A 144,179-nucleotide genomic window follows, 5' to 3' on the forward strand; every position below is an offset into this window, starting at 1 on the left:
GAGCAGCTGGAACACAAATTGGTGCCCATATGGGATGCTGGTGCTGCAGGTTTACCCTCTACGCCACAGCACCAGCCCCATCTGTGGCCTTTGTTAGATTTTGGTCCATCTTGGTTACCTAGATTGTCAATTATCTGGAAAGGAAGACCTTTCCCCAGGGGGAGCCAACCCAGTCATTATTCCTTGGAGGCGACACAGTATGTTTCTTTCTTCCCATTCTGCTGGTAGCCACAGTGAGGTTAAAGAAATCGTAAAAGGCATTTGCCTGATTCTAAAATGTTAAGATTATACTGCAAGCATGCAAAGGAAAAGGAGTGAGAAATGACAAGCTCAGGGCGTGTGGAAGGACAGGATCTCCGTTGTTCTCAGCTGGGTTTCCAGGAAGAGGGCTGGGAGAGGGACAGGGCTGTCTCCGCATGGTTAGGAAAAAGAAGATGTGCACCTGCTTTGCAACAGGAGCGTCTCCTAACCTCTCAAAGTGAATTTTAAAGTCATGTCTTGATTATCTCGAAAGTCACGGTAGACAAAAAATATCCCCTCAGACAATAGACATATTGGGTGGAATTTTTAAGAGCTCTGCGCTGATTTTATAACTGGGAGAATGAACATAAATATTGAAGGCATGATAAGCTCTCCCGGTAGCAACCTCTTCCCCTCCCCAACATGGCTTGGAATCGCCCGCAGGCCTCTCCAGGTAGAGCAGCCATCTGCATTTCTCGCTCAGTGTGTCTGCTAATTTATGCCGGTGTGATTAAGAGCTTTATTGGAAAATTGTGCAATATCAGGATCAATAGCCAGGGACTCGGGAGCCGGAGCCGCCACTCAGAAAGCCCTCCGGTGGGATGGATGGATGTGCGCTCGGAAAGAACACACTTCCCTTTGTCAATTAGGTTTTTAGGTTCATGGCCTGAGAAAACAATGAAATCAGTCAGGTATTTAGCGAAGGGGAGTGTGATACAATAAAATCTCTCGTAATGAATCTGACTCAATTCACTTGGAAAGCAGAGGGTAGAGGTGAAGAGAAAGACAAGATGGTTGCATTGTGCAGATTTTCCAGGAAATAATAAGTGGACTTATTGCCTGAGTCTCACAATAGCTTCCTAGGATACTTCATTCCAATTGTACCATAACCAAGGCTTTGATATAATTAGAAGCAGGGTTGGGTTGAAAAAGGGAAAAAAAAAAACCCACACATATATATTTATGCTAATTTTTCAAGGGCAAATTTTTGTCTCTGCGTATTATTTCAGGCTTATTTTGAGAATACCTACGTATGTCTCCAAGTGCAAGAGAGGGTGAGGGAGAAGTTGGAAAATGTTTGCTTTCCTCCTTTTAAGCTTGAAACTGCTCTGCCCTTGAGACACAGATGGATGGGCGACACAATCGTCATCCAGGACCCGTGGACTGGACACTGCCCCAGCTCTGTCTGCGTGGGCCCTGTATGACCCCACCTGGTTGCCTCTACCACCCTACCTACTCTGGAGGTTGAATGGCAGCCCTGCGGTGTGTGAAGGCCCACACACACGTTGGAGGTGGTGGGGCTGAGCTCCCTGTAAGAGCCCTGCTCCAGAGCCCTCCCTGTGGCTTTTCTGATGTTGCCAGTTTCTCTGCAGCACACATGGAGCTTCGTTTGCCTTCAGAGGGTCCTGAGGCTTTTTTCCTGGTGGGAGTTAAATTAGTGTGGGCCGCTGGGCCCCAGGCTCACCATGTTAGCACTTGCATGGCTACAGAGGTATGTGACCCACCCTGTGCTTCTGGGCAGATGCCAAGAGAGGCTGGGAAGATGCTGTCCAGGGGATCCGCAGACGCTGGGCTGTGGCACATTGGCTTTCGCCCGAAATGCTGAGCGGAAGGGAGATCTCAGGCTGGTGGTGGTTGGGGGGGGGGGGGTGTGGCTAGTGGGGGCAGGAAGTGCAAACAATATCCAGGGGATCGTAATACCCAGAAAGGCCACGTCTCCTACCCTGTGTGGGAAGGCAGGACATGAGGTGTTGGTGGAGCTGGATCCTCCTCTGTGTCGGCCCATCTTCATCTTCACAAGTATTTGCGGGGATTAGGAAAGTATTTTTGGAGGCATGTGGTCCTGTCCCAGGGGCGTGCTGGAGTCAATTTTCACCTGCTCAGCGGAGCCCGTGTGGTGCATCTGTTCCAAAGTCTGTCCAGTGGTATCATGTTGGTAGCTTGAAATGGGCCATGGCGGTAGTATTTACACCATAGAAATCAGCAAAGCCTACAAATCAGAGCCAGTGGTTACCAGGACGCAACTGCCTTGAGCCCTTCCATTCTGAATAAAGTGCACTGAGGAATTCACTTTGCCTTGAGCAGACCTGCCTTGTACTCTACAGTCCTGGACGTTCACCTCCACCTCTGATGTTTGTTTATTTGAAAGGACAGAGAGAGGGAGAGGGAGGGAGAGAGAGGGAAAGAGAGGGGGAGTGAGGGGGAGAGAGGGGGAGGGAGGGGGAGAGGGGGAGGGAGAGAGAGAGAGGGAGAGGGGGATAGGGGGAATGAGGGGGAGAGAGGGGGAGGGAGAGAGAGAGAGGGAGAGGGGGAGAGGGGGAGTGAGGGGGAGAGAGGGGGAGGGAGGGGGAGTGGGGGGGAGGGAGAGGGAGAGGAAGAGGGAGAGGGAGAGAGAATCTTTCATCTGCTTGTTTATTCTCCAAATGACCACAATGTCTGGGACTGAGCCAGACTGAAGCTAGGAGCCAGGAGCTTCTTTCAGATCTCCCACATAGGTGCAGCATTATTTTATTTTATTCTACTTTTTCCTCAGTATCACTTTGGCTATTCTAAGTCTTTTTGTGGTTCCATATGAATTTTAGGAGTTTTCCCCCTTTTTATGTAAAGAATGTACTGGTTTTTTGATAGGTATTGCACTGACTGCTTTAGGTAGTATGGATTTTCTTTTTATTTTTCTTTTTTTTTTTTTTCAGTTTTACAACTTTAATCAGTTCTCATATACCATGACTGTCTAGATTTTTGAAAGCAGTGACAGGTGTGTGGGTAACCCAAGTGCAAAGCTTGTTTGGTGAATTTTCACCCTCACTAGGTCTTCTGGACAATCTCACACAGACGCAGTGTGGGATGTTTCTTGTTCCTCTGGCCTAGATGGCTTTGCTGAGCCTGGTATCAATGTGCCACCTGGCGTCCCCCTCTCTTTCATGGCAAACTTCCGGATCTCTGCGAGTGCCTGAGGGGCACACTTCTTGAAGCCCACACTGTGGATGCGCTTGTGGATGCTGATGGTGTACTCTCGGGTCACCACTTCCCTGATGGCAGAATGCCCTTCTTCTCACCACCCTTCTTGGTGGGAGCCACCTTGTAGGGTTCAAGTTGAAAAGGAAGGAGTATGGATGTTTTAACAATGATAATTATTCCACTCCATAGAAGAGAAGTATATTTTCGTTATTTGTATGTCCTCAATGATTTTTTTAAAAGTTAATGTTTATTTTTATTTATTTGTAAGGCAGAGTTACGGTTGGGGGGAGGGAAAAAGATGGTGGAGGGAGACAGAGAAAGATCTTTCCTCCCCCAAATGGCCACAGTGGCCAGTTTGGGCCAGGTCAAAACTAGGAGCCTGGAACTCTTATCTGGATCTCTGCATTAGTGGCAGGGGCCCAAGTACTTGGGCCATTCTCTGCTGCTATCCCAGGCTCATTAGCAAGGAGCTGGATTGGAAGAAGAGCAGCAGAGACTTGAACTTGCACTCATATGTGATGCTGGGATTGCATGGAAGTGTCCTAACCCACTGCACTACAACATAGGGTCTCTCAATGATTAAAAAAAAATAGTGTTTTATAACTTTCATTTTAGAGATCTTTGACTTTGGTTAAATTTACTTCTGAATTGTAATTTCTTATATCTATTAGGAATGAGATTTCTTTCTTGATTTTCCCTTTCAACAAAATCCTTACTGGTGCATTAAAAAGCTACCATTTTTGGAATGTTGATTTTGTATCTTGAGACTTTCCTAAATTGGTTGGTCACTCCACCAAAGAGCTGTTAGGATTGTTTAGGTTTTTCCACGTACAAAATCAAGTCATCTGCAAACATGGATATTCTGACTTCTTCCTTTCCAATTTCAATGCTCTTTATTTCTTCATCTTCCCTAATTGCTGTTGCAAACATTTCCAGTACTGCATTGAATAAAAGTGATGAAAGTGGACATTCTTTCTTGTTTCAGATCTGAGAGGAATCAGGGTGATACTGGCTGTGATTGTCTTATATAGCTTTTCTAATTTTGAGGCATATTCCTTCTGTATCTAACTTGTTGGGGATTTTTATCATGAAAGGATGTAGATGTATATCAAATACGTTTTCTGCATCTATTGAGCTCCTAGCAGAGTTAAGTCCTAGAAGGCACTCAGCAGAGGTGTTTGTGCCTCCCCTTCTCCTTCCCTCCATCTTCTCCCTCCATTGCTCTCAAGTTTACCATATTGTCAGTTTCTGGTTCTATATGAATTCAGCCAGCTGACCAATGAATTACTGAGGATAGAAGCTCCTATTAATCATCTTTGTTGTTCTTGAGCCCAACACAAGCCCAGGTGCATAGAAAATGAGCTCTCTGTCGAATGAAGAAAGGAAGGAAAGAAGGGAGGGAGGGAAGGAGGGAGGGAGGAGTGAATGAACACAAACCATCTGGCTGAGTGGAGGGGCATCTGGCAGTTGGCTAGGAGGCTAAGCTAAAAGTAGAAATAGGGTTCCAGTTAATTTAGGAATTTTAGAGATAACCCCTGTTGACAAAATGTTAAAGATCTGCTTCCCCTTGGAACATTTAACATACCCCTTATATAGAATGTAATCTTTTAATCCAAAATAAAGTTGACTCTTAAACTTCTGCCTTCTAAGACTGAACTATGATAATTAGAATGTTTTGTGTAACAGGCACAAAAAGAATCTTTAAAAAACAAGTACTCACCATGTGCCCAGAGTTGAATTAATTATACTCCCTGGCTTATCACTGGCTCAAATATGGCTGTCTTTTATTTGATGCATTAAATTACACAATAAGCACCTTTCAACACTCCCACAACCCAAGAGCCAGAACACTGACAACAGCATAAATCTCCCTGTGTGTTCTTCCTCCCTCCTGTCCCCCTGCTCCCCTGCTCCTTGCTGTCCTATATTCCCTAACCTCAAGTTTGACTTGATCACTCTTTGTCTTTGTAAACAGTTTTATCACATCTTTATGGATGCTTTCAAAATACATCATTCAGTTTTTGTTTTTTATTAATGGAATATCATGCTGTGGTCTTCTGAAACTTACTATTCAACGTCACATTGCCTTTGATTCATCTACATCATTGCCTGTAACTGAAGTCACTCATCTGCACTATTGTATAATATTCCATGCAGTGAATGGCATAACTTATCCTGTTGATGGGCATTTGGTCTGTGTCTTGGTATGTTTTTTTGAGTGATGTAGTGAACATTATTATACTTATCAGCTAATATACATATGTGGGAGGAAAGTATTCATCCTCAGTAATAGAAACTTATAAACAATTTAAGAAAATAAACAGTCATTAGGAGTTGGTGGAAAACCTTCAGTGTGGCTCAGGACTGTGGTGCTGGGGTGTGGGGCAGATGAAAATTAAAGGGGAAGACAAGAAAGACGGGGAATGCTTGGTAGCTGTGAGGCCAACAAGAGCTGTTTAGCAGTATAGACAAGTCAAAAGGAATTTTTGAAGCAAAATACTGTCTGCAATTTGATATAAATTGCCTTTTTTTAAAGATTGATTTATTTACTTGAAGGCAGACTTACAGAGAGAGAGAGAGAGAGAGAGAGAGAGAGATCTTCCATTTGCTGGTTGTTCCCCAAATGGCTGCAAGGGCCAGATCTGGGATGCTCTGAAGACAGGAGCCTTCCACGTGGTACAGGGGCCTGAGCACTTGGGTCATCTGCTGATCAGCAGGGAGCTGGATCAGAAGTGGAGCATCTGGGACTTGACCAACCCCCGTATGGAATGCCGGCACTGCTGGTGGCAGCTTTACCCACTATGCCACAGTGCCTGTTCCTGTAGATTGCCTTTCTACATCACAACTTCAGATGTGCCATGAAATTACCCTGCTTACCAAAGCTCTTTGGACATGGTGTTTTGCTTTAAAAATACTCAGAGAATAGGTGGATAGTTGACACATGAGTTACAAAGGCATACTCACTTTATATTAATATTGAATTAGCTTTCCACAAACCCCTTAAATAAATGTTGAACAAACAGTGAAAGATTATTGGTGAAAGAGCTTCTAAACTAATTAGCCTACTCAGGTATTGATGTTTTAACCTGACCTGAATGAATTAATGAATGAAGGTGACTTGGAACAAATATCATTGGTGACAACTCTTCTAGCACCAAATGTAGAAGGAAGAAATCTCTAGTGTTTGAATTAAGGAAGTAAAGTAGATGTGGACCTATATGTCAAAATATTTGCCCCTCTCTTAAAACACAACCTAATAAATCGTGCTTAATTTTGATTTAATTTATGCTACCTGGGCTCATGTTGCTTATATGCTGGAAATGCCATGAGATCAAGATTTGGAGGAGCCTAATTCTCCCCAAATACAGATTTGTTCTTTCAATTATTCATTTTTTCTCTAGGCAAGAAAAAAAAAACCTGCTACTTCAGGGGTTCAGAGTCCTAAGAAAATGATTAAATCTCCGTGTCTCTTGATGCAAGCATCTGGCCCCTGAACACCATCAACTCCAGCATGCCCTGGAGCAGAGGGTGTGATAACCCTGCGCTTTTGTCATCAGTACATACAGTTCTGTGTACGATCCTGTTTTTATGTGCTCCACATAATTGGAAGGCGAACAATGCTCTTCTTCCTGTATGGTTATGGCTATCTAAGCAAAACTGTGATAATTGCACTAATTGTGCACTTAAAATTCCTGAGCTCAGCAACGCTGAGGAGAGGGTAGCAAGCTCTTCTCTGAGACTTCTTTTTATGAATGAAGTGAAATAGAGGGGCTAGTTTTAGCAGTTGGTACCAGGTACTATGCAGTTAAAATTTTGGACAAACAGTACACCAATGAACTCTTCCCCGATGCTCACAGCTTGCAAATAAGTGTTTCATCTGCATTTGTTGGAAAAGGATTTGTCTGGGCTCACAGAGTTCCACTGTGTGTCGCATCTTCACTGAGCAGCTCAATAGTTACTATGAGACGCTACAAAGTCGAGGGAAGTAGTGGTACAGTGGTTGAGCTGTCTCTTGGGATGCCCACATCCGACACTGGAGTGACTGGGTTTGATGCTACTTGCGCTTCAGCTTCCTGTGACTATGCACCCTGGGAGGCAACAGATGATGACTCAAGTACTTGGGTCCCTGCCACCCACATAGGAGAACCTGCTAGAACTCTTGGCTTCTGGTTTTGGCCTGGCCTATCCCAGGCTGTTACTAGCATTTGAGGATTGAACCAGTGAGTGGATGGGAGATATTTCCCTCTCTCTCTCTACGCTCTCTGTCTCTGTCTCTCTGTCTCTGTCTGTCTGTCTGTCTCTCTCGTTGTTCTCTCACTCTCATTCTTTGCCTTTCAAACAAAAAATAAACTTTAAGAGAGGCTACAAGGCTAATGATGCTTGACTGTCTACTCCCCTATCCCGAGCCTTCAAGCTTTGTCAGGGCCACCTGCACAGTTTGTGGGATGCATTGAAAAGCAAAGTGCAGGGCCCTTTCTTAAAGCGTCCAGAATTCCAACGTGACACAGAACAGTAAATCAAGCACAGGGCTCTTCTCAGGGAGGGGCCCTCGTGGGACTCACAGGTCACATGATGATGAAGCCAGCCCTGGCTCAAACTTCCAACAAACACGAGATGAGATATCAAAGGAAGTCCCCTAATTCTCCCAAGCACAATTTACAGTGTGGGCCAGGGGCCCACAGGGAGAATGGGGTGTTTCCTTGAGGGCCCAGAGATCCATTCCTCCAACCATAGTGAGTGGGAAAGGAGAGAAACCCGGAGTGGATGACGGAGTCCCCTTCCAGATCTGCCCTGTTCCTTTGAGTGTGTGGGTTCAAGGTCCTTACCTTGGGGGAATTCTAACTCCAGGCTGCTTCTCTTCACGGCTTCTCACAAACTGAGAACTGCCTCCTTTCTTCATGAGAACTGTTGTGACCCACGGCTGCTGGCGTGTTATCCGCGTGCCTCAGTTTCCTTGCTAGTAAAGCAAGGACATCGTACATACCTCGTGGAGTAGTTGTGAAGATTAAAGTCATGGACATGTACAAAGTGCACAGGGGAGCCCAGGTGCATGGTCAGCTCTCGATAAATGGTGCTCGCCCCTTGCTCTTGGAGAAGTGTGTGTATGAGAGAAAGGTCCTTTTGTGCACCACCTGCTCAGGCCCCAGGGTGACAATTCCAGGGATAACGCAGACGACCCCAGTCGGCCCTCCCGGTCTCCTTTTTCTCCAGCTTAACTCCTTTCAAATGTGGAGTCTTTTGAGTCAGATGAAAGTCCAAGAGCTCACAAAGCCAGCGCTGCCAGCAAGGTCACCCAAGGAGAGGCAGCCTTGTCCTCTGGGCATGAGAACCACATGCATTTATGCAGGCGCTGTGCTGCAGCGCAGACTCGCGTGTCAGTTCGCCTCTCCTTTCTTTTCAAGCCTGCTGGAGGGAGTCTGTTGGTGTCGTCAAGAGCTTGGAGGGGCCCTCAAGAGCCATTTGGTGGCATTGCTGAGGCATCAGAGCCTCTCACAGATCCTGTTGAGGCTGGAGAAGTTGGCAGGCATGAGCTGGTTCTAAGAGATGGTGTCTCTGTCAGTCCTGCTGTCTCCTCTTCCCCACGGAGTGCAGTGGGGATGGAGCTGCTGGCCTGGGTCAGGTGACAGGGCAGTGGGCCATCTCCTTGGTGAGAACTTTTTTTTTTAATTTAAGATTTATTTATTTTATTTGAAAGGCTGAGTTATGGGGGTGGGAGGGAGGGAGAGAGGGAGGGAGAAAAAGAGAGAAGGGGATGGGAGGGGGAGGGAGGGAGGGACAGAGAGGGTGGGAGAGGGTGGGAGGGAGAGAGAAAGGAGAGAGGGAGGGAGGGAGGTCTCCCATGTGGGTGCAGAGACACAAGGACTTGGGCCATCTTCTGCTGTTTTCCCAGGCCATAGCAGAGAGCTGGATCAGAAGTGGAGCAGCTGGGACTAGAGCCAATGCCCATGTGGGATGCCGGCACTGCAGGCAGCGGCCCTGTTTGGAACCTGTGATACCCATGCTAGCTTCCTCAGGATGGAAGGACTCCCTTGATGGGAAAGACCAACTTCTCTGCCCCTCAGATTTTCACTTCTTCTTGAAGTGAAACTCAGAGCCTCCCTTGTGCCCTCTGTAGGTCTGGCTACTCCTCCTCCAAGTGAGTTGGGATACAGTGTCTTCTCTCGGGGAAAGGACGTCCTTCCAACAAACGGAACTTGTTGTCTTCTGCGCCTTGGCTTCAGTCTTGAAGCAAGTGACTGAGTGTAGCCAGAGCTGCAAGATCTTTAGTCAAAGATTTGTCAGAACTAAAGGGGAACTAATATTCCTTGATCCCTCTCTGGGTTCCTTGAACTCTATAAGCTTTGCTGTTAGTTGTTTTGAGGGAGCATTAATGAAGAGGTCCTGGAAGTACCTGAAGTTGGGAAACTGCTGCTGAAGTAGTTTAGTACCATCTTTCCTGGTTCTGCCAATTCAGTACGTGACAGCATAATTATCAACATTCCAGATACTGCAAAAGATAGCATTTTCTGGATTTGTATCATAGAAATGCAACTCTTGTTCCTCTTCTCTTCCAGATTCAAATCTAGAAAATGCTATCTTTTGCAGCATCATAGAAATGCAACTCTTGCTCCTCTTCCCTTATTGTAAATGTATCTTTGGAAGATAGGCGGCTTCAAGGCAGTAAGTACGCCCTTTGTCTCTGGCCTGCACTTATTCGTTATCATTCACTATGCAAGACATGAAGAATACTAGGGAAAAGCAGGAGTAAAGCAAACAGGTCTTCAATCTCTGCTTGGGGTGTCCAAGGTCAAGGCAAAAATTCTGGGGAGACCAAGAGCAGAAAGATCTTAAGATTTGAGGGGATTGGGAAGTCCAGATTGACCCAAAGCACCCCCTTAAGAGCATGGTGGGAGGGTCACGGATTCCTCGCTTCAGGAGTTTCTCCTTGGGCTAAGATTTGACTCTTGAGCCAACTCTTCCATAACCATATGAACCTTTGCCTGGGTGAGGTGAGCACAAGGTAGAACCTTGCAAGCAATGCATTACTCTGATGAGTTAACCAACTATTCTGAGCGGAGGTGCTTCAAGGACCAGAAGGAGAGTGTTCGGCTGAACATGGGGAGCTTGGGGCTGGTGGATGTTGAGAGGTTTTGAGGAGGGTGGGCTCATGGGATACTTCTGTGGGGGTATATTGGCCAAGGATCTACTGAGAGAGAGAATGGATGGATTGAAAGGGGATTGTTAGAGGAGCTGGCTCATACCATTATGGCAAATGGGAAGTCTCCCAGGCAATCCACAGACTGGAGACCCTGGGATGCCAGCAGTGGGGCTCAGTCCAAGCCCGAGGGTCTTGGAACCTGGCAGGCAAGGGCATAACTCTCAGTTCTTGGCTGAAAGCTTGAGTAGCAGCAAGGGGGTCACTAATGTGGAACTGGTGGATTGCACGTAGTCTAACATTCTCCCCCAGTCCGTCCATGGAGAGTGGGGTCAGCGTTCTCTGCCCTTGAATCAGAGGGGCCTGGAGGACTGCCTTGAGCGACAGGACATGGCAGAGTGATACAGTTCTGGTTTCCAGGCCCATGCCTGAAGAGATTGGCAGCTTCTGTTTGCTTTCTTTTTAGAAGACTCTTGGAACCAACTGCTTTGCTGGGAGAAAGCCCGCGGCGCTCACCTGGAGAACAACCGAAGGGCTGTGCTTGCAGCCCTGACAAGGCTCCCAGATGACGCCCAGCATCCCCTTGCTAGCCGTGTGGGTAGGCTGTCTTGGCAGTGGGTTTGCCAGCCCTAGCCAAGCTGCCACATGGAACAGAGGTGACTTGCTCTGTCGAACCTGCCCCAACTGTAGGTGCACCAATAACGTAAGTTATTAGGAATTGGAGGTATTCTGTTATCTCCAATGGATACTGGATTATAGGAGCTGTGGCTTTCGTGGAGAGGAACCCTTTAATAATTGGCATCAAGAGATGGGGTGGGAGCCAGTGCTGTGGCTTAGCGGAAAAGGCCGCCACCGCCTGCAGTGCCAGCATCCCATATGGGCACCAGTTCCAGTCCTGGCTGCTCCACTTCTGATCCAGCTCTCTGCTATGGCCTGGGAAAGCAGTAGAGGATGGTCCAAGTCCTTGGGCCCCTGCACCCATGTGGGAGACCCCGAGGAAGCTCCTGGCTCCTGGCTTTGGATCAGCGCAGCTCTAGCTGTTGCAGCCAGTTGGGGAATGAACCTGTAGATTGAAGATCTCTCTCTCTCTCTCTCTCTCTCTCTCTCTCTCTCTGCCTCTCCTCTCTCTGTATAACTCTTTCAAGTAAAAATAAATGAATCTTTTTAAAAAAAAGACAGGAGGACAGACAGATTTGTCTGCTCCCACCTACTTAACTCCTCCAGTGGCCTCTACTGGATGAACCCAAGGGAAGTCGGCATACAAGAAACCCACTGGTACCACACTTAAGGTCAGCAGCTTGAAGAAGTGTGAAGAGAGATGCGCAGGGCCCAGTGAAAGATGTCTGTGCACAGGCACCAGGCACTTTGATGCTAGACTCACCGAGTCGACCCCATTGGGTAAAACTCGGTTGCCTGCATGGCAAGAGCACACACCTGAAGGAAAAAAAAAAAAAAAGGCTGGAGTCTATTTTGGAAGGTCAGCAGGTATGTGATGAATAAACCGGAAAGGAGAAAAATCAGTCCGAATCGTTTCTTCACCCAATAGGTAAGCTCTAAAACATGGTAACCCCTAAGCATGCCAGTTCCTTGGGGGCGGCAGCAGCTAGGTAGCTGCCATCAACTCCGTGAATGACCAGTCCGAGGAAAGCTGTGGGGAGCCTGACACCCGGGACAACTTTATGGCCCATAAAACAAATCCTTGTGTGACTAGGGAAACTGGAATAATCTGGCTAAAGCACCAGGATTAGGATACCTTCCTGGGTTAAAAGGTCTGGATCAACAAAGCCAGGTGACCTGTGCAGAATCATGACAATGGTTACCTTGCTAATCAGAGGCCGGGACAATGAACCCACCAGCCCCTGGAAGGGACCCCTGGGACAGAGCAGCGAGGGAGGAGCCCCTTCTGGTCTGCTTCTAGGAGGGCAGGCAGGTCACTCCCTAGATTCTGGGGCCAGCCGCAAAGTCAGAGGGATGCTCTCCAATGTCTCACTGAAAGTTTGCAAATTCTAGTGAGTGAGAGAGCTGAGCTCTGGGAAAGCTGCCCTGGCTTATGGGGAGGTGCTGGAGTGGAATGATGAGAGCTGGGGTTCCGGAATCCAACTGCTTGGATTCAGGTTCTGGCTCTGACTCTTGCTAGCTGACAGTTTACTTCCCAGTGAAATGGGGATGGTAATAGCACATAGCAGGTGCAATCTCTGTGAGGGTGCGTGAGCTGAGACCACCCTCTGAGCCAAACACCTGGGTGAGGCTGTTCAGCACACAGGCTCTGCAGCCAGATAGCCAGTGTTTGGATTCCGACTCCGCCACTGACTATATGCGTGATGTGGGCCAGGTTATTTCATGAGTCTGCCTTGGGGTCCTCTGTCGTAGGGATAATAGCAGCACCTCCTTTGTTTGGTTGCCATGAAGACTCATGAGTTAGTCTCACACAGGTGCCTGTACTTAGCAAGCACACTCAGCGGCGCTGAGCACAGCTCCTTGGATGTCCTGGTGTAAATGTGGAGTGTATGACCACCAAGAAGTAATTTTTTAAAAAGATGTATTTATTTGAAAGTCAGAGTTACACAGAGAGGGGAGAGGCAGAGAGAGGGAGAGGTCTTCCATCCATTGGTTCACTCCCAGATTGGCTGCAAAGGCCGGAGCTGGGCTGATCGGAAGCCAGGAGTCAGGAGCTTCTTCTGGGTCTCCCACATAGGTGCAGGAGCCCAAGGACTTGGGCCATCTTCTACTGCTTTTCCAGGCCATAGCACAAAGCTGGATCGGAAGTGGAGCACCTGAGACTCGAACTGGCGTCCACATGGGATGCTGGCACCGCAGGCCAGGGCTTTAACCCACTGCGCCACAGCGCCGGTCCCAGTAATGTTTCTTTCTGCCAGAAGCAGAGATGAGATGAGAGGATAGAGAGGGAGAGAAGGAGAGAAAGATTCTTGTGCTTGAGAGGGGCTTTGCCAAGGTCAGCTTCTACCATAGATCTTGGAACTGCCCTGTGACTAGATGGGTGACTCTGTGAGTAGCTGAGCCTGGTGGGTCCGCCCCGCCCCCACTGGTACCTTTGGTTTTTGCTCTGCTCCAGTCATACCTCAGCTTCCCAGCTGCCCACCAAGGATGCTTTCTGCCCAGTGGCGCTTTGGAGTCTGGCCCAGAGGAATGGGGCTGCCACCGCCAGTGTGGGGTGACGGATGGCTCCCTGAAAATGGGGCTTCCCTTTGGCCCTGGAGCCCAGCTGTGACAGGAGGCACAAGAAAAATGGTATCAATAAAGAAGGCTCCTCCCGGTAGACAGTGCCTCTTTGTTTGCAGGTAAATGATCCAGCTAAGATGGAGGACTGCAGAGTTTGGGATCTGAGCTGGCTGCCTTTTTCCGTGTCTGGAACCTGCTTGGGACACTGCCTCCAGTGTATTCTTCCTTAATAAGACCTTGCCCTGTGAAGGCCTCGTCACAGTTTTTCTGCTGGGGCTTGGCTTGCGCTGATGCACAAAGAGCAGGAGTGGGATCTGGCTGCAAGGACACAGCCCAGATCACCGGAGCAGGGGACCGAGCTCACGCCTGGCCCCGCTGCCGGCAGCTCCGCATTTGCAAAGTGAAGGCATATCACCTGACCTTTGCAGAGTATTTTGGGATGAATTGAATCCTTGGGAAAAAAGAGCTTGGGGAAAATTGGGCGGTAGGACCTGTGTGGCAGAGCAGGGGTGCTTAGCAGGCCTCCTGAGGGCCCCTTCCTTGGTGGCGGGGGTGGGGGTGCTTCTCCTTCCTGCTGGCTCTCTCCTCCTGCATGATCCGGGGCTTCTCCAGAGAAGATTTTCAGGAATCGTTTCTTCTGGGCAGGTGCAGGAACAGGAATTCTGGGAGGCCATACCTTAGGCCTACAGCATTTACCCTTCTCCCCTGGCTGGTCTAATCCATTTTACCCCATTGGCCTCCATGACATGTTTCTTGGGCTTAGCTTAAGTCGTTTGGTTTTTCCCGGGAGAGGGGAGACTGTTGGCATGGTTCGGCCACAGCGGTTGTCCAGGGAGCCTGGCCTGCTCCAGGTGGGCATGAGTTTTCCTCCCAGGTAAGTCCAGGGACTCACAGAAGGGCAGCTCTTTATCCTGTGCATTGCGGCTGACCTGGGGAAAAGCGCAGTCCCCAAGTCACGCCTGCTCCTGGGCTGTGTGCTGTCTGTAATGCACCTGTCCTCCTGGCAGGGTTTCCCCGCCTCAGCAGCAGGCACCACGTGTTGAAAGATGTGGTCCCAACTACAGCAAGCCAAGTAACAATGTCTGCCACCCACCCAGAGCGCCCGACTGCCAGAGTAAGCTGTCCCTGTTCAGTTGTGACTTTCGCAGGTGAAATTTCCAATCAGCCACCAGAGGGTGCCCACAGAGTTCTCTGAAAACGGCCAAAACCTGAAGAATTGCAGGCTAAAGAAAATCCCCAGTGCCTGTAAAACTGAGACAAAATAGAGCTTGCCCACAGCTTGGCTCAAACAGGTGCCCAGGCCAGCGAAGGAACGGGGTGGGGGGGAGAAGCCCAGGTGGGGGTGACAGGGATCGCCTGGATTTGAACTATGTTGCTTCTAGATATTTTTAAATTGGCGATTGGACTAGTGCTTTGAGGATTGGCCCAGAAAGCATTTTCATTCCCTGGCAAAACTCCCTTCTGCACCGGGTTCTCCGTTGGTGTGTACAAAGGAAATGCAAATACATGTAAATATTAGCTGAAGCCAAGGGATTCTTGGAAGCTAAGACTACTGCTGTAGCTGCTGCTGCTGCATTAAAAAAAAAAATCCTATAATGCAAGTGAAAGGACAGAGATTTCCTGAGCCACAGCTCCACTAGGGTGTGGCCTCAAAGAGCAAATAGAGGTGGAGTGCTCCTGTGAAGAGGCGGGGGTGTGAGGAGCCTACTTGGCGTGCGAGGATGGAGACAGCTCCCATCCTCTCTCCAGCAGGGGCTGGCAAGCAGCCTGTGCCTGGCATCCCCTACACTTCCTGAGTTGGCACGGTGAGCAACACACAGTAGGTGCCTGTGAATGCTTGTTGGGTGAGTGAATGAATGATTGAGAAGTGAGCTGGGTGGGGTACGTACGGCACTGTCTGGCCTGGCTAGAAGCTTTTCACCAGGGAAAAGAACTGTGAAAGGGTGGATGGGGTAGAAAGCTAATTTCCCAGTGAAGAGAGATTTCATGCTCCGAGCCTTAAATGTGCAAAGCTCCAGAGCAGGGTTTTCATTTGGGCCTAAGGATGGCCAAACTGTCCAGGGGCCCCATTCATTCACTCATACTGTCTACTCACTCACAGTTAATGAGCACCTAACGATGACCCTGGCTGTCATCCCTTGTCCCCTTGCAGGGGACCCCAGCTTCCCTTAGCTATTCACTGGTGCATGGGGGATGCCAATACCAGAGGAAGTAAGCACATTGGTAATACCAGGCAGGGACATGAGCTCTCTGGAAATCCAGCCATCAGGGAACTGGGCACTGGTTGCTGGGGAGTTGGATCTTCTGCCTTTCTGAGCAAGGGCACCATGTATATGCCTCTTGTGGGTGTGGCCATGCAAGCATGAGTGTGCATTGCAGTAATGCCTCCCCTTGCATGGGAGTCTACAATGTATGCCACCCTTTGGCAGCACCCAGCGCCCTGTGCAGGTGCATGCAAGGGAGACACGAGGTGATCAATCTTAAACTGAGAAACAGATATAGTTTGAAGGCAAATTATTGTACTTAATTTCTGCACTTCAATTCATCCAGGAAGGAATTAGGCAAGTGCATGCCCTTAGAGGGTTTATCATAGTCTCTATTCAGATTCCCTTTCTAACAGTTCTCCCTGGGACCTGGTATAATAGTCTAGGGGAATTAGTGCCTTCGGATGAACCAGGGGGCTTCCTGACTTGGAAGTAAGAGCCCGGTTTTAGGAATTGTCCTCTCTCTCCTCTTGTCCATGACTCATTGTTTCTGAGTGTGATGATGGTCTTTGCTCCACCAGAGGGAGAAGTGTAGTTTCGTGGGATTTTAGCCCCTTTAGTTGACACATTTCACACTGATGTGTTTCTTGTGATTCCTGGGCCCTCTCTGTGCTATGGCCCAGCAGGGCCCTCCGTGCTTTCTGAGCCCTTTGATGACATGAGGCTGTATCCTTCCCAGCCTTCATTTCTGATTGCCAACAGGCCTGTTGCAGTGCAGTGAAGTTTGGGAATGTTAGAGCCCACAAAGGTCTTCAACAAACCAGGACCAGCGCAAGCACAGTTTCTGGAAGCTAAGCAGACCCCTGCAGGAAGCTTCCATTGGATTTCCCCATCAAATTGTTTTTGTCACAGTAAGATCTTCTCTCAGGGAAAAAATTCATTCTTTTAGAAAAGAAGAAAAGGAAAACCCATGAGTAGAGGCAAAAAAATAGCCCAACAACATCCTTGCCTGAGCTCTCTGTCAAAGAGGATTGTAGGGGAGGCCAAAGGATTATGGGGTTTAGGTAGCAGCAGAGATAACGTGGGTCAGGGAGCTATTTATCTCCTACACACTGAGCATGGACCTTGGGGAGGATGTGCGGATCTGCCAGTGCTGTTTTATCAAATACTACATAGAGATAGTCTTTTTGCTATTTATAACAATGAGCTAAGGGGAGGAAGCCAGCTTTAACATTTCTACTTTGTTAGGAAAGAATAGAGCAGCATTATGGACCTTGACCTTTTGCTGGGTCCACTGAGTAGACAGGGTTCTATGAAGCTCCACTAAATTACTTTGTATTACATTTATTTTGAATAGTTGCTGTGTCTCAGGCACTGAGACTTGCGTTAGTAGATAAGACCAAGTGATAAGATAGAGTTTCTTGCCTTCAGGGAGTTTACAGTCTAGTTAGGGAGGCAGAGAATGACCACGTGGCAGCCGAGGGACCACACGTGGCCTGCCCTCCTGTGGCCTCTGCTGGGGAAAGCCAGCACACAGCCTGTGAAGGGGCACTGCTATATATTGTGGGACTGCAGCTCTCATACACTGTGGCCGAGCCCCAGATGGGCACCCGGTGCTGCCAGGGGCCCATCTCTTGGGTTAACTTTAAACTGAGTCAGTCTCATTTGCAGAAATTTATAGTTGAGATGCTGAAAACTAAAGTCGGTTCCATGGGAGGAACTGAGGTTGAGGCCAACTCACTGATCCGTGTGCATCCAGAGGTGTACAAAGGAAGAGAAGCCAGCCAGGAGCGAGGATGTTGGAAGGGAACAGGGCTGCGTCATAGAGAAAGCCTACCTGAGGGCATGTAGGTGACTGAGGGTGGGGAGAATCACTTCCCTTCCCAACCCTGGGTTCTAGCTCCAGCAGGAGCAGGAGCAGGAAGCAGGAAGCTGTAATTCCTGATCTCAGGATCCTTTGAGATTTGGTTCCTCAAAATTCTCTTCCTGTGATAGTTTCCTTTTCTGACAATCCCCAGTCCCCTGATTTTAATGCAAGCGGTTATGGAATCCTGTCTTATGTTCTAGGGCTGCCATAACAAATTGCTGCAAACTTCATGGCTTAAAACAGGAGATCAGTTTTCTCACAGCTCTGGAGGCCACATGTCCAAACTTAAGGTGTCAGCAGAGCCAATTCCTTCTGCGGGCTGTGGGGGAAGGAACAGTTCCAGGCCTCTCTCCAAACTTCTGCTTCTGTCAGCAATCCCCGGTGTTCCCTGGCTAGCAGACACATTGCTTCAGTCTCTGCCTCACTCTTCCCAGGGCCTTCTCCCTGCTGTCTCCGTGTTTGCTGCTTCTGTCTCTTGTCGTTGAACTAAGGCACACCCTAATCCAGGATGAGCTCATCTTAAAATCCTTACTCTCAGTTACATTTCTTAAAGGCCCGTCTTCCAAATAAGGTCATATTCTGAGGTTCTGGGTCACCATATCTTTGGGGGGAGGGGAACACCATTCAACCTGCTACAAACAAGATATGAATGTGTTTATTGTTGGACTATCCAACTGGTAGGCCAGGCATGTATTCAAACAACAAAGCAAGGACATTTGGAGAGGCAGGAAGGGGGAGAGAGAGCGAGCGAGCGAGCGAGCAAACTTTTTTCTTTTTTTAAAAGGATCTGATACTTTAAAATAGTTGAAGTTCTTATGGAAAAAGTTATGATTTAGGATTGTGTTTCATTTCATATGGCTGCAGAAGAAGGAAACCACAGTGTCTGGAGTCTCTGTAGGTATTAATTAAGGTAGTTAGTGAATTTCTAATCATTCAGTGTAGTTAGAAGGTAGCATATGGGAAAGTCCTTTTTGTCAGTAGTTTTGTGTCCTACAATCACTCAGGGCCCCCCCCCCCCCCCCCCAGCCTCAGCAGGAACAATTACCATGTTGTCAGCACCCGTGTACTGGGGCTGAGGATGGAGTGGAGGTGAAGAAGATGGTAAATGCAGATTACTTTTGCAAGAAGCTTGATTGTGAGGTGAAAGGAAGACTTACAGGCCTTTGACACGGAGTCTGAGACTCCAGGAAGTTCATGAATAATCTGCTGTTTCTGTTTGAATGCTACAATGAGCTTGAACTGCTGCCAGAGCTTCCTCCGGATGGTGTCCCCTGTGATGGCCTTGAAGAGTGCAAATGAAGGTTCCTTACCAGGTGTAGAGTCTCTCTGTGGCGGGTGCCCTCTTACCCGGAGCAAAACAGCACCTCGCCGCCCTGTTAGCCCTTACACTTGACATTCAGAAAACAGCTACCTGAGCCATCCCAGTGCCTTCTGAGCTATCTTCCCTGGGATGTCCTCCCTGGCTTATCTACTCATCTTTTACAGTTCAACTGGAATTTTCCTTGCTTGTTCTATTCTGTCTCCTGAAGTTCAACATCCTTTGGAACTCCAAAGTACCTTTACACTATAGATTGTAGTACTACATACTAAAATATCACTAGCATTTACTCTGTTATTACATAGTATGTAGTACTATCTACTAAAGTACTATTAGTAAAGCACTTTTACACTATAGTATGTAGTACTACATACTAAAGTACTACTAGTATTTACTCTATTAGTACATAGTATGTAGTACTACCTACTAAAGTACTATTAGTATGTAGTATATTTAACCACACTGTGGAATTTCACAGTTTTCTGCTTCTCCCATTAAGTTGCAGAGATCAGAACCCCTGTTTTCCCACTGTGTGATCGTCAGATCTTTGCACAATATTGGGCATATATTATGCGTTCAATAAATGTTTATGGAATCAATGAGTTTGTAGTGAATATATATGAATACTTAGTAGGTGGGAGGGAGGATGCTTTTGGATGTCTTGCAAGGGAAAGAAGCCAGGAGAAGGAATGAGAGAGGGGTATGGGCCAGACTCCTCATCAGTGTCTACCACTGATCTCCGTTACTACCGCAGCCCCTGCTCTGTGCCAGTATCCATTCTCTTCCAGTCAAGTGGTTTAGCAGAAACCCGCCCTCCCCTAGTGTGGGAATGGGTCTGATTGTCGTCAGTGAATTCACATTTCCTTGCCAGAGATTGATTCAAGAATGGTGATGTTGCCTAATTTCAACCTAGGAGACCTGGAAATTTTCTAAGAAATGTTTCCTTGCTCCTAAGACAGAGAACAAAAAGAGATGCTTTCTCTCCTTTCTCAGGGTATTGTCAGGTCTAGAGAACACAGCTGGAAATGCAGAAGTCATCTTGCCACCCACCCGAGAATGGAACCCATGCCTGAGAATGGCAGAGAGAAAGGTGACAGCCTGAGTCTGTAATGACAGGGTTGGCCATGAATCTGCCTACCCAACTCCCCCTTGGGAACTGTCCCAAATCCATGCATGTCTTTGTCTTTTGAGGCTGTTTGACCGCTTTCTGTGACTTGTAGCCAAAAATATGCTCTCTGAAATAACTTGCCCTATGTAAGTCTTTCTTAAATATAACTTGATTTTGAAGTGGCGGTTTTAGAAATGAAAGAGCATGACCTTGGTGAGCTGTGCACTAGGATCTGGGAAAGTCCAACACTGTGCTCTTATGCTCTTTTCTGTATAAGCCCCAGCTTATTTCATGTATTCAACTCTGTGACTCAGGTGGCAGAAGCTAAATTTCTCTTCTTGGAAAATTAAGGAAAATCTGGTTGAGATCTATTTGAAGGAAAGTGAGCAAAGTTGTCACACACAGACAGGAAGACTGTTTCCATTGGACTTCTGACCCAAAGGAAAAGTCACTCCTGGGAGATAGTTTCAGAAATTTAAATGCAATGAGATTGAGTCAAGTCTTAAAAATATTAAAACAGGTGTCATTGGCACATGAATAGACACGTTACGTGGAGTAAAAAATCAAGATGCTGCCTCAAATACAGAGAGGGAGTTAGCACATGAAAAGAGACTTATTTCACATCTGTGCAGAAAGCTAGATGTTTTATTAATGTCTTTTGGACAACAGGGTAGTGAGTTATAACAATAGAGTCAGCCTCACACCTTGCCAAAAAGATTCCAGTTGGGTGGGCCAGAGATTTTTAATTAAAAAGTGAAAGTAAAAACACGGAAATAAATCATGAAGGATTGCTTTGGTTGTGATTTATGACTGAGGAAAATCTTTTACTGTATGACACAAATTACAAGTCATAAAGTGAAAGATCATAAAGTTCTACCTTGTTTTTTTTTTAAATGTCTGCACGCAAAAATGACCATATACAAGATCAAAAGTGTATAGCAAACTGGGTAACATATCTGTGACTCATTGCTACCTAATTAATAAGATAAAGACCAACCACTGAGTATAAAATGGGCAAAGGATATTGCGTCAAGTGGCATGGGTTGGCAATTTGGCAGTACATATCCAAACTACAAATACCCATTCTTTTCAATTTAGCAGTTGGATTTATAGATATTATAATAAATATTCTATTAACAGCTCCTGTTAAAATATATATGTGTATATGCCTATGTGTAGAAATCACTTATGAATAAGATTAGTCATTGCAGCATTGTTTGTAGTATATGACTGCCAATAATGGAAATGATCATCTATGGGAGAGTGGTTAGACGACTGATGCTACGTTAATGTAACAGATTACTACTCATCATAAAAAAAGATTTTGGAGCTCTTTGTGTAGTGGTGTGGAATGATCTGTAAAGTACATTAAGTGGGAAAAAAACTCAAGATACAGAACAGAATAGTGAGTTACCATTTGAGTGAAGAAAAATGATGGGTGATACCTTTTACAGAGTCACTTGCATATCCTGCCAGCACAAGTGGGAAGCTGGTGACACTGATGTCCCTGGAATGGGAACTGAAACTGGGATGGCTCCTAGTGACGGGAGCACATGGATGGCAGGGAGGCTCCACTGCATGGAGTTGTTGGCCTTTTTGAAATATAAGCTATATGAATCTGTAGATTGCTCCAATTTTGATAGAAGTAAATTACATTTTAAAAGATATTTTGAGAAATAGAGAAAGAGAAATAAGAAACCTTCAGCACTTCAAAAATAAAAACCTTGGGCTAGGTGTTTGGCCGATGGTTAAGATGCCCACATCATATATCGGAGTGGCTGGATTCAGTCTCTGCTTCTGGCTCCTGACTTTCCCTTTCTGCTGACGCAACCCTGGGAGGCAGGGCTGATGGGAGGCATGGGGGACCTGGATCGAGTTCCCAGCTTCCAGCTTTGGTCTGGCTCATCCCTGGCCATTGCAGGCACTTGGGGAGTGAAGCAAACCATCGGAGCTCTCATTCTCTCTATGTTCTTTCTCTGCCTTGCAAATGAATTTTTAAAAAACGAAAATAGATTTCCCTGCCTTTTCAACAAAGACAAAAAAGAAAAATTAAACTGAGGAAGTTCCAGTCTGATTGCATAGAGGCAGCATAGCCCTGTCCAGCGTGAGCAGGCCCAAGTTCCCCACCATCATCCTCAACGCTTCTACCGACCTCTGGCAGACTGAAGTTGGCTTGTCAGGTCTCAGCCACTCCCAGTCACTTCCCCTACTCTGACTCAAGTTGGAGCCCGTCTGCCAGGGACTTGCCGCCCTGCTTCTGTGTTTTTCATACCCTGCCAAGGATGGCCTGGGGGCGGACCTGGGGACATCCCACATCTCTGTGCCGGGCACAGCTGATGAGTCTGGTTGTTTGTCTGAGGGGTGGGAAAGTAGTTGAGCCACTTCCTTGTGGAAAATTAGACGAAGGCAGAAGAAAATGAAGTGGGTCATGGTAGGAGGATTTTACCTGTGGAGTGTTATAATGGGCTGGTAGGAAGAAATGAAAATAAATCACAGAGGGCAGCAAACCACCCTCTTGCCACACGATAGCTGAAATTTCCTCTTCTCAGAGCTTTCTAGTAGATGCCTTATTAACATCAGAGGGAATTTGATGACTTGTCATATTCGGTTCTGACTATTGAAATGAAAAGGATAGAAAATGAAAAGTATGGAAAATGAAAATCAATTGCATTCTTTAATTTTAGTCATCCCATTCCTGGAGCATATTGAATACTACTTTGAGTTCTTTCATTGTTCAGGTTATTAATAACAAAGAGCCAAAGTATTTCACATTCCTAAAGAGTCTTTCATCTCAAAGGAGCCAATGTAATTCACTAATTCAGTTACCTGAACTACATTTGGTAATTATTTGAGGATCACTTCACCCAGGGGTGAATTCCGACGAGTTGTGTGACACAGCCAACAGTCGCCTCATTCTGCAGTCAGAGCAAAGGAAAAATGAATAGCTAATGGGGATGTCCTCCTGACGGATTTTCCCAGTGAAAACTTGAGGGAGATGGATACGGAGAGGATATAATTAACTGCCCAAAATTAATACCTCCTGCCTTACGAAGGTTTCCTGACCTCTTTGCTGGCGTCAGGGTGCAGAGCTGTCTTATCTCAGCACGGGGCTCTGCAGCAGCTGAGAGACCCGCAAGCACTCCACTGTCCCTCACGTTCCACCCACAGAGTCTTTTTCTTGCTTTTTTCGGTATGTGTGTGATGACAAATGGTCTTGTATTTACAGCCGCTTCCATGCATTTGTTTCTAGGATATAGAAACACAGTGGATTTCTTTTATTGTTTTAATCAAATTTTGCATGCTGATCTCACAGCAGTGACCTTGCTGAACTCACTTCACAGTTTGGGAAAGGTTTTTGTAGATTCCTTGGGATTCTCTACACAAACCATCATGGCGTCTGCAAACAGACAGTTGGAGTTCTTCCTTTCTGGTCTGTGTGCTTTGTATGCTCTTGCCTTATGAAGTTGGCTGGATCATGGCCACACAGACGTGGTGAGAGCAGGTGTTCTTACAGACTTCCTTACCTTGTATCTGATTTCAGGGGAAAAGCAGCCAGTCTTCTATAATTAAGTAGAAGGTTACTTGTAGAGTTTCTTTAAAAAAAAAATCAAATTGAGGAAGCCCTCAACAATTCCTGTTTCCTGAGAGTTTTTATCATGATGAGGGATTTGTCAAATTCCTTTTCTGTATCAGTTGATGGGATGATGAGGTCTTTGCCTCTTTAGTTTATTCATCTGGTACATTACATGACATTATTGCGTCCTGTGCCTAGCAGACATTCTAATGTTATCTAATGTTACGATTTATTTTCAAGGAACGCTGTCTCGGGTATCTGACCCTATTTTAGTGGGGAGCAGATGGTGGGGTAAGAAATGAACTCTTCTGGGTGAGGGCATGTGGTTGATCACCTGACTGAAGCTAAGGCTACTTCTTGCTCTCTTTCTTCGTCTCTCTAATCTTACCCAGAGGTCTGGAAACTGCTGCCAGCGCGACGGTTGCCCGGCTCCAATGGGACTGATCATGAGAGTGCAACACAGAGTGGAGCCAGTGTGCGTGCTCGTCGTCGTGTGAGTCTGCTTGTCCATCACCATTGCCCCAGAAAGAACGGCCTCCCCTTCCCTTCTGCATTTTATTGGCAGCAGCTAAATCATGTCTGCATGATTTAACAGGAAAGTAGTCACAAAGATAGGGATCTAAGCCTTTTAGCTCCTGTGATCCAGAGGGGGAGCATAGAACGAAGTGGAAATAGGTGCTGAAAGCAAAGAGACAATATCTAGCGTGCCCAGCCCCATCACTGAGCCAGCAGGAACCAGGGACCTTCTACCCTCGCTTCACAACTACTCTCTGAATGCTTTCTCTGAACTTTTAATGTCAACATTCCTTTTCTTTCTCCCATCACCATTCAAAAACCCACCTAGAAGAATGTATTTGCTGGGTGGAGTTAGGTGGAAGAGTAGAGTGGAAAAAGAGGTAAGACGTGGTGCAAATATAATATGCTACATTGTAGTGATTGGATTTAATGAGCTGGTGCGATAGAGATGTTTGAAAGCATGAGATAGGAAGGTAGGCGATGCTTGACCAGCCCCAGCAGAGTCTGGGTTTTGGCGGCTGAGAGAGGAGAGAATACGCAGAGTGAGCAAGAGTCAAAGAGAGGAACTCACAGGAGACCTTGTGTTCAGGATATGATGTATCCCCAACCCAGCGAGAGGAACAGATAGGGAAATGTCATGCTCAGAGAAACAGAGCCAAGGACTTGAGCAGGACAAACTGCAACTTGATGGGCAAGTCCAAGCTGAGATGCGGTTGATTGGGAAGATACTCTGAGCCAAGGCCTGGGACTGCTCTCGGCTCTCTGAGTGCAAGCCCTCAGCCCTCAGCTGTTCTCACCTGGTGGCATAGTGTGCAGGGGAGCGTTCTGTGAGCAAAGGGCCCTGGTTCTGTCGTTGTCATGGCATCTGAAGGCATTCCTATGGACCACTGAGGGGTTCGGGCGAAGGCTGATTCCCAAGGTCCTAAGGTCTTTGCGGTCCAGCTCTTTCCTCGGGGCCCGGGTGAGGTGTTCTGCCAGGAGGTCCTTGATTAGAAGTCAAAGTGGTATGCAAGGCCCAGGACTTTCCTTTCCTTTTAAAAATCTTAGGTGGTAGCCGTTTGCCATCACGGCCTGATGGGTGAGCGCTCTGAGCTGGGGAGGCACCGTGAGCCACTAGGTGACAGGAGCTTGTCCCCAGGGGTGTGGCCCCTCAGCTTCCTCTCTCACACCTCCGAGAGCAGCTGCCGCACCGCGCCACTCTCAGGCTCATTCGCTGTTCTTCAGGGGATTGGGAGACAGAGTAAAGGAAGCAGGGGTGCTGGCTATGTCCCTGCATGGATGAGGGCTCTTTGTCTGGCTTGGTGGCCTGATCATGGACTATAGGTCCTGGGAAGGACCCAGCTGGTATCATCAGGTTCATTCCTTGTGCTGCAAAAATCCAGTCTTAGGTGCAGTGGTTAGCCCCATGCTCACCTATGAAGGACTACATGTGTGTTTGTGCCAGGGATTTTCAAATTATTTCAGATTTTAAACTCTTGTTTTTTTCTCCAAATACAGTTTTGCTTGAAAACTCAATGTAAAAATTAAGCAGAAAAGAAGCAGTTTTGATTTGTTTGGAGGAATTTAGAGATCCACCTGGAAACTCTCTCTCTCCTTTGAACTACCTCCACAAAATATCTAGGGCTTTACATAAACAAAACCTTTCAAATGACTTTCTTTACTACTGGTTTTAGTGTTACTTAATTTTGCTTATTTGAAAGACTTTTATTGTTCAAAAATCAGAGCTACAGAAAGAGAGAGATATTTTGTATCTGCTAGTCCATTCCCCAAATGGCCACAACAGCCAGAGCTGGGCCAGGCCAAAGCCAGGAGCCAGGAATTCCATCCTGGTCTCCCACTTGGGTGGCAGGGGTGCAAGTGCTTGGGCCATCATCTGCTGCCTTCCCAGGCACATTAGCAGGAAGCTAGATCAGAAGCAGAGTAGCCTTGAACTTGCACTGTGACAGGAGATGCCATCCATTGTTCCACAATGCCAGCCCTTTACCTAATTTTAAAGATAAAACCCCTGGCCAGCGCCGTGGCTCACTTGGTTAATCCTCTGCCTGCGGTGCTGGCATTCCATATGGGCGCTGGTTCTAGTCCTGGTTGCTCCTCTTCCAGTCCAGCTCTCTGCTGTGGCCCAGGAAGGCAGTGGAGGATGGCCCAAGTGCTTGGGCCCTGCACCCACATGGGAGACCAGGAGGAAGCACCTGGCTCCTGGCTTCGGATCAGCGTAGTTCCAACCATAGCGACCATTTGGAGGGTGAACAAATGGAAGGAAGACCTTTTTCTTTGTCTCTCTCTCTCTGTCTATAACTATACCTGTCAAATAAATAAATAAAAAGATAAAACCCCAAGGAAGGGGCCAAAGAATTGACTTTGTCAATGCCATGCTGTACGTTTGTAACAGTCAAGAACTGTGCTTGACTGATCTGCAGGTTGGTTTGGATAGGGCAGGACTTTATTTTCCATGTGCAGAAGTGGGTGGAGGAGGGTGAGTGTGGCAGTGCTATGAGGTCAGTGGGGACCCTCTCTATCTGCACCTCATACTCTTTGCATTCTATGGTCTTTTTTAATATAAAACTTTTATTTAATAAATATAAATTTTGAAAGTACAACTTCTGGATCATAGCTGTTCTTTGCCCCAAAACCACCCTCCCACCTGCAAATCATCCTGTCTCCTACTCCCTCTCCCATCCCATTAAGATTTATTTTTCATTATCTTTATATAAAGATCAACTCTACACTAAGTAAATATTTATACAGTTTGCACCCACAGATACATAAACTATAAAGTATTGTTTGAAGACTAGTTTTACTGTTAATTCTCAGTGCAACACATTAAGGACAGAGGTCCTACATGGGGAGCAAGTGCACAGTGACTCCTGTTGTTGATTTAACAACTGACACTCTTATTTATGACATCAGTGATCACCTGAGTCTCCTGTCATGAGCTGCCAAGGCTATGGAAGCCTCTTGGGTTCACAAACTCTGACCTTATTTAGACAGGGCCATAATCAAAGTGGAAGTTCTCTCCTCCCTTCAGAGAAAGGTACCTCCTTCTTTGATGGCCCGTTCTTTCCACTGGGTTCTCACTCACAGAGATCTTTCATTTAGGTCATTTTTTGCCACAGTGTCTTGGCTTTCCATGCCTGAAATACTCTCATGGGCTTTTTAGCTGGATCTGAATGCCTTAAGGGATAATTCTGAGGCCAGAGTGCTGTTTAGGGTGTTTGTCATTCTATGAGTCTGCTGTGTATCCCACTTCCCATGTTGGACCGTTCTCTCCTTTTTAATTCTATCAATTATTAGCAGACACTGGTCTTATTTATGTGACCCCTTTGTTACTTAATCCTAACTTTATGATCAATTATGAACTTAAACTGATCACTTTAACTAGTAAGGTGGCATTTGGTACCTGCCAACTTAATGGGATTTGGAGTCCCATGGCAAGTTTTTAGCTTTACCCTTAGGGGTAAGTCCGAGTGAGCATGCGCTGAACTGTACATCTCCTCCCTCTCTTATTCCCACTCTTATTTTTAATAGGGATCAAATTTCAGTTAAATTTAAACACCTAAGAATATTTGTGTATTAATTAAAGGGTTCAACCAATGGTATTAAATAGAAAAAGAAAATACTAAAAAGAATAAAATAGTAAGCTGTTATTCGATAGTCAGGACAAGGGCTGATTGAGTCATTGTTTCTTATAGTGTCAGTTTCACTTCTTTTATTTTTTTGACAGGCAGAGTGGACAGAGAGAGAGACAGAGAGAAAGGTCTTCCTTTTCCATTGGTTCACCCCCCCAATGGCCGCTGCGGACGGCGTACCAGGCTGATCCGAAGCCAGGAGTCAGGTGCTTCTCCTGGTCTCCCATGCAAGTGCAGGGCCCAAGGACTTGGGCCATTCTCCACTGCACTCCCGGGCCACAGCAGAGAGCTGGACAGGAAGAGGAGCGACTGGGACAGAATCTGGCGCCCCAACCGGGACTAGAACCTGGGGTGCTGGTGCCGCAGGCAGAGGATTAGCCTAAAGAGCCGTGGCGCCGACCCAGTTTCACTTCTAACAGTTTTCCTTTTAGATGCTCAGTTCTTTGTTATAGATCAGGGAGAACATATGATATTTGTTCCATTGGGATTGACTTATTTAACTCAGCATGATGTTTTCCAGATTCCTCCATTTTGTTATAAATGACTGGATTTCATTTTTTTTTTTTTTTACCGCTGTGTAGTATTCTATAGAGCACATATCCCATAATTTCTTTATTCAGTCTTTTGTTTATTTGCATTTAGGTTGATTCCACGTCTTAGCTATTGTGAATTGAGCTGCAATAAACATTGAGGAGCAGACAGCTTTTTGGTTTGCCAATTTAATTTCCTTTGGGTAAATTCCAAGGAGTGGGATGGCTGGGTTGTATGGTAGGGTTATATTCAGATTTCTGAGGAATCTCCAGACTGTCTTCCATATTGGATTTACCAGTTTGCATTCCCACCAACAGTGGGTTAGTGTGCTTTTTTTCCCCACATCCTCGCCAGCATCTGTTGTTAGTTGATTTCTGTATGTGAACCATTCTAACCAGGGTGAGGTGAAACCTCATTGTGGTTTTGATTTGCATTTCCCTGATGGCTAGTGATCTTGAACATTTTTTCATGTGTCTGTTGGCCGTTTGGATTTCCTCTTTTGAAAAATGTCTGTTTAGATCCTTGGCCCATCTCTTAAGTGGGTTGTTTGCTTTGTTGTTCTGGAGTTTCTTGATCTCTTTGTAGATTCTGGTTATTAATCCTTTATCAGTTGCATAATTCGCAAATATTTTCTCCTATTCTGTCAGTTGCCTCTTCACTTTCTTGACTGTTTCTTTTACAGTATAGAAGCTTCTCAATTTGATGTAATCCCAATTGCTAGTTTTGGCTTTGACTGCCTGTGCCTCTGGGGTCTTCTCCAAGAAGTCTTTGCCTGTGCCTATATCTTGAAGGGTTTCTCCGATGTTCTCTAATAATTTTGTGGTGTTGGGTTGTGATTTAGATCTTTAATGCACGATGAGCGGATTTTTGTGTAAGGTGTAAGGTAGGGGTCTTGCTTCATATTTTTGCACATGGAAATCCAGTTTTCCCAGCACCATTTGTTAAATAGACTGTCCTTGCTCCAGGAATAGGTTTTAGCTCCTTGATCAAATATAAGATGGTTGTAGATGTTTGGACTGATTTCTGGTGTTTCTATTCTGTTCTATTGGTCTATCCATGTGTTTCTGTACCAGTATCATGCTGTTTTGATTTTAACTGCCCTGTTAATGTCTTGGAATCTGGTATTGTGATGCCTCCAGCTTTGTTTTTGTTGTACAAGATTGCTTTAGCTATTCGAGGTCTTCTGTGTCTCCATATGAATTTCAGCATCATTTTTTCCAGATCTGAGAAGAATGTCCTAGGTATTTTGATTGGTATTGCATTGAATCTGTAAATTGCTTTTGGGAGAATGGACATTTTGATGATATTGATTCTTCCAATCCATGAATATGGATGATTTTTCCATTTTTTGATATCCTCTTCTATTTCTTTCTTTAATGTTTTGTAATTCTTATCATAGAGGTTTTTGACATCCTTGGTTAAGTTTATTCCAAGGTATTTGATTGTTTTTGTAGCTATTGTGAATGGGATTGATCTTAGAAGTTCTTTCTCAGCTGTGGCATTGTCTGTGTATACAAAGGCTGTTGATTTTTGTGCACTGATTTTATATCCTGATATTTTTCCAAACTCTTCTATGAGTTCCAATAGTCTCTTAGTAGGGTTTTTTGGATCCTCTAAGTAAAGAATCATATCGTCTTCAAAGAGGGATAGTTTGACTTCTTCTTTCCCAATTTGTGTAGATTCTGGTTATTAATCCTTTATCAGTTGCATAATTTGCAAATATTTTCTCCCATTCTGTCGGTTGCCTCTTCACTTTCCTGACTGTTGCTTTTGCAGTACAGAAACTTCTCAATTTGATGTAATCCTAGCTGTTAATTTTGGCTTTGACTGCCTGTGCCTCTCACTCCACAGTCTTTAGCACAGATCTCTCCCCATGCTTATCGGATGAACAGTCTCGGGAGTTCTGGCCACCTGGCAGCTATAGAAAGGGACAGTCACTTACTTTTTTATATGATTTGTTTTCTTTTCTTTTTTTAAGATTTATTTATTTATTTGAAAGTCAGATTTATACAGAGAGAGAAGGAGAAGCAGAGAGAAAGAGATGTCTTCTATCTGCTGGTTCACTCCCCAGATGGCTGCAATGGCTGGAGCTACACTAGTCCAAGGCCAGGAGCCAGGAGCCTTCTCTGGGTCTCCCATGTGGGTGCAGGGGCCCAAGGACTTGGGCCATCTTCCACTGCTTTCCCAGGCCGTAGCTGAGAGCTGGATTGGAAGAGGAGCAGCTGGGACTCGAACCAGCACCCATATGGGATGATGGCACTGCAGGCAGCTGTGTGCCACAGTGGACATTCACTTTAAAGGTGACTTCCTGAAAAGTCTCAATGGCTTGTGCTTATGTCTGATATAAGTAATGTAATTTACATCTGGGAGTGTAGTTCCCTCCCACTAGTATTAGAACTCTGCCGGTGAGGACAGGGAGAATCAAATATGATGTCCTGACCCTCCAGGTGAGCACATTCCCTGGATTTGTCCTAATTGCAAAGCATCTGTCGGTTCTCCTCACAAACCCTGGAAGTGAAGATACTAGCATGTATAAGCACGTTTCTTCTCCATGGTTTTGCCTATGCAGAAGAAACTAAAAATAAAATTCTTTTGTCAGATTCATGTGTCTGATTTTTATTTTAGAAAATAAGTTGTTTGAGCCAGCGCTGTGGCTCAATAGGCTAATCCTCCACCTGCGGTTCTAGTCCCGGTTGGGGTGCCGGATTCCGTCCCGGTTGCTCCTCTTCCAGTCCAGCTCTCTGCTGTGGCCAGGGAGTGCAGTGGAGGATGGCCCAAGTCTTTGGGCCCTGCACCTGCATGGGAGACCAGGAGAAGCACCTGGCTCCTAGCTTCGCATCAGCGCGGTGTGCTGGCTGCAGCGGCCATTGGAGGGTGAACCAACGATAAAGGAAGACTTTTCTCTCTGTCTCTCTCTCTCACTGCCTATAAAAAAATAAAGAATATATTAAAAAAGGAAAATAAGTTGTTTGGGGCTGGCATTGTGGCATAGCAGGTAAAGCCGCCACCTGTGATGCTGGCATCCCATATGGGTGCTGATTCGAGTCTCAGCTGCTTTGCTTCTGATCCAGCGCCCGGCTAATGCACCTGGGGAAAGCAGTGGAAGATGGCCCAACTTGCTTGGTCTCCTGCCATCCACGTGGGAGATCTGGAGGAAGCTCTTGGCTCCTGGCTTTGGCCCAGGAAGCTTCCCCAATCATTTTCTTAGCTAAATATTTTGGGGACATCTATTCCATGCTAGGTTATAAGTATATATACTCTCTAAACAAGAGAGACAGGGTTTACCTGAAATTACTGTCAATCTATTAGTTGTAGTACCCTACTTATTCCCAATCAGAGATTTCATAGGATTTTTTTTTTTTTTGGCAGTGATTGGGCCAATAATCCTAATATGCCATGTTATCCAATTTTGGGTGCTGGAAAAGAGGGTTTCTTATTTATTTCCGCCCTAGATTCAGATGTATATGGTATCCACCCCACAGTTGTACTTTGCAGTTTCATAAACCAATGAATTCCCCCATTGTTTTGGGAATTGAGTTGAATCATATTAAATTGCCTTTGTTGCATGTTGAATGTCCGAATTGCACCTGGCTTAACCTCATACTTTGAATTTCTGCTGCCTGTAGTTGAAAGAGCCCTGACTAGTGTGGCACTACTGTTGTCTCCAACCCAGATGAGGAAAATGAGGCAGGGAGTGTTCATTTGTCGAAGACTATTCAGCTATTAAGTGTGGCAGGAACCAGAACCCAGGTGATTTCAAAGCCCAGGTTCTTAATGACTCTGGCATCGGTCCCATAAAGGCAGAAAAGGCTGAGCAGAAGAGATTGCTACTCAAGGGGTGGACCACAGGCAGTGCATGTTAGGCAACTGCTGCTGGCCTGTAAGAAGCTAAGCACTGCACAGAATGCAAATATGGTTCAGCTTCTTTTATATCCCGAGAGCAAGGCTTTCTTGATGCAATAGCAGTCCTTTGGTTTTCATCCTGTTGCAAGATCTTCATCTCCTGGACTTGGTTCCGCCGGTTGTGTGGACTGCCATTTGGAGGAACTCCGGTAGAGAGGACAATTATCCTCCATTCTCTAGGGGTCCACGGAAGCTGCACCTGCTTAATGCGATCCTGACCCCTCTTCTGTGAGTCATAGTTGACGATTCCGTCCATTTGTCTGAGCCAAGCTGAATGACAGATTTTCTTGTCTAAACATACGGGATCTTGGGGCCATGGGGGCAGTGTTGTGGTACAGCACATTGAACTGTGGCTTCTGATTCCTACCTCTGATTTGAGAGCTGTGGTTTGAGTCCTGGCTGCTCTGCTTACCATCTAGCTCCCTGCTAATACACCTGGGAAGGCAGCAGAAGATGGCCCAAGTGCTTGGGCCCCTGCTACCCATGTGGGAGACTTGGAGGGAGTTCCTGGCTCTTGGCTTCAGCCTGGTCCAGACTTGGCTATTGCAGCCATTCAGAGGATGAACCAGCAGATAGAAGATCTGTATGTGTCTCCCTCCCTCTCTCTCTTTCTACCTTTCAAATTAACATATAAATATTTTTAAAAATATTTATTTATATAAATATATATATATTAATTTATTTATTTATCTGAAAGGCAGAGGGAGAGAGAGACAGACAGACAGACATACCTTCCATTCACTGGTTCACTCCCCAGATGGCTGCAATGGTTGGAGCTGCGCTGATCTGAAGCAAGGAGCCAGGAGCTTCTTCCAGATTTCTCACATGGGTGCAGGGGGCTCAAGGACTTAAGCCATCTTCTACTGTTTCCTGGGCCATGGCAGAGAGCTGGATTGGAGGTGGAACAGCCGGGACTCAAATGGGCGCCCATATGGGATGTTGGCACTGTGCAGGAAGTGGCTTTACCCACTACAGCACAGTACCGGCCCATAAATAAATCTTAAAAGCTAAATAAATGTAAGTATGGAAAGTTGAAAAGAGAAAGGAGCCAGGAGATGTGAGTCCCTGAGCCACAAAGATGGCAGAATAATCTAGAAAGTCTTGTTTCCAAGTCTTTGGAGCTGCTGTAGTTCTTGTACTTCTGAAGTGTGACTGTTTAGTTCTTCCTTACATCTTGTGAGCCTGCTAATATCTTTTCAGGTACATTCTCTTTCGTCCTCAGCTAGCTAGAGTTGATTCCTGCAGAACCCTAAGTAATACTATTAAAAAATAGAGGGAAGACCATGTGTTCGCAACTTGCTGCTTATAGTTGGAATATTTGTAAGCCAGTGTGAGGGCGCTGCCCATAATTCTAGGTCCCAGTTGCTACATGAGCTGGCTGGGGGAATTCCCTTTGTAAAATCGGGACAAGGGTGTAGATAGTCATCTACAGCTGACTACTAAGGACTCTGATGAAAACTGAACATCATAGTTATATAAGCCACCTTGATTTGTTTAATTGTAGGTCAGTAGAACCCAAACGAATGAATTAACTCATGGTAGACAGGAGGACCATTGGCCACTTGGGGGCTACAGCACTGAATCTGCCCATCTAGTGAGCTTGGAAAGAACCATTTGCCCTGGGAAAACAGTATTGTCTTAACCAGCTTAACTCAAACATCAGATTCTTGAATTCACATTTGTTTTGGAGAAAACTTTTGATGAAAACACAACCTGAATCTTCTTATGATCGGACTACCTCTATTCAGAAACAATATATGTATTACAAAAATATATATATTAGGATGTCTCCTGATATTCTCATTCTTGGAAATTGTAATTCCCAGCAGAGTCACCCCATTCCAACCTGGTGAAGGGAGCAGCTAAGTGGAAGTTTGGGATGAAGGCTCGGCTGCTGGAATTTGCTGCATGGGGTAGTGGCCGAGGGAGACCAGAAGCCAGCAGCATGCTCCCGCAGTTCTTATTTCAGGGAAGACAGGGCTGCAAGGAGTTGGGGGATGCTTCAAAGCTTGGCACCTTGCTCATTTAGTTCTGATGCCAGTTCTCACCTGCACGCTTAGCTGGACCCTCTGTGATCTTGGTTCTAAATAAGCTAATCTATTTTAAATGTTATTGAAATGCTATTAAGCTAATTGTTTTTTCTTAAGATTTATTTATTTATTTGAAAGGTAGAGTTACAGATAGAGAAGGAGAGACAGAGAGAGAAAGAGATCTTCCATCCGCTGATTCACTCCCCAAATGCTTGCAATGGCCAAGGCCAAAGGCAGGACCTTCATCTGGGTCTCCCTTGTGGGTGTCAGGGGCCCAAGTCCTTGGGCCATCTTCTGCTGCTTTCCCAGGTGCATTAGCAGGGAGCTGGGTTGGAGGCAGAGCATTAGGGACTCAACATGTGCTCATATGGGATACCTGCATCGCAGGCAGCAGCTTAACCTGCTGTGCCACAACACCAGCCCCTGTTCAGTTAATTCTTGCATTCCTTTGCTCTATTTAAAAGCATAAGTGCTGCTAGTAGTAAATATCTCTGTGGCTCTAGCCAAGAGGATCACCTGGAAACGCTCTCTGAAAAGAAAAATCGTTAAACCTGAGATTCAAATATCTACGCTTATCACTCCACATTTAAAACCCTCTCTAAGACAGGCTCTTAAAAAATCTGATGATTTAGATGCAGTTCTTTTTTTCCTAATTGTATTGCTGGACATATATTAAGCATAATCTGTAAGACTATCAACGTAATATCATACATCCAGTATTTTTTATTGTACTAAATTTCAGGGCTAATCCAAGTTTAAACTCTTTATTTTAGAAAATCAGTAACAGCAGCTAATTAGCACATCTCATCCTGGATGTATTTGCCAACCAATTTCAGAGACTCATTTGCCTGTTAAGAGATTTTATTGAACACCAGCATCACAAACTCTCCTTTTTTTTCTAGTAAACAGCTCATGCTTATTATCTTATTACAGGAATGCCACTGGTTAAATCAGGCTCTGAATATAAATAGCCATATTACTGCCATCAGGCATCAATGTTTATTTAGTGGCTGTGAGTCATGCATACCTCTTTGATCGGGCTTGGAATGAGCCATTGCAGTTTTTGTTCAAAAAGGTTATTTGCAAAGGCTACAGAAGTATCCGTTAGATTAAACATGAAATTAATCAACGTGGAATTTTATCAGCCATTTCTGCCACCAAACACCAGGTGTCAAGAGCATGTGCAAATGAGGCCCAAACATAATGAAGCAGGGCGTGGGGGCAGTGTAGGAGAGAAGTCAGAAAAGATTCCCAGAGGTCTCCGGTGCAGAGGGAGGGAAGATGGAGGGCAGCAGGGAGGCAGGGAGACAGGCCTGCTGAATTACCTGGGCATGTCTCACGGCCCAGAATGTGGGGTGGGAATTTGGTGACTGATCTGCCCAGCCCAGTGAACTTTGGAAAACCAGGCAATGCCTGCATGCGTTATGATGCCTACATACATGGAATGAGACAAATTGGTGCAAAAGCAGGGGAAAGTGCATGTCCACCTCCATGTTGCTTTAGACTCAGAATATATGAGAGAGAGAGAGAGAGAGAGAGAAGAGTTCCAAGACAGATGTCAGGTGGTTTTTTGTTGCTGAAACCACGAGAAGATGTGGTCCTTGAACGGGAGGGCTCATTTAAGTCGGGTCCATTCATCCCTCCAGCTTTGAGTGAATACCCCAGCTTTTCAGGCACCGTCCATGACAGCCTATGAATAACACAACACACTGTCTTCAGTGCTGTGATTGCCACTATAAATTCCTGTTACTCTCATTCTTAACCCAGGCTCCATCACTGCTCAGTGATTCTGGCACATTCCACGGGCAGCTCTTCCTGCGGGTGTCCACGGAACCTGTTTCTTACGTTCTGTGCTATCCTCAAGCTTCCGACTCTCAGTGGATGATCTACTCTTTCCTACAGTGGAAATAAATGTAGCTGCATTCACACTCATTCTCTTTTCTCCCTATTCTCATCACGAGGAGTATCTTTCCTCTTCCAACAGGCTATCCTTTAATGTGTGATTCGGATCCCGTTTTTCTCAGGGGTCTTTTCCCATCTTCAGTTCCTCCCTCTCTATGAGCTTAGTCTTTCCGAATTAAAAAACAAAAACAAAGCCAGCATTGTGGTATAGCAAGTAATGCTGCTGTCTGCGACGCTGGCATCCCATATGGGCACCAGTGTGTGTCCCAGCTGCTCCACTTCTGATCCAGCTCCCTGCTAATGGCCTGGGAAAAGCAGTGGAAGGTGGCTCGTGCTTGGGCCCCCGCCTCCCACATGGAAGACCCAGAAGAAGCTCCTGGCTTTGACCTGGCCCAGCTCCATCTGGGCCATCTGGGGACTGAATCAGCCGATGGACAATCTCGCTTCCTGTCTCTCTCCCTCTCTAACTCTGACTTTTGAATAAATAAATTGTTAAAAAAAAAAAAGACAAAAACCCAGTTCCACCAGAGATTCAGGAGTGTCTTCCTTTCAAAGTCAAATGTCTTGAAAGATGGTTTGTCTAGAGCTCTTATTTGCTTAGGTTTTCAAGGATTTTCACATCTGGGGGGTGTATTGGGGAATGCTTGTATGAACAGCACCAAGGGTGGGATGAGGAGGCAGGCTCAGCAGAGGAGGAAGTAGCAATGCACATGCAACAATGGCATCATCCAGTCCCGGGGAACCCTGGAGCCTTGCCTCTAGAGACCATCTGCGTGGAGGCAGAGGCAGAGGGCCTGGGCCTTGGAGGCACCACGTCCGCTCATCTTTAGATGTACAGGACAGCTGTGTAAACAGGGCGGGGCAGCTGCCTTTGCTAACGGATCCTTTCAGCCCAGGGATTCTGCTGCGAGAGATCAACGGGCAACAGCCCTGGCAGCTGGGGAAATGGGTGCCTGAGGCCCAAGGAAGGCCGGGCTGCACAGGCTAGCCCACTCTACATTGACCCCCCTACCTTCCCTAACCTCTCCTCAGCTCCAGGCTCTAGCCGACTTTCCATCACCTCTGGGAAATTTCCACCTGGACATCACGCAAGCGTCCACAAGAATTATTCAAAAGTCCACTCTCATCACCTTCCACCCCCACCCCTCACTCTTTCCTTAGGGTTCTCTCTCTCTCTGTAAATGGAAGATAGGAGGGAACTTGCAGATAAAGTCCTCCTCCTTTCTTTTGGGGCTTACTCCAGGGCATGTTTGCTCTCTGCAGCCCTCCTCAAGGGTCTTGTGTGCTGAGCAAACAAACCTACTGAGCCCTGTGCAGGAGGCTGAACCGGAGTGCGGCCCAGGCATTTTCCACAGCTTCTATTCCTTACCACCACCCCCTTCTTCTCACAGCCCCCGGCCAGCTCTTGTCCACTGAATGTGTAGGCCCTTAGCTCTGACCTCAGGCTTGGCATTCTACAGGACCTGGGAGAAATTGTCACCTCTTATCACCTCTCTCTCATCCCCTGTTTCAATTAACCACCCTGTCCCAGTCCCTCTGTTCTAACTTCTAAAGAATTCTTGAATCTAGCCTGTGCTCATCATCTGTGTTGCTACCAGCCTTGTGCACTTTGGGTCACTCCCTCAGCCTCCTCACTGGTCTCCCTACACCCAGGCTCACTCTCCTACAAGCTGTGTGGCAACCTGTAGCCTGACACATAGCAAGAGCTTAATAAATATTAGTTGCAAGAGTAAACGGATAATAATGGATAAGTATATCACAGGGTGCTAGATATTGTAATTGGACTGCTTCATAAAACATTCATTTCCTCAAACGAGATTTTCCTAGATTATGCCAACTCACGAAACACCTTATATTTTCTTCCTTGATGTTCTTCTACTTCTAAAATGTTATCAGGTTTTTAGGAGGTTTAACATTTAATTTGTTTAACCATTTGTATTTGAAAGGAGAAAGACACAGAGACTGACAGATCAAGATCTAACATCAGCAAGGTCACTCCCCAGATACTCCCTCCCAACAGCCGGGGCTATGGTTCAGTCCATGTGGCTGACAGGGACTCAATAACTTGATGCTGGGCTGGCACCGTGGCTCATTGGTTAATCCTCCGCCTGCGGTGCCGGCATCCCATATGGGTGCCAGGTTATAGTGCCAGTTGCTCCTCTTCCAGTCCAGCTCTCTGCTGCGGCCCGGGAAAGCAGTGGAAGATGGCCCAGGTCCTTGACCCTTGCACCCGCATGGGAGACCAGGAGGAAGCACCTGGCTCCTGGCTTTGGATTGGCATAGCTCTGGCTGTAGCAGCCATTTAGGGGTTGAACTAATGGAAGGAAGACCTTTCTCTCTGTCTCTCTTTCTCACTAACTCTATCTGTCAAATAAAAAAAAGAAGAAGAAGAAGAAGAACAACAACAACAACTTGATGCCTCCTATTAGCAGGAAGCTGGAATCTGAAGCAGAGCTGGCCTTGACCCCAGGTACCCTGATATGGGCTGCTGGAGTCCCTAGCAGAACACGAACCCCTGTGCCAAATGCCCACCTTGGAGGATTGGGATGGGTAAGCATTAGCACCACACTGCTAAACACTAAGCACAAAATAATTTTCAGCAGTCTTCATCCCCATCATCCTTTTATGGATTTTTCCCCTCCTGGGTCTTTTCTCCCATCTCCTGAGAGTTAAATGGTTTAAAGATATTTAATTCAAAATTCAATTTTTCTAGACCCAGTACTCCTCAGAAACAAGATACACTAGAAATCTAAGCAGTTCTCAACCTCAGTGTGGCCCCGTCCCTGTGAGTTGCTTCGTTGTTGTGCATTCTGTTTTTGTGGAATCAAAACACAATTTACAACTTGAGATTTTAAAATTAATATTTGATTTAGAAAAGTTAAAAAGTAAAAAAAATCTGTCTTAAACTTCTGAAGTATAATTCCTATTTTATAAATAAATATAATAAATCCAGGAGTTATTTGATAATAGTTTGATTGAGTAGGTGAACAGGCCAAATTTTCTTAAGCAATGTGTCCCATTTACATCTTATCGTAAAACTCTCTTGAAGGTTTTAGACTGCATTTTAAAATGGAATCTATTTGACTTTTTTAAAAGGCACTTCTAGCTAGCCTACCTGCTGGAACTTTCCCACTCTAATAAGTCTAATTAAATTAATAAATGTAGCCCAGCTAGAGGTAATCACATGACTTTAGTTTTATTTGCAAACTTTGATTAATTCTTTGTCTTTGAACTTCAAAACCAAAGTCTAAAACTCCTCAGTTCCACATTTTAAATCAGAATCAAGTGACAAGCCTGTTCCCTAGGGTCTCCGGAATCCTCCAAAAGCTTCTTAGCACAGATCATTCCTTAATATATTAAAAAAAAAAACCAAAAACCACTATGACTAGTATGATTTGGCTTATTTCATCATTTCCATATTTAATTCTCCACACTGCAGAGTTGACAGCCTGTGCCGTCTCAAGCAGGAGGGACTGCTTTGGCCGGGGGTCTTGGCTGCGACATGGGTGTGAGGTCTGAACGCCCGTGTCCCTAGTCTATGTGCTCGCTGAAGGAGATGCTAAGCACCTTACAGCCACACTGATAACACAGGACTCCTTGTTCATGTCCTACGAATGGGACTATTTTCACAGCTGACCTTCTGATGTCAAATTAGACCATTATCCAATTATTCTGTTTTGAACCTGTGGCTGCAGCTAGTTTACCTCTAGATTGGGGAGAAATAATCTATTTGTCACTGGTTGATTTGGAATTCCTTTCATACTTTAATACTGGCCACAGTCCTAGCACTGTTTTAATCTCAGGCACATTATTGTCATTTGTGAGACTGGCAAAGAAAATAAAGGCCACATTGAGCAGGCTCTTGGTGCTGTACACTTGTCACTGTACATATGTATGTATATTATTTTATTTCATTTTCTCCACAGTTACATGAAGTAGGCACAGTTAGAATAGCCAAAGAAACTGGAGCTTAGAAAGTTAAGTAGCTTTTAAGCTGCAAAGCCAAGATTCAAACCTAGTTCCAACTCTATAAACCACGGTCTATATTCCGTAGGGGGAACTTCCTGTAAAACTCTTTTGAGATTCTTGTTGGAAAACAAGCATGGCCACATATGAAGAAGACTTTTGAGACTGGTATTTTAAAAAATTTTTCCTGGGATGGCCGTGTGGCGTTAACAGGGGAGGCCCCAACTGGGACACCTGCATCCCATATTGTGTCCCTGCTCTGCTGCCAAGTCCCGTTTTCTGCTAATGCACACCCTGGGAGAGAGTGGGTGATGGCTCAAGTCGGTGGGTCCCTGTCACCCAGAAGGGAGACTCAGATGGAATTCTGGGCTCCCAGCTTCATACTGGACTTGCCCTGGTTGTTAGGATTATTGATGGAGTGAACCAGGGGATGGAAGATCTTCCTGTGTCTCTGTCTCTCTGCCTTTCAAATAAAATGAAGCAAAATCAAAAAAATTTTAAAAATATCATTTTTCCCTCTACCTTTTTGTGGCACAGCAAAGTCAAGGGCAGTCTGGGGTCACAGACTTGAGATAGCACACTTGGTGGGCCAGCTGGCTACTGCAGAGCCAAGGCTGAGGAGAGTTCAATGTTCAGGCTCTGGCTGGGGATTGCCTTTGTGTGCCTAGCTTGCCCGTGACCTGGAGAGGAATTCTCAGTTCCCACAGACAAGCAAAAAGAATAGCTGGGCCGGTAGAATGTGGGCCAGGAGATGCCCGTGTGATGTCTTTGCTATTTTGAATTTAACAATGATCTGTCGAGGAGCCTGCTTGATGGCAGCAGCTGCTCAGACCCAACCACAGGACTTGTCCTAGGCAAGACAGGAGGAAACACGGCCACAAGGTTCCAGGTCCATGGCGCTGGCCACCATGCGTGCAGCAGCCAAGAGAGGGTTACGTCACAAAACCAGAACTTTGACAGGAGAGCTGACAGGTGATCGGCACTCAGTTAATCTCACCCCCTTAGTTTACAAGCAGGAAACAGAGTCCAGGGAAGTGAGCTGAGTGCCCGAAGTCTCCAACTGAGTTACATTCAGAGCGACATAAGCCTGAAAGCAAACACTTCAGGAGTGATACTTAAAACTCATCAGCCTTTTCAAAAATAATCCGTGTTGAAATATCTACATGGAGACGAGTCTTAGACTTTAAAGTTGTTGCTCTCCTCCGGTAAACACTTCACGTGAGCATGTGCCATGGCCAGGAGTTCTCTGAAATTCTCCTATCAAAGGGGAGCCAAAAGCTTGCCTGGGATGGTCTGAGTGTTCTCTCGTTCGTTTTAATGATACCCATGCAGTCTTGAGATTTTTTTTTTTTTCTTTTACACATGAGTCAGATACATACTCTCCTATCAGCATGGGGTTTTGTTTTGTTTTGAAAAATAGATTGTGGGGCCAGTGCTGTGGCGTAGTGGGTAAGGCCACCGCCTACAGGGCAGGCATCCCATATGGGCTCTGGTTCAAGTCTGGCTGTTCCACTTCCGATCCAGCTCTCTGCTATGGCCTGGAAAAATAATGGAAGATGTTCCAAGTCCTTGGGCACCTGCACCCATGTGGGAGACCCGGAAGAAACTCCTGGCTTCTAGCTTCGGATTGGCGCAGCTCCAGCCATTCCGGCCAATTGGGGAGTGAACCAGCAGAGGGAAAACCTTTCTCTCTCTCTCTGCCTCTCCTTCTCTCTCTGTGTAACTCTGACTTTCAAATAAATAAGTAAATCTTTTAAAAAAAGAAAAATAGATCTCAGAGTACATAATTAGGTTTGCTTTCTTTAGTTACAATTCTAAGGTATACACCCGAATTAAGTTAATTGGACTCCTGTGTCTTATTCTAAGACTCCTAGATAACCCATTTCTACCCAGATGAATGCAATCAATTCTGTCAGTGGTTCCCAAAACTGCTACTCCCCTGGGGTGCTAGTGAGACAGACATATTCAAATCCATGGACCTCCCGAATCAATCTCTACATGACCGGAAATGCACCATATTAACAACTCAACATGGATGCAAATTTGGGAAAATGATGAAAATGATGAATCTGTGTAAGTTTGGGGAGTTTAACTCTCAGCCAGAAGCTTTGCCCCAAATCCTGTTAAGGTGGATTATCCTTTGGCTCTGAGGGCGATGCCAGTGAGACTTTATGGCGTGAGGCAGAATCATTGGGCTAAAGGTGCAGCTTCCTAACATATTAGCTTTGAAAAGGAGTGAGCACCGTAGAAAGATTAGGTGCCCCTTTACAGCGATGGTCACTATTCAGGAAACAAGAGAGGCGGCGGTGACGGGCTCTCAGAAGTGCTGTTCCAGAATCACACGGCCAAGGCAGTCATCCCTTCAGTCAACAGACAGAACATCCGACCAAGCACCAACGGTGATTCCCTGACTCCAGCTCTAGAAGCGCTGTTCTGGATGGCTAGATGGGCGTCTCAGCTGGGGCTACTTGCCACCCCGGTTGCCCTGCATGACTTCCAGGAGGGCTGTTTTCAGCCTCCTGTGAATTCATTCTTTGGTTTTCCATTTCTTATCTTTGAACATCTTGCTTTTCCTTCTTTAACACTGAAAATCTAATAACGGAATGGTTACTTTGTGCAAGGATGGTGAAGCAGTTTGAAAAATAAATACTCAGCCAAGTTGTTGAAGCTATAAAAACGCTTAAGCAACAGTTCCTGCTCAAAGGAACTTAAGTCCACTTGGGGGATAAAACAAGTAAATAACCATTAAAACTTGGCAGATTAGCCAGGGAAAGGCAGGTATAAAGAAAGCATTTTTGTGACTGCATTTTAAAAGTTTGGTACTGGGGTAGGAATAAATACATTGATGAACTGGAATGCTAAGCATAGCAATAGAACCAGGTATATTGTTTTTTGATAATAGTTCTGTTTTAAGGTGGTATGTTAAATACAGATTATTCAATTAATAATTTTGGTAAATAAATTATCTAAATCCTTACCTCTTCACACTAAGTTGATTCCAAACAGATATAGATCTTAAAAATTAAGCCATAAAAATATTAAAGAAAATACAGGATTTCTAATCTGCAGGATTTAGTCTATAAACCTTTTCAAGCATGAAACAAAACCTGGAAGCTTTCTAAAAGGGTGATTAAAATTATTTATTTGTTTGAGAGTCAGAGAGAGAGAGAGAGAGAGAGAGAGAGAGAGAGAGGAGAGTATGTGTGTGTGTGTGTGTGTGCTCCAGTCCACCAGCTCACTCCCTCAGTGCTCACAACAGCTGGTGCTGGGCTGAGCCAGAGCTAGGAGCTGGGAACTCAAACCAGTGTATCCCACATGGTGGCAGGGACCCTAGCCATCACCTACTACCTCCCAGGGTGTGAACTGGCAGGAAGTTAGAGTCAGGAGTGAAGGCAGCACTCGAACCCAGGCAATCCAAAATGCGACGCAGGCATCTCAAAGAGTAGGCTAAAAGTCCTCACCTAAAAAGGTGATTTTTAATATCTAAAAATCTAAAACATTGCATAAACAAAGTCAATGGCCAACAACAATGGGAAAAATATTTGGATAACATATGACAGATAAAAGGCTGATATTCATAATAGAGTTCTTTCATGTGAATAGAAAGATAAAGAACTCAATAGAAGTATTATAAAAAGGATGGATTGAGAATTCATAATAGAAGAAACACAAATGTCTAATAAGCAAATAAAAATATTCCTTAACAATTAAAGAAATAATGGGACCAGCACTGTGGCAAAGAAGGTTAAGCCTTCAGTGCCGGCATCCTATATGGGTGCTGGTTCGAGTCCTGACTGTACTGCTTCCAGTCCAGCTCCCTGCTAATATGCCTGGGAAAGCAGCAGAAGATGGCCCAAATCCATGGACCCTGCCCCCACATGGGAGACCCAGAAGAAGCTCCAGACTCCTGACTTCAGCCTGGCGTAGCCCTTTGGGAAATGAACCAGTGGATGAAAGATCCCTCTTTCTCTGTCTCTCTCTCTCCTTCTCTCTCTGTATCTCTGCCTTTCAAATAAATCTTTTTTAAAAATAAGTAAATATAGGCCGGCGCCGTGGCTTAACAGGCTAATCCTCCACCTTGCGGCGCCGGCACACCAGGTTCTAGTCCCGGTTGGGGCGCCGGATTCTATCCCGGTTGCCTTTCTTCCAGGCCAGCTCTCTGCTATGGCCCAGGAAGGCAGTGGAGGATGGCCCAAGTCCTTGGGCCCTGCACCCCATGGGAGACCAGGAGAAGCACCTGGCCCTGGCTTCAGATCAGCGTGATGAGCCGGCCGCAGCGGCCATTGGAGGGTGAACCAACTGCAAAAAGGAAGACCTTTCTCTCTGTCTCTCTCTCTCACTATCCACTCTGCCTGTCAAAAAATAAATAAATAAATAAATTTTAAAAAATCAAAATTTAACCTCTTGGGCACAGCAGGTTAAAATCCCAGCCTGCAGCACCAACACCTCATACGAGTGCCGATTCGAGTTCTGGATGCTCCACTTCCGATCCAGCTCCCTGCTAATGGCCTGGGGAAGTAGTAGAAGATGGTCCAAGTCGTTGGGCCCCTACACCTGCGTGGGAGACCTGCAAGAAGCTCCTGGCTTCAGATCAGCCCAGCTCCAACCATTGCGACCATCTGGGGAGTGAGTCAGCGGATGGAAGACCTCTTTCTCTGTAACTCTGCCTCTCAAGTAAATAAATATTTTTTTTAAAAAAGCAGATAAGTTTATTTTGATGCCAACAATTTAAAAAATTATAGTTTTTCATAATTGCATTTCCATGAATTTTGAAGACCCCCTCATATGTACAAGGGCATTCATTGCAGCACTATGTGAAAGATAGACAGTAGTCAATAAGGTTAACTGGATAATCACATAACCAACCACATGATAGGATGAAGTAAAAGTCCTCTGCTCTGATGAGAACTGCAATGAGGGTGGAGTGGGCATTTGCTACAGTGGTTAAGATGCTGCTTGAGAGACCTGCATCTCACATCAGAGTGCATGGGCTCAAGGCCCAGCTGCTGCACTTCCACTTTCTGCCTCTTGGGCATGTGCACCCTGGGAGGCAGCAGGTGATGGCTCAACTACTCGGCTGTCTGCTGCCCACCTGGGAGACCCTGGTGACGTTCTGGCTTCGTGGCTTCCACCTGGCCCAGCTCTGACCATTGTGGGCGTTTGAGGAGTGAACCATCAGGTAAGAGGTCAGTGTTTTGGGCTCCCTGCCTTTCAAATAAAATAATAATAAATTAACAATTTTAATTCAAAGCAGGAACTTTCAATGGGTAGTTCCTTCATTGAAATTTTTGTTACAATGGATATCACAAAAACAGAAACACTTTAAACATACTATTTGTAACTACACTAACATTGTAGGATTATTGGTTGATGGTTTGTTGCTAAGTCAGGCTTTACTTTGAACCAGAATCCATTTCTTTGCTGAATCTAGCTCTGCTCTCTTTCTTGCCCTAGCCACATCTACAATCTCTCTCTTCATCTGCCCACACTGGTCTCAGTGTTTCCCCCTTGCTTACGCTGGCCTCCTGGTCTTCTTCCTTCTCCTGCCTGTTTGCATGGCTGGCTCTTTCTCATGCCTGAAATGCCACTTCTTCCAAGATGCCTAGAGAGTTCCCACACCACGTGAGCTTGCCGTGGTGAACCAACAAGCTGACCCTCACCAGATGCTGAATCTGCTGCTGCTCTCATCTTGGACTTCCCACTTCCTGAACTGGGAGAAATCAGAAGCTGCCCAGTTCGTGGTATTTTGTAGCAGGAGCCCAAATGGCCCAAGATGCTGAATAGTTAACCCTAGTGTTGGCTTGCTCCAAAGAGGGAGCGAGCAGAGCTGCAATGCACAGCTATTTCCGCTGGAGGCAATGTGGTCTTGTGCAGTCAACATAGGTTAGTGGACTGCCTTCAGGTGAGGCACGCTTGTTGGCCAGGGCAATTCTCTGCAGAAAAGGAGCAGCTGGGAGCCTCAGCTGTGAATGCTTAGGGCAACTGGAGGATGTGTGAGCTGTCCAGAAAGAAAAAAAAAAAAGGTATCTGAGCCTTTTAAAGGCACACAACATCGACCCACGATGGGAACCAAAAAGACTGCCATGCTACTTCATAATAGCATGGATATTGTGGCTTTTGCCCATCAGGGTCCACCTTTGGAGCTCCAGTTTGGGTGCGGTTGTCTCCCCCAAACTCACGTGGTAGAACCTAACACCTAATGAGATAGTATTACGAGGTCAGGCCTTTAGAAGTAATTAAGGTACAAGGGCTGCCCTCTCGCGAGTTGAATCAGCGCTGGCATAAAAGGGGGCCGCCTGAGCCTGGTCGCTCCTTCTGCGTCTGAGGACACCCCGTGGGGCGCGGTGTCGGAAGCCCTCCCAGCTCCTGCGTCTGCTTGTGCCTTGACGTTGGACTTCCAGCCCTCCCCCCCCCCCCCAACTGTGAGCAAGTGAATTTCTGTTTTTATGAATCACCTAGTCTAACGTATTTGTTACAGCAACCTGATGAACTGAGATAGGTGGGGTCACTCCCACCCACCAACATTGCTGCGAAATTCATGGCAGTGTACGAATGGGGAATGGAGAGACTTTCCGGTGATCAGGTACCCAAGAAATGTTCATACACCTCCTGTCCTTAGTTACTGGTTGCATCACTCTGTAAATTTCCTTCAGAGCACTTGCCGTAGCCTGTAATTATCTCATTTGTTTTATGTCTGATACCAGGATGTAAGTTCCATAAGAATAGGAACTTTATTTTGTTAGCTCACTGCTGTAGCCTAGGAATCTATTGGTAGCTTGGGAGATAGCATGAATCCAATATATACTAATTGCATTCCAGTTAGAGCTCCAAATAAGCAAAGGCACAGAAATAAGAAGGGGGTGGGGGATGTAGGTCAGGAAGAGAACTCTAGACCAGAGATTCTCAAACTATGGCCCCTGGACCAGCGGCGTTCATGTTACATGGGAATTAGAAAAGCAGACTGTTGGGTTCCACTCCAGGCTTAGTGCATCTGAAACTCTGGGAGTGGTTTAGCAATCTGAGTTTAACAAGACTCCCAGGTGGCTTCGATGGCCAGGAGAGTCTGAAGCCCACTGTTTGGGACCAATTTGACTAACACATGGGGGTTATGTAGGGTAGATGGTAGTAATTCAGGACCACGTGATTCTGATAGGACAACATGTTGACCTTTTCATTTGGTGATTCTGTGTTGGAGGTTTGCTTTTACTGTTCTGAAATACAATTTGTCTTCTTGTTATTTTGGAAGAATCATTAATGTCTTTGGATCCTAGATATCTTTGCTTGCGGCTAGGAGGCTGGAGTGGGTGGAGTTAATGATATTTCGGCTTCTCAGGCCAGGAGGGGATGTGTCACTCTAAAGATCTATCCGATTATCCCTACCTCAGTCTCATCCACAACAACCCTCTGACTTACACACCCAGTTTTTGAGATTAAACTTAGGTTGTAAACATAGTTTAAATTCCTAAAAAATCTGCAAACATAGGACAGAGACTTCCCAGATAAGCCACATTCAGTTTCTGCTGTTATTAATATTTCCCATGAATGCAGTATATCTGTCACACTTAATAAACCAATACTGATATGTTATTTTTAACTAGAGTCCACATTTTATTCAGATTTCCTTAGTGTTTGTTTAATGTCCTATGTTCTGTCCCTGGACCCATTCAGGATCCTGCACTGCATTTACTGGTCATGTCTTCTTAGGCTGCTTTTGGGTGTTGTCTTGATTTTGATGGCTTTGACAGAATTGATGGTATTGATTGGCATTTGTGGACTATCCGTAAACTTGGATCTGTCTGATGCTTTCCTGCATCCTGCCTGATGATGGTGTCAGGGAGGTAGACGACAGAGGTGCACTGTTTTCATCCTATGGTGTCCAAGGTGCCTACTACCAACGTGGTTTATCATTGCTGCTGTTGGCCTTCATATGGAACCTAGGCTAGGAGAGCTACAGAAAGAGGAATGATGAGTGAAATGCTACACAAGGAAGCTTTTCAGAACTTGATCTTTCCTTAGATTTGGGTGGGATGGTTGGGCTAAAAGGCAAAGGACAGAGAACAGCCGAAACCTCTGCAAGTTCTCTCATGTGAGGCTGGGCACAGGCTTAGTCTATGATAAATGCAGCGGAGCCACAGGGACCTGTGCAGGTCAAAGCATCTGATCCATAGTCAGTGAACTCCCTTAGGAGCTCGGGGAAGGTTGGGCCAAGGAGAGCCCTCCCGGCAGAGGCTCCTGCTGCCCTGCTACACAGGAGCCCAGAGGGGTGGTTGGCGCACAGTCCCTGCTGGCTGTCTCTACCACTCAGGCCACCTGGGAGACTTCCTTCCAGAATTCTGTACAGGTACCCAGAGGGGCCAGGATCTTCCTGAGACCTTGGGTTCCAAGTTTGGGGGTACTGTGGGAGCACTTGGGGGTATTCCTCAGCATTTGGAAAATCAGTGGATGCCTGGAGTCAGTTGGGAGAATGGAGGCTGATTCTGTTAGGTAAGGTGCCTTTACCTATAGAAAGAACTGAGGGCCACACATGCAATGTTAACAGAGTTTCTCTCTGGACCGGGGGCTTCCGAGTTGGACTGGTCCCACAGACCAGATGCCTAGAACACCAGACATGTATTGTGTCAACGTTCTGGAGGTGAGAAATCTGACATCAAGTGCTGGCAGAGCCATGTTCCCTCTGAGGACAGAGTGGAGCCTTCCTTGCCTCTTCCTAGCTCTGTGATGATCCTCCCTCTTGCTGCGTGGTTGGTTACAGCTCCGGCGTTCGCCTTGGTCTTCACAAGGTCTGCCCGTGCATCTGCGGCCCCATTTCCCCGTGCTTGGAAGGACAACCATCAGATGGGATTAACAGCCCACCATGGTCCAGTGAGACCTCATCCTAACTGATGACACATGCCATGGCCCTATTCCCATATTCCCAAGGGCCCTATTCCCTGTTCCCATGTCCGCTGGGCGGGCATGAACTTGGGAGGATACTCTTCAGCTCTATGGAAAGGTGAGCATATTTACTTTTTCATGTATTTCTATCTGATCTGAGTTCTTTTTTGGCAAAAGAACATGTGACCGTTATCGGTGTCCTTGTGTTACTTCTCTATGAGCCCAAACCAAACAAATAACCCACAGTCCCTGCCACCGATTCAGTTTGTTCAACTTTGGAAAAAATAAAGCCAAACTGCGTATGTGGAAGGAGCCAGTGCTGTCTGGGGACACTTGGAAAAGGTTCCTGTGCCAGTCACGGTGCTGTGTGCGGGGGGGCCTCCCTACACACCCAGCCAAACCCTGGGGAAGCCGCGGGGAGGAGGGTGGCTACAGATATCACGGCAAATGTTCAGGCTGAGAGCGAGGCTGGGGGCCGTGTTCCATCTTGCTGAGGGCTGGGCTGCTCCCTGCCTGGCCCCGGGCTTTCCCAGGGACTCTGCCGGGGCTCTCTGCCGGGGCTCTCTGCCGGGGCTCTCTGCGGCAGCATCCTGTTCTGAGCGCCGTGGGAGGGCAGTTTGGACAAGCGTGGAGCGTGATCCCGGAAGCCCCGCTCAGCCTAGCTGGGTAAACACTCCCGGGGAGTCAGCCTGTTTACCCAGCCTGTCTCAGGTGCCGGGGGCCCTGTTTGGAGGCGATGTCTGTCCTGTCAGCCACACCCCGGGCTGTCCTTTATTAGTCACAGCACACGCTAACCCCTGCTGGCTTCTGTTCCCCTGATGATCTGCACGTCCCGCCACACAGCAGCGCTCGCTCACCCCTCCCTGGGGCGAGCTGGGCTGCGCTGCGTCTTCCGTGCAACACGTGCTAAAGGAGCAGCTGCGAATCGGGTGTACAGCTCGGATCGTCAGCACGACCGAGTTAAAAAAAAAAAAAATCCCCCAGACGTTTCTGCTTCTGGGTGCCAAGGACAGAAAGTGAGCAAGGGAGAGAGAAGGAATCCGTGGCGTGTTTTGCAGAATCCAAAGTTCCGTCTGCTGCTTTCACGGGGCGCTGGTGTTTCAGGGATGCGTTTTTGTTTTGTTTTGAATGTGCGAGCATCCTGTTTGGAGTCTGGGGCTTTCAGTGAAGAGTTTTGGCTCTTAAAAAAAAAACAAATGGTTCTTTAAGGGGCGGATGGAATGAGTGTTCTTTAAACAACTGCTCCTGGGCTGAACACTCTGGTAGAATGTCAATACCAAGTTCAGTCCCACATGATAAAGCACAGACAGGCTTTTATCCTTTCCTACAGTTATTTAACCCTTTACCCGGGGATGAAGGGCAGCAGAAAGCTGGGGACAGCCACAGTGTGCCTCTCCTTTACACAAGGTTCCGTCTGACTGCAACACCATGCCTGAGGGCTCCCGGGTCCTTTCCATATCACTCGTCTTGCCCCGTCCTCCCAGCACCACCATCATGACCCATTTCACAGATGAGAAAACAGTTGAGTAACTTGCCCCCAAGCCGCAGGCATTGGCGACTGGAGCCCAGCTTGGAGTGACTGCAAAGCTTGGAATCTGGACCCACACTGAGCTGCTCCCACAGCAGGCGGGCGCCCGGGCTGGTGACGCCCTTGGGAGAGACCCGAGCAGAGGTCGAGAGAAGGACAGCCATTCGGAGCCCCGAGGGGACACACTTTCCATTTTTCCCTTGCTGTAAGGCACGCCGCTGTTCATGCAGTTTTCCGAATCGTGGGGGGGACCCGTTGGGGGGCACACCGCACCTCAGGGGGTTTCCACTGTTTCTCCAGTGGGCACCAGCCACAACATCATATTTTTGGCAGGCCAAGATTTGAAAGAACCTGCCGAGGAGAAGTACCAGCCAGCCACAGGATGCTAAAGGCAGCCCTGGCCTAGAGCTTTGGCCAATCTGGGCATTCCACTGGCACCGTGGCCTGCGCCAGGGTGGAGTTAGAACAGAGGGGGGTTGGGGAGCCTGCTTTGTCCTGTGTAGTGCTCATAGATGGTGGGTGTATAAGCCTGGCCTCACCCAGCACGTGCCCTCCAGACCTGCCCTGTCTGTCCGTTTACCATAACACTTACCTGTGAGGGTGTAATTATCTTCAATAGGAATATGCAGAGAAGCACAAATAAAAAATAATTCTCACCCATATTCTTGGTTAGCCAGTGTTGACCTATTTACTTCTGGTTGTATTGTCTATCTATAACTCTAAAAAAAAAAAATGACATGATATATAAGTACACTGTTCTTTTTGCAATTATTTTTTTTCCAATTATTGCAATCTGGACTAAGATACAGCCCCATGATCGGCATCCAAATTGGAATTCCCAGTCTTTTATTCAGACATAGCATTATATTTGCTGTGTCTTCCTTCCAGCATTAAAAAAAAATACAATATATACACAAAATATAGAGAATAAAATATGTAGAATATTGTGTGTGTGTGTTCTTTCTCTACATGCTATCATGCTGCACATATTACTATGTAACTTGGGATTTTCATTCAGCATATTTTGATGTCCATTTTGTTATACACTGATGGACTTTATTCCTCTTCATGGCTCTAACAGTGGTGCACGTCTTATTTATGGGTAAATACATTTGCATTTTCAAAGCTATGCTGTTCTGAACAATGCTGAAACAGCCCTACCAGTAGGCAGGGCTCCCACGCTGCACAGCACCCCGAAGCTCCATTGAGAGCGCCATGAATGCGCCCCTCTGAGGCCCTGCAGCTCGCAGCCTGCCGGCTGTGCTTGGCGGCTCTTGCTCCCGTCCCCTCCATTCATTCTTTTAAGAATATTTATTGAGTGCCTACTGAATGCCAGACATTGTTCTGTGTTTTTGCTCCTGTTGGTGTATTTAGGCCTATGAAAATACTAAAAAATAAGTGCTGTTTTAACCATTTTATGTTTGAAAGGAGGAAACTGAAGGGGGCTGAGAGAACTCATTGGCTGCTCAAAGTGTGTAAAATGCAGAACTAGTATCAGAGGCTGGGTGCTAAACGTTACCCTTTCAGCCCCTCTCCTCTTAGAGAATGCTGCCCGCTCACCTGTGCATGCTGAGAGCTGGAATCCTGGGGGGTAGGGAGCACGGAGTTGACTTGTCCAGTGCCCAGATACTGCCTGGCCCCCATTAGGGGCTCAATAATGCTCTTTTAATCACTTTATTCATCGTTGAATGCCCCTTCCCTAATCAGTTTTCCCTCTTCTTCCCCATATACAAGAGTGCTTTAAAATATCTACAGAAAAATGGAATTAAAAGATGTTTATTTTGGTGTAAAAAAAAGTCAAATCCGGTTATTTCATAATTTTTAAGACCCTTTGTATACATGAATTTCAAAGTATTTTTGCACCAAAATAAACTTAGCTTTTCATTCTATTTTCCAGGAACTTTTTGAAGCAGCGTCCTTCCCGTCTCCTTCCCCATATCTTTGCAAGCTTTCCCCCAGGCTTTGCAAAAAGTGCACAAACATGTGGCTTCCCAAGGTGCTCTGATTTGGGAAGGCACGCTTTCCCACAGGGCCAAGACCGGTCAAGGAGGTACTGCTGGATTCATACATCTGCTACAAAGTGCTTCTAATTCTGTCGTTCAGCTGTCCGGCACGTAGGCAACTTCCTTTTAGAAGTTGGTGGTTGTCACTAACCAGGTGCTGATTTGCGGAAATGCAGCCGAGTCCCCAGCGCTGGCGCGCGGGAGAGGTGGTTGAGAACGGACGCCCCAGCCCCCTCTAACTTGTTGTTCTCTGCTTCCCCAGGCCGCCCCGGGCAAGACCCCTTGCAGCTGTCCTACCCCTCCCCGCAGCCACTGCACACGTCAGCGGGCCTCAAAGAAGGAAAACACATCAGGGCTACGTAGAGAAACACGTTCCTGCTCAAAAGGACAGCAGGTCTGGCTCTGCCCTCCTCCGCCCCCTCACCCTCAGGCCCCCTCTTCCAAGCTGGCCGGCACAGCAGGGGGCTCTGCCGGGGGAAGGGCAAGCCCCAACGTGCAGATGGCTTGCAACACGGGCAGCCTTGGGGTGCGGGCAGCGGGACATCCGAGGAGCCCTTTCTGGGGGCCGCGGGCGCGGAGCCCGGAGGGAACGCGCGCGGGTCCTGGCGCTGCCCTGGAACGCGCTGACTCACGCGCTGGTACGTGAGCCGCGCGCCGACCGCCATGGGCTGGGCCGGACAGCCCTGCGGCCAATGCCGTCCTCGCGGACGCGGGTATTTTGTTTATTCCAGAGCCGGCGCCAAGCGTCTGGCCCCGGGCCCCAACCCGGGCGCGCCCAGGCAGGACTTTAGCCCCAACCCAACCAAGGCTTCTTTACTAGTAGGTGATTTTGATGCCTTTACAGCGTAAGGGCTACAGCGGGCGTTGTGATCTTCGGTCGGCAGTGATCCCACCGGAGTCCCGGGGTGGTGGTGGTGGTGGTGGGGTGTCTGCCCGGGACACCCTGGCTCCTGGGGGAGCCTTGCTGGGTCATAGGATACGGGGGTGGGGTGGGGGTGGGAGGTGGTGGGCCGTGAGAGCTGCACCGTGCGTGCGTCCCTGAAAAGCTGTGTTACTTGTTTGCTCATTTCGGGGAAGCCATGGAGAAGCGGTTTCTATGGAGGCACTATGAACGAAAGGGAGGTTAATTCATATGGAAATTTTGTCCTTGGACACCTAGGTTACAGGAGCGTGATCCTATGCACAGAGCTAAGTCATTTGTAGAGTTTGGCCTATTTGGGAGATAGTGTTGATTTTTTAAGGAGGGCGGGGCTTTCCCCAATCCCTTGGAAACACAATAAATCCAGACGGGTAAGCCTTGGCTCGGGTTGCGTGCATCTCACGTATGAGGACAGGGATTGGAGCCTCGGCTTTGCCTCCAGTCCAGCTTCCTGCTGATGCTTAGGCAGGGAGGCAGGTGAGGGGGTCCAGCCTTTGAGTCCCCGCCACCAACATGGGAGACTCAGGTTGAGTTCCAGGTCCTGTTTTCCACCTGGCTAAGCCCTGAGGAGTTTACTAGTGTATGGAAGATCTCTGTTTCTCTCTGTCGCTCTGCCTTTCAAATAAATAAATAAATAAATACATAATAAATAAAAGAATAAAGGATAGGGGACCAGTGTCGTGACCTAATGGGTTAAGCTGTGGCCTGCAGCACGGCCATCCCATATGGGCTCTGGATCCTGTCCCGGCTGCTCCACATCCAATCCAGCTCCTTTCTAATGGCCTGGGAAAAGCAGCAGAATACGGCTGAAGTGCTTGGGGCCCTGTCCCCATGTGGGAACCTGGTGGAGGCTCCTGGCTCCGGATCGGCCCAGCTCCAGCCTTGCAGCAATTTGGGCGAGTGAAGCAGCAGATGGAAGACCTCTCTCTGTGTCTCTCCTTTTCTCTCTGTGACTCTGCCTTTGAAATGAATAAGTCAATCTTAGAATAAAACATAAAGAAGAAGAAAAGAGTCCTATGATCCAATACTCACATACTGACAGTATTAGTGTTTCAGATATATTTCTTTCCAGGGATTTTCAAAGTTAGCGGGTGGTTTTGATTATGCTAAAAACTATGTTATTTTGTAATGTTTACCCTGCTGCATGTTAGGACATACACAATTTCCCATGTCATTAAATTTTTATAGTCATTTTATGAACATATTATATTTTTAACAGTTCCCCTATTGCTGTTAATTTAGATTGCTTCCTTTTTTTTTTTTTTTTTTTTTTAGCTAAGCCATTCTCAAGTGAATATGGTGTGTAAATGTTTGATCACCTTATTACCTGTCTGCTTAGCACGGGTTTCCTAAAGTGGACATTTTAGGTGTGAGAGAAACACTTTCATGACGAGATCACATCGCTAAATGGCAATTTGCATGAAGGCATGGGCTGGCCCTGCCTTCTCACTTCACACTTTGCTGCCTCATCAGTATCTCGTGCAGAGTTGTTTTTAAGATTTATGTATTGATTTGAAAGAGTGACAGAGAAGAAAAGACAAGGAGAGAAAGATACTTTGCATTTGCTGGCTCACTCCCCAACTGGTTGCCTTGGCTGGGTCTCGGCCAGGCTGAACCCAGGAGCCTGGAACTTGACACAGGTCTCCCCCGTGGGTACCAGGGGCCCATGCGCTTGGGCCATCTTCCACTACCTTTCCAGGCACATGAGCAGGGAGTTGGATCGGAAGTGGAGCTGCAAGGACTCAAACCCGTGCTCTGATAGGGGATGCTGGTGACAAAGTGGCAGCCTAACCTGCTGTGCCATTATGCTAGCCCCTGGAGTTGGGTCTGAAAGTACAATGCAGAGTGAATGAAAGATGGAAAATACTTTTCCCTTATAGCAGCACTTGCCTAGGAAATGGCCAAACTAAAAGATTGTGTTTCCAACTGGTTCTAACCAGCCAAAACTGGTAAGACTGGGAACTTTAAGAACCACCATCCCCTACCCCAGGATCTGATTGAGGACTCCTTCCTGACTGGTGACAACAAGACATTTAAAACAGCACCTGTCAGAGTGCTGGTTTTCATTTGCATAACCACCACGAGGCACTCGCCCTTCTAGAAGTCTGAACTCTCCTCCCTGTGGAAACTATATTACAGTTTTCTCCATTGGGTTATGTGCCCTTGTCTGGTAAATTAGTAGATTCCATAGTGATTTATTTACTTATTTTAAGTACCTCTAGGGGTCTTGGTCTTACTCTTTGACGTGCACATCGCTGAAATGAAATACATAAAATAACAACTTACAATTCCACATCCAGTTTAAAAGCATGTCTTGGGACTAACATTGTAGGTTAAACCACCACTTGTGATTTCAGCATTCCATATTGGAGCACTTGTTCGAGTCCTGATCTAGCTCCCCGCTAATGCACCTGGGAAGGCCGTGCATGATGGCCCAAGTACTTGTGTTCCTGTCCCCCGTGTGGGAGATCCCAGTTCCTGGCTTCCCCCTGGCCCAGTCCTGGCTGTTGCAGCCATTTGGGAAGTGAACCAACAGATGGAAGATCTCTCTCTTTCTCCCTCTGTCTCTCCTCTCTTCTGTGACACTCTGCCTTTCCATCAGTAAATAAATGCTTGAAAAAAAAAGTCCAATTGCTTCTTTGCTAATATTGCATATAACCATCTTAATAACCTTTGTTGTTTAATGGATTAAAATATGAGATAATTTTTTGCCTATTAAGTGAAGTAGACTGAATTTGAAATGCAAATGTGATTATTTACTTACCTAGAAATTGTTTTTCTATCAATTTATATGGTCCATTTAGAAGACAAAGAATATTGCAAAGTAAATTTTTGGTGATATTTTTAAAGTGAAGCAATGCCAGAAAGATTCTCAAGCAACACATTGTTTTGATCTATTACATTCGTGAAGTAGTAGTTGGTTTAAATGACTGGTTTTTGGAGATGTTCAAGGTTATAGTGGGTGGTTGCTAGTTGCTGGAATTACCTAAGTCAAGGCTATTTGATCTCTTGGGCCAGATTGAAATATTTGATGAGAGTGAACTAATGCTCTTTAGTTTCCCTTAAGATGTTGAGATTTAGTGATTTTGTAACTTGTCCAAAGATAGGCTGAGCAGGTTTTGGGGGGCTATTTGTCTTACTGTTACTCCAAAAGACTGACAGGCTCCTACAGAAATCTATAGACTCGCAACTAAAGGGTGATTTCCTGAAGCTATTGCCTTTTTTTTTTTTACACTTTTAAAGAAAAGCCCAGGGTGGTTGCAAAATGTGAATGTGCTTTTGGCTGCAGCTGAATCCTGGCCCTTTTGAATTTATTCACTAGAAAGAAATGGGCACGCCCACTCTAAGTTTTACACGAAGGACATAGATTTTGCAACCTTTCTCTAATTCAGCATTTGGCCTCTTCTATGTAATAAAATCCAGAAACTTCTATTTTTGCATATTTATTCTTTATTACATCTTTATTGTAGATTATTACATACTTAAATACACATAAGAATGTGTCACAATACATAAAAAACATGAACTATATTTTATGGGTAATTTAACGGTCTGTTTTTTCTAAGGTGGCTGCTTATGCGATTTTCAGTTTTGTGCTGACTTTGGAAACTGCCACCAACTCACACATCAACTCCACTGTGATGGAGTTGATTACTGTTTCTTGACACTTCACATAAATGATGTAGGTCTTATTGCAGAACAGTACCCCAAACTTGGGTGCACTACCACATGTGCAGAGAGCCAATCGCTGCCACCAGGCTGGTGGAAGAAAGTTGGTATTTATTGCAAAGAGCAGAGCAAGGAGACCTGTAGCTATTGCTTAATTCCTGTGGTCCCTGAGGAGTTAGGGGTGAAGGGTCTTACAGATTAAAATTGGGGTTAAAAGGTACATGTTTAGCTCATGTTCAAGTTCTTGGTTGGTCAATGGTGTGCTTGACCTTCTTTTGACTGGTTGATGCGTGCTCTTCAGAGGATTTTTAGCATAGTCAGGTGAGCTTCAGTTGGTCTGTGGGGTTACATGTAGCCCAAGTCTGCCCTCGACCTGGAATTTTCCCACCTGGACCTGGAATTCCCCTCCACAAACCCCTCTAGATACTACTGCCCAATAGAGGTTTGTCTATTGGGGAATTAAATGACTTTTTGAGTCTGGTGACTTTTTGAGTTGGCCAGCTGTATCACTCCCTCAGTTCAGTGAATTTCTTTTGATAAAGGATAGACAAGGACACCTTGGACTAAGGGAGACAGACACTATAGGGGTTTGAGTGCAGTCTCATACGTAATAATATATGAGAGCTATGTATGTTCTCACAACGGCTGTATTGCTGTTATTAGAATGTTCAAGTTGATAGAAAATGAAACTAAGAAGTTTATTTTGGTGAAAAAAATTTTTAAAAAAAATCATTTATTTATTTGAAAGAGTTAGAGGGAGGGACAGAGTTAGAGATTTTTCCACCCACTAGTTCACTCTCCAGATGGCCACAACAGCTGGAGCTGGGCCAGGATGAAGCCAGGAGCCAGGAGCTTCCTCTAGGTCTCTCATGTGGGTAGCAGGGGCCCAGGTACTTGGGCCATCTTCTGCTGCTTTTCCCAGGCCATTAGCCGGGGGCTGGTTTGGAAGTGGAACAGCTGGAACACAAATTGGTGCCCATACGGGATTCTGGCATTGCAGATGGCAGTTTTAGCCACTACACCACAACACCAACCCTGCAAAAATAATTTTTGAGTTCTATGAGAGATCTTCAAAACATTTATGAAAATGTATATTATGAAAAAAACTCTGTGTGGGCTTTCGAAATTGTTTGCACCCAAATAAACTAATCTTTGAATTTTTTTGGTTTTGGAGGCCCCTTGTATTTAATCCTGTTTACTCCCTGGAAGGCAGGATAGGGACAGGATATAAATTTTGTGGGAGAGGGAGCAAGCAGGAGCTGACTGTACCTTATTCCTAGAGTTTAGTGCTTGATATTCTACAAAATCTGAATTGAGTTGAATGTACTAAATGCCAAGTAGAAAAAAACAGACACAAAAATGTGCAGGACATTGTGGGTTTGTGAATGTTGAGAAAGCGGGCAGATGTGTGAAATGAGGACCTTCTAAGAGCCAGACCCTAAGCTGGCATATCACAGGCTTTTCCTCATTTAATCCTGAAACCGCTCTTCGAGAGTGTCTTGTTTTGCTCTTCCAAAACAGGGATCCAGGGTTCAGAAAGGTCAATTAACTTAGTCAACCAGTAAATGAGAAGACTGGGATGTGCTCTAAATTTATGCCAACTTGAAAAGTGCCCTTGTTTCTTTTGACCACGATGCCTGCCCTGCAGGGAGGGTGTGTTGGTTTAGGAAAGGACTTGGCTCCATTGACTTGGAAGCATTTTTTTTGTTTGTTTCTCCCTCCTCCACTCCCTCCTCCCCATAGATTTGACTTTGGTGGTTTTTTTTTTTTTTTGGGGGGGGGGTACTCAGAGTAATTGGGGAAGGTGAAGAGGCCAGGGAGAGGATGGAGCAAGAAGAGAGGATAAGAAAAAAAAAAAAAAAAAAAAAAAACACTTTAAATTGTGGCTTAGGATTTTGACTGGAGATGAAACAAAAAAATGAGATTAGCCAGTGAACTGTTTGTAAACCCATTAAATGAAGACATGGCGTGTAGCAGCACTGGAGTGAGGAAGAACTAGCAAGAGCACTTGTGCCAAGGAGCAGCAAGCCATTGGTTCAGCAGGGTCTGCTTGAGCGGGTGCCCGCTGGGCAGGGATCCGCCACTCCGTAGTTTACTACCGCTGGTTTATGAATGGAGCAAGCCAGCGAGGAGAAGGTGCAGGGACGTCTGCCAAGGGATGTTGTGGGATGTAGAGGATGCTTTCAGGCAGGGAGAGGGAGCCAGAGGGAGGGAGGAAGTGAGCTTTTCCTGTGGGTGGATTCCATCCAAATGGGAACCCAAGTATGGCCTCCAGGAGTGGGAGGATTACAGGAAAGGGGCTGTATAACCAGGAGCCCTAAACCTAGGACCATGCCTAAGCTGAGTGGGTGTGGACTCCTTGGAAAACTCATTATTACAAAGTATTATCAATTTCTAAAAAAAAAAAAAAAAGCCTGAAAAAGATTTAGAAGGTGTGAGAGGACATTCCCGGGTCGGTGGTGATGGACCAGCTGTCCTGCTGTGCCTGAGGCTGTCCCAGGTTGGCACCGACAGTCCAGCCCTTTGGAACCCTCAGGACATGGTTCACCTGCTGTTCCCACACGGTGGCTTTCCCCCTTTACACCCTGTTGCCAATGGTCACATCCCATTTCCCCATAACCCTTATCATTTCCTGAAATCGGCTTGCCTGTTTATTATTTCTTTTCCAAAAACTAGAATATAAGCTAAATGATGGCAGAGGCTTTGGGTTTTTCACAGCTCTATTCCCCCAGGATAGAACAGGGCCAAGGGGCCGGCATTGTAGCACGGTGGGGTAAGCCATGGCCTGCAATGGCTGCATCCCGTATTCAAGCACTAGTTCCAGTTTTGGCTGCTCTGCTTCTGATCCAGCTCCCTGCTAATGTGCCTGGGTAAGCGGCCTAAGATGGCCCAAGTGCTTGGGTCCCTGTTACCCATGTGGGAGACCTGGATGGAATTCCAGGCTCCTGGCTTTGGCATGGCCCAGCCCCACCCATCTGGAGAGTGAACCAGCAAGTGAAAGATCTCTTTCTGGGTCTCTCCCTCTTTTTCTGTCACTCTGCTTTTCAAATAAATCAATGTTAAAAAATCAAGACAAACACAGAAGGTTCTCATGCATCTGTTGAATGAGTGGACACTTTTCTTTTTTAGTTTCAAGCTCTATGCTTAGCTCTGGACATACTGGAAGAATGAGAAAAACTAGAAACATGCTTGTACTCACGAAGGAGAGAGTTCAGTGGAAGAAAGAAAACGTCCTGACATTTCCAACTACCCGTGTAAAGTTACAGCTGGGGTGAGCAAACAGATCAAGAGGGGCCTGAAGAAGAGGCGCCGGTGTGTAAGAAGGGAAGATGCTGGGTGGAGCCTGGGACACGGGGCCAGTGGAAGCTGCCAAGGGCAGGCACGATTGCGTTGGGTCTGAAGGATGGAGAAAAAACACTTTCTAGGAAGAAGGAACTCCACGTGTGGAAGCCCTGTAGCAGAATGGAATAGGATTGTTTAGAAAACCACAAGCAAGCGCTCTGGTTGGCGTGCAGGAAGCCCGATGACTCATGGGGCACCCCGGGGCCAGGCTGGAGAGCTGAGCGCAGCCAAGCCACCCGGGCCTTGCACGTCCTTGGGGAGGATTTGACTATTTCCTCTAAAAATGATAGGGAATCATCAAAGGGTGTGTGTGTGGGTGAGAGAGGGGGGGGGGGGAGGGGGGAGAGGGAGAGGGAGAGGATGATCTTTGATTTGAAGTGAGCATTCAGTAGATGACTAGGGCTTTTCCATCTGTGTGGCTAAAAGGTTCAAGTTAGCCATGGAGAGAGCAATTAAACTATCAATAATTATAAAAGGTAGCTCATATAATCTTAGCTCTCGTCTTCTACTGATGGAGTACCTATGGCATTCATGGCAGGGGAGTAGAGGATAAAATCTCTGACCAAGTAGTGTTTTGAGGAATCCTTCTGGAACTTGATACTAAAGAAAGAATATAAACAGTGAAACCACTGTATTTAAAGCCCTCATGGAGGCTTTGTGGGAAGAGCAAAAGGAAACCACATGAATGTTCTTTTCCCTTAGGGAGCTTAGATGTTTAATGAGAAGACTGGCCCAGAAACACGTCCAACAAGTACTGGTGCCTCGAGATCCCCAGGCCACAAGAATGGACAGCCTCCCCAGAGCAAGGTCTGCGTTTCAATCATTTTTGCTCCTCCCCTGTCACTTAGCCAAGTGCCTTGCCCAAGATACGTGCCAACAGATGAATGAATGAAGCTGCGCCTGACTCACTCAGGAGGGAAAACAATTCGTCAGTAGGCCAAGCAGGACATTTTCCAGAGCGTATCTGACAGAGTGGCAGCTGCAGGAGGCCAGGGCTTTGTGCGCACTGTTTGGCGGTTCACGGCTGTGTCCCCAACACCTCGGAGGTTGTTGCTCAGTAATAGCTGTGGAGTTGACAAATTCATTAGCTTAAGTGAGAACCTCTGCAATGAGTAGAGGACTTCATGAAGAATTGCTTAAGTAAACTAATGGTCCCTCGTGGCACAGAGGCACACCTCAGCGTCTGGAGCGTGTCCCAGAAGGTGGCCACCTGCTGAGGCAGTGGCGTGAGAGCTCAGGCTTTGGAGGGAAAGCAAGCCTGGCTCTTCCACCAGCGAGACCTGTGCCTTTGGGGAAATTATTTAATCTCACCTGTGAAATGGGTATAATAGTAGCCCATACCTCAGAATTCCATGAGAATAATGGTTAATGTGTGTGAATTCTGTAGGGTAGTGCCTGATGCGGCATCAGTACTCCCCCCATAGCTTTCCGAGTGCTTGACATGTACCGACTCTTTGACCCTTCACAACCCTGTAACGTAGGTACTACCATGATCACCATTTTCCTGAAGGTGATCTGTGACAGTAACTCCTTGTGATGGCTAGAAACTGGGGGATTTTGCAGGAAGGAATGACTTGATCTAACCGATATTTTAAGAAGATCACTGTGTTTACTTTGTTGAAAACAGACTGAGGGCGAGGCAGTGGGGTGCTAAGGATGCACTCAATGGTGCCCCTTAGGAAACTATAGCAGGAATCCAGGTCAGACTGAATACTGGCTTCTCTCGCGGTGATATCAGTGGTCGAGTGGTTGGCATGAAAAAGAATATGATTCAGGATATCTTTTGAAGCTAGGATTTGCTGATGGAGTAGCTGGCTGGGAAGGGGGAAAAAGGTGACTCATGAATGACTCCAAGATTTTGGATCCAATCACCTGGAAGAACGGACATTACTATTAACTGGAGTAGGAAACACTGCAGTAGAGAGGGTTTAGGGTGTACAGTTGGAGGTGCCTCTTTGTCACAGCGCTCTATTTGTCACCCCAGCTGAGATGATGAGTAGGGGAAATGTGAGTTTGGAGTGCAGAATTCCAGCTGGAGCTGGGAACATGTGAGTCATTAGCCTGTGGATGATCGTATACGCTGTGTGTATGACTGGGTCTGATCACCAAGTGCAAATGGCAAGCATAAGTCCAAGGATTGAGCTCGGTGTCTGTAGGCTGTGGAGGGAAGAGGAAAGGAAGCAGCAGAGAGACTGGGCTGGACCTCCAGTGAGGCAGGAGGAGAGCAGGCAGTGTAGATGAGCCTGGAAACCACCAGAGCAAAGACTTAGCATTTGACCTTGCAAATGCCCTTGTTGATTGCTCCCTTCCCGTGCGTGGGCCAGGGATGTCACAGGTAAAGGGACTGATGCTCACAGAGATTGGCCCCAAGATGCAGTTCGTCTCAGAAGTCAGAAGACGACCCAAGCCTGCTGACTGTGTCCAGTGCTTTTGCACTGCGCCATGATTGCCTGTAGTTGGAAGAGGATACTGTGCCACATTTTTGTGTTACATTTCTTTGCCATGTCCATTTTGTGAAACTACTCTCCCTGATACCCAGATTGTCTGTTTTAGACTTGTTATTCAACTCTTGTCTGCCCCGGTGCAAAAAACCGGCTTGATGTTCAAGGAAGAGTGGTAAAAGGAGACCAGAGGAAATAGGTCAGGTAGCTGCATTACCAACAGCTGATGGTTGTGATAGACTGAGTATAACCTGCTTGGGGCTTCAGCTGGAAGGGCCTGGCCTCATGACAGTTCATATGAATGATTCTAAGCCTATGTTTGGAGCTATAGTAGGGAGAGAGGGAGAGGGGGAGGAGGAGAGAGGGAAAGAGAGAGAGAGAAATGTTAGGGCATGAGCAAAATCACTTACTGGCTTGGTGAACTGACTCTTGGCGATGCTTGAAGACTTTACCAGGAGAATCCTGGGGTCAGCAGATGAGAGGTGACTATGTTGAGCCTACTGTGGAGAAAGGGGGGGGGGGGCAGAGTACACCCTCTGCTTGGTTCCCTGGTCCTTAGAGCAAGGGAGATGCTGTGGGGGAAGCCATCAGCAATGTAAATACTCTTAACCTGCCTTGTCTTCTCTCCCTGCCTCCTTCTATCCACAGGAGGCATGAACTTGGAACAAAGCTGAGTTAGGCAAAACAGCGAGGAATTCCATGGGGTAGCAGTGAATTGTCTCTAGGAGCTGTGGTGCTAATAGGACAAACAGGAAAAGAGCTCCAACTAGAATACAGCAACAAATGCATTAGTTGAAACTAACCTAGTGGTTAATTGGGGGAAAAATTTTAATTAAGGAGTTACCTGAATCTGTGGGTGGTAGGCTGTGAGATAAGGCGCCTCAGCACCACAGTGGGATGGAAGCCGGGAACTGTGGTTGTTAACAAACCTAATCTAGCTGAGCTGGAACCCCAAAATATGCCTAATCCAGCTAAGACACGACCCGGGTACTTAAAATAATTGTTTCCTTAGCGGGAACACTTTTTTTTTTTTAATCTTGCAAAGATGTAGAGATATAATATTTAAGAGAATCATACTGAGGAAGTTTTAGTTAATTTGTATACATTGGATATTTTGAGTATTTGCAATATTTTAGGGGAGTTGACTCATCAGAGTAATGATCCGTCTCTGGATACCATTTTAAGTATGTAATTAAAATTTGACTTATTTTTCTGATTTAAGTGAAGAGATATTCTAACATTATAGTCAGCATTAGAACACTTGAATTTAAAATTTTCAGATTTTAGAGTTTAATTTGTTAGAGCTCTAGGAAGTTTTAAGCCAGTTGACATGAGAAAAATACATTAAATAGGTAAACATGATGTAAAATATTTGTATAAATTTATAAACTGAATTTGTAAATGGAATCAACCATCAATGGGTTGCTGATATCGCAGGTGGCAGCTTAACCTGCTACACCACAGTACCAGCCCCACAAGTCAATCTTTAAAAAAAAAAAAAAAGTGATTAAAGAGTAATTATGTATCTAAGACCTAAGGAAGAACTAATTTTTTATAATTTGTAACTTATACATGTTGAAGATAAAGTTTTAAAAATCAAAGTAGAGCTGACTAATCTTTTCTAAGCAAAAAGGTGTCCTTGAGATTACCCAGAGTAATCCCGTGCCTCTATCAAGGGCCCTGCGGGCAGCTCCCGAGTGTCTTGTCCCTCTGTGTGCGGATGGCTCATGCTTACAGAAGCTTGCTCACGGAAGACAGCTGCATATGGCTGCACAAGGCAGGCAGTCCCTGGGGGCAGAAGAAGGCTGTGGGTCTGCAAGATGAGGAGGGAGCGGCAGCTCTACTCTATTTTTGCTCGGGGGGTTGCATAGACCCTGTGCCCTTGAAATAGGGCGAAAGCACTGGGAGCTACAAAGAGGAAGCAGAAAGTGAGAATAGAGGACAGAATAGGGAAAGCTCTGGCCATGAGCAGAGGAAAGCCAGAGGGCGGAAGCTGCCTGCACACCTGCAGGAGGAGGTGAGCACTTCAGCATGAAGCATCCGAGACTTGGCCACATGGCATGGCTGCTGAGAGTTCTGGGTGACACTGGCAACTGGGTCGTGCAAGTCCTAGCTCAGGATTCTTTGTGGAGCACTTCTAGGTTCCCAAGCAGGGTGAGTGCCTGTGCCAGTGACCATGCAGTCAGAGCGGGAGGGGGCACTTGGGTTTTACAGTTCAGCTTGAGAGCTACTGGCTGACTTGCAGAGCTTTGGATGGAAGCTGATGACTTCTGAAACACAGCCACCCCTCCCCAACAGACCTGTAAGTCTCTCCTGGGTTCCAGGCCTGAATGTTGGGCCTTTCAAAGTAGCCTGGTTCAGCGAGGATTATCCTTAGGACTAAGGAAGGTTGCTATCCTGTAGACATGTGATGAGGAACACACTTCTGAGGCTCTCTTGGAATCCCTGTGCAAAGCCCTTATATGATGGCATCCCGCAGGTGTGGGCTGAGTGGGAGCAGGAGCCGTGGTGGTGGGTGATTGTAGTACAGGGCAGTGCCCAGTCTGCCAAGCCCAGGTTTCTGAGTAAAGCGAGTGTAGAGAAAGATCTGCTGTAGCCAAGTCTGCCCCTGGAAGTAAAGAAGCAAGCAGTGGGGCAAGGAACTTGCCTTTGTATTTCAAGCTCTAGCCGGCTCGGCCTGGGCAGAGTTCTAGAGGAATTTCCCCAAGGTGGGCTGGGGCAGCTGGACCTGAGCTTGAGCACCGTAAATACCTCGAGGGAAGAGGCGGCGATGCTGGTGAGGATGTGGGGAGTACAAAGACCCCCAGCGTGCGTGTGCTCCCCACGTCCCTCACCGCATCTAGCGTGTGGAGTTAGAGGGCTCCCCATCCGGGCAGGTGTGTGAAACTCTTACAGCAGCCTCGCCAAGGGAGGAGAGCAGAGGGCAGTGTGTCCATTGGATGGTTGAGAATCTAAAGTCCCAGGGAGAAAAATGTGCTCTGTGTGTGTGTGTGTGTGTGTGTATAAATAAAGCAAAAGTAGGAAGTGGCAGGGCCTCATTTCTGGGTGTTTATTTTCTTCTGCTCTTCCTCTTCCTTTTAATTCAAAAGCTTTATGAAATTTTTTGTTTTATATGAAACAATTTGTATTCCCTGTTAAATGTCTACATTTAAAATAGAATAAGATATACATAAAATTAAAAAGAAGGAAAATATCATGATCTTGCTGCTCAGAGAGAATCATTATGAACATCGTGGTATATATCATTTTAGATTTTGTTTCTTAAAAAATTATTTATGTGAAAGGTGGAGAGAGAAAGATCTTCCATCCGCTGGTTCACTCCCCAAAGGCCCGCAATAGCCAGCGATGGGCCAGGCTGAACCCAGAAGCCTGAAACTCCATCTGAGTCTCCAGGTGGGTGCGGGGGCCCACGCGTCTGGCCAGCTTCTGCTGCTTTCTCAGGCGCCTTAGCAGGGAGCTGGACTGGCAGCACTAATGTGGGATGCCGGTGCTGCCAGCAACAGCTTAACCCACTGTGCCACGCTAGCCCCTTAGAATTTTTTAAAAATGTATATAATGTAATTATAAATGTGGTCTCATATTACTCATAATTTTTGTAACATGCTTTTTTTTTTTGCTTTAGTACAAAATGACCCTTTATACCCTTAATAATTTTTAAAATATCTGTAAATAGTTGAGAAAACTCAAAACAGTGCTATAAATCTGTTTTGGCAAGCATCTCCCAACCTGCCTTGCTGCATACACAATTCCTCACCAACAAGGTAACTACTTTGAGACCCTACAGCTTTCTAAACAAGGCGCTTATGCTGCTATGTTTGTTACTGATGCTTTGGAGAGGATGCGTTACTTTCTGCTGTGTAATACGAGGGGTTAGTTCCCTTACATTCATGTTCCCCATTTCTTTCACTCTTCCTTCCTCCCTTTCTGCAATACATCATTATTTCCTGATGTGGATGCAATAAATATTTCAGTGTTTACATTCTGTGAGTATGAGCTGAGTCGTGTAGGGGGTGCAAAGATTATTCGTCCTTTCTGATTTGACGCTTTAGTCCTGTCTTTGTGAGTTTTCTGTTGCTCTAAGAGAATACCTGACACTGCAATTTAAAAAGAAAAGAGGCTTGTTTTGGCTCTTGATTTTGGAAGAGCAAGAACACTGGGCTGACATTTGCTTGGAATCTGATAAAGGCAGGCAGGAATGTGCAAAAAACAGGAAGGGGACAAGAGAATTGATACACTCATAAAAAGCCACTCTCAGGAGAACTAACCTAGTCTCCCAAGAAAGATGTTAATTCCCCTTTCAGACCTAATCCTCTCTTTAAAGCCCCACGACCTGTCAACACTGTAACACTGGAGACCGAGCTTTGGTGGGGACAAACCGTATTCAAACCTCAGCACCTCTGGAGTTAATAACTGGTGTATTTCTGTTTTAATTGGCTGCCTGACAGCCTAGTGAATCATATCCTGAGCCCCGTGAAAACATTGCTTCCTCTTGGAGACACCCCTTTTAGGGGGCCTTGTCCTCCTGTCTCTGTTGAGAATGGTGGTTTGCTGGGATGGCTCCCTGTTTTCCTTACCATCGTCTTGGGGATTTGCTTTTACTTCTCTCCAGGGTGCATCCCTGTGTTGTAGCTCCTATGGCTTCCCATATCTTGATTTACTTTCTCTACTGCCTGGTGCACATGAAGAAAGAAAGAAACAAAAAGCCAGCAAAAGCAATTCATTTCAAGTGGGATCTAAAATTCCGTTTTGCTTTGTTTACCCAGAATCATGGTCAAGTTTGTTCTCTGCCCTAGACTCAGTAAGCATTTTACTTTTTTTTTTTTTTTTTAAACAACCTTGTCTAAAACCCAGGCTGTAGCTACTTTGGCAAACCACAGTGTCATTTGCTCCATTTAAGGAAGAGGAGATTGGAGCCAAGTCTTCAGGGCTCTTCACCCAAGGTGAGCCCTGGAGACTGGCAGGTGATGTGCAAATTGTCACGCGTGCCTGCCCTGCCTGGCTCTTTCTCAGACCTCTGCCCCTGCATGTGGCCTGTGAGCTGTCACACGTGATTCGGAACTTCATCGGCCACATCTCTCTTGCAGCACAAAGTACGAGTATCAGGCAGGTGCTGGGGAGTTGCAGTGGCTTCCCAGAAAGACAGTGACTCATCACAGGAAACCCTTTTGTTTTCTCTCTAACTCCGCTCAGCTTCCTGCTCCACCCCTCTGTGCGTGAGCTTTCTCATTCCTCACCGAGAGACAGCCACTTGACTGTACCTTTGTCAACAGCCATAACCGGAGGTACTCTGGGAGTAAGATGGGAACACCCCTTTCAACAGCAATGCCCATGGGTGTAGAAGGTCTTTTCTTAGTGCCTTGACATCTCCTGCTAAAGTGTGGATCAATGTCCAGCCCATGACCCCTGGAGAATCCCTCTCCCAGTGTCCTTGTGCAGAGTGGATTGGCATGCTATAAAAGAGATAGGCTTGTTCTTTTGGCCCTTACTGTCACCAGAGACTGTTTTTGTGCAACTTTTCTAGGAAATACACATCACTCTGCAATTAGTAACAGGGTAGGTCCTCAATGGTTTCCGTTGATGTGCATAACCTGTAGGAGTGGACTCACAGGGCTCCAGGCTTAGCAAGGTCTTCCATGGCTCTCTGTTGAAATGAATGACGCAATCCCCATGCCTTTCATTTAGAAGGGACCTTCAGATTGTCTAGTGTTGCATTTTCACTTGACAGACAAGTGACTGAAAGACCCTAAGGCCAAGGAAATGACCTGGGCTTGGTCACCCAACCAGGTCTTGGCCCTTTTAAAACTGCCCTTATACCCATCCCTGCCTTTGCAAGGCTCGCCAGGTGGACTCAGTTTCCCTTCCAGCTGCACCTTCTCTTTACTCTCTGCACCTCCAGGTGCAGCCCTTTGGCTGGCAAGCACGGCCCTCTTCAAGTGCTCCCCCTTCGTTTGCACTGGTTCCCCTGTTGGCAAGCTTCTCTCCAGGCTACAGGCAAATTCAGACTGTGGACTTGGATTTTCTTCAGCTGAGAATCCATGACTTCCTATGATGGGTGTGTTTCAAGATAATTCTTCAGAAACTTAATGATAAAATATGCTCCATGAAGAAAATGACACAAACAAGTGATTTTTAACTTTGCTGCCTTTTTTTGGGGACATTTTCCCACCAGACCTCCCCGCCCCCTCCAGTTCCTCCTTAGGAATGGGTTGTTTTTGTGTGACAATCATCTTACTCATTCAGCTGGAATCCTTGTTTTCCACTTGGACTCGTTTAGTGTGACTTTGTGACAGAAGAATTGGGAATAAACACTGGTCTGCTTTTCTCAAGGTAACTTCCTGGGCTAGAGACCTGCTGCCGATTTAGAAAAATAAATGCCTTCGCTTTTTGGTGGGGCAGACCACACTGTGCTGTTTAGCTCCAGCTTTTGGAGGTGAGAGCCAAGCTCCATATGTCCTTCACAGCCTCCAGCCCTCCTCACTGCCCTGTAGGTAGGAATTGTGTTTGCATTGCCCCTTAGTATAATTGGGATGCTGTACTTCCATCTGGGAGTCTGTGAACCACCACCCTTCCTCTGCCACCACATCCACATTCTGTTCACCATCATGGTAACACGTAGGTCCCAACCACCACCCTGCCCTGCCTGCCATCTCTGTGTCTAAAGTTCATGATAAAACTACCCCGACGTGGCACCTACACACCCCAGCACTCTGTGAAAGGTAGACGTGTCTCTGGACCCTCAGCAGGACGCCCAGCAGCACAGAGTAGATACTCAATGCAGTGAGGGACTGTGAGTGAATGAATAACTCTAACTGTGACTGCAGAGTAGACTGTGGCTGGAGGGGTGGGGGAGATCTCCCATGTGCTGGTTCACTTCCCAAATACATGCAACAGCCAGGACTGGGCCAGGACCTGGAGACCTCAGTCGTGGTCTCCCACGTAGGTGACAGTCTCAAGTACTTGAGCCGTCGCTTGTGACCCCCCGGGGCACACATTAGCAGAAAGCTGGAACAGCGAGCAGAGATGGGACTCAACCCCAGACGCTCCAATATGGTTTATGGGCGTCCCAAGCAGCAGCTTAACTGCTACACCAAATGCCTACCCTTATTTCTTTTTTAGAAAAAATGTTCTTGTGTATTAGAGAGGCAGAAAGGGAGAGAGAGAGAGAGAGAGAGAGAGAGTGAGCGAGCCAACTCGCTCCCAGCTACTGGTTCAATCCCCAAATGTCTACAGTTGCCTGGACTGGACCAGGACTGAAGCCAGGGGCCAGGAACTCAGTTCGTCTCCCAGGTGGGTGGTAGGAACCCATCTACTTGAGCCATCAGCACTGCCTCCCAAGGTTCACATCAGCAGGAAGCTGGAGTCAAGAGCCAAAGCCAGCTATCAAAGCAAGTCACTCCAGCTTGGGACATGGCTGAATGCCCCCCCAGTGTGACATGATTTCTAGTGTGCTAGGTTTGGGCTTTAGCGGAGGGTTTAGATTAGATGGTGATTGGCCCCACATGAGAGAGTGGCCTGCAACATGAGGGGCTGTCATAAGGCAGCAACAGGACTAAGAACTCGGTTCCCTTTCCTCCTGTGCTAAACCCTCAGTGGCAATACCATCAGTTACTTGCTTTGGAGAGCGCTTTGCAGTGTCTGACTTCACTGACGAGTACTTAGAAAGAGCCACCTGAGAGGGTAACAGGACGCTGTTCCCAACTAGCCGGCACTTTTTAGGGAGCGTGTGCCTGACTTCCTTCCCCTCTGGGAGCCCAGGTTGGGGTTCTAGGTGTTCAGCTCTCCTGGTTTGCTTGCCCTGAATATTCTAGTACAGCCTGAAGTAATATGCACCCCGCTCTCACACTCCCCAACTCTATGATGTGAGTGCTTCAGAACACTGGCCCAATAAGCAGTTGATTTTGACAAAGATGATAAGTAACGTAGTTGCTTCAAGGTACAGGGACTGAAGTGGGTCAGGGGACTAAAGGAAGGCTCTCAGGGAAAATTGGGTTTGGAATGGCCCTGAATCGTGCCCTCCTTAGGATTCGGATGAGGGTGGAGTCCTAGGTTTCCCAGGACTTACCTTGGGCAAACCTATCGGGTCTCGTAGGACCACCATCTACAAGAAGAGTTAGGTAGTAACTCTGTGGCAGTGTGAAGTGACAGAAAGTGCTGGCCCGAGGAGTGGTTGGCGGCATGAACTCTGCTGCTTATTTCTGTGGCTGCAAGGAATTCCCGTTCTGAGAGCGGCTTACCCTTGTGGACCCGGCATTGGGATGAGAAGGTGGCTCTTGCAGCCTGGGAGGAGGCAGCGCCATAACCAAGCCGTGAGTCAGTAGCTGTTTTTCCTAACTGTGCTCCCAGTTCCCCCAGCTGGGCTGAGCTGCAAGTGTCTTTTAAGGCAGAAATTCCACCGCATGGCTTGCACCAGGAGGGGTGCCTTGTCCAAGTTCTCCTTTGGCTAAATAGGCCAGAATTCTTAGTTCTAAAGCAGACGTCATGATTCTCAGCACTCCAGCTCTCCTTGAGAGCCCCCTCCTGGATTGTAAACATGTCCTGATCACACTATACACAAAATAGGAAGTTGTTGAATCCCAGATCTGCACTTGAGCGCTGTTCATTCTGGAAAAGCAAGTTTAGGAAACTGATGCTTTAAAAAATTTTGTTTTCTTAATCAGTAAGAGCTTGATTATGAATCAAGAGGATTTGTAGCATAGTGGTTAGAAGCCTCAGCTTACTCATTTTTTAAATGGGAAAATAATTGGACCTATATCCTAGGGTTGCAGTGATAGGGATATGAGTTAAGATATGTGTCATGAACTTGGAGCGGTAAGTGGCACACATAAACATATTGCATGTGTGTTTGCCATAATGAATACCATTATGTCCTTGAGGGATAACGTGACCCTAAGAAGGAAGGCACCAGGACAGCCAGCACTAGCCAGGCCTGGCAACAACAGGAGGCACAGAAAAAAAAATATTGTGAGGAAGATAGGAGCCCAAGTGCCAAGTCCTAATGAGACGCCCAGGTTGGACCATTGACAGCAATGTGCCGTCAGACAGCCCCTTTGCAAGCTGACGGCCTCCATCCCTGTCTCTGGGAACCCTGGTCACAGCCGCTCTGCCAGCTGGCCCAGGACTGGTTTCAACGCGAGTGACACACACACACCAGGGCTGAGTCAGGAAGAGGCTTTTTGTGCTGTGTCCTGGACCTCTGCATGCCACTGTACGGACATGTCCAGCTTGGTAGGCAGCTGGCATCTTAAGGATTCGGGTTGTTATCAGATGGACGCTCGCCCACCAGAGTCCCTCCCAGCCTGGTGCTGTGTGCAGCCGCGCACGTAGGCCCGCATACCTCATATCTCTGCCCAGGCAATTACATCCCAAGCACCCTGCCCCATTGCAAGGCAGCTGGAGCCAGCTGGGCCACTGCGCTCAGGGCAAGAGGGAGGCGTTTTTCTTCCTTTCATCCTTTTGGATTCCTTCCGCGTTTTCTTCTCAGCTTGGGCTCTAACTTGCGATGTCCAATGTGGGAAAGTGAACCTGAAAGGCAGGAATTAAGTTGTGTCTGTGTCTGCGCTTGGCACTGCCCTTTGCCACTAAAGGTGCAGCACCTGCTCTCCAGGACACAGGAGCTTGAAGCAGGGTGTCCTTTCCCAGCTGCTGCCTGTCCCGTGAGTGGGTCACAAATACCCATGCATTCGCAGTACGCTCGCTGTCTGCTCTGATGCTCAGATCTATATTTAAATCCTGCTGTGGGATTTAGGGCCCAAGTGTGTCAAGCGCACGTCTGGGCATGCTCTCTTGGCCAGACTCCAGGGTTTGCAGCCCACCCAGCTGGCTCCTTGCATCAGAAGCGATCCCACGTGGTTCTGATGGCAGATAGTTTGTGACAACTCAGCCTGGTTTGGGAAATCTCCCTGTGTAAATTCTCTTATCGTGGCAGAGAGGACCACGCAAGAACACGAACAACAGGTGTCTCTGCGGGAGCGTTTGCTGTGTGCCAGGCAGTGTGCCAGGGAGGCTTCCCGTAGAGATCTCCTGCAGTTTCCCAGCGGAGGTGGAGTGATCAGCTCTGCTCTACAGTGGGGACTGTGACACAGGCACAGCGTGCCGAGAGTCACCCCAGGGAGAGTGGTGATGCCAGTATTGGAACAAGGCAGCCCGATCCAGCCAGCGTTCCTAACTCCCATAGATGCCCTCCTTGGTGGCTTCTCTCTGCTTCCATGTCTCTAAGCAATAGACTGGGGCTGAGAATTTTCATCTTCATTATTGTCATTCTTTTCAGCCAACAGAGGCCAGAAACTTCTACAAGGTTGACACTTTGGGCTAATTTAATACCTCCTTGATATAGGGGAGAATGATGCAAATAAGCTATTTCTGTTCCTTTGATTCTGGTGAGCTTTGGCTTTGTGCTAGGTTATACTAGAGCTAACACAGAGGGCCATAAGCAGGTTGTTGTTTTTCAAGAGCTTTCCTTCTGAAAGAGAAATAGAATCTTCCTGAATTCCCAAGATGGCTCCCATGGGTCTCTGAGATAGACTCTTCTGTTGTTTTGTGTGCTGAACTCCCAGCCACCCCAGGGCCTTTGCACCTTCTGCTGCCGCAGCCTGAGATACTCCACACGTTTGCAAGGTTAACTCCTCTTCCTCCTTCTCTTTCTCCTCCAGGGCTCAGCTTAATCTCTCTTCTTTGGAGGATTCTCTTCTGGGTTATGCCAGTTTCCCCACTACATTTCATGACAGTTTCCTCTATATTTTTTTAAGATTTACTTACTGATTTATCTGAAAGGCAGAGTGACAGAGAGAGGGAGAGACAGAGAAATGTACACAGTTCATTCCCCAAATGCCTGCAATGGCCAGGACTGGACCAGACCAAAGCTAGGAGCCAGGAGCTCCATCCGGGTCTCCCATGTGGGTGGCAGGGACTCAGGCACTTGCACCATCATCTGCTACCTCCCAGAGTGCACATTAGCAGGGAGCTGGACAGGAAGCGGAGTGGCAGGGACTCCAATGGGCGCTTTGATATGGGATGCAGACATCTCAAACTGCAGTTGAACCTACTGTGCCACAATGCCTTTCCCGAATATGAGTTGAAAAGAAAAGCAGGGGGCAGGTATTTGACTCGCGGTTAAGACACAGCTCGGAACGCCTGTATCCCACAGTCGAGTGGCTGGCGCCCAGTGCTGGCTCCTCTGCTTCTGAGTCAGCTTCCACTAACACACACCCTGGGAGGCAGCAGGCGATGGCTTGAGAGAACCTGGGAGCATCTGCCAGGGAAACCCAGAATGAGTTCCAGGCGCTGGGCTTTCGCCTCCCTCAGCCTGGTTGTTTTGAGCATTTGGGAGAGTACAGGTGGTTGCAGGCATTTGTGGGGTGAATCAGCTGGCGGAAGATCTCTCTCCCTCTCCCTGTTTCTCTAGCTTAAAAAAAAAAAAAAGGAAAAGAAAGAAAAATGTTAAATAAATAAAGTAACAATTCATTGTCCTCCCCCCACTTCTCAGCTTTGCTGGTTACTTCAACAGGGCTGATGATCTTTTATGTTTAAAAGAAGGAAAAAATACTTCCCGCTTAGGGAGTGTGTTTTCCTTGTAATTAAGCTCATCAACAGTCCCCTGAGGCTTTTTCTGTGCGATTATTTCAAGTAGAAGAACCGCAGCTTAACTAAGTGAGCAGCACCAAGGGCAGATTTAGTATCGAGTTACCATATTCGAGGAAGGGAGTCTTTGAGGAAAGGCTCAGCGCCGAGTACCTGACTCCAGGAGCAGGGGGTGGCTTGCTTTCTCAACTCCTAGCCCGGAGGCATAGTGTTCAGTCACTGGGGCATTGCTTAGTCACTGTGCGCTCTGGAGATGATGTGGGTCCCTGGGGGAGCTTGGATGCTATGGGAGGTCCTCGCCTCCTTTTCCTCAATGCTGGAGGCAGGGGTGGTCTGCCCTTGCCTGTCCAGCTTCCCCATAGACTCCTTCAAAAAGTTAACAGAAAAAAAAAAAAATGAAATTGGAGGTATGACTTTATTTGGTGCAGAAATGCTTTTGAAATCCATGTATAGTGTTTGCGTTGTGTGCATTTCCTGAGTATTACGAAAAAAACTGGTTTGCACCAGTAAGGACTTGGACGTCTGATTCCATTTTCCATGACCTTTTTGAAGTACCCTTGTGTTGTGCCTTCAATACATGTCCCCCTTCAAGGCTGCCTCTGAAACTAACCTGTCTCTGGTTCCACCTGTTGAGCTGGCCTATCTTTCCAAGAATGCCTTGGGATTCAACAGCTGTTTCCTGAGCAACCAACTAGTAGAAACCCCGATTGTGCCCCAGTTTCTAATCCACAGAATGAGGGGGATGTATATATGCATTAGAAATGTATATATGAAATGGAGATGGCTTGAGTTGAACTATGCTTGCATTACAAAGCATCATGGGGCTGAAGGGGACGAAGGGCTTTCCAGGGTGAACAGGCAGTGTTTGATTCAAGACTGCGTGCGCCGTCAGAGAAAGGCGTGGGTGCCACTCCGGGGCGAAGCAGCGTGAGCGAGCGCAGGGGCGTTTGCCATGAGCGCAGGGGCTGTTTGCCATGTCACGCCTTAGGCCAGTCATCTGGAATGGCTGGATGGTAGGGAAGGGCCCAAGCACAGATGGGACTAGGAAAATGGGGTTGCAGGTGAACTGTGGCAGCCCAGGAGAGGCCTGTCCAGGGGCATCGGAAGTCAAGGAGAGCCACCTGACGCTTCCTATGCAAGGGGCAATGTTTGGGTTATGCGTGAAATGGAGTCTCAGTGAAGAAGAAATGGTGTTCTGGGAGTGTCGTGATTTCACTGAGAGAGGGAGAATCATTTCTGAAGACATGAAAATAAAGGTAGAAACAAAGGGGATGGAGGAGGGGGCTTTGAAGGGGATGTAGGGTTTCAAGCCCCCATGCAGCGGGGGAGGGGAGCTGAAGGGAGGCGCTGCTCCCCTGGGGACGGGCATCTTCCCGGGTCGGCCATGTGTTGAAGGGCTGGCAGCAAGGGCATTGGCAGCACTCAGCGGGCACTGGACGTTCAGATCTGGAGCTCATGAATGCGGTCAGGGCCGTGGAGGAAGATTTGGGAGCTGTCCTTTCAGCTGAAACAGTTTCCTCAATCACCTAAGGAAAGGCTTGGCTCTGGGGATGCGTGGTGACAACAGGTGGACGGGTGTTTTCTGGTGCCTGGATGACCACTCCTGAATTCTCCAGCAGAGTCCTTGGATGCTTGGGATTCCTAGGAAGGAGTCCTTGAGCTCTGAGCCCCCTCCCTTACTCAGCTTCGCCTCTTCTCCCTCGGTTGTCCAGCTTCTAATTCTGCAAACAACAGCCCGAGAGAGTGAGGGCCAACTAACAGCTGTGTGTTGGGAATCGAGAAGCCATCCAGGCTAAGGACAGTGTCTGGGCCCAGCTGCTGCCGAAGTGAGGCGTGCGTGCACGCGTGCATGTGCGCCTGTGTGACGCAGCAGGGAGTGGGCAGAAATGGTTTGCAACCTCTTTAGAGCATGCGAAATGAAGTATTCTTTTTTTTTTTTTTTTGGACAGGCAGAGTGGACAGAGAGAGAGAGACAGAGAGAAAGGTCTTCCTTCACCATTGGTTCACCCTCCAATGGCCGCTGCGGCCAGCACACCGCGCTGATTCAAAGCCAGGATCCAGGTGCTTCTCCTGGTCTCCCATGTGGGTGCAGGGCCCAAGCACTTGGGCCATCCTCCACTGCACTCCCGGGCCACAGCAGAGAGCTGGCCTGGAAGAGGGTCAACCAGGATAGAATCCGGCGCCCCAACCGGGACTAGAACCCGGTGTGCCGGCGCCGCAGGTGGAGGATTAGCCTACTGAGCTGCGGCGCCGGCCGTGAAATGAAATATTCTTTACAAATAATTTGAGTTCTGTACCAAGCGTGCTTTCACTTTATATTTCATTCCAAAGCCTGGTGATGGGAAAATCAGAAATCTAGTCTGTGGGATGGTGATTGCAGAGAGCCTACTGGCCGTGGAGTGTGCACAGAGACTACACTGGCTGGATGCTCTGCTTCAAAGAGGGGACCAGAGCCCTAGGAAACCATGAAAGGATTGAAAGTTCCAGAAAAGGCTGCTGTCCCCAGTTAAAGAGTAGCCTCTTCTTGGAAAGTGATTAAGGATTTGAGCATGTGGTTTCCTTCCTGGCCAAACATGAGTCTCCGACTAGGTAATCTGCTTCTCATCATAATTTGGAGCGCCTCTCCCATTAACCAAATGCTTGCTTCTCTGAGGAGGCCAGTCTCCAGGGGCCAGAGGAGAGGCGGGACAAACCTGCACGGAGGGACCAGAAAAATCTCCCCCGCCCCCAACCCCGTAGCTCCATCCCAAGGTTAGCTGCCCAAATAGGCTGGCCGCTCTGTGTGCTAGGGAGGGGCAGGAAGTAGCCGCTCTGCAGTGTCTTCTGCCTCCTTCAGCCTGCAGCTGTCCTCTGGCCACTGTGAGTTCTCAGTGACTTTGCCACGCTTTCCCTGCCTTGCCCCTTGGGAGACATTAGGCAAAGTCCGGAGACTTGTGCTTGTTACCATTTGGGGGGTGGGGAGGGAGAAACATGGCCTGCGCGGAGTGGGTAAAAGCCAGAGATGCTGCTAAACATCCCATCATGCACCCAACAGTCTCCCCTAACAAAGAATTTATGCAGTCTCAAATGTCAGTTGCACCCTTAGGATAGCCAGCTTGAGCTCAAACACAACCCTCACCAGTGTGTGTTTGTTCCTAGACAGAGAGTAGACAAGACTTCTCTCACCAGCCAGCGCCAGACATTCACCGGGGCCCATTGGTGCTCCAATCACAGCAGAACAAGGAGGGCAGCACCCTCGCCCCTCAACTGTGGCTATCAGTGATCTGCTGGTTCACGCTGGAAACAGAGGCAAAAGGCCGACAGTCATAGTGATCCTGTCTTCGTTTACTGTTTTGATGTTGTGTTTATCATGCGTTTGTTGCATTCATTATTAAAAATGTTACCTTAACTATTCTTTATTTCTTTTTTTCCCCTCTTTTTTCGTCTCCTGCTCCTCCTTCTCTTCTCTGCTTTGTTCCCCGCCCTCCTTCCCTTTCGGTCATGCAATGATTTGGTCACCAGACCTGAGGTCTCCCGCTCAGGCCAGTGCCCATCATTGCAAGTAAGCAAGGACGTTGGGGATGTGTCAGGGATTCCATGGGTTCTGAAGGGCTTCTGAGAACAGCTGAAGTCTGTGTCGTTGTCCTATTCAAGAGAATGGAAGGGGAGTGGCGACAAATTCTCCTAGTCGCTCAGTTATCCTTCCCCTGAGTTAAAATTCTGACTTAAAAATTGAGGGAGGGGGTATCACTAGCTGGCAGTGTGTGCACCTCCTGAAGCTCCATCCACAGATCACCACAGGGCACCATGGTGCCCAGAGCGTGCGACAGGTGACCCGGCTTCTTGAGGTCTCTTCAAGCCCTTGACAGTTTGCAGCAGACAGCACCATCAATCCGTGTTTCTCTGAGGCAGACCCTGAGTGACAGCTGCTCTGCTCTTAGGGAATCCTCCCCCGACCTGGAAGGCAGCTGCGAGACGCACACGCGGGCGGCAGCACACACCACAGGGCCTACTGTTGAGGACAGATGGTCTGAAAAATGCTATTGTGCAGGTGCCCTTCATTGGCTCGGTTTGGTAGGCGCCTGCCTGGGATCCTGTGCTCCCAGAAAGCGTGGATCACAGCTCTGTGATGTATGGATCACTGCTCAGATTTCCGAGAGGCGGAGCGCATGCTTGTTGTGTTCATTGCTGTGTCTGCTTCCCAAAGCCTGGCTCACGCTAGCTGCTCGGTAACTGTTAGGAGAATGGATGAAGGAAAGGGATACAGTGAGACTTAATGCATCCCCAAATGGGTGCAGGGACACGCAGAAGACCACAAGGCAAGGCTGGGAACGAGGTCTGAGAATCCCTCGCCCCTTCCCTGAGAAGTTGACGACAGGAACCCTAATATGATGTTGAAAGCAGGGGAGGAATGCTATGTACTGCTGCCTTTCTGAGCCAGACACCTGTGAAATACAAGTGAGACTTCAAATCCTGCAGACCACTGTTTCATCCATTTTGAAATTAACTACTATTTTAAAAGTATTTTTGTCTTTATTTAGTTGAAAGGTAGAGAGACACGCACATAGAAACATCTTCCATCTGCGGGCTTATTCCACAAATGCCCACAACAGCCAGGGATGGTCTAGGCCAAAGCCAAGAACCCAGAACTCAGCTGAGCCCTCCCACAAGAGTGCCAAGGACACTTTGAGCCGTTACCAGCTGCCTCCCAGGGTGCTTGTTAGCAAGAGGCTAGAATTCGAAGGGGAGCCAGACTCTAGCCCAGGTTCTGATATGGGATGTAGCCATCCCAAGTAGTGTGTTAATGGCTGTGCCAAATGCCCCACCCCTGAAAGAGACCAACTTTTAAAAATAAATTCACCCACTGCTGAAATGCAAAGCTCTTAATGGGGCAAGTCTGGCACTGCAGGGCTCCGAGACATAGGAGGAGATGGGGAAAGTGTGGTTTGGCTGAGAGTCCTGTACCAGTGAGGATGTGGGAGCATTGCAAGGAGGCAGGCGATTTCAGCAATGGAGATGGAGTCGCTCTCGTTTTATCAGTGGTGTATGGGGAAACTTCACATCATTGTAAACACTTATGGTATACAGCTGGCATGGGCCCCGCGCCTGCTGTGAGCGCTGCATAGGACGGGTAGAACTCTACTGCATCATGGCCATCAGCAACACTTCTCCCTCCATCCACTGTGTGTGTGTGTTGGGGTGGGGTGGGGGGATTTGGCTTAAGGGTTTCAATAGCTACGATCATAAGGGAGTAAGGCATGTCATGGTTGTGTTTCTGCTCCCAGAAAATTCATCAGAAGGGATGATGAAGTGCTATTTGAGGAGGGCTTTGAGGCTGATGAAGGGTTATTAGAAGTGCAAGACGGGCTTGCTGGGTGTAGATTACATGTTAGAGTGGCCCTGGGTGGGTCACATACCCGCCCTCCTGCATCCCCTACAGGAAAGTGGGTGCTGGGAGGGGCTGCTGGGAGAGGGTGGGTGGGGCAAGGAGATGCTGGAGAAGGGCTCCAGTGTTCCCTGTCACCCTGGAGGAGAGGGCATGGGGACCCCAGTCGGTGCTCGAGCTATAGTGGAGGTGGCCACAGGGCCTTGCTTTCGTCCCCCGGTGGAGTTCCTAACCCTCTTGTAATCTGAACTGACGGTGGTCAGTTTGTGCAAACTCGACTCCAGGAGTTCATGGCTCATGTACCATCACGGGGGACGCTACCTTCCGTTTTTCAAGAGAATCGCAGAATTGTTTTTGATGTTATTAATATCGGGGAGGGATCATACTCATCGGTGACTGACATCTTTATTATTCTCTGCAAGTCCAGAGCAGCTGTTCTCAGGAAGCCCCTTGTTTCTCTGACAACAAAGCCTTAGTTTGGGGGAGCGCCTCTCAGAGCTAATGTCTAGCAGAATGAGGCTACCTCGTAGGCTAGCGGCTGTCTCCTACCGCAGGGGCCACGAGGCAGCTCTGAGACTCAGGTGAAACTCAAGACTCCATATCTAGTTCCCATTCTCGATCCTGGTAACTCCTACTCACGTGACGTTAGGCAAGTTATTCAGCCCTCAGAGTCACAACTTCCTGCTCTGTGAGATAAAACAGGAAGAACGTTAGTTTTGTATGTTCCCATGAGGATGAAGAGTAATTTTATATACAGCTATCATGGGATGCAGTGTGGAGGAAGCGCCAAGTAAACGCTTGAAGCTGCTTCTGCTTCAGTGAGTGTTGTCGCCTAAGAAACCACAGGTTGAGTTACTGTAGGGTAGGCACATCACTGTTGTCATGATGATGAAAAATTCTCCCAAAGAAACTCAGCGTGATGGAAAGCAAAACGCTCAAGTAGAAGAAGTTATTGTGTGTTCGCCTACTACTGTTCTTAGTTTTTTTCTTTTCCTCTTGGATCTTACAAATTTCTGACGATTTACCCAGGCCCAGGGTTTTAGTGATGTGTGAAACACCTCCCTGTGAGCGTAAGCTCCTGAACGTAAGGATGACTACAGGGCCCAATGCACTCTGTTAAAGGAGACTGGAAACCGAGCACTTTTCTGAAAAACAAAGGAATAGCGCCGATCGGCTCTGAGAACCTTGAACTTCAGGGACCACCTGGATGAACTGCAAAACAGTCAAATGGCGCGTTCTTAGGGACAAGCACAGCTGGTAAGAGGCAGAGTAGGACAAAGGTCTTGGGTGAGGCTACACAGCTGAGAGCTATGAACACGTGACCAAGGGATATGTGTAAAACTGCTCCTACAGAACTGCACTGCCACACAGTCGTCACTGGCCACAGAAGGGGGTCAGGGTGCCCATGAGTCTTCCCTGCACTGAAAGGGGAGGTTGCTGAGGTTGCTGTCTGGTCCTTCTCCATGAACACCAGGGGCCATGCCTTTCAGCTGTAGCTACAGGAGTAGTGTCGCTTCTCGAACAGCTGGCTTGTTTTCTTTATTTTTTTTTAAAAAGAAATATTGTTGATTTTATTTTTGATCGGCAAATTGTATTTACATCCAAAACTATTTTATTTTCATTGGGGCAACACCATGAATTTTTAATTTAATTTTGTATTGCTCTTTGCTACCACAGTTTGTAGATATGCTTTAGGGCTGAAAACTCTGTAGACAGTTTTCCTCTACTAACACAAAGGGCAGTTTGGGCATTCTTTCTCTTGCATGCCTTACCTACTCCTTGGATATGTATGAGGTACACGTTAGTATCTTAAAGGTTCTGAAAAGTCTGGGGGTGAAAAATAAAAACAGAGGTAGGCATTTGGCTTAGGAGTTAAGATGCCACTTGAGACGCTCACTGAATCCCATGCTGGAGTACCTGGGTTCAACTCTTCTGCTCTGGTTCTAGCTTCCTGCTGAAGTGCAACCAGAGAGGGAGCAGGTGACGGCTCAAGTACTTGGGTCCCTGCCACACGTGGGGGAGACCTGTGTTGACATTCAGGCTCCTGCCTGCCCCAGCCCTGGCTTCTATGGGCAACTGGGGAATGAACCAGTGAATAGAAGATCTCTCTCACTTGCTCTCTTGCTCTCTCTCTCTCTCTCTCTGTCTTGCGTGCTCTCTCTCTCTATATATCTATATATATGTGTGTGTGTGTGTGTGTCCTCCTTTTAAATAAATGAATAGAACAAAAATAACATCAAAGCAAAAAGGACTTTAAAAAGAAGTCCTTTTTCTGTTGGGGACAGAGAAAAAGGGAGAGAGGGAGAGAGAAAATGAAGAGAGAGAGAGGGAGAGAGTATTTCCATCCTCTGCTTCACTCCCTAAATGGCTGCAATAGCTGGGACTGGGCCAGGCTGAAGCCAGGAGCTTTTTTTGGGGCTTTCACATGGGTGGCACTTGGGCCATTTTTTGCTGCTTTTCCTGGGCCATCAGCAGGGAGCTGGATCAGAAGTGGAGCAGCTGGGAATTGAACCAGTGCCCATATAGGATGCTGATATCACAGGCAGTGGCTTTACCTACTACGCCACAATGCCAACCCCCATAAAGGACTTTTTAAACTTTGTTTAGTGCTGTACTTGTAAAACTTTAAAAAAATATTTTATAATTTCACATGAAATAACTTTTGGAAAATGCAACCTTTTGTAATTTATAATCAAGCCTTGTTTATTGGACTCACGATAGTGTGAAAGTTGGTGAACTTGGCTCATTTTGCTTCTGTACAGCAGAGAGAGTCCAGGCTGTGTATAATGGACCCAGTGACCCATGAAGTCTCTTGTAGCCCCAAAATTGATGATTCCCAATCTAAAAAATGAAGTTTTCAAGAATGCCTGTTCCCACAATTAAGAATTTACATTTGCTAAAATGAATACTAAAGTTAGAAATGAAAACATCTTTGAAAAAAACATTGTATGCAATTTCTGGTGCTGTTTATCTGTGTCTGATCTAAAATATTTCTTTAAAAATGATGTTGTTAAAAACAACCCCCAGGAGTTTTTATAAAGATACACATTTCCTTTGAAAGGCATCAAAGACAAAACATGTAAGGTTTTCTCAAAATTCTGGTGCAGAATATACATCCCCCTTGCTTTGATACAGGCTTCTATAGTGAAGTGATGCATCTTCGTGGTGTGCCTCCCAGGAGTGGTGTAATAGATTTATTTCCTCAAGCATGTGAGCTATTCAACAGCTAGATTGTTCATTCTCAGGCATCTATCAGGCTCCTTCCCTTCCATTCTCCATTACACGTTTAGACAAACAACAGGCAACAGCAAGGGCCCTCTTATACATCCCATCATGGATGTGATACTAGGCCATATGCTAGCCTTTTGTGTGTTTCCCAGGAGTGAGCCTGGGACTCGCCCCGGATGACACACCAGTCCCTGGCATTGTTCAGCCCCTTGACCAGTGAGCCAAACTCGGAGGGAGTAGTGAAGCAAGATCACCTTCCAAGTGGAGAGACAGAATGTAGGGACAAAGGAATGGCTTTCTGGCTTGGGTCCTCGCATGGTAGCAGGTGTTTCAGTAGATGTGTCCTCCTAAACCCCAAGGTCTTCCACAGGCTTTCTCTCTGTGTGCCCTTTTGTGTGTGTTGGGGGCAGGAGGCAAAGGGCCAACTGTTTCTCTGAACCCTGGTTTTTCCTCCTTATACAATTATCATTCATTTAACTCCAGGCGTTTGCCTCTTATGCGTCAGGCATGATGTCCCAACGATGCTTAGCCCCATCCTTGTCCTGCAGGCTGCTTGTGAGAGAGAAGAGCACTTGGGAGCTAGAAGCGATCTCCATCCAGTGTGACAGAGACTCTGAAAGGTCCATGTGTGAAGACCAGGAGGCCGGAATGAAGGGGACATTTGAGAAGGGGTCTTAGAGTACGTGATGGACACTGAACTGACCATGAACAGAATTACTTTTCCTGCCTCATAGCAGCCCGTCTGCTAGAGGGAGAAGCCCAGAACTCATTTTGGATGAATTCGGGAGACTTGTTGACTGATCCTATTAGCTAAGGCTAGGCTCCTATTTTAAGCAATTCAGTGAATAGTCAGGCCTTAGTCACTCCGCTAGTGAGAGACAATGCCATCTTGAGAGGGGACTCTGGAACTTACCCTCAAGTTTCCTGGGTATAAAGATATCTAGGAATTGTCTTTGACTTTGCAAATACCTAGAATTAGCTTTGCTTTGGTTTGCTTTGCCTAGTTGCCTAATCTTGTGGCTGACACTCTCAAAAGCAATAGCATATTTAAACTTCTATAAAGATGAAAATACAGATCATTACTGAAGAACTGATTTTAATTTAAATTATAGAGGAAATTTTACAGAGTGCAAGAACGTGTAGGGTAAGCTTGCTCCTTGAGTTTTTTGTTCCTCTGAGAGTTGACATTAGAAACTGCTCAGCAATCTGCTGCCAGGCAGAATTTGGTGGAATTTCTTCAAATTCACTTTATGAGACAAAACCACGGATGTCAACCACGTGGCACAGCATCCATCAATTCCTTGGCCATATAGATAGTTCTCTATTCTAATGTTGGCAGTAGAAAATCCTTCTCTTTAGCATATACTCTTTTGCTTTAGATTTGCCCCTTCAAGTACTTCTCACTCCAATATGATGATTTTCTGTCTGCCTATGTTTATTATGCAGACCCGGGTGGTACCTTGATCTTTTGTCATGGAGTGGAGACGGTATCCATCTAGCCAGTTTTCTAGCCCCTGAACTTGAAAAAGAACCTTCATCAACAAATCCTGGGGCTGGCAGAACATTTGAAAGAAGCACCTGTGTTTTGCTTTGCATCCAGGCTTGAGACTTTTCCTCCCTGCAATTAATTGTATACTCCCTGGTGGTATTTTCAGATTGATCTGTCACTCCCACCAGACCTCAAACTCCTTAAGAACAAGGAATGTGTCTCATTTATCTTTGTGTTCCATAGGTCACTACATCAAGGAGGTGCTTTAAGAAATATTTGTTAAGTAGATATTATGTATTTATTCTACAGGCTCATAAATTAACACTCCCTTGCAGTTTTCTCTGTGCTAAAATTGAAAAAGAACAGGTAACACACATGGAATTCTCAGAACTTGATTTAGAATATTTGTTAAATGGCAGATGAAGGATTTTCCTTATAAATATGCTAAGTGGATCCCTGTTCCCCTCGCTCCCACCCTTTGTGATCCATGGACCCTGATTGGTTGGGTGCCTAAGCAAGTTATTCTCCTTCAGGATCTTATGGCATTGATCATCTGCTATTTCAAGAAAAAATGAAACCTGAGCTGTGAATAGAGAGATCTTGACCCTACAAGGCAGGCCAACACAGAGTATTGTCTAACATTCCAATAACATATGGCTACTATCTCCTGAGCATCTACCATGTGCCAGGCATTCATGCGTAGGACCTCATTTAATCCTCACAGTGATCCTGAGGCTTTGAGGGCTTGGAAGTTTTCCTCAGGTCCACGTAAGTAAACAAGCTGAAAACTAAACCTATGGGCAAGCTTCCCCCACACTTGGTTTCTCCCAGAGCTCCATGTCTCAGTGAATGGAATTTTTAGCAACCAGTCCCTCAGCAGACGAACCCTTCCTCTGTATCCAACTTCTGTCAGTGCCGTCAATGTAAAATCCTCCAATCTCTATACTGCCTCCATGGCTTCTACTTTAGTCCTAGTTGGCATCTGCTCTCCTCAGTATCCTTCTGTTAGGCAGCTTTCCATTTCCATGACAGATACCTGAGAGGAGCTTCCTAGGAAGGAAGATTGATTTTGGCTTACAGTTTTGAAGGTTCACAGTCCAAGATTGGGCGACCTCATTAGTCTGGTGTCTGACATGGGAGGTGGATAGTGGGATACTTGGCAAGTCTGGAAGCAGAAAGACAGCCTAGGCCTGACTTAGCCTTTGTAACAAACTCTCTTGCAAATACAACCTTCTGAGGGCCCACCCTCATGACCTAAAGACCTCCCACCGAGGCCGGCGCCATGGCTTAACAGGCTAATCCTTCACCTTGCAGCACCAGCACACCGGATTCTAGTCCCGGTTGGGGTGCCGGGTTCTATCCCGGTTGCCCCTCTTCCAGGCCAGCTCTCTGCTATGGCCCAGGAAGGCAGTGGAGGATGGCCCAAGTCCTTGGGCCCTACACCCGCATGGGAGACCAGGAGAAGCACCTGGCTCCTGGCTTCGGATCAGCACGATGCGTTAGCCGCAGCGGCCATTGGAGGGTGAACCAACGGCAAAAAGGAAGACTTTTCTCTCTCTCTCTCTCTCCACTATCCACTCTGCCTGTCCAAAAAAAAGACCTCCCACCAGGCCCACCTCCTCGATATCGTAATTGTGTCAGGCCTCTCCCCTGAATCCATTGGCCATTGGCATTAATCAATTAACCATTAACATCAGACTTCGGTGACCTTCAAGTCATGGAAAATGGCAAAGAGAACACCCCAGTATTGTCCAGCCATAACACCTCTTGCATAGTCTACCTTGCCCTCCTCAAACCTGTTCCCCACATCACAGTCTGAATGGTCTTCTCAGTAGTCACATGTAATCCTGTGATTTTCCTGTTTCTCCAGTGCTGTTTTTCACCTGGTCTGGCCCTTGGCTGACCCCAATCTCTTCTTCTTTTCTGGCTTCTTTTATACCAGCTATTGCCCTAATCTAGAATGTTCTTCCCTTTCTCTCTCATAGTCTAGGTCGATTGTTGCCCTCTCAGCAGATAGAGGTTGGCATACTAGTATCTTCCTCAAGGGATCTTGATGTGCTTGGACGACATTGTGTGCCACTCTTTCATCGTTTTAACTTTATATTTGCATGCTTAATTGTCTGGTTTACATCTGACTGTCCTATTAGCCCGTAAGCTTCCTGAGGGCATGGACTATGTCTTTTTTCATTCACCAGACCCTAGCCCAGAAATTGACATGTAGTGAGCACTTGCTAAGTATTTATGGAGTAAATTAGTAACCCAGCAGCTGGTAAGTAACACAGCAGAGATTTGTACTCAGGGTTTCCAAATCCATGCTCATCTTCCTCTTCCAGTTCCCTTTGTCTTCAGGGTATGGACAGGCCCCCATACAGTCACTATTATCAAATGACCTCAACTGTGTAGGTAGAGGCTGGGAATTTGGTCCATGCTTCCCCTTGGGCCTTTTATGTTTAAGAAATGGCATCTAGTAGTCAGCTGTTCATCACTATAACAAAATATACATGAGACAAGCTACTTAAAAAGATATGAGGTTTATTAAACTCATGGTGTTAGAGAGAGAGTCAAAGTCCAAGGTTGGACAAGGCCACGCTGGTCTGTCCTCTGGTAAGAGCAGCAGATGGAGTCACATCACAGTGGGAGCACATGTTGGAGCAAATGGTCACATCTTGAACAGAAAGCAGAGAGACCTGGGCGGGCCAGACTTGCTCCTTTTGTAACAACCCTCATGTGCGAGCTCAAGGGCTTGCACCAGGACCACCTTCCCAGAACACGTCCTGAATGACCTAAGCCCCTTCCACTAGGCCCCACCTCTTAAAGATCCTGCCACCTCCCAGGACTTGCTCCCGGAGGAGCAAGTTCCCAGCCCATGAAACGATGGGGGGACACAAACCAGAGCAGAGCTGGCAACTGAGACTGTGGTCAGTCCTTGCAGCCTCACTCTGCCCGACATCCTTTCTGTCACCTCACATAGACTCGTACACTTCTCTCTGTCAAAAACCTAAGCTTTCTGTTTTCCCACTTCTTTATTTAACAGATAAGGAGAGCATAGCACAGGCACATAGGTTTGGTACTTTTCCTAAAGTAACCTGGAAATTCAATGATGGATATAGAGTACCAAAAAAGGTATAGGAATAAAACTGATATCTTGAGATTCGATTGTTGTTTTTAGCCCTTGTTTATACGTCTGTAGAACTGTGGCCTTTCTCTTTTTTTACTCGGTGACTGTTATGGTTAGTGGTATGGTAAGCCTGTGATTACACAGTGGACTGAAATTATGTTTATGCAAAAATTAAAGGAAAAAAACGAAGGAAGGAGGGGGATTGAGGGCAGGAAAGAGGAAGGGAGAGAAGTACGGCGTCGTCTGAGCATTGTACCTATGAAATATATGAAATCTGTTCTCTTTATATCATTAAACATTTTTAAAAGAAGAAATTAAATATGGAGCCTGGGTTCAAGTCCAAATCCATTGGGCTCCAAAGCTACATTCATAATCCCTTTTACTTTCTGTTCTTGGCTAACTTGTTCAATTTTATTATTTATTTATTTATTTATTTATTTATTTATTTTTTGGTCCTTTGAAGATTTTGACTTGTTTCTTTTTCTCTTCAATCTGTACTTATCTCTTTAAATTTGTCATCTCTTCTCCCTCCACTACCCTCTTCCTCTCCTTCCATCCTCCTTTTCTTGCTCTCTCTCCTAATGCCATGCGTGATGAGATCGGTGCTATTAGTTACCTGAAATTTATATTTCAGGAAGCTGTCTATCAGCAAACAGGAGCGCCTTGCCCACTTTGCAACTTCGTAGAACAAAATGCAGATGAGAATGACAAATCTCTAAGCTTGGGTGCTCTTGGTTATGAAACAGTTTTAAAATCACTTTGAGATTTGAGCTTTGAAAGAGAAAAAAAAAAAAAAAAAACCTTCCAAACTGCCTCTCTTTTTCTTCTCCAGGAAAGCCCCTGTAAATTGCAGAACTGCTTCTCAAATAAAATCAGACCCTGCCGCTGCCTGCTGCTTCCTTATGCGTGCCACCTCTTTTCTAGAAATCACTGAAACCTCTCTTGGGACCCTAGGTGATGTGAAGAGAATAGAGCGTTCAGGCACACAAGTTGTACAGAGAACCGAGGCACGCTGATTTGCATTTCTGGGTCAGGGCGACTTCCCTTTCGTTTAACCCCTGTGCTGACCCCTGCTTTCCCCACCTGAGAGCATGCGCCAAGCTCATCCTGTGGGTGGGAAGGGGCCGCGCGTCCCAGAGGCTACAACCCTCCCTGGACAGTCGTTTCCCGGCGTCTTTAAGATGGTTTCAGCAAGGAACTGGCCAACATTCTCAGTGCGTTTGTAGATTTGGTTCACGTTTAATTGGGTAGTTTGGTGTGTCACTGGAGAACAAAATTAGAAATATTAGAAATTGTGGATGCGGATGGACCCATGGCTGCCGGAGTCTGGTGCTCCCTGTGTGGCTGTTCATCTTTAAGGAGAGTAGTCGTAGAGAGCAATAAATGTTACACTCTCTCGTTTTATATTTGGTGTGAGTCATAAAGACCCCTAGCATGTCAGAAAGAGGTACGTACTTCCAAGACTTTAGAATAAAGCTCTTTCTGGCCTCGCAGTCGCCGTGTAATTCCCATTAAGATGCCGAAAGACCCCAATAAGATTGCATTACTGGAGCTGTTGTTCTGCAGTGGGGTCCACTTGGCTAGGAGAATCTTGTAGTAGCCGGCGCCGTAGCTTACTTGGTTAATCCTCCACCTGCTGCGCTGGCATCCCATATGGGTGCTGGGTTCTAGTCCCGGTTGCTCCTCTTCCAGTCCAGCTCTCTGCTGTGGCCCGGGAGGGCACTGGAGGATGGCCCAAGTGCTTGGGCTCCTGCACCCACATGGAAGACCAGGAGGAAGCACCTGGTTCCTGGCTTCGGATCAGCACAGTGCTGGCCGTGGTGGCCATTTGGGGGTGAACCAACAGAAGGAAGACCTTTCTCTGTCTCTCTCTCTCTCACCATCTATAACTCTACCTGTCAAAAAAAAATCTTGTAAAGTGATGGTCCATCACAAAATGCAAAGTGTTGCACAAATGCCAGAATATGAACCTAGAGCTAAAATAATAGAGATAAAATATTCACTGAATGCTTGCCCAAAAGAGGTTTATCTCAGTTGGCAAGAAAATTTTTATTAATTTTTTTCATAATTCCAAAAGTAATATCATACATAATTGTATGATATGTGAATTATGTCTCAACAAAGCTGTTTTTTTTAAAAAAATTTAGATTATTTATTTATTTGAGAGGCAGAGTTACAGACAGAGAGGGAGAGACAGAGAGGTCTTCCATCTGCTGGTTCATTCCCCAAATGGCCACAGTGGCCAGAGCTGGGCCAATCTGAAGCCAGGAGCCAGGAGCTTCTTCAGTGTCTCCCATGTGGGTGCAGGGGCCCAAGGACTTGGGCCATCTTCAACTACTTTCCCAGGCCATAGCAGAGAGCTGGATCGGAAGAGAAGCAGTCAGGACATGAACCAGTGCCCATATGGGATGCTGGTGCTGCAGGCAAAGGCTTAGCCTACTATGCCACAGTGCTGGCCCCAACAAGACTAATTTTAAAAGGTAATAACATGAACCTTATAGAAAAGATATGTAAATAATGAGAATAGAATAAAAACCACTAGTAACTCCAATTTCCAGAGATAGCTATTGATAGCAATATTTGTGTTCTGTTATTTTCAGTGTGTAGAAAGCAAACCTGAAATAATGCAATAAATACTGTTGAAATCTCCTTTTCCACGTACTGTGTTATTAAATATTCTTGCTTAACGTGAATGCTTTATCAAGTATTGAAGTAATTGTTGTTGGCCATCTAGACTGCCTGTAAAGTCTTTACAGTGTATACAGTTCTCTAATGAACATCCTCATTGCTAAATCAAAGAATATGTGCTCTTTTAAGGCTTAAAACACACACACACACACACTTGTGTATATAGTGTAGGAAGTATTAGAAATCATGTATCCACTTATGTCCATGGCTGCCAGTTTTGTAGGTCTTATGTAGCTATTCATCCTTTATGTAATGGCAATGGTAACGGAGAACCATGAATGATGAATTCTCTCTCTCTCTCTCTCTCTCTCTCTCTCTCTCTGTGTGTGTGTGTGTGTGTGTGTGGTGGGGGTCTTGCTGGGAATTCTATGAAGACCCATCTACATATTTTTCTGAAGGTATTTATATACATTAACTTAGATCAATTATACTAGCAGCGTGCACCATCGCGCTTAGTTTTATATGCATTCCCCAGGATTAGCTACTATTATTCAATCATTTCTCCCATTTGGACAAGTGCAAAAGTGGTATCTCATACCTGTTATAATTCATAGACCTTAGATTTTTAATGCAGTTCAGTGTTCTTTCAAATGATTGCTGGCCATTTTAAAGTTGCTTCTATCCTTTAGACATTTCTCTTATGGGAAGTTTATCTTTTTGTTTGTAAGACCTTTTATCTAAGGTGATTAATCCTTTTTACCTTTTTGTCATGATTTTTTAAAACTCTGCTGAAATTAAAGCGATGCAGTTTTTTCCTTAGAAATAAGAACAATTCCAGAAACAGAGCCTGTCCTTAGGTTAGGTACCTCTGTTGTTTTCTGGTAGCTACTTCCAAATCAAAAGCCAGATAGCATCATCATTATAAATAATTGTGGTTTCAATTGATGATAAATGATTACTGTAAGTTAAATACAGGAAAATTAGTTTTTGAGCCCTAGCCAATCTTATATTTATAGTTTGCATTTCCAAAGAACTGTGATTTGAAGTGTTTTTAAAGGTCAATTTATGTTTTTGTTTGTTTTTAATTCAACTGCTGCGTGGGTGGGGTAGTTTCCCCGTATTTTAGCTGTAATCCAAATTGGGACAAAGAAAGTCAGAAGTTTGAACTCTAAAACAAAAGGAACTCTGGAGGTCGGGTGATCTGCTAGACTGGATACATAAATAGAATTTTATGTTTGCTGATACCAATCCCCCCCCCCCCAATTGGCTACATGATCTTTAAAAAAAAAAGAAAGAAAGAAAAAGGATTTTATTTTATTTTTTTGAAAGGTAGAGTTGCAGAGAGGGGGAGAGAGAAGCCTTCCATCTGCTGGTTTACTCTCCAAATGGCCACAATGGCCTGGGCTGGGCCAGGCCAAAGCCAGGAGGCAGGAGCTTTTTCTGGGTCTCACGTGGATGCAGGGGCCTGAGCACTTGGGTCATCTGCTGCTGCTCTCCTAGGCCATTAGCAGGGAGCTGGATTGGAAATGGAGCAGCCAGGACTTGAACTGGTGCCCAAATGGGATGCCGGCATTGCAGGTGGTAGCTTTACCCGCTGATACCGCCCCCCCTCCCCTTTTTTATATTTATTTATTTGAAAGAGAAAATTACAGAGAGAAGAGAGACAGAGCAAGCAGGTTTGTCATCTTCCATCTGTTGGTTCACTCCCCAGAAGGCTGCAATGGCTGGTGCTAGGCCAGGCCAAAGCCAGGAGCCTGGAATTCCATCCTGATCTGCCACATGCTGTCTTTAGGCAGGGTCCCAAGTACTTGATCCATCTTCTGCTGCTTTCCAAGGCACATTAACAGGGAGCTGGATTGGAAGTGGAGCAGCTGGGACATGAGGTGCTGGTGTAGCAGGTGGGGGCTTAACCCTACTGCACTGCAGCCATGGGCCTGGCTGCATGGTCTTAAATGAGTCTTCCTCTTTGCCTCTACCCAGAACTAAAAACAATGCCTCCACTTGGCCGAGGCAATGAGGAAAGGGGATGTTTGAGCTGCCAATGAGATCTTCTAAGCCTGTGATATTTTCCAGAGAAAAATGATTAATCATTTTAAAGTATAATTTTTTGCTGCTCTTTGAATATGTAATTTTGTGTAGGTGTGCATGCTTAATTGTTCGCACACACATCTTGTTGCCTATTTGAAATCGCTCATCATTAAAAGCATTTTTTTCGGTTTGCCTCTCACAATTAATAGAATTCTAATGTTTTAAATTTCTAATAGGATTGTTATTTTAATTTTTTAAAGAAGAGAGCTTAGCATATTTTTAACAGTGTGTTTATTTTCATTTCATCTGAAAGAGAGACAGAGGGAGAGAGCTCTTTTGTCTGCTGGTTCCCTCCCCAAATTCTTGAAACAGTCAAAACCGGAAGCCTGGAACCCTGTCCAGATCTCCCACGTGGATGGGAGGGACCGAAGTACTTGAGCTGTCGTCTACTCCCTTCCAGGAGGTTCCTTAGCAGAAAGTACGACTGGAAGCAGAGGAGCTCGAGCTGGACCAGGCGCGCTGATGTGGGTTCTGGCTGTCCCATGCACTGACGTTACTGCCACATGGCCACCTCGGGACTGCTACTTTTAAAAAATGTTTACTTATTTGAGAAGCAGTTATTCAGTATTTATTTACTGACTTGAAAGGCAGAGAAACAGAGTTCTCATCTGCTGGTTCGCTCACCCAGAGGTCTGCGGCGGCTGTGCCAGGTCAAAGCTTGAAGCTGGGAGCTCGATCCAGATTGGAGTGGTGGCCACTTGGGATCCTACAACATGAGCTCTCACTGCTGCCTCCCAGGGCCTGCGTTAGCAGGAAGCTGGAACTGAGAATGAGAGCAGGTCCCAGACTTGAACCCAGGTACTCCTATAGGGGGTAGGTGCACCTTGTTTTTTTAAAGATATGCTTTATTTATTTCAAAGAGAGATAGTGACAGAGACAATGAAATTTTCCATCCACTGGTTCACTTCCCAAATGAGTGCAACAGCTATGGCTGGGCCAGGTAGAAGCCAGGAGCTAGGAACTCCATTCTGGTCTCCCAAGTGATTTGGGGGCCCTAGCACTCGGGCCATCTTCCACTGCTTTCCCAGGGGCAGTAGCAGGGAGCTGGATCAGAAGCGGAGCAGCTGAGGACTTGAACTGGGACTCATACTGGATGCTAGTGAGCCAGACAGTGGCTTAACTGGCTGCACCACTACAGCAGCCCCAGGTGCTGTGTGCAACTTAACCTTTGGCCAAACGCCCACCTGAAGATTGCTATTTTTAAATGACTGACAATAATTCTTCGTCCCCAATGAAGATAATGATGTCTCAACCCAAAGAACAAGTAAAAGGCTCTGTCAAGGTTGCCTCCTGGCAACACCGTGGCTTGTCTCCCGATTGCCCGGTGGGGGTGAGGATAATGCTTTAAGTGCTGAAGTTGGCATTTCCCATCTGTCGTACCTCCAACACAGGCTTCCTTCTGCCTACCAATCGCAAATAGAAAATCTCTGCCCGTGCTTTGGCCATCTGGATTTCCCATCATGCCCTGTCTCCCCACCTGGAGATTCAGCGCAAGTCTTTGATTGATGTTTTTCGAAATTGCCTCATAGAATCAAAGGACAGATGAACAATATTTTTCTCAAATTGTAAATGTTAGAGCCAACATGCATAACTTTTGTTCTTGCTTTTTAGAATCGTTAATAATCTTAGTCTCTGGGGCTTTGTCAAAAGTGCTTTTTCGGCCAGCGCCACAGCTCACTTGGCTAATCATCCGCTTGCAGCACCGGCACTCGGGGTTCTAGTCCCGGTCGGAGCACCGGATTCTGTCCCGTTTGCTCCTCTTCCAGGCCAGCTCTCTGCTGTGGCCCGAGAGGGCAGTGAAGGATGGCCCAAGTGCTTGGGCCCTGCACCCGCATGGGAGACCAGGAGAAGCACCTGGCTCCTGGCTTCAGATCAGCGCAGCGCACCGGCCGTGGTGGCCATGTGGGGAGTGAACCAACAGAACGAAGACCTTTCTCTCTGTCTCTCTCTCACTAACTCTGCCTGTCCAAAAAAAAAAAAAAAAAAAAAAAAGAGTGCTTTTTCTTGGTTTTGTTGTTGGAGCAGGCCACCCTGGTCTCCTTAGCCACTTACACGGATAAAGACAGAGCTGAGGTTAGAGCAGTGAGTCCGAGCAGTGCCAGGGAGTTCAGTGTTAAAGCATGATGAGTTCGATATTCAATGGTAGTTAAAGGGACTGAAACTTTAATTCATGTAAAGTTGCTTTGCCTTCTCCTAGGCGGCCAAATAGCATCTAGGTTTTGTCAGCCAGTAGGTTCTGCAAATGGAGCAGCCACTGCAAATACCTTTTTGACTGTGCATAAGGGAAGTACGTTATTGTGAAGTATTAGCAACTTGGCCATTTCCACAGACCTATCTGCTTTCAGTGTGGTAGGCCCCAAATTTCCTTTTCTCATTAGCAAGCAGCAATGTGTCTACTTTTGTTCTTACCTCATTTTTTTCTGCAGTGACAGAGAAAGTGTTACCCTTTGGTTCTTTTCTAGAATCTATCATTTTCTCAAACACCGTATCTCCTCTGTTCGCCACTGGTGCACTGCTGGGGATTGCAGGGCCCCAGAGGCCAGCTGCTGCCCCTGTCTTGCAGACCTGTTTGCTTTGGGGCAGCAAGGAAGTGCTTCCCCCAAGTGTCAGACACTCCGAGACCCTGCAGCGTGAGCGGCAAGTGTAGAACTCAGTGCTTTCCTGGCAGCCGATGAAAGGGCCTGACCACTTGAATATCACATTTTTACTTCTTTGTGGTTCAGCTGAGAGAGCAGGTGCAATCCTGCAGCAAAATGAGGATCAGATTGTCTGCTAACTCTGCCCCTGCAAGACCAGACCTTTTAAATAATAATTAATATATTTGAAAGGTCCAAGCTGCAAGGAGACATTTACATATAAGGCTTAGACTATCCAGTCTGAATCACGTGGCATTACTAATCAATGTGATTAAAGCAACTTTGACCTGGTTAAGAATGTGGCATTTGGAACACACTCGTGCCTCAGTTGGAAGGTTTACTTCCTCCTTTCTTTGTAAAGCTTCACAGCCAGTAGCCTGGTGTGAAACTGGAACTCTGTGTGGGGAAAGAGGATGGGTGGAGGGATGGCCGCGTTCTGAAGTTCTTGCAAATGTACTGACTGGTGATTTCACACGTACACATTCCACATTACAGGAAGCTCTCACGGCTAAGCTAACCATGCCCTGTTGGCCCCTCACCACCAAATTTTCCATTGCCTACCTCTAAACTCCTAGCTTCTGAAATGCCTGCTTCTTTGATCACGTCCATTGCTGTTGTGGAGTAAAGCAGCAGCAAGATGATCGCTTGAATTTCAAGAGCAAGAAAACAATCTACATGAATCAGGAGAATCGAAAGAACAAAAGAGATTTTTTTTTAGTCACTCGCAGATTATAATATGTTTCTCTTTCCCTCCACAATACTTCCTTTGAGATGACTTTTTTTTTTTAATGAAACTAAAACAATCTTGCCAGTGGGTCATGGAAAATTTTACCAACTCTATTTGTTCACAATGTCCATTCCTTCTCATTTCTTTTCCTTCTTCACATATGGTTGTTTGCTTATTTATTTTTCTACTATAAAAAATACTCTCCAAATAAATCTTATAAAAATTCAACTGCTATAAAGGCCCATAAATTCAAAGCCATCCATGTCCTGCTCAGCCCTGCTTTCGTCCCCTATGTGATCTCCGCTAACCTTCTGGTATGGGGTTTCCTGGTCACATTGACTTCCGCCCATGTGCATAGCCAGAGTCTGTGAAGGTTTCTATAAATCCTGGGCAAGTGGAATAAAGAAACACACGCAAGGAAGGCATGGACTCTCTACAGGCACAGATACAAAACAAGGTCCCCATGAAAGGGGGAAGGACTGAAGGGAGAATCAGGGGCTGGCGCTGGGGTGCAGTGGTCTAAACCTCTGCCTCCGGAGCTGGGATCCCATAATGGCACCAGGTTGGAGTTCTGGCTGTTACTCTTCTGATCTCAGGATGGCCTGAGAAAGCAGTGGAGGACTGCACCTGTGTGGGTGACCCGGAAGAAGCTCCTGGCTCCTGGTTTCAGATCGGCACAGCTCTCACTCTTGCGGCCATCTAGGGAGTGAACCAGTGGATAGAAGACCTCTCTCTCTCTCTGTGTGTGTGTGTGTGTGTGTCTACCTCTTTCTGCAACTCTGCCTCTCAAATAAATAAATCTTTAAAAAAAAGAAAGGGAGACTCAAATGAGGCCCAAGAGGGGTGAGAAGAAAGCTACATCTCCTTCCTCCTCTCTTAGCAGTCAGCTTCTTGGGGATGAGGCTTCAGTCTTAATTTTTTTTTTTTTTTTTGACAGGCAGAGTGGACAGTGAGAGAGAGAGAGAAAGGTCTTCCTTTGCCGTTTGTTCACCCTCCAATGGCCGCTGCGGCTGGCGCACCGCGCTGATCCAAAGGCAGGAGCCAGGTGCTTCTCCTGGTCTCCCATGCGGGTGCAGGGCCCAAGGACTTGGGCCATCCTCCACTGCCTTCCCTGGCCACAGCAGAGAGCTGGCCTGGAAGAGGGGCAAGCGGGACAGACTCCAGCGCCCCGACCGGGACTAGAACCCAGTGTGCCGGTGCCGCAGGCGGAGGATTAGCCTGATGAGCCGCGGCGCCGGCCAGTCTTAATTTTTATAAACTTATCAAATTAGAGAAGTGCCTACCGGGTAGTTGGTGCTGAGTGAAGGATGAGAATGCAGAGCAGGTACTGCGGAGCTCGGGTCAGGCAGAGCTCCTGGAAAAGTCTTGAGCCTTTCTCCGTTTACTAAAGGCTTTCTATGCCCGTATTTGCAATCATCAACTGTAGGCAGCCAGCATGTGCTGCCACTTGAAGGTCCCGTGCCATGGGCAGTTGTGGCTAAATTAATATTAGATATTAAAAGCCCTTCTGGAAAAGAAACCGTACTCAGGAGAGGAAGTTTTGAACCACATCTTTAGCTGCTCATTGGGAGATTCTACTAGAAAGGTCACTTAGACTCAAAATAGCTGAGTGGCTCACTGCCTCCTTTTGGGAAAGGGGGACTGTTGATAATGAGTGCTGGAAACAGTCAAAGCCGGTCTCTTGGGGAGTCTGGATAGAGAGACCCAGAATCAGAGAAAAGCAGACTGGTGATCAGAAGTAGTCCCACACTGGTCCAGCAACCAAGGCATGCGCAAGAGAAGGCAGTGAGCAGAGACTGTGAGGCACTGGATGACTCCCGTTGCCAAAGGCTGTGAATGAAGGTATAGGAAGCCATCGGTTTGTAGGAGGTTGACAAGAAGAAGCAAGTAGAGAAAGAAAGAGGGTGTAGGAGATGTTTCATGGAAGGCAGGTGGGTGGCAAAATCACTGCTTTATTCTGAGCTATGTTCTAGTTTTCCATGAGGTCTGCCGTGGAGCCCTGGCTACCGTCTCCTTGGCTTCCTCAACCCTCCCAAGTTGTATCCTTGAAGGTACATGAGAAGGTACCTTCTCATGGTTTTGCAACCTGAAAAGTCCCCACTTGTAAGAAGAGCAGCTTGTCTTGAGGTAGTCTTTGCATTCCTTTCCATTGCAGTTTGAGAGAGATGTTGGAGAAAGACATACAGGCAGTCTGGGGAGGGCTTTACCTGGTGGTGAAGGCTTCGCTCTGGGTCACCGGGATACAAAGTCTTCCCTGCACTGGAGTTCTCGACATTTGATTTCATCTGTGCAACCAGTGCTGACTTGGGCCATCTAGGAGATTTATAGAGAATCCAGTGGGTAGATTTACAACTCGAGGTAGAACTTTCTGGAGATCGCTATCTTTCACATATGTGTATATATATTTCACATTGTTGAATGTCGTCTTATCAGAACTCTCTTGAGGCTCTCTACCCCTTTCTCTGAGAATTACTTCTTTTTTTCTCCCTTTGTGACCATAAATGTACATATTTGATCCATGTTTGCCTTTCTCTTCCTTCCCTCCATGGAAATTCCACGGTTCCCTGCTCAGATGGCTTCTGCTAACTATAGCCTTACCACTCGGATGCCTTTCCATCTTCCTAAATCTCCACGGGACCCTTGCATTGGAAAAATGTCACCAATGTCTCCAACTCGGTGAGACACAGTTCTTTCTGTTTGTTCCTACCCCTTCTCAAAAACTGAACTTTGGTGAGCCAGGCTCAAAGCTCAGAATCCTTTTAACTTCTCTCCCTAGTCCCCACTACCTATGATGGCAAAGTCCTAGCAATTCTTCCTTGTGATACCAATTTTACCCACCTCTCTCTGGGTTCATTCTTTAATGCTGCATTACCAATTATGGCAAAGGTTAGTAGCTAAAAACAACATTTTTTTATTTCATAAAATTTCTTGAGGTTAGAAATTAAGTAGTGGCATTTGAGGCTGTAGACACCTTAAAGCTTGACCAGATCAGGATCAAAGAATCAGAGAATCCACTTTTCACATCCTTCCTGTGATTGTTGGTAGGTCTCAGTTCCTCTCTGAATCTGTCTCTCCAGGGGCTGTTCACAGCAGGCTGGCTTGTTTCCCCTGTGAGGAAAGAGAGACCCAGAGGGAGAGAGAGAGAATGCATATATGCTCCATATGGAAGCCAAGGTCTCTTTACTACCAAGTCTTGGAAGCCACACGTCACCATTTTTGCCATATTCTGTGGGTATTTCTTCGACACAAATGATGAAGTTCAGCCTACACTCAAGAAGAAGGGAATTAAGGGGGAAGAGTCGCTGTGGACATATTTTAGCGCCACCTTTCCTCTTCATCATTTCTGCCTCTGTGGGCCTAGCTCAGGCTTCTACCATAATGAAACTTGTTCTTAAAATAAAAATGGGGGCTGGTGGTGTTGGGTAGCAGGTTAAGCCACCACCTGCAATGCCAGCATCCCATATGGGTGCCAATTTGTTATGCCCTTGCTGCTCCACTTCCGATCCAGCTCCTTGATAATGTGCCTGGGAAAGCCCCCAGCAGAAAATGGTAGGAGGAAAACTGGTCCCTTTGGGACTGTCTACAAACAACACAAGCCCCCAGTCACCCCTGGCCTAAAGGGTCTCGTCTGAGTTCCTTAGCTCAGGCTCATGGGTCCGAGACATTCTGGGGACGAGTAATTTGGATGCCATTATATTCTCCTTCATTGTTCTCAGTCTATACATTTGCACTTCATTCAATTCTGTGTAGGTGTGCCAGGTTTAGAAAACAGAAAGAAGAAAAAGAACCTAAGGATGCCCAGGTACTTTTGAATTTCAGATAAACGACCAATAATTTAGGGCGGGCACTGTGGCATAGTGAGTGAAGATGCTGCCTGCAATGCCAGCATCCCACAGGGCACTGCTTCGTGCGCTGGCTTTTTGCTTCCCTCCAGCTGCCTGCTAATGACCTGGGAAAAGCAGCAGAAGATAACCCAAGTGCTAGGGCCCCTGCCACCCACGTAGGAGACCTGGAAGAAGCTCCTGGCTTTGGCCTGGCCCAACCACAGCCATTGTGGTCATCTGGGAAGTAAACCAGTGGATTGCCGATCTCTCTGTTTCTCCTTCTCTCTGTGACTCTGACTTTCAAGTGAATAAATAAATCTTTAAAAACAAACACACAAACAAAAAACCAATGATTTTTAGTACAAGTATCCCACCAGTACTTTTTCATAGAGTATGCTGGTAACTAAAAAATTACTGATTGCTGTTCAGAAATTCAAATGCAAGCAGGCATCCTGTATTGTATCTGGCTGCCCATCTTTGTGTTTTTCAGACCTGGGTCTGTCAGGTTTTCCTGGCTGCAATCACAGGATATGATCTAATTGTTGGCATTTCATGGGAATTTCATGCTGGGTTAGCATTCTGCCCCATTCAAGTGTCATCCAATGTGAGTGCATTGTTTACTATTCTTGCAATGGAGAATCAGTGGGCAAAAAGGCACCCAAAAGGCACAGGTCAAGCTACTCTCCCAAGCAGTGCACCACTAGGGACTTTGAGAGCAAAACTGATAAAATTATTAGTGCAGAGAACTGATACAATTACTAGTTTTCTTTTTCTTACTTTTTTTAGATTTATTTATTTATTTGAAAGGCAGAGTTACAAGGCACAGAAAGAGAGAAAAAGAGAGAGAGAAAAAGAGAGGTCCTCCATCCGCAGGTCCACTCCCCAATTGGCCACAACGGCCGGAGCTGCGCCGATCCAAAGCCTGGAGCCTTGAGCTTCTTCCGGGTCTCCCACGTGGGTGCAGGGGCCCAAGGACTTGGGCCATCTTCCACTGCTTCCCCCGGCCATAGCAGAGAGCTGGATCAGAAGTGGAGCAGCTGGAACTTGAACTAGATCCCATATGGGATGCCTGCACTGTAGGCAGTGGCCTTACCCGCTACGCCACAGCACTGGCCCCAACAAATACTAGTTTTCAAAGGTTGGAACCAAATCAACTTTTGGAATGCTCCCCACCAGATAGAGACTCTTTAGTAATGAACTCTTACTCAGCACAATGTTCATGTAAAACAAAAACAAAAACAACAACAACAACAACAACAACAAAAAACAAACCATCACAGGTGCATAGGAGGTGCTCAATTGTGTATTTATTAATCATGAGTAAACTCATACTAGTTTCAGCTTTGAATTTTTAACATTTTTATTAGGATAAACTAATATTCTACTTCCCAATATATAAGAAATACAAAAAAGGAACATAAAAGGAAAGCACATATTTTAAGCTCATTTTCTTGGCCCTTGAGGAGGTGTGTCCCAGGCTTACTTAATCAACCTTTGTCCATCCCTCCCTCCTCTGCTCAGTTGTTTTAAATCAGACATCATGATATTTTATCCCTAAATATTCTGAGAAAATGTGGACATGTTCTTATTCAACCACAATACTGTTTTGTAACCATAAATTGACAATAGGTCATTGGTATTATCTATACTGAATTTGAATGATATTTGCTCAGTGTCTCAAAAATGTCAAAATTATTTCAATCAATCACCCCAGGCGCCCACACACTGTGCACAGTGTTTGTGCTCCTGATTTCCCATGTATCCCCCACAGCTCTGGAACAGTGGCATTTACCCTGGTCCCAAGGATGCAGGTCTGGCAGGGTATAGGAGGCACAGAAGCTGAGAATCCTGAGAGAATCCCAAGAGGATTACAGGCCCAGAATTTTGATTGCTCTGGGAATACACTGAAATAACCCAATTATGTGGGAGTTTTAAAATAAATACAAAGAAACTGTACATATTTATGGGCAACCATGTGATGTTTCAATACACGTGCACATTGTGTGATATTCAGCTCTGGATGAACCCAGCTCCTCAAATACTTAACATTTCTTTAAGGTGAAAACTTTCCAAATCTTTTCTTCTAGATTAAAAAAAGCGTATATATACATATACATATACATACACATATGCATACATATGCTTTTTTTCTATAGCTATCCTACTATGCAATAGAACACCAGAACTTCTTTCTTCTATTTAACTGCAACTGAATACTCATTAATCAACCTCTCCCTACCCTCATCACCACTCTCCCCTGTCTCTGGTAATTCCCTTTCTACTCTCTCTATAAGGTCAAATTTTTTAGATTGCACACTTGAGTGAGATCATGAGGTACCTATCTTTGTCATTTTGGCTTGGTTCACTCATCATGACACAAATTCAGTTCACCTTGTTGCAAAGGGCAGGGTTTCATGCTTTTCTGTGGCTGCGTAGTATCCCATTGTGTGTATAACCACATTCTCTTTATCTGTTCACCAGTGAACAGACACTTAGCTCGTTTCCTTTCCTAGCTATTGTGACTAGTGCCCATGTGAACATGGGAGTGCAGATGTCTCTTCAACAGATCGATTCCATTTCCTTTGGCTACATACCCACATATGGCACTACTAGAACATATGGTAGTTTCATTTTAGGTTTTCTGAGGAGCCTCCATACTGTTTTCCACAGAGGTCATGCTAATTTACATTCTCACCAATGGTTTGAAAGAGTTTTCTTTTCCCCACATCCTCATCAACAATTGTTATCTTTTATCTTTTTGGTAATAGTCAATCTCATTGGAACAAGGTGATAGCTCATTGTGGTTTTTTATTTGCATTTCCCTGCTGATTAGTGATATTGAACATTTTCTTATGTACCTGTTGGCCAATGGTATGTCTTGCTTTGAAAAATGTTTATTTCCATTGATTGCCCATTTTAAATTTGGAGTATTTGTTTTTTGCTATTGAGTTGTCTGAATTCCTTGTATGTTCTGATTAGCCATCCCCTGTCAAATGTGTAGTTTGGAAATATTTGTTCTCATTCACTGAGCTCTCTCTTCACTCTGTTGATTGTTTCCTGTCCTGTGCAGAAACCTTTTAGTTGCACGAAATCCAACTTGGCTTTTCCTTTTTTTGTTTCCTGTGCTTATCCAAATAGACCTTGCCCATTCTAAGGTCTTGAGTCAGCATATCCACTATATTTTCTCTTGGTAGTTTCATAGTTTCAGATCTTTTAGGTGGTTTAATCCATTTTGAGTTGATTTTTGTATATGGTAGAAGCTAGGAATCTAGTTTCAGTCTTCTGTACATGGTTTCCAATTTCCCCATCACCATTTATTCAAAAGATGTGCTTTTTCCAATGCGTGGTCTTAGCATGTTTGTCAAAGATCACTTGGCTATAGACATGCAGGTTTACCTCTAGTCTCTCTGTTCTATTCCATTTCTCAATGTGTCTGTTGTACTTTTAATACCATATTGTTTTAATTACTATGACTTTGTAGTTTATTTTGAAACCAGGTAGTGGTTTGTTATTTTTGCTCAAGATTGCATTTACCATTGTTTTTCATGTTTATATATGAACTTTAGGATTATTTTCTCTGGTTCTTTGAAGAATGTCATTGGTATTTTATAGGGATTGCACTGAATCTGAAGATAGCTTTGGGTAGTATAGACATTTTAATAATGTTAATTCTTCCAATCCATGAACATGGGATGTCTTTCCATCTTGTGTTCTCTTCATTTGTGCTTTATAATTGTCATTGTAGAAATCTTTTACCTCTTTAGTGAAATTTATACCTAGGTATTGTATTGTATGTAGCAATGGGAAATGAGATTAGCCTCTTTATTTCTTTTTCAGATAATTTGATAGTATGTAACTATGTTACTGATTTTTGTATGTTGATTTTTTTATCTTGCAACTTTTCTGAGTTTATTAATTCCAATGATTTTTTTTTAATTTGACAGGTAGAGTTATAGACAGAGACAGAGAGAGAGAGAGAGAGAGAGGGAGAGGGAGAGAAGTCTTCCTTCCATTTAATTCCAATAATTTTTATTGGAACCTCCGGGGTTTTCTATATGTAAGAATATGCAAACCATGACATTTATAAGCCATCACAATTTGACTTCCTCCTTCCCACTTTGAATTCTGCTTTGGTATGAACATGATTTGGATCCTGAACTTAAGCAGAAGGTTGATCCCTGCAATGTCAGCAAAACATTGGAGCAGCAGTTCAAGTCCCAGCTGCTTGGCTTCCAATCTGGCTCCCTGCTAATTTGCCTGGAAAGGCAACAGAAGATGGCCCAAATGCTTGGACTCCAACCATTCACTTGGGAGATACAGATAGAATTCTGGGCTCCTGGTTTGTGGCCATTTTGGGAGTGAACCAGCAAAGGAAAGATCTCTCTCACTTTTCTTTCTCCTTCTCTGTCACACTGCCATTCAAATAAATAAAATAAACCTTTAAAAAAAAGATTTTCTTTATTTATTTTGAGAGATTTACAGAGAGGGAGAAACAGAAAGTTCTTCCATCTAGTGGTTGACTCCCCGAATGGCTGCAGTTGGGACAATCTGAAGCCAGGAGCCATGAGCTTCATCCAGGTTTCCCACATGGGTGCAGGGATGCACACACTTAGGCCATCTTCTACTGCTTTCTCAGGCCATAAGTAGAGAGCTAAATTGGAAGAAGACCAGCTAGGACATGAACTGGGTCCCATAAGGGATGCTGGTGCTGCAAGTGGAGGCTTAGCTTACTACACCACAGTGCCAGCTACAAAATAAATTCTTTTTAAAAATGTGCTGTTGGATTTGGTTTACTAGCATTTTGATGAGAATTCTTGCATGTATTTTCATCAAAGATATTGGCCTGTAGATTTATTTTTGTGTCCTTGCGTGGTTTTGATATCACATAAATGCTGGCCTCATACATTGAGTTTAGAATTTCTTCCTCTTCTAATTTTTAAACTAATTCAAGAAAATTTGGTATTGGTTCTTCTTTAAATGTTTTATAAATTAGCAGTGAAGCTAGCTAGTCCTGGGATTTTCTTTGATGAGAGATTCTTTATTATTGATTCAATCTCATAAGGCATTATTGGACTGTTCACATGTTCTCTTTCTTAGTTATTCAATCTTGGCAAGGTATATGTGTTCAGGAACTTATCCTTTTAGGTTATCAAATTTGCTGGTGTAGAGTTGTTCAGAATCATCTCTGATGATGTCACTTGCAATGTTTCCCTTTTCATCTCTGATTTTATCTATTTGTATCTTTTCTTCCTAGTTTATGTAAGGGTTCTTCAATTTTGTTTATCTTTTCAAAGAACACGTTTTTCATTTTTATCATCTTTTCTTTTTTATAGTTTTTCTAGTCTCTCAGTTATTTCTGCTTTCATTAACCTTATTTCTTTCTTTGTACTAATTTTTGTTTTGGTTTGTTTTTGTTTTTCTATTTGTTTAAAGTGTAGTGATTATTTGAGATTTTTCTTTTTTTAAAATTTATTGATTTACTTATTTATTTGAAATGAGAATTACAGAGAGAGATGGAGACAGAGAACGAGAGATCTTCCATCAGCTTGTTTACTCCCTAGATGGCCACAATGGCCAGGGCTGGGCCAGGCTTAAACCAGGAGCTTCTTCTAGGTCTCCCATAAGGGCGGCAGGGACCCAAGGATGTGGGCCATCTTCCACTGCTTTTCTCAGGCCATTAGTAGGCAGCTGGTTCAGAAATGGAGCAGCTGGAACACAAAACTGCACCCACATGGGATGCTGGCATTGCTGGTAGTGGCCTCGCCCACCATGCTACACTGCTGGCCACTCTTTTCTTTTTTTTTTTTTTAATGTGGTTGATTGCTATAAAATTCCCTCTTAGTACACTTTTGCAAGATTCTACAGGTTTCAGTATGTTGTTTTTCCATCTTCACTGTTTCAATAATTTTTAAAATATATATCTTTGTTTCTTCCTTGATCTATTGGTTGTTCAGGAGAAAGTTGTTTAGTTTTTATATATTTGTATGATTTCCAAAATTTTTCTTGTTACTGATTTCTAGTTTTATTGCCCTGTTGTCAGCAAGGGTGCTTGCTGTGACTTGTATTTTCCAATATTTGTTTAGACTCGTTTTGTGACGCACCATATGATCTATCTTGGAAAATTTTCCGTGTGCTGTTGAGAAGAATGTTCATTCTCCAGAGGTCAGGTGGAATATTTCATAGATGTATATTGGGCCCAGTTAGTCTATGGTGCCGTGTAACTCTGCTGTTCCCTTGTTGATATTCTGCCTGGATGGTCTGTCCATTGCTGAGAGAGGGGTGTTAAAGTCCCCTACTATTATTCTGTTGAAATAAATTTCTCCATTTAGGTCTGTGGTTTGTTTTATATATTTGGGTGGTCTTATATTGAGTGCATATTATTTATAACTTTTGTATCCTCTTGCTGAATTGATTCCTATGTCATTATGCAATGATCTTCCTTGTCTCCTCTAACTGCTTTTGATTTAAAGTCTGTTTGATCTGATGTAAGTATAGTTGTTTCAGCTTTCTTTTGGATTTTCAAGGAGTATTTTTTTTTAAAGATTTATTTGAAGGGCAGAGTTACAGAGAGGCAGAGGCAGAGGGAGAGAGAGAGAGAGAGAGAGAGCGAGAGCTCTTCCATCCACTGGTTCAGTCCCCAAATGGCTGCAATGGCAGGGCTGAGCCGATCCAAAGTCAGGAGCTTCTGGGTCTCCTACATGGATGCAGGATCCCAAGGCCTTGGTCCATCTTCCACTGCTTTCCCAGGCCATTAGCAGAGAGCAGGATCGGAAGTGGAGTCCCAGGACTTGAACCGGTGTCTATATGGGATGCCACCACTGCAGGCAGTTCCTTTAACCACTACACCACAGCGCCAGCCCCTGTGTTGAGTATTTTATACCATTCTTTCACTTCTATTCTGTGTGTGCCCTTAGAGCTAAGTTTCCTGTAAGCAGCATATAGTTGGATCTTTTCTTCTTCTTCTTCTTTTTTTTTAAACACATTCCATCTTTTAGCTGGAGTATTTAATCCATTTATGTTTAAGGTAATTATTATAAGTAAAGTCTCACTACTCTATTTTGCTGGTTCACTCCACAAATGCCACAACAGCCAGGGTTGGGCCAGGCCAAAGTCAGGAGCCTGGAACTCTATGCGGGTTTCTCACATGGGTGGCAAGGACCCAAGTACTTGGGCCATTGTCTGATGCTTTCTCAAGCTCACCAGCAGGGAGCCGGATCAGAAGCACAGCAGCCAGAAGTGCTCAGATATAGGATGCCACGCACCCATACACCCCCTACATTGGCCTGATGAATTCCTATTCCTTCTTTAGGAATCAGCACTTTCTCCAAGAAGCTTTCCTTAGCTTCCTGCCCTCCCACCCGCCATGGCCAGACTGACTTCGAAACCCATGTGTTAAGTTCTCATATTGCACCAGTATTTTTCTTGTAGAGCACTTATTCAATTGCAATTAAATACTTGTTTGTGGAATTACCTTTTTAATGGTCTTTTTTCAGCTCCATCTTTAAATGGAGCTGTATCCACCTTACTTCACAGCTGTGTCCCAGCAACTAAGAGAGGGCTTCCCAAACGGAGCAGTCAATAGGATATTCATCAACAAACAGATGAATGAATGGGTAGATGGAAACAGATATGAAACCACTCAAGTTTCAGAGGGCTTTTCAACAGTGGATTAACTGGGCTGATGGGATATTCCAGAGCCTCATATGCGTATGAATGGCAGGACTGGGGACTGGTTAGAGGTTAGAGTCTGGATGAGGGAGGGTGAATGGAATGTTGTCAAGGACGTTGAAGAATTCTTCAGTGGCATCATGTTGGCCCAGGGGTGTTTACCTGCTTTGTGCTCACTCCTGAGACGCATGGAGATTATTCCAAGCCAGTCATCCACGGTGACAAATCACAAGGAACCTTGAACGTCCTTGAGCTTTCTGACTTTGGAAATTTCTCCTTTTTAGATGCAGCTCAGACATCGGTGTTAAAGAAAGACAAAGCTTCAGATTCTAGACCTTTCCATGAAACCTCTCGATTCCACACGTCAGCAAGTCTGTTGTACAGCAGTGGGAGTCTTCCGTGGGATTTCACTCAGTAGTCTCCTGCGGAGATCTCGGTAGTTCCTTCCACGATGTTCTGAACAAATGTGTCGGAGCTGCTTAGGCACAGTACTTTGCTCGTGGTGGCAGAGCTAAGAGACACTGTTTATAAGCACCAGTGCCACTCAGACCTTAACTGTAAATGACTGCATAAAGGTTACTAGAACTGAGCCAAGCTTTAGCAAAGGCCTTGTGTACAAAATTGCCTCATCTATTTGTGGATGATAATGGAAATAAACATTGGAGAGAACAGGAAGTGTGGTAAGTATAAAAGAGTAAAGTTCTTTGAATGTCACCAGAAATCCCCATCAATTGAATGGTGGGCAGAGATGCTAGTTTTTAGTGCTTTCTTTTATTCTAATAGCCAAAAATTCTCCTTATGGTGTTTCCTGTTGTCCCTTTGGCCTTCGCTTGGTATAAGAGTCCATTTAAAATGCCTACTGAATTAGCTCCAAGGTTTGCATTTGGTATGAACAAGGTCTACCTCCTGAAAGAGTAATAGCCGGGCCAGCGCTGTGGCACAGCAGTTTAAAGCCCTGGCCTAAAGTGCCGGCATCCCATATGGGTGCTGGTTCTACTCCTGGCTGCTCCTCTTCTGATCCAGCTCTCTGCTTATGGCCTGGGAAAGCAGTAGAGCATGGTCCAAGTCCTTGGGCCCCTGCACCCACATGGGAGACCTGGGAGAAGCTCTTGACTCCTGGCTTCGGATCGGTGCAGCTCCGGCTGTTGCAGCCATCTGGGGAGTGAACCAGCAGATGGAAGACCTCTCTCTCTGTCTCTACCTCTCTCTGTAACTCTGTCTTTCAAATAAATAAAAGAAATCTTTTAAAAAAGAGTAATAGCCATTAAGTTAGTCAAAGAAGTCCTCCCCTCCCCCAATTTTACAAATGTGCACTGACATCTTTAAATGCAGAGGCACACTTGCCTTATATGACATCACATCATGGACAAAATGCTCTCATTGAGTGGTTGCAAAGGTATGCTGATTATATTTCTTATCTGCTTTTGCAGCTGGGAACCTAAAGTATTTCTTTGTTTTTTTTTTTTAATGATTATTTATATGAAGGGAGAGTTACAGAGAAAGAAGGAGACACAGAGAGAGAGGTTTTCCATCTGCTGGTTTACTCTTCTGATGGTCACAAGGACTGGGGCTGGACTAGGTGGAAGCCAGGAGCCTGGAACTCCATCCCTGTCTCCCAAGTGAGTGGCAGGGGCCCAGGAACTTGGAGCACATTCTGGTGCTCGCCCAGGTGCATTAGCAAGGAGCTAGATTGGAAATGGAGCAACTGGGGCTCATATGGGAAGCTGAGGTCACAGGTGGTAGTTTAACAACACCAGCCCAACCTAATGTATTTCTAAGTCCATGTTCTCTAAAAGGAAATATGACAGATACACACTTGGGTTTGAAATTAATCACAACTGACTTTATAGTCACTCTGACAATCTACACAGGAAAGTGAATGAATGAGATAGTTAACTTTGAGTGGTCGCGTTCCCTCCCTCCCTCCCTCTCTCCTTCTCTCTCCCTCTCTCTCTTTCTTTCAAGTCCTATTAAACTTCAGATCAGAAAATGTCCACCCCTAGTTCCGCAGTCTTACTGGTTGAAAGACTGAAGTGGACTCAGGATTTTAGTAAACGATCAGGTGCCGGCCCAGGAGACTCCAGGCGTGAGCAGTGCTCGGTCTCATCCCACAGCTGCAAGGGCATTGGCTGGCAGGTCTGTATCAACCCTTCCTTCCTCAGCACCCACGTCAGGCTGCGTGTGCCGGCAGGGTCAGTGTCCTCCTGTTCCACGGCCTGACCACTCCCTGTGTGCCAGCTGTGCAAATGTTGAGCCATGGTTATGGAGGCTGCAACAGCAAGTCAGACTTGGCAAACTTGGCGGGTGTCACTTCATCTACTATTAACTTGCAACACTCTGAAGAGTGGAATGCCGTGAGATGGCTCGGGGAAGGCCCTGCAGGAGGAAGCAGGGACTACAGGATGATAGGGAAAAAGTCCCTGCCCGAGGAAGAATCATTACAGATGTGCGGTGATGAGTAGCTGTGGACTTGCCGCCCCCACACTTCTGCAAGATGCTCTGAGCTGGGCAAGACCTCAGCTTTCAGTTTCACCCTAAAAGAGCACACAGGGGCCTTTATTGTTTGCTGGTTTTAGACAAGAAAAACAGATGCCTCGTGGGGTGGAGGCAGAAGCACACTTGCGCCAGCTTTGTTGTTTTCCGAGGAATCCTCAGGGCAGAGACCAGAACAGAAATGGCCATGCCAGTGTCAGCTCCGCAGTGCTCAGGGCTACCGTGGACTCTGATGGGATTTAGCCTTCCAGGCGAGGGACAGCGAGTGATCTGACAAAGGCCTGGCTTTGGCCCCAGACGTCTTGGTCTCGCTGACCTCATTTGGAATCTGGCATCTCTGCATTTATCTGAAAATTTAGAAACTTTTCATATCTTCAGCCTCTGCTCTCTCAAAGGATAAAAAGGTCCCACCTTGCACAAAGCAGTCCCTCCCTCCTTCCCCCCTCCCTTCCTTCATTTCTTTTGTTCCTATTCTCTCTTTGTTTTCTCCTTTCCTCCCTCCCTTCTTTCCCCTGCCCTCATCTGCTATCTATCTATCTATCTATCCATCCATCCATCCATCCATCCATCCTACAACTACTACTTTCACATTTCGGCACCCACTTCCTGCCTTTGGTGACCTTGTTTTTGGTACGCAGATCCCTGCTCCCGTCATGATTTTATAGGTTTGACCCATATCCCTTCTCTGCTGTTGTCTTTGTCCATTTGTTCTCCAAATGCTGGAAACAGCACTCTCGAGTCCCATGGAGTCCAAGTCAGTTTCCATGTTAACTTAGCATTGCTCTTTCCACTTTCTTACTTATTTTCTGTTACCTCCAGAATTTTATTGCGTTGTATTAGTTTACCTAGCATTTTATTATATTGTATTGTATTTGTTTTCTACTGCTTCTGTAGCTGATCACCCTAAGTGTTGTAGCTTGAAAGAACACACATGTGTTATCTTGCAGTTCTGTAGATTAGCTGTCCAGTAGGGCTAACGCCTGAGACTGGCCTTCTTTCCTTCTGGAAGCTCAGGGATCTATCTCCATGTTTTGACCCAGATTGCAGAGGGGCCTGTGCTCCTTGGCTCTGTCCTGTTTCCTCCATCTTCAGGGTAACATCCCCTCTGGTCTGTTCCTCTGTTATTGAGTCTCTTTCTCTCTCTCGTTCTTGCTCCTTCTTCCACTTTTAAGGCACCTTACGAGTACATTGGGCCCACCAGGTACTCCAGGATTGTCTCCCTGAGCTAAGGTCAGGAACTCAGCAACTTCAATGACATTTGCAACTTTCATTCCCCTTGGCCGTGGAACACGTTTGCAGGTCCTAGAATTAGAATTTGGCAGCTTTGCAGGTGAGGGGCGTTATTCTACATGTTGTCATGTGTGTGTGTGTGTGTTTCCCATTTTGATGTACAGAAATTTTGATGCAAGAAGTCTGTGGACTTCTTCAAGACAGGCCTATGACAAAATGTTTGACTTTCTGGTATTTTTGGTCTTCCCCACTACTTATCTAAAAGTGTGAGAACTTAGTAGGATCTTGGAGCCAGTCGCTCCCACTTGCTTTCGTTGATTTCGTCATCCTTCTCCTGTGTTGTTAGGTCTTCCCGGAAGCTTGTCCACTTAGGATCCTCAGGCACTGATGCGCTGCACGTTTCACATGTGTTGGCTCACGCTGACTGGGGAGAGCCCTTGGGGATGTCATCCAGAATGGCGAGCAGCTGGCCTCTTCACAACTCTGCTTTGTTTGTAGTGAATAAAAGGATCAAGTCAGAAATGACTGCTGGGGACCCGCATTGTAGCGTAACAGGTAAAGTCACTGTCTGCAACACTAGCATCTCATATAGGCCCTGGGTTTGAGTCCTGGCTGTTCCACTTCCAATCCAGCTCCCTGCTAATGGCCTGAGAAAAGCAGTAGAAGATGGCCCAAGTCTTTGGGCCCCTACACCCACATGGGAGACCTGGAGGAAGCTCCTGGCTTTGGCCTGGCCCAGTTTCAGCTTTTGCAGCCATCTGGGGGAGTGAACCAGCAGATGGAAGATCTCTTTCTCTGTCTCTCCCTCTTGCTGTAACTCTGGCTTTCAAATACATAAATAAATCTTTGGGAAAAAAGAATTTTACTGTTGTCTATGTGAGAAGAGACCAGGACATAAAGGACAAGCAGAGTTTCTCGGTGATTCCTTTGCCAGCTCTTGCAGACAGATGGTTTCCTTCGTGTGACAGTGGAGACCAGACCATCGGCTAAGCCAGATGTTGACAGCCCTTCCTTCCTGGAAAGTCCCAAAACCTCAGTCATTAAAAAATAACCACAGGATTTCTAGCCGTTCCAAGGAGAATCCTGCCACCGCCTTGGAATCGACTAAGAATATCACATTTTATCTATAAGACTAAATAATTTATTCCAATAAAGAGCCCAAGGCTGAAAGGGGGCATTTTGTTCTTGCCAGTCTGCTCCCTCTTGGCATTCTGGCTGAAAAAGGAGGTACTAATATTGCGCCTATTGCACAGATGAGGCCGCTGAGTCTCCGAGCAGTGATGCGATGTGACCGAGCGGTGCAGCCAGGGTTCTGTGCTGAGCTGTCAGGCTCGCTTCCTGCTCCTGACCACCTCACTGTGCTGCCGCCCCTTCAGCCAGTTCCTGCTTTCTCTCTCTCTCTCTCTCTCTCTGTGTAACTCTGATTTTCAAATAAATAAATACATCTTTATAAAAAAAAAAGGAAGAAATTTATGCTCCTATACATCATTCTTTGGCAAACATCTTCCTTTTTTATTTGTAATGTTTTGCTAGTTCCATTATTTTATCTTCTCTCTCTCACTCTCCCTCCCCTTCTCATCTCAACTTAAACTTTCTCTTACACCTTCTCATGATCTTTGGAAGATCTGATTCACATCAAGGGCTGACTTTTGATCCATTCAGGGATCAAATCTATGCTGATTTCAACTCTGTTCCAGTAGCCATGAAATCCTAAAGCTAATACGGGTGTATTTCAAAAAGCTCCTAGAAAACTGGAGTTGAAAGAGCAGTTTATTTTGGAGCAAAAGAGTTGGGCTGACCTAGGCAACCACGAATCTACTTTCTGCTTCTATGGATTGGCCTGTCTGAGCAGGTGATAGAAATGGAATCATGCCATATAGGATCATTCGTGTCTTCTTCCACTTACCATGATGCTTTCAAGGATCATCCATGTTGAGGCATATGCCAATCTGTCATCCTTCTTTGTGGCAAAATGATATCTCAATGTGTGAACACTTTTTCCATTTATTAGTTCCTGGACATAGAGATAATTTCTGCCATTTGGCTATATGATCAATGCCCCGAGTGAGCATTCATGCCCGAGCTTTTCTGTCAATGTAAATTGTTCATGTCCTTTGGGTATGTGCCTGGGAGCAGAATTGCCCGGTCATGTGATAACCTCCCATTGAACACCTTTCAGAACTGCCAAAGTATTTAGCAGAGTGGCTGCGCCATGCTACCATCCCATCAGCACTGGGAGCAGGTTCTGCTTTCTCCACACCCTCACCCACGTTTGTTACAGCAGCTTTTGTGGCCGTAATCATCCTGGTGCATATGAAGTGGTATCTCACTGTGGCTTTATTTGCATTCACAATCTTGTCTCTTATTTTCTAAAAATAGCTTAATGTGAAAAATCATGTTTTCTGAATCACTGTGGAGTGAGTAATATCAGTCTGGAGGAAGTCTGTTGTGACAGAACTGTCTGGGGGAAAGTGTTGACATCGGAGATGAGCAATGAGGCCTAACAGAATTAGTTTCTTAAAGTAAGGATTTGCAATCCTGGTTCGAGTTTAAGGTGTCCACTGAGGGTTCTAATGTTGTAGATGGTGCTACAGCTCTGAGTATTGCAGTGGATAATTTACAACAGTTTGTTGATTACTAAAAATGACATATGCTTCAGAAATGTTTTCTAAATCTCACCTGTTGAGTACTCATAGGTCTAAGTCAATATCATTTTTCCTGTTTTTTTATTTGGGGGAGGGAGCGGAGGGGAAAGGAGACAGGGCGAGAGTGAGAGAGCAAGATCGAGAGAGATTGATTGATTGATTGATTGATTTAGTGCTCTCATCTGCTGATTTATTCCCCAACCGCCAATAGTCAAGGCTGGGCTAGAGCCAGTACAGAGCTAGGAACACAATCCAAGTCTCCTGTGTGGGTGGTGGGACCCAGTTGTTTGAGTCACCACCACTGTCTCCTAGGGTCTTCATTCGCAGGAAATCAGAGTCAGGAGCTGAATCTTAAACCCCAGTCCACTGATATGGAATGTGGATCCTTAACTAGTGGCTAAATGCCTATCCCCAGCCCTTACTTGTAGGAGGGTCATAGGGAAGGAACTGAGTTGCCTGATATTCTGTGGCAGACATGTGGTGAAGACTTATCTCCTGATCCTTAATGTTATTTTGCAAAGTAATAGATTCTTAAAATCAGAAGGGACCTTGGAAGTCATGCATCTGTTATTCAGTACAAGAATTCCCCACATGACCTCATGCTCCCAATGACATGAAAGTTCTTCGCAGCATAAAGCAACCCATTCTGTTGCTGGCAGTTTTGATATTTCATTTTTATACTGAGTCTCCTGTACCTCCATGTCCTTCTTCCGACTGCTACTCGTGCTATCCTCTAGAACCATGAAGAATAAAATATTATAGGTGTTCAAAAATATGTATATATTTAAAGCTATAGTCTTTATTTTAACCTATTTATTTGAAAGGCAGAATGACAGAGACAGAGGGAGAAACAGAGAGATCTTCTATCTGCTGGTTCATTCCCCAGATGACTGCAATAGTCAGGAGCCAGGAACTCCATCCTGGTCTGCCACATGGGTGTGGCAGAGGTCCAAGAAAATGAGCTGACATTTGCTACCTACCCAGGTGCACTAGCAGGAAGCTGGATCAGGAGTGGAGTAGCCAGGACTTTAGCTGGTGCTCCGATATAGGACGCCAACATTGCAAATAACGGTTTAACCTGCTGCACCACACAACAGCCCCAACAAATATTTACTGAATGACTGAAGTTATTATCCAAATTATTTACAGCAAGCATTCAAGTATTGTTTTTGTAATTTTCATTCTTATCATTCTTCCACCAAGTCTGAATTTTTGTTTATTCTTTCTCTCTCTTTAAAATATATTTATTGATGTTGATGTTAATACCATTATAGAACTAATATATTTATTTTAGAGAATTCATAAATAAGTAGAAAATATTCTTTTTAAGCAAATTTGTTTTATCCTCTTTATCAATTAATTTATTATTTTTGAATGGTAGTTTGTTTTTTTTTTTTTTTGAAAGGCAGAGAGACAAAGATAGAGAGACACAGGGAGATCATTCATCCACTGGTTCATTCCCAAATGTCTCCCATGTGGGTGTCAGTGACCCAAGCACCCGAGCCATCAACTTCTGCCTCCGAGGTGTATTTTAGCAGTAGTCTTGAATAGGAGATAGAGCCCAGGTCCAAACACGGAGACTCTGATACCCCAAAGAGCATCTCAGTCGCTATGCAAAGAGCATCTCAGTTGCTATGCCGACTGCCTACTCCTGAAAGTCAGATGTGTAGTGGTGGCACAGCACTCAGTCCTGTCACACAGCATAATCTGTTTAAACAGTTTCCCTCTGATAGACATTTAGATGCTTTCAGATTTACCAAGAGTTTACAGTCCTTTCTTCCCATCTTCTCTTTTCCAGTGAACACCACCTGTTACCTTCAGTGATGTGCCCTTTAGCCCCTTTAGATACACCGCACTCTGCCAATCCCCCTTTGCATTTGAGGCTCCCGATGCCGAGCGCCTGATCAGACCGTGAATGCTGAATTTGGAATTCAGGAGAACCATTGCCTTCACTGAACAGGGCACTTTGATTCACTGAGTCCAAAATGGCGAGTTTTCCTCGTGCTCGCCTCTCCTGGGGGCTTGGAGGCAGCACAGGGGTGCCTGGCTTCAAGTGATTTCACTTATTTCCATCGGCTCTGACTGCTCCCATGTGGCTTCTCCATTCGAGCTCTCAGGTTTCTGCGTTTCTACTCCGCCGTGAATAGGTTGTCCCTGCGCGGTGGCCAGTCCCCTCCCAGGACCTGACAGGTCCTCCGTGACACCAGCAGTTAGCATCAACTCAGCAGTACCCTGGGTGGAAGTCTGAGGGACTGAATGCAAACAGCCTTCCTCACTTAAAGAGACCGCACTTCCCAGTGGATGAGACTTAAGAAGCTAAGTGATGTATGAGGTTCCATAACTCATTTGTCTTCCTCCCACTTTGCAATTCAGGAGCTCATATTGGAGATGAAATAATAGACTTTGTCGACTTCAGTGTATCTGCTCCTGAACGTGTAAATCCATCCTTTCTCAGATAGGCAACTACGACTAGCCGTGCCACTTCCAAAGTAAAAGTAGTGGCATGAATAATTCGGCCTGGAAATAAGGTCAGCCTAGTTCTCATGAGATCTGCACCGTGAGCGAGAAGCGAAGAGCTCCGTAAACCTCTTAGCTCAAAGAGCTTGAAAGGTCTGTCCCTTCCCCGCATGCCTAAATCCCCAAGAAATGAAACACAGGACTAGAGGTTTTTGAAAATGTGGGTTTCTGGAAAAAATAATCCTAATATGGCAGTGCTTCAAAAAGTTTATGGAAATATATTTTATGGAAAATTACATTAATTTCACTGTTTTTTTTCACCAAATAAACATTCGTTAATTCCATTTTCCGTGTACTTTTTGAAGTACACTAATGCATTAAGTAAAAGATGGTTTCCATGTTGAGCTGTTCTGTAGATACTACGAATCGTGCATACACACAGAATCAGGATATATACACATGTGTTAAAAGCGGCGGCCATTGGAGGGTGAACCAACGGCAAAAGGAAGACCTTTCTCTCTGTCTCTCTCTCTCACTGTCCACTCTGCCTGTCAAAAAAAAAAAAAAGAACAAAAAAAAAAAGCATTTTGTTTTTTACTGATGGTTAGATAAGTGAGTTCAATTTTTTGCTTTTTTTAATCTATATTTAAAATGTTTTGATAGTGGGGTTGGCGCTGTGGTGTAGCGGGTAAGGCCACTGCCTACAGTGCAGGCATCCCATATGGGTACCATTTCTAGTCCCGGCTGTTCCTCTTCCCATCCAGCTCTCTGCTGTGACCTGGGAAGGCAGTGGAGGATGGCCCAAGTCCTTGGGCCCCTGCAACCACATGGGAGACCCGAAGAAGCTCCTGGCTCCTGGCTTCAGATCAGCGCAGCTCTGGCCATGGCAGCCATTTGGGGAGTGACCCAACGGAAGGAAGACCTTTCTCTCTGTCTCTACCTCTCACTGTCTGTAACTCTACCTCTCAAATAAATAAATAAAATCTTAAAATTTTAAAAAATGTTTCAATAGTGAGTCTACTTGTAATATGAAAAAAAAACATTAATTTGTAGGTTGAACCTCAGATGCCTGTATGGAATTGAAAAACAACAGGTTTCTTTCTTTCAACTTTGTGATAAATTAGTAGGATGAAAAGCATATTTAGGTGGGAAACTGGAAAAAATTCCTCCAATGTTCATTCCAGTCCTTAAGGTTTTATGAAATTATGTCAAATGCAGTCAACAAACGTGATAGGAAACCATGGCACGCATGGGTCAAGCAGGATTCTTAATGCCTTTATCAGAGACTATTTCCAGCTTGAATCAAAAGGCCATGTTTCTTATAAAGAACAAGTAGGGCTGATACTGGGCTGGTTGCTCTTATGTAGCGACAGCGATTGTTTGGGTCTTCAGATACTTGTGTTCCTATTATTCCAAAACCCCTGAATGCCTCCTCACAACAGCCCAGCTCTTGCCCTGGGGATTTCTCAGAACTCTGCCCCTTCTAACCGAAGGCCTAATGCGTGGGGTGGTAATGAACTTCCAGGACTCTGTACCGTCTGTCAGGCCTTGTCCTGATTTTTTTTCCTTTGTACCACCTTAAATATTTTAGATATTTCCCCCTGGATACATGGATACCTTGTGGAGTCCATGGGCAAAGATTTAGCTGGGCTTCAGGGAGGGACTAGACAAAGGCTCTTGGGAGTGGTTAGACCTCTCCCCATTTCTATCTCTGCATCACGCCGCCTTCCCTCAATGCCTTCTCTGCAGAAATAGGACCTTCACAGCTCGCAGCATTTTCATCGGACCAGTCTGGCCACTTGGAGAGAGACTGATTTCTTGTCCTCCCTTCTTCCATCTCTCCTTCCAATTTCAAATACCTAGCGAAGGAAGTGAATGGCCTGCCTTCAGTCACATGGCCACTCTTGCACCAACCATTTGTGGCCCTTGGGTTGGGTAAGGGATTACCTTGCCCAACTGTGGCTTTTCCCATTATAACCCCATAGAAGAAGGGCATGGGTAATTCCAAATTAGGGGAATTTTCCAGAAATTAGGGAGTGGTGCACATAGCACGATTATATTCTTGCTTCACACAAACTTAGCATTCAACTTTCCCTTAACTAGGGCTTCTTTAGCCAACAGTCCCAATTTTCCAATATAGCAGCTCTGAATAGCCATATACCCAAGCTTAGCCTACTGCACGTAGTTTACATATACATGCACTCGGAGCACTTCACTTGTAATTTTTAACTGTCATTTTCCATGCATCATTAATAAACTTGCCCGCAAGTTTCTATGTCCAGGAAGGAGCAGTAACAGAGTCAGCAGGTTCGCAGAGCCTGGACAGCATGTGTGTGTGTGTACATTTGTGTGTGCACACACGTTCATGTCTGTGTGTTCAGTTACATGCCCATTTCTGTACCAAACACGGCCCTATAGGAAGAGAAGATTGTGTTGTGCAATCATGGCTTTTCCATTACAATCCTGTGGATGGAAGGGGTCAGTAATGGCATACATACATATAGACATATATATTCAGGAATCATGATTCTGAAATAGAAAAAGCAAAGCAGATGTATGGTACAGGAGTTAAGCTGCCACTCAGGATGTACAGTCCCCCTTCAGAATGCCTGGGTTGGAGTCCCAGGTCTGCTCCTGATTCCAGCTTCCTGCTAATGTACAACCTGGGAGGCAGCAGGTAGTGGTACTGGTACTTGGGTCTCTGTGACCTACGTGGGAAACTCAACTGAGCTCCTGCTTTTGACCAGGCCCAGTAGGCATTTGGGGAGTAAACCAGGAGATGGGAGATCTCTCTCTCTCTCTTTGCCTATCTTTCTTTGTGTCTCTCTACTTTTCAAATCAACAAATATTTTAAAATATAAATGTGAAAGGCAAAATCATATCTTGGAATATTTTTTGATAAAAATTTAAGCAATCTAAAAAATCATTACTACAAGAAAGTTAGCATGTAATGATTGATATTCATTTTAGTAACTAGAACCCTCTACTTAAAAGGGTTAAATTGTGTCCAATATATCCCATTTAAGAAAACAGAGAAAATTTTAATACACTGATAAAAGGCAATAATCCCAAATGTAGAAATGGGGGTACTTGATACCTAAAGATTGGGTTTTAGCTGGCTGAAAAACTGTTATTTAACAAAGCTAGAACTTGGGCAAGTCTTTTTCAATTTCTCCTCTGTAAAATAGGACCAATAATTACACTCAGTTGCTAAAGGAGAAAAGCTCACTACATATGAAAATTTCTTGAGATCTTTGAAGATGTTATTAAGTGGAAGTTACATAAAAATCTGGTTCCTTCAAGAACCACTGAAAATGGTAACAAATTTACTCCTAATGAAAGAGACATAAAGGCAAATAGATTATTTTACTTTGATTCTTTCTAAATTCTTTTTTTAAAAAAAAGATTTATTTATTTATTTGACAGAGAGACAGATTTGTCACCTGCAGATCTATCCTCAAAATGACTGAAACAACCAGAGCTGGACCATGCCAAAGCCTGGGGGCAAGGGTGCCAGGATTGGACCATCTTCCACTGCCTTCTCAGTCTCATTAGCAGGAAGCTGGATAAGAAGTGGAGCATCCAAGACTCAAACCAGCACTTGGATATAGGATGTCAGCTTCACAAGGGGTGGTTTAGCCCACTGTGCCACAGTGCTGGCCCTGGGAATTTACTCTATGAGTTCTTACATCAGACTTCTCTATTGGTCACTTGTCTATAATGTCTATTCATTATTTCATGATTAGTAGTTTACAATCATAGGTTATATATCTTTTAGAAGTCAAATAGATGACTATTTCATAAGCTATAGTTGCTTAAATCACATTTTCCCCTGCTTCTGTGATGTTTATAAAATAACAGAATGCTGCCTCACAAATTCGATCTATGGAGAAAATAGTTACTCATAATCCCATTCCCTACCTATTGTATTTTTTCATGTAAATGCATATTTTATGAAGCTTTGATGGCAGTTACATTCAATACTGAATTCTCCTTTTTCCATACTGATACTTGCTACTATTGTTAATCATGGTTGCCAAAACGTGCATAAAACTCTACTGAGTGAATGTACTAAAATAATGAAGTAACCTTTGATTATTTTTGTGTATTTAAGTTCCTTTCTCTCACTTTTTCTTTTTTTTTAAAGATGTTATTTATTTGAAAGACAGAGTGACAGAGAAGAGAGACAGAGACCATCAAGTTTAAGACATCATTCAGTTAAAAATTTGCTATTACTTTATGTATAAGAAAAGCATGGAGTTAATTAGTTTGACACTAATTTAAATTTTTATTCAACTTTTATTTTATAATTATTGAACAGTTCCTGTAGACTTTGGGCATGTAGAGAAAGACACTACAGGCAGAATGCATTTATTAGTGTATTAACTTGGAGTTTGCAGATGCTAACTCTTCAGAGCTGATTTTTGACTCCCACTTATTTTTAACCCTTGTTTTTGCATCACAGGGTTGGCTCTTGTTCCATCAAGAGTATTGACAGGGGCAGGGATTGTGGCACAGTGGGTTAAAAGCTGCACCTGGGATGCCTGTATCCCATATCGGAGTACCTGGGATGGAGTCCCACATCGGCTTCCAATCCAGCTTCCTGCTAATGCACACCCAGGGAGGCAGCAGGTGATGGCTTAAGTACTTGCATCCTGCCACCCACATGGAACACCTGGGTGGGGTTCCTGTCTCTTGTTTTCAGCCTGGCCCAGCCCTGAGTACTGCAGGCATTTGGAGTATGAACCAGAGGATGGAAGATCTCCCCCTCCCTCCCTCCCTCCCTCTCTCCTATTCTCTCTCTCCCTCCCTCCCTCTCCCCCTCTCCCTCTTCCTCCCTCTCCCCTCCATCTCTCTCTCCCTTCCTTCCCTCCTTCCCTTACTCCCTCTCCCTTTGTTGCTCTATCTTCCAAACAAAATAGATAAATAAACTTTTCCAAAAACAGCATAGGTAAATCAGCATTATTTAAAAGAATTCTCTACTAATGTCTCTAAAGTGTTTTCCCAAGTCATTCATACCTGTTTGGAAAGTTTTGATGTTGGCTTTTTTCATTCTTTCCAAAATAGGTTGACGGAAAATTTTCAGACACAACTGAAACTCACAAATCTTTTTATGAGTGTCCCCTTGGAGGGACACATTTGTTCAGTTGTAGCCTCTTGGATGCATATAGATAGTGTGTCTGTGTTCCCACCAATGATTGGAAGATATTATCAATTGTGTGATACATCCTAATTTCAGAATAAATGATAATGGCAAAATGTAATGTGTATAGGGCATGTGCCCATGACTCCCAAATTTAGAATTCTATCCAGATCTTAGGAAAACTGTCCTCCAGGTCTCTGTTTAGATGACTCCCACGTAGCTCAAACTCACGTGTGTCTGTGTTAGTTTCCTGTTGCTGTTTTTATAATCTCAGGCATCTTTCAAAATAACAAGAAGGGTCAGGACAGTGAGAAGCAGCATGATGGGACATGAGGAGCTCTTGGAAGGTGAAAGGGGCCATCAGCTGAGACATGCAGGCAGCCTCCACTGAAGCTGAAGAGGCAACAAAATGGACTCTACCTAGACAGAGCTTCCAGAAGGAGTACAGACTGGCTGACCCATGATGGCAGCCCAGTGAAGCTTGTGTGGCCTCCTGGCCTCAGAACTGTAGGACGATGCCTTTGGATTGTGTTAAGTTGCTTAGTTTGTGTTACCTCCTTATATTCACTGTCAGTTCAAATGCCACCCTTCAAATATAGACCTTTCCAGAACTTTCTTGGTTCCAGAACTTCCAGCGGCCATCTTCAAATCCACCGTTGACTAACTCCTTTATCCTCATATCTAGCCAGATACCAAAACTGGTTGGATAAATTTTCTCTTGAGATAACCCTTGCTGTTGTCCCCACAGCCCCACTATAGCCAGGATGTCCTACTTCACCTCACTGCTACCTTGTCCCTTCTTCATTCTGTATGTCACTGCCCAAAATAGAGCCTGCACATGCCCTTTTTATGTCACTCCCTGTGTCAAATTCTTTCAGTGCCCCCTTATTTTCTATTACATTAAGCCTTTCTTTGTCTCTGACTTTAAAGGCTTTCTGCAATTGGACCCTTTCCTCTCCAGCTCAAATGCTGCCTCTTCAGATGTCTAGATCTCATAGCAGAGTACCTGGTTCGAGTACTGGCTACTCCACTTCCCATCCAGCATGCCTGCTTATGTGCACCTGAGATTAGCATTTTGATGATAGCTCAAGTACTTTGAGTCCAAGCCACTCATGTGAAAGACCCAGGTTGAGTTCTGGGCTCCAGGCATTTTGGGAATGAACCAGTGGGTGGAAGACCTCTTTCCTTCTGTCTTTCTGCTTTTCAAATAAAATGAAAATTAAACATTAAAAATATAAAAATAATAAATTCTTCCTCATTGGCTCTCGGAATTCCTCCAAGCCAGGGACTTATCTCTGGTTTGGAAGTGATGGATTGGTTCAGTGCCTTCCATTTACTGCAAACCGTTAAGATATGGAGGTGTGCTGAGCTGATGGAAGGGTAAAGCTGGTGGAACACCAGCAGGACCAGCCCCAGTGTTTGAACAGTCAGAATAAATAACTAATATCAACTAAACACAACCACGATAACAGTCCATTCACAGATGTCTGCTTGTGTGTCAAGTGCTGCGAGCAAGAGGACCCGGCCTACCCCTCAACCTCGGGAATGTCCTGAGTTAGGAAGAGCATTGCACAGAAAACAGCCTAATGGTCAAATCAAGACAATGGCACAAAACCAGGGCCCTTGAGACAGCGTGGCAGTAAAATATTTGGATCAGGACAATGAGTGGTTAGCTGTCAAAGTCGTTGATCTGAAGACAGCAGCCACAGCACTTTGGCCAACAGTGACAGCACCACCCAAAGTAACACACAATCGGGGAATTCTGGAGCCAGAGCTCCTGGCTCAGGGCGAGGATAAAGGAGTTAGTCTAGGGTGGATTTGAAGATGGGGCTGGGGGAGACCAGTGAGAGATCTTCCCACAACTTCCTTGCTTCTATCTTTGAATGTGTAGCATTGGAAATGACGGTGACTATAAGGAAGAAGCACATCGAAGAAGCCCTTCCTGGGAAGCTTCCTCTTCTCAACGCATCTTCCAACTCAATCTCCGCTGACGGTTTTCGCAGCTCATTAGACAACCTCGTCAGGTATGTTCAGATCTTTGCAGTGACGAGGACATAGTTCTTATCCATACGGTGATCCTCACGGCACTGCTGCACCTACCCTCAAGACATACGTGTACATGAATACAACGTGTCCAGATCCTTAGCTGTTTGTGCCCTAAATGCAGAACAAGGAATTCCCAGATAATGTTCAAATTCCAAGGCAGTTACTCGTACAGTTTCAAGAGCCAGAAGGAAGAATGAATCTGCCAAGCAACTATTAGGGATGGAATTGCTTCTGCTTCAATGTGTATGCTGGATTAACTCCTAGAGTAGTTAATTACCTTTCTGATCGCGCTCCGATGTCAAATGGGCAAAAGAGAGAACTGTAGCCATTGAGACCTAAGGAGCTGGAAGAGAAGGAAGGTCACAATCTCTGTTGTCTAATGGGACTGGCTTCAAAACAAAACAAAAAGAATCGAAAAGGATTTTTTTTGTCTTAGCCAAAACAGCGTATTAATGAAAAAGCTTTTATTCTTTAAGAAGGTCAACTGAGAAGCTGTTTGCTCATTATAAAGAGGTAACCTAAATTGAAACTATTTGTCAATGACTCATAGCTACAACAATTTTCTGTTGACTTACCTTCCAATCCAATGACATTGACAATGGATGAAATTTTCCTGACAGACAGTGACAGGATCCCCAAATTCTTTTCACTTCAGAAGCATCGAATGGGAGATGAAGGAAACACTGATCTAAATGAAAAGATGGGGAGGTGTTGTGCTGCAGCTGGCTGAGCCACTGCTTAGGCACCTGCATCCCATAGGAAGTGCTTGGGACGCAGTTCTTGAATGCCCCCTCTGCCACTGACTGAGCTTGCACTAATGCTTACTGCGGGAGGTTGCAGGTGATGGCTCAAGTGCTTGGGTCTCTGCCACCCCTGTGGGAAACCCGAATTGAATTCCTGGCTCATGGCTTTGACTTGGTCCAGCCCTGCTATTGCTGGCATTTGAGGGATGAACCAGAAGGTAGAAAATTTCTCTCTCTGTCTTCCTTTCAAAAGAAATAAACAAATAAATAGGTAAATAAAATTAAGGCAGACTGACTATCTCTAATCTAAAAATCTAAAACCTGAACTTTTCCAAAATCAACAACCTTTGAACATCAACATGATGTCACAAGTGGAAAATTCCATACCATGAAGCATTACTTCATGCACAAAGTTACTAACTAAATTGTAGAAAGTTATCTTCAGGTTATGTGATGAAGGTATATATGAGATGTAACTGAATAGCCCTTAGTCCCATTCTCTAAGACAGTTCATCATGTATATGCTAGCAATCCAAAATTTAAAAAAGAATTCAAGATCTGAAATGCTTCTAGTCCCATGAGTTTCAGTTAAGGGATAGTCAACCAGTGTAGATGGAAAATACCAGTTCTTATAGATTCAAACTATAGCAGAGATGATTAAATTATTGACAGCCATTTCCTGTTTGTTTTTTAAATCTTTATTTGATTGGCAGAGTTATGGATAGAGAAGGAGAGACAGTGAGACAGTTCTTCCATCTGATGGTTCACTTCCCAGATGACTGCAATGGCCAGTGCTGGGCCAGGCCAAAACTAGGAGTTTCATGTGTGTCTCCCACATGGGTAGCAGGGTCCCAAGCACTTGGGCCATCTTCTGTTGCTTTCCCAGGCACATGAGCAGGGAGCTGGCTCAGACGTGGAGCAGCTGGGACATGAGCCTGCACCCAGATGGGATGCTGGTGTCCCAAGTGGCGGCTCCACCCACTACACCACAATGCCAGCCCGTTTTCTGACACTTCAGCAATTTTGAGCTAACTTAGAATTCCTTATTAAAAAGGAAGAATCACTACTGCATTCAAAGGTTTCAAAAAAGTGATATTGAAGTCTTCCCAGGATCCATGGAGAGGGCAAGGTACAGAGCTTTTCTCCCAACCTTGTCTCTCACTAAGGGAATTGTACTGGGCTCGCTGTTTCACTTCTTCACTTTTGGCTAGGTTGATCTTTCTTCTTTACATTGAAAACAATGATAACATCAGCCATCTGTCACATAAATAAGAGATATGTATTTCTCTCTCTCTCTCTTTTTTTTCATTTTATTTGAAAGACGAAGAGACAGAGAAAGGAAGAGATCTTCTGTTGCTTGGTTCACTCCCTAAATTCCCACAACAGCCAGCTCTGGGCCAAAATGAATTGAGTTGGGTGCTGTATTCAGGTCTCTCATGTGGGTGGCAGGGTCTCAACCACGTGAGCCATCACCTGCTCCTTCCTAGGGTACATATTCATGGGAAGCTGGAATCAGAAATGAAGGTGAGCCTCAAACTCAGGCAGTTTAATAGGGGATACCGTCACCCTAGTGGCATCTTACTCACTAGGCCAAATGCCCTCCTCCAGTATGCGTTACTTTAAACCAATGGTTATCAACTGTGGCTGCACATTAAAACCATCTGCTTTTAAATCCCAAGCCCAGATAACTGAATCAGGATCTCTGGGGCTGGAGCCCAGGCATTGCTTATTCTAGCCAGCAACTCCCACATGGGTCCACTGTGCTGGCAAGTTTACCAACCACTAGGCTGCCTTGCACTGAAAGGCTGAAATGTCTCTTCAGGGGCCTCTGAATGCAGAGGAAGATAAGGTCAGAGTTGGAGTTCACAGAGCATTAGAACCACCCCAGTGTTGTCTTGACTGTTCCTGCTGCACATAATTGTGAATTTTGCATCCTCCTTTGGAGTCTAGCCAAGAAAAAAAACCAGAAGCAGTCCAGGGTGAGAGAGCAGATGCACAGATCCCAGTGTGTTTGCAAACGGTGATTGCATACATTTCTTCCTGACCTGATGGTCAGTCCATCACAGGGATAGCTTGAAATTGGCCATGCTGGAAGTATTTACACCATGGAAATTGGCAAACTGTGCCAATCAGGGCTGGTTCTCCACTGCACATTGATTCAGCATATTACTCGCCAAATCTCCAGTCTCTGACCCTGGTCAAAACTCAGAGAGGGAAGGTTAAAATCATCCTTGGTTCATTAACAAGTCTAAGCTTATGATACTACTGCTACTTAATTATTAGCAAATAAGGAGTGTGAGTTGGGGGGTGGGGCAGGGAGGGAGATGAAGGGAGGGAAACAAAGCCCAAGAGAAAAAAATACATTCGGGGTTTGCTGCTGCCATTCTGATCCTGGTGGCATCAAAGGTGAGCAGAAGAGGACAAAAAGAATTTAATGTGGACCAATCCATCCTTCATCCCAATCACTTTTGCTAGGCACTTGTTCATTGTTTCTTTGGGTAGTCGACCAAGGAAAAGGGAAAGTGGACATGCTGTTGTAGTATTTAAGTTATAGAGACCATTCTAATACAGAGACTACAAAATCTAGTGGTGTAGGCAAGAACAAAGTTTATAACTGTTGTGGAAATTTCTAGGGGTGGATGGTCCGAGGCTGGTATGGGAGCATTCACCTGTGACTACAGGGTTACTACCCCAGCTCCTGCCATCAAGCCTGTATCCCAACCAGTGAGAAGGGGGAAAGGGAGCACTTAGCCTTCCTGGTAAGGGCACAGTAGGAATGTCTCACTTCACTACCCCTCATTCCCTGTTGGCCAGAACTTAGTCTTCTGCCTGCACTCTATCATAAAGGTGCTGGAAAATGGAGTCTCCACTGAGCAGTGTTCCCACCTCAGTCTCAGAAAACAGTTGTGCACAAGAAGGTAAGGGTGAGTATTGAGGGGCAGCTAGAAGACTTTGTCATGCAAGCCTACTCATTTAAACGCAAGTGTGTGTTGATGTGACTGGGGATGGAGATCTAACTATCTCTAACTATAGACTACCACACCTGCTTGGAGTTTCCTGACTTTCCCAGGAATTTCTTACATTAGTAGAAAATACCCTTTCTGGAAATTTCTGCCTTTTCATTAGAAATAGTTTTTAAAGTGTAATTCAACATATGCATGGGGATTATTGTGTGCTATAATGTAAAATTTGATTGTAGATTTTTAAAAAATATTTACTTGAAAATCAGAGTTAGAGAGAGAGAGAGAGAAAGAAAGAAAGAAAGAAAGGGGGATCTTCTATCTGCTAGTTCACTCCCTAAATGGCCACAATGGCCAGGGCTGGGACAAGCTGAAGCTAGGAGCTTCACTCAAGTCTCCCATATGGATGGCAAGGGCTCAAACAATTATGACATCTTTTGCTGCTTTTCCCAGGCCTGTTGACAGGGAGCTGGATTGGAAACACAGCAGTTGGGACTCAAACTGGTGCCCACATGGGATACTGGATTTACTGGCTACACCACAAGGCTGGCCCCTCAACACCATCATAGACATTTTGATGTAGTATTTTACTTGGTACATCTTTGGTTCAAATGATGCTTTCAAAGACAATTTCTGTAGTATTTACAAAAACTTATGGAATGTTTTTATAACAACAAAATTCAAATTCTAGACCATTAACTATGCTAGTTATAAATAAATAGGAATTCATGTAATTTGTAGTCTTTCTCTGATCCATTTGAGAAATAGTTATCATACTAATCTGGAACAGGTAATTAGCCCAGTGTTTAAGACTGCTTTTAAGACACCCATGTCCCATATTGCAATGCCTAGATTCAGCACCCACCCCGCTCCTAACTCCTGACCCAGCTTCTTGCCAGTGCAGACTGTGGGAGGCAGTGGTGGGAAGCAGTGGTGATGGCTCAAGTATTTGGTTCCTGTCATTCATGTGGGGGCTTGGATTGAGTTCTCAGCTCTTGGCTGCAGCCCAACCCAGTCCTGGCCATTGCAGGCACTGAGGAGTGAACCAATGGATGGGAGAGCTTTGACTCTCTGTTTCTCTCTCTCTCTCTCTCTTTCTCTGTCTTATGTCTCTCAACTCTCAAGAATAAAATAGGGGCTGGAATTGTAGCATAGCAGGTATAGCTGTTATATCTATATGTGCTTATTTGAATTTAAGCTAAAATTATTTAAAATGAAATAAAATTTTAAATTCAGTTCCTTTATCACACCAAGCATCTGTCAAGTGTTCAATAATCTCAGTTGCTACTGGCCACAGTATCTGATGGCACAGATGAAGAAATTAACAAAATTGTAGAAGGTTCTATCAGATAATTTCCTAAGTTTGTTTTACTGTTGTGCTTTTCAGGAATAGCTAATCAGTTTAAAATGTCAAGTGTTTTGCATACATTGGGGTCATTGGTAGCACAAGTCAACCTAAAGTGCCCTGACACATTGCAGAACAGCTAGACTGAGTGGAGAGAGTTTCGGTTCTGAGAAGCATTAGAAGGCTGGTGGACCATAAATCACTATAAAAGACCAAGTTGTAGGCTGAGCCGGGGGAATCCAGCTGGTTTCCGACACTAGCTAGCAAGCGAGGCATTGCCACTTTATCACTCTGGGCTTCAGCTTCCATAATTGTGAAATGAGAGCAGACAATCAAATAGTCAGGTTCCCTCATGCCCTGAAAAACTCACTGACTGTATGTTACTCAGATGCATGTCCAAGTTATTTGACAACTCATCAGCCGTGGGGTGGGAGTGCTACAGCTGAGTGGTAGAACTCTTCCACCTCCCCAAGAAGCAGTCTTACCCGATGGTTTATTCTGAAGTAGAACCTGCTTGCAAGGACAGAGCTTTTGCCCTTGACATTGCTCACATGGTGACCTATGAAATCCTTACCATTACACCTTCTTTGTAACCAGAAATGGTGATGCTTCCTGGATTGTTCCAGAAAATTAGTGTATGATAAAGGATGAATTATTTATGACTTGAAAAAAAGGTTTCAATCCTTGGGTGTGGACAAAAAGTTATAAATTTTGTTGAATAGCTAGCAAACCCTTTATATTTGTTTTTTTCCCATAATTTTTTTTTTACTGTTTGAAGACTAGTTTTTTCGTTAATTTTCATAGTACAACACATTAAAGACAGAGATCCTACATGGGGAGTAAGTGCACAGTGACTCCTGTTGTTGATTTAACAATTGACACTCTTATTTTATGACATCAGTGATCACCTGAGGCTCTTGTCATGAGCTGCCAAGGCTATGGAAGCCTCTTGAGTTCACAAACTCTGACCTTATTTAGACAAGGCCATAATCAAAGTGGAAGTTCTCTCTTCCCTTCAGAGAAAGGTACCTCCTTCTTTGATGGTCCCTTCTTTCCACTGGGATCTCACAGAGATCTTTCATTTAGGTCATTTTTTGCCACAGTGTCTTGGCTTTCCATGCCTGAGAAACTTTCATGGGCTTTTTAGCCAGATATGAATGCCTTAAGGGCTAATTCTGAGGCCAGAGTGCTATTTAGGGCATCTGCCACTCTATGAGTCTGCTGTGTATCCCGCTTCCCATGTTGGATTGTTCTCTCCTTTTTAATTCTATCGATTATTATTAGCAGACACTGGTCTTATTTATGTGCTCCCTTTGTTACTTAATCCTATCTTTATGATCAATTATGAACTTAAACTGATCACTTTAGTAAGGTGGTGTTTTGTACCTGCTAACTTAATGGGATTTGGAGTCTCATGGCATGTTTCTAGCTTTACCATTAGGGGTAAGTTCAAGTGAGCGTGTGCCAAACTGTACATCTCCTCCCTCTCTTATTCCCACTCTTATTTTTAACTCTTATTTTCATTTGAATTTAAACACCTAAGAATAATTGTGTGTTAATTAAAGAGTTCAACCAATGGTATCAAATAGAAAGAGAAAATACTACAAAGAATAAAATAGTAAGCTGTTCCTCGACAGTCAGGACAAGGGCTGATCAAGTCATTGTTTCTCATAGTATCAATTTCACTTCTACAGGTTTCCTTTTAGGTGCTCAGTTAGTTGTCACAGATTAGGGAGAACATAAGATATTTGTCCCTTTGGGGCTGGCTTATTTCACTCAGCATGATGTTTTCCAGGTCCCTCCACTTTGTTGCAAATGACTGGATTTCATTTTTTTTTACTGCTGTGTAGTATTCCATATAGTATCTATCCCATAATTTCTTTATTCAGTCTTCTGTTGATGAAACCTTATATTTGTAACAACTATTAAAAAAAAATCTGAGAACTAGAAGGCTAGGTCAGGTTCTGGGCACTATACTTCAAAAGGGAAAGCAAACTGGATAGTGTGGATAGATGGCAGAGCAACATGGTTAAGGGGCCAGAAAACACATGTAACAGAAAGTCAAAACTGAATTTTCAGCTAGGCACCAAATTTCAAATTAGGACTCAAAACAAAAATAATTTTGCTGACTCGCAGGAACTCAGTTTGTTCTGGATTTAAACTACTTCCTTCAGGGTTTGCTCAAGCTCCACTCTAATTTCTTCTGGTGTGTGTGGGGGAGAGGTGGTACATCTGGGTGTGGCAGGTGTTAGGGGAAGGGAAAGGAACTGCCTCCTGGTGAGTTTGGCCACACCCAGAAAGAACAGACCTTCGCTAATTCTCCATCACCCCATACAGAGTACTCCAAAAGTTCATGGAAAAATGAAATGAAAAGTGAGAGACCTGGATGGAGCTCCTGGCTCCTGTCTTTGGACTGCCCCAGGCTTCATTGCTGAAGGCATTTGGGATGTGAACCAGTGGTTGGAAGATCTCTCTCTCTCAGCCATTCCAATAAATACATAAAGTTTTTTTGAAAACTAAGTTTATTTTGGTGCTAAAAATTTTGAAATTCATGCATAGTTTTTTTATATAATACTCAATTTGAATGACTGTTCAGAAGCTGACAATCTGAAAGCTTTCCTTGAAATTTTCACTGACCCAGGACCCTTTCAGTAGTGTCCGTGTATTCTCAGGGGCACACACGCACCACGTGTGGACCACAGCCTTCTGGAAAAACTGCACTCATATCCTCAAGCTTTGCTCTTTTTATATATATATATTTTTTTAAAGATTCATTTATTTATCTGAAAGTCAAAGTTACACAGAGAGAGAAGGAGAGGCATTGAGAGAGTCTTCCATCTGCTGGTCCATTCCCCAGATAACCACAATGGCTAGAGCTGCACCAATCCAAAGCCAGGAGCCTGGAGTTACCTTCAAGTCTCCCACATGGGTACAGGGGCCCAAGGACTTGTAGCATCTTCTATTGCTTTCCCAGGCCATAGCAGAGAGCTGGATCGGAAGTGGAGCAGCCGGGTCTCAAACCAGCACCCATATGGGATGTCGACACTGCAGGTGGCGGCTTTACCCGCTATACCACAGCGCCAGCCCAAACTTTGCTCTTAAAATGTTGAAAAGGAATTTTTCTTTTAATTTAGGCAAAACCACTTTTCTTCTGAAAGCCTGGAATTCTCTTGCTGTGAACTTGAGACATTTGCTTGACACTCTCAGCTAAACCATGACCTTGTTCTGGTTAGGTATCCAGCTATCCCCTGAAGTCGTGAAACCTGGTGATTCAAAGGGTTGGGTGCGGTTGGGGTGTCATAGGACAACACTACTTATGGAGAATGAAAATGACTTTGCTTGGTTATTTCAAGGGTGTCATCCTTCCTTTATCTTTCACTTGAAACAGGGATTAAACCATGTTGTAGGGCCAAAGACATGCAGAGCTACAGAATTACGTATGGAAGGAGAAGAGCTGTGAAACACAGGGAGGATCTGCCTTGTGGAACCCAAATGTCACCCAGGGCCTCTGCCTGCTGACATCCCAGTAAGCCCCACCCTCGTCCCTCTGTGAAGCTCCAGAGTGACAGCCGAGGGTTTGGCACATTCTCTTCCTGTCATTGCGTCTCCAGGTGCTTACTTTCAATTCTGCTGTCTTTTTGCATATCATCCCAAATATAAATCTCACCACAACTTGTATTTTTTCCAAAAAATTAAAGTGGGAGGAAAAGTGAAGCAAAAGAGACAAGGAGCCGTTAATGTCACAGGGAAAAAACAAACCAAAAGAATGCCTTGGAGCCCTTTGCGGGAAGACTTGGAGCTGGCCCCACTCAGGTGGTGGCCGTGGTCCCCCAGTCTTCCCATCTTACTCATGGTCCTCTCCTCTACCCCATCCCATGTTTTCTTCCTCATCTCACGTGGAGCACTTTAGCATGGGTCTATAGATACCAGAAATGTATCTATAGATATACCTATAGATTTATAGATACACCATACCCAGAGTACCAAGGGACCTATGGTTCTCCAAACTCTGTTCCCTTCTTGAATGGGATTCTTCTGCCAAAAGAGTTATCTTGCTTACTTGAAGAGTAATGAGTTCCCTGTATCTCAAGTCTGGGCCTCCTCTATCTGAAACCCTTAGAATGGATTCCAACACTGGCAGTAGTTGGATGTTGGGAGGGTGGGTGAGCTGGATTAGGGAATCTTGTCCTGTCCCTTCTACAGCAAAGTGGTCCTACCCTTTAGAAGTAAGGATATTTTTCATAATGAAAATAATATGACTATGGGTTCTGTGACTAGGAGAGTGATATGTATGCATTGTAATAAAAGTTATCAGGTAAAAGCACTACTGTTTATAGTAACACAGGTACCATTTGAAATTTCAGATTCATTCAGTATTGATTTTTACCTCTTATTTTACAAAAATGGGCTTGAAACTGGCTGCTTTACAACTTCCTTTATCCCCCCCCACAGAATATATCACCCTATCAACAGCAATCATAAGCCTATATCCTTCTTTTCAACAGCTGCTTAGAATCCTGTAATTTATTTCACCAGCACTCTACTGTAAAACATTAGGATTGTTCCCAATGTTTAGATGATGCTGTAATAAGTATACTAGCACATATATCTTTTAAAAGAGTTTTAATGTTTCTCTTTCCTGAAAACTTAAAAAAAAACTTGCTTTAATATGATAGTTTCTTCCTTTAAATTTTTGTTTGTTTATTTGAAAGGCAGAGAGAGAGAGATAGACAGACAGACAGACAGACAAAGAAGTCTTCCATCTGCTGGTTCAATACGAGAGAGAGAGACAGACAGACAGACAGACAAAGAAGTCTTCCATCTGCTGGTTCAATACCCACAACAGCCAGGGCTGGGCTAAGCCAAAGACAATCTAGTTCTCTCATGTGGGTAGCTAGAACCAAAGTACGTGAGCCATCAACTGCTGTCTCTCAGGGTACATGTTAGTAGGAAGCTGGATAGGAAGCAAAGGAGCTAGGACTCGAACCAGGCACTGGAATATGAGATGTGGGAGGCCCAAGCAGTGACTTCACTGTTGTGCCACGGACTTGCCCCTCCTGAAAATTGAAATTAGCTAATGCTTTACACACCATTGCATTTACAAGAGTTTTTCCCCATTCTTTAAGATGCAATTGTGCAGTCACTTTAGAAAATGGTGGTTATCAAAGCAATATTATGTTGTTGCATTACTAGGTAATGGCTGCTCTTGAGAATTTAAATAAAAGCTTTATTTGCATATAGTCCAATGTAATATACCACGTGAGAAAATATTTCCCATAATTATTATTGGTAAACTCTATAAGGATAATTTTATCAATTTGAAACTCATTATATCACTCCAGGAAATGTGGAATAATCTAACCCTCCTATAGAGAAATCCAATTTACATCAAGTTATGTGTCCATAAAAACAGCTGGACTGTGATCCAAATGACTATAATGAAGCTGATATTATATTTAACAATAAAGTGTTATGTCATCGAATGCATATGAGCCCCAAAAATTCTACCAAAGAAAAAGTTCTCCCCCAAATATGTTCTCATTACAGGATTCCCTCTGTTGAGAAAGCAGAATTCTCTTGGTCATGCATTTAGGTTAATTTATCTGAGGTTGCAATATGATCTGGTGGGGTATCTAACTATTAGAAGTACCTTTCTGGGTATAAGCATTGGAAACAAGATCTCACTAACTTAAGCTCAAAGGAGAAACTTGTTACAGGAATACAGAGCTGTCTTGTCAATGAGTATTAAAAGGTTCTGACACAAAAGCCCAGAAGGCTGGCTGTCAGCCATTTCTGCTTCACGTTGCATACCAGCTCTCTGTCTCTTTCCCTGCACACAGGCCTCCCTGCACCTCTGCAATGGGAGACACCTGCAGCTCAACCTTGCCCTTGACATGACCAGCTCTGTGGAGAAGGTTACATCAATGAACATTTCACCCTCCCTCTGGATTCTAAATTCAAAGACAAAAGGACTCTGATTGACCCAGCCTGGATCAGATGACTGCCTGGAACCCAACCAATGGAGACTGGGAGACAGGAGCACAAATTGGCTCCTGGGGCCTCCCTGCAGTAATAGTGGAGGAAGGCAGTTCCGGGTCACTGTGACCAGGGAAGTGCTTCAAAAGTGTGTTGAAGCTGGAGAGAGAGAGAGGTGAGTCCCAGAAATAGAATTGGCAGTCGCAGATTAGGGGTGCTGATTCTGAACACAGGAGCAGATAACAGTGTAGTTGACTTGGAAATGTGTGCAGCGTGCAGGGAAGGTCAAGGCCAGAATCCTAAAGAGGAGCCATTTATCTAAAACTGAACCTGACCAGTGAAAAGAATGCCAGGAACGCGTAGAGCACTGCCAAAGGCATGTGTTTTTCCTCTCTGGACTTTATCAAGTCCACTTCTTGCTCCCCCGAAAAGATGTTTCAGAACCTTGGTCCCCTGCCTTCCTACCTGGTGTGGGCACCAAATATTTCTCTTTGACTTATAAGGGCCCAGTGGGTACTTCCTGTTCTGTAGTCCTGCAGATGGGATGAATTAAGGTTTGGATGGAACTTGGAAGTTCGTATAATGGCGGGGACTCACTTAAAGAACCAGAACACAGGGTAGGTGTTGTAGTGCAGCAGGGTAAGCCACTTGCCATGCACATATCCCATGGTTAGAGTCCTCCCACCTCCACTTCCAGTCCAGCTTCCTGTGACATATCCTGGAAGGCAGCAGATGATGACTCAAGTGCTTGGGCCCTCAACACTTGTGTGGGAAACCTGATGGAATTCTGGGCGCTTGGCTTTGGCCTGGCCCAGCCCCAGCTATTTAGGCATTTGGTGAGTGAACCAGCAGATGGAAGGATCTCTCTCTTCCACCCTGTCACCATCCTTTCAACTAGATGAAAATAAATAAGCATTCAAAAAGAAAGACAGTACAAAATTATAGACACAAAGTCAGGCACAAAAATAGATATTTATTTAGAACAAGTAAATAAATGACAATAATTTGCAATTTCTGAAAGTTGACAAATACCAGCATCATAAAATCTAGAGAAATCACATAGTTTTTTGTTTGTTTTTACTTTTAAGATTTATTTATTTGAAAGTCAGAGTTACAGAAAGGGAGAGACAGAGAAAAAGAAAAAAGAGAGCTTCCATCTGCTGGTTCACTCTGCAAATGGTCACAACAGCTGGAACTGAGCCAGGCTGAAGCCAGGAGCTTCTTCCAGGTCTTCCACCTGGGTGCCAGGGGCCTAAGCACTTGGGCCATCTTCCACTGCTTGGCCCAGGCCATTAGCAAGGAGCTGGATTAGGAGTGGATCAGCTGCCAGGCCATAATTCCAGCCTCTCAGGTAGTTTTTTTTTTATTTATTTATTTTTAATGAACTGCCAGGGCTGGTGCTCTGGCAAAGCGGATAAAACTGCCGTCTACTGTGTTGGCATCCCATATGGGTGCCAGTTTGCGTCCCAGCTGCTCCACTTCTGAGCTAGTTTGAGTGTCCCCAGGGCTTCAAGTGTTGAGATTCAGTCCTCATTCTGAGGTGTTTAAAAGGTTGAACACCTAACCTGACTGTAGTGCTTAGAGGCAGGGCTTTGGGAAGTGATTAGGGTTAGTCAAGATCATTGGGGTTATATTAATACACTCTGCAGTACTTTATCTAAAATGCTGAGAGGAGCTTTTTTGGGGAAAGAAAAGGTTAATTTCAATTTACGATTGGAGGTTACACAATCCAGCTGCCCCATAATCTGGTGTCTGAAGGAAGCTGATCATGGTAGATGTGGAAGCATGATCAGTGGTGAGCCAGGAAAGGGGGGGGGGGGAGGAGGAGGAGGAGGAGGGGAGAGAGAGAGAGAGAGAGAGAGAGAGAGAGAGAGAGAGAGAATGCCTAAGTTGAACTTAAACTCAAGTATTCAAATCTCTAGTGAGAACCACCCCTCCAATGGCACACATCCCCAGTGACCCAAAGACCTCCCACTGGCCCCACCTTCTAGCCACCACACTTAGATCAAGTCTCCACCCTTAAAGTATAAACATTTTGCATAAGTTTTGGGGCAACACATTCTAGTGTATAGAACTTGTATGTAAATAACATTTCACCCCTGCCTCTCCAAACTCATGATGTTCTTATAATCGTTCCATCCCAGAAGTCCAAAAGTCTTAATCCCACGTTAAGAAAGTCCATAGTACAAGTTACGTACTTCTAAGATAAAATGGTGAGGCTGGCAAAGAGTGTACATTTCCATTCCAAACAGGGAAGGCAAGGAAATGGAAAGGATTCATTGGCTAAAGCGAGACGGAAATCCTGCAGGGTAAACATTGATTCCCACAGTTCCACGTACCATATCCTCACACTGGGGGGGGGGGGGGGTAAGGCCCCTAGAACTCTGCTGGTCACAGCGAGCCCTTGTTTCAGTTCTTGCGGATAGGAGTCTCATCCTTGCAGCTCGCTAGATACGGCGCTGATAGAAGCATCTTAGAGTGACTCTACTTCCAAAACCCACGTCTGTCGGGGCTTCCCATTTGTCCAAAGCATCCTTGGAAATCCAGGTGGAAGCCTCCCCCTCTCCAGGGCCCTTTTGGTCTTTGCCCGTGTGGCTGCTCTCAGCTGATGTCTGTGGTTCTCCCAGACTGGCCTGCCACACCTGCTCCTAGTTTTTCTCAGCAGGTGTCACTCCTTTTGTTTTGGGGTTTCCTCTGCAGCTCTACTCAGCCAGCCCCAGTATGCATTGCTTCCATGATGGGAAGGGCAGCCTCAGAGATCTCCGAGATGCCTCCAGGGTCTCTCTCCCATTACCTTGCGTGCCAACATGTGACTGCCTTTTGCATCACCCAGGTCTTCCATACACAGTTTCTCAATGACAATTTCCTATCCCAAACATACTGCCTTCTTTTTGTAACTCTGTGGCCAAATTGAAAATTGTTCAGATCTTTCTGCTCCTAATCCTCAAAGCAAAATGTAGTAAGGGCAGCCATTAACAGCCGAGCTGCCGCTTGAATGCTAGGTTGCCTTGACTGTCCTCAGCCATGCAAGCTTGTCCACCGTTCTTAAGTCCAGCCTCCCCCAAACTCTTAGGACGGGGACCCAACAGAGCCAGGTTCTTGGCCACCATGTAACTTGGGTGACCTTTACTCCAATTCCTGAGAAGATTCTCATTTCTGTCTGAAACCGCATCAGCCAGTTTTTACTGTGCATATTTCTACCAGCATCCTGGTCTTCGGAGCCCTCATCAGAGTTGTCTGAAATGCTCCAGTTTATAACACGGTAGGCTTTCTGGAGCCTGCTCCTCCCGCGTCTTCCAACCTTTCCCAGCAAACCCATTCCCTTCAGGCACAGTTGCTAGTAACAACCCCACTTCTGGTACCTGGTCTCTGTGTTAATCTGCTTTCCAATACTGTCACTAAAACATGTGAGAGGGAGCTCTTTGGAAAAGAAAAGGCTTATTTTAGCTTATGGTTGAAGGTTACAGGACTGGGCAGCCACACAGTCCAGTATCTGACAGAGGCTGGCCATGGCGGGAGTGGAGGCATGAGCTAGGGATCAAAAAGAAAACCTAGGCTGAATTTGAACTCAAGAAATCAAATGTCTCATGAGAACCACTTTCCAAGGGTACACCCCCGGCAACCCCAAGACCTCTCACTGGCACCACTTCCTAGCCACTACAATTAGATCAAATCTCCACACTTAATTCATAAACATCTTGCCCAAGGTCGGGGGAGACAAGTGCTCTTGAACCCGTAACAAGGGAGCATCTCCCGTGATTGAATCCCGATGGTTTCTAAGCAGAGGCAGAGACACAGACACGTGTGTACGCCATGTCTCTGGCCATGTGATGCCATGCAGACTCTCCCAGCAAGAAGATGAGGCCCCTACTCCTTGCACCTCCTGAACCAGGAGCCAAACAATTTCTCTTTTCTTTATAAAGTACCTTGCATCAGGTATCTCAAGATAGTAGTAAAACACTGACCAGTGCACATGGATATTTAAGCTTTTAGACAAAATTTTCTTCCAGCACCACAATTGTTGATAAAGCCATGCAAACATTTAAGATTGTTGCTGAACCTGGGAAAGCTATCAGATTTCTTTCCTATGTAAACTGGAAAATTCAGAAACGTTTTCCATAGGCTGGCTTCTATTCTTTTTTTATTTTATTTTATTATTTTTTTTGACAGACAGTGGACAGTGAGAGACAAACAAAGAGAAAGGTTCACCCTCCAATGGCCGCTGTGGCTGGCGCACCGCGCTGATCCAAAGGCAGGAGCCAGGTGCTTCTCCTGGTCTCCGATGGGGTGCAGGGCCCAAGCACTTGGGCCATAGCAGAGAGCTGGCTTGGAAGAGGGGCAACTGGGACAGAATCCGGCGCCACAACCGGGACTAGAACCCAGTGTGCCGGCGCCGCAAGGCAGAGGATTAGCCTGTTGAGCCGCAGTGCCGGCCCCATAGGCTGGCCTCTAGCTCATACGTGTCAAGCCTGTTTCTCCTCTGCTGAGCACAGTCTGCCTAGCTCATTGCTTCCGCAGTGTATCCTGTGACTCTGCACAGGGTGGTGAAGAACTCGGTGAGGAGGCTGGTGGTCAGCAGGCCGGGAATAGAGGTGGGAGAGAGACCGGTAAGTCTTTGGTAGGTACATTTGTAGAGGAGATGGCAGGAAGGAAAGGAATTTCCTGCTAACTTTACTGTGAAACAAAGTGAACTATGGGAGCAAGAAAGGTCAAGAGGAGGTTGCCAGATCCAGCAAGGAAAATGCAGGACACATTAAGCGTGCGTGAGACATAAACTGTCTCGATTGTGTGAAATTCCATTTTAACTGGAGTCCTGTGTTTGTCTTGCACTCCTAGGTGGGCCTTGGAGGCCAAAGTGAAGCCCTGGTGTCCCATTGAGAGAATGGGAGAGCTCACCGAATGATGAGGAAAGGGAGGACCCAATTAAGATTAGACATCCATTTGAGGAGGTGGATTTCTTTACCCTGACTGGACATGGCACAATGTCAGCGTGAATCACTGCATCACATGGTGGCCCACGAATGTGTTCGATTTCTATACGTGTTACATTTTGGTTTTTAGTTAGAAAGCTTCAAGAAGAAATTAGAGGCACTGGAGTTGGTGTAGCAGCTCCCATCAGAGTTCTGGTTCGAGTCCCGGCTGTTCTGCCTCCAATCCAGCTTTCTGGGAATGCGCCTGGGAAGCCAGTGCATGAGAGCTCAGGAGCTTGGGCCTCTGACATCCATGTGGAAAACCAGGACGGAGTTCCTGGCTCCTGGCTTTGGCTTGGCCTGGACCTGGCTGTTGCAGCCATTTTGGGCGGTGAGTCCACAGATGAGAAATCAGCCTCCCCCCCCCCCCTCTCTCTCATATTGTCTTTCAAGTAAGCAAATCAATCTTTTTTAAAAAAAGTAGAAGTCAGCAAACTCCCAGGAGGTGTGTTTCTCTGACAGAGCTCAGATGCCAGATGTATCTGCATTTACACAACCTGTGACTAAAAAAGCAAGGTTTGAATTCTGTGACCAGAGATGTGAGTCAGCTAGGGTTCTCTTTTTATTCTTCCATTTATGCTTTCAAGAAAACCAAGGCAGACATTTGGAAAAGAAAGATGTACTGATTGTGGATTGGTATCCGAATCACAGAATACGTTAACATAAGAATATTTTACTTTACGCTTCTCAAAGATGTCATAATATATTCACCCAAAGCAATAAATCCCGTGCTTCACAAGCAAATTATAAACAAATGATAGAAGCTGAAGTTTTCCTCTCAAAAGAGGCTAAAGAACAGATAATTTGAAAAGAACAGATTTTATTGGTACATCAATAGTCTTCAATGACACAGATACTTAAACTCCTCGTTTTCAGCATACTCACATAAAGAAAATGATGAAAAGGTTTTTTTTTTTTTTTATGAAAAGATAATTTGACAGATGGACTCTTTTTCTGGGATCAGTAGAAGTGATAAAATTGAATAAATTACCAAGATTTTATCTCCACTTCTGTGATTCTGCCTCAATATTTAGAGATGGCAGATTGAATCAATTGGGAAATAAATTTGCAAGTTTACAATGTGTCTAAAACAGGAATTAAAGACCAAGTTCTAACTTTTTTCCAAGAGTGGTTTGCCTTGAAGAAACCTGACAAAGTTCCCCAAATGGACCTGCACCACAACTTATGCAGATTTGGATTCTGTGAATGGTTTACTGTCATTATCATTAATGTCGAAGAATGAATAAAAATAATTGTGAACTAAAAAAAATTGGAACAACTCAAAGAACAAAATTCTAGGAAGTTTCATATGTGAAATAATTTGCTATCAGGGTAGATTAGATTTCAAATAAAATTGAGCCATAATTTTAGGTCTACAGCCTAGCTACCTGTTTTGATAGTCATGTGATCATGTTACAGAGAGAGCAGACATGATTGACCAACAGAAAGCAGAATCTCTTATGGACAGAGCGTCGTAAGGTTTAGACATTGATTTCCTCCAAAATCTCTTTTTTTAAAAGATTTAAAAAATTTATTTGGCAGGCAGAGTGACAGAGATAGTGGGAGAACAGAGAGAGAGAGAGTCTTCTATCCTCTGGTTCACTCCCCAGACAGCCACAATGGCTGAGCTCAGGACCCCACCCAGGTCTCCCATGTGGGTGACAGGGGCCCAAGTACTTGGGTCATCTGCTGCTGCCTTGCTAGCATATGAGCACGGAGCTGGATCAGAAGCAGAGCAGCCAGGGCTCAAACCAGTGCTGAGATATGGGATCCTAGCACCAGCTCCAAGTTTCTCGTGTTGAGTCTTGGTCTACGGTATGATGATGGGCCCTCTAAAAGGTAGAGCCTTAGGTGATCAGGGACAGTATCCTTGGAAGGGGTTAAGGCATTGCTGTGGAACCCTGGCTCGTGTTTGTGAGTATGAGGTTATACATGCCTGAGATGGCTCCATCCAGTCTCTTTGGGCTTCCTCTGTGGCGATAGGATCCCTTCTTACACTGTGCTCCTGCCCTCTACCACAAGGTCCTCACCAAAGTTGAGCTGATGCCAGTATCATGCCTTTGAATTCCAGAATTGTGAGCTAAACAACCTCTCCACTTTCTAAAGTTAGCCTGCTTCAAAGTATTTTGTTGTAATAACACAAAATGGACTAGAGCTTGTGTGTGTTACTTTACGAAAAGCACCAGTAGACCATATTGACCTCAGAGTTTTCCCATTGCTCCAGATCCAGTTTCTCTGGCTTAGCCCATAAAACAAATGGGAAAAGGTAGTGGAACATAAAGTTGCAAATCACCATGGGAGATGCTATCTGGGCGGACCTGTAGAATCCTGTGTTCCCCATTTGACAAGTGAGGGTCCTAAGATCCAGAGAGGAGAAGTGACCTATTCCAAGTCTTATACTCACCAAACTGGGGTCCTGTTGGTTAGCAGCAAATGAGAAAAAGGCCGACATTAAAAGCTTTAGGATGTAGACATTTCTTCAAGGGCCTAGCAAAAGCGAGCAGGTATTCTCACTCTACTGCTTTTTGGCATATTCTAACTGTAGAATTTACATAGGGGATACTCACTATATCCTGTAATCTTTTTCTCTTTTGTTTTAGCTTGTCCTAAAATGTCAGCTATATCGGGGTACTTTGTTTATGTACCTATTGATAAGAAGAATACTTGGTTAAGCAAGGACGAAAATAATTATGGAATGAATTTGTTGAGATTTTAAAAAGCAGAAAATTAACTGCTGTCTCCTGGTTTATTTTTTACTTCTTTCCCTTCCTCCCCTTACAAATGTTTTCCACTGTTCATGTATGCAAAAATTATGTGCTGTAAACAGCCAAAAAATCATAAAATGGAGTTGTCTTTGTGCTTGACATCTAACTGTACCGCAATCATCCCCATCACCAACTAAATTCGTGACGGAGTTTTTGTTTTTGTTTTTTTTTTTATTTTATTTTTTTTATTTTTATTTTTTTTGACAGGCAGAGTGGACAGAGAGAAAGGTCTTCCTTTGCTATTAGTTCGCCCCCAATGGCCGCTGTGGCCGGCGCGCCTCGGCTGGCGCACCGCGCTGATCCGATGGCAGGAGCCAGGTGCTTCTCCTGGTCTCCCATGGGGTGCAGGGCCCAAGCACTTGGGCCATCCTCCACTGCACTCCCGGGCCATAGCAGAGAGCTGGCCTGGAAGAGGGGCAACCGGGACAGAATCCGGCGCCCCGACTGGGATTAGAACCCGGTGTGCTGGCACCGCAAGGTGGAGGATTAGCCTATTGAGCCACGGCGCCAGCCCCATGATAGAGTTTTTTAAAAAGCATTTTAGCATTTGTTGTCCTGTTAGGCATCTTCCCTCTTCGTATAGGATCCCTATTCCCCAAATTAGTGTTGATCAGCATGGCTGTTTGTGTGTAGAAGAGACACGTGTCAAGCGAAGGTGGCCTCGGGGAAATAGGAAATCGGAAAGAAGTCAGAGTTTGCAAAGTACACATGACGATGTCTTACTTTGAGGAATCACTGGGATATTGTTTGGATAAAACATGACCACAGAACAAACATGATGTTATCTCGGCTGATGGGGAGAAGCCAAAAAAATTGAAGGAAAAAAAAAAAAAAACTGTTTAATCTGCAGCTCTCTTTCCCTTGCTTCTGCCAGAAGTGGGCATTTTTGCCAGCCCAGTTTGTGTGGCTGGAGGCACATCCCACACTGATCCGGACACCTCTCAGGCTCTCCTGGAGCTGCCAGCCAATGTTAGCAATGCAGAGTTTCACTGCTTTCCTGGTGGGTTGGAAAGAGTGAGGCTGTGGAATCTCGCCGGCTCTGGATGCCCCAGCTCTATCACTCACTGGCTGTGTGACTTTGGAAAAAAAGCACTTGGCCTTGCTTTTCTTTTTTTAATGTTTATTCGTTTTTATGTACTTGAAAGGCAGAGTGGTGGAGAGATGTCCCATCTGCTGGTTTACTCCCTGGATGCCTGCAACAACGGGGGCTGGGCCAGGCCAAAGCCCGCTCAGTCCGGGGCCCCTGTGTTCGTGGCAGAGACCCAAGCCACCGTCTGCTCCCTCCCAGAAGCATTGGCAGGAAGCTGGAGTGGGAGTGGAGGCGGAAGTGGATCTCAGGCACTCTGATGTGGGAGGCGGGCACCCCAGGAGGGGGCTTAATGAGCTGGGTCACAGCACCTGCTCCAACCCCTTGGCTTTTCTAAGTCTCAGTTTGCACAACAATAACACTGGAATAATAATTTACCTTGCAGAGCTGCTGTGAAATTAGTCTGTAAAGCCTTCTCTTCTGGCCTAAAGCACGCATTGGATACATGTACACGCCTGTCTGCTCTTGTCCCCCCACTCCCCTATGGGCTGCTTCACCTCTGATCCCAAGCTTTGAGAGCAGCCTGTCCTCTTTTCTTTTTTTCCTCTCATCATGGCGGTGTCAGAACTCCCTTCCCTGCAGCCTCTCTAAGTCAGTATTACACGATCTGCCTGTGGCTTTTAAGATGTTCCTAGGGTTTGGATAAGATTAGCTACAACCACTAGTGCTATATGGCTAACTGATGAATAAGCAGTTAGTGATTTGAGATGAGTTTGGTGTCGGCAAATTGAACTCACCCTGATTATTCTTCATAAGGATAATATTAGCAATGGGTAAGCCATAAAGCCTGTTGGAGAGTTTAGGATGGTTGTAATTCATATCATGCCGTACCCTCCTAATTTTAATAGTGCAGCTGCAAGGACTATTGAGCCAGGGATTGGGCCTTCTATGTGTGCTTTGGGCAGTCAGAAATGGAGACGATATAAGGCTATTTTCACTATAAATGCTATTATGCATGCTAATCATAAGAGTGTGTTAGACCAAGGGTTGATCCTAGATTGAGTTCAAAAGCATGACATTAGGAAGTTTATGGGTCTGGTGGTATTTCGGATATAAATTAATGCGATTGGTAGGGCTAGTGAGCCTACTATGCTATAAGATACAAAGTACGTGCCTGTATTTTGTCGTTCTGTTTGG

Source organism: Lepus europaeus, chromosome 11, assembly GCF_033115175.1.
Source record: "Lepus europaeus isolate LE1 chromosome 11, mLepTim1.pri, whole genome shotgun sequence".
In the NCBI taxonomy this organism is placed as follows: Eukaryota; Metazoa; Chordata; class Mammalia; order Lagomorpha; family Leporidae; genus Lepus; species Lepus europaeus.